Source organism: Podarcis muralis, chromosome 5 (assembly GCF_964188315.1).
Source record: "Podarcis muralis chromosome 5, rPodMur119.hap1.1, whole genome shotgun sequence".
NCBI lineage: Eukaryota > Metazoa > Chordata > Lepidosauria > Squamata > Lacertidae > Podarcis > Podarcis muralis.
In genome coordinates, this window is record NC_135659.1 from 64,914,876 (window position 1) to 65,059,054 (window position 144,179).

The window sequence follows — 144,179 nt, forward strand, 5'->3', positions numbered from 1 at the left end:
CTTAATTCAGTTGGGAGCTGGGTATAGAAAGTAATACTCTTCCCTAAAGTTGTGTGTGTGTGTGTGTGTGTGTGTGTGTGTATACACCCATGATATAGAACTTACTTTTTGTTCTAATTTCTAAGAATGCGCATAATTCTCTCATCTTGATGTGCAGTCCATGTGTGCTTTCTCTCAGCTTTCATGCGGACATGATCTACCTCATAGGATGGATACGACATGAAGCAAAATGCAGTTTTACTTTGCTAAGAGTTTTGCAAAAAAACATAGTTGCAAGATTTGGTTGAGTAGAATGGCTATGGGATCTGAACTTTAAATTGGAAAGTCTCTGGTCTGAATCTTGCTTCTACCTTGATTCACAAGGTGACCTTAAGAAAGCTACGCATTCTGTGACTCAGTCCTGTCATCTGCAGTGCGGGGAATAATACTACTGATTAAACTTTTATAGCAGGGGTCAGAAACCTTAGGCCCAGGGACCAAATGTGGCCATCTGGGATTCTCTGTCTAGCCCTCAGGTCTCTTCCCAGGCCACACCTCTCAGTGTTTCTGCTCCATGCCCTCCTTGAGTGCTTTTGCCTAGTGGGAAGTGTCCTTAAACTGAGAAAATGCCTTTTGTTTGCTGGGATAGAGAGGTGGGTTTTGTTTTGTTTTGTTTTTGCACAGCTGGAATGTAGCCTCTTCTGCAAAGGGAAAAGTCTCACCTGTTGCTCCACCTACTTTTGCCTCTGGCCCCATCCAGCACTTGCATGTGGTCCCTAGAATTGACCATAAGTCAATGCAGCTGAAAAACATGCCCGGCCCTGCTTTACAGCAGTGTTGAAAGGCTTACAGCTAGATAATACACGTGAAGCATACTGAAACCTGAAAACACCACTCAACCGATGAGAAGATTTACAAGCTGATTCCAGCCAGGCTATTCCATTCCCTTCTACACTCCACAATTTACCATCCCCTTCTCTATCCAATCATAAACCAGCATTCCACAGTCACTATGTTCAGTCCTCTTCAAGTTTTTTCTTTTTGGGGGGGGGGGTTCTCCCCTAATTCTCCCCAAAGTTTTTGTACTCCTACAATGTTGGGGTCCCCCCAAATCCTGATGATAACTCCTTCTTCTGCAGGAATGGTGCTGTTTTGGTTATATATGAGTTCACTGAATAAATATGATTCTTATGGGTTACATTATTCACAAACCTTTGGCCAGGAAATTATCCTAGATCCAGACACTCAGGACCTTCTGCCTTTCCAAGTGTGGGGAATAACAATTTGCTTCTTTGAGTTGCTTAGACTGACAGCACAGTAGAGAACACCAGGCAGACTCCGCAGCTTGAGGGACATAAAGATGTTCGGAGCGAAGGAGCCTATCTGACCCCATCACTGTCACTGCTGTGGTGCATTTCAGCTGTCTACAAGTTTCATGAAGAAATACCTGTGCATGTAGGGAAAAAAAGTATACGGTCTTAACTCTGGATGTAGAGTGAGATGAGAGTTTTCCCCCGTTTTTATTATTTGGTGCATTGCATCAAATTGCTGCATAGCTCTGTGACGAGTCTTCAAGAAATGAGTGATTCTTGCACTCACATACCTTGCACAACAAGCTCCTCTAATGCAATCAAAGTGTTACAGCTATTGCTATGCCTTATTAATGCTATTTGAGTCTAGTGAAAGAACAGAGTAAGTATTTGGCAGAATGATCTTTATGTTTATATTTCAGAGGTTCTTGTGGCTACTTTATTACAGCAAGCCTTTTACCAGTGTTTGTTCCCTGGCTTTATTTTTGAAAACTATGATATTTTTCAGGCAGGAGAAAGGAAGAAATCCTGCTCACCTGCAATTTAAAAAGTAGGCCACCTTTTGAACATGATCCAAATAATATCAGTGCCTTCTGTGCTTCATGATACCCATGGCCTATATGTAAGAGTCATGAATGCATTTTCATTTAAATGAGCGCTGATCTGTTGTTCCGAGCTTGGCTTTCCTCTTGTTCAAGGTTGTGATCCCATCATGAAGGCATCTGTGCTCATTATGGGCATGCAACTTGTTTCTGAATTTCATTAAGTTGACAAATGGGTATTAGCAAGGCATTTGCGTCAGCTTGAGCTGTGATAATTTATCCAATTGGGCAGTTGCAGTTTTGAATCTGAAAACGATCTCATGAGGATTATGAGTCATTTTCATCTCCCTATAGTAGGGAACCACAGACGATGTACAGCAGCTCTGTTAGTTTAGGAAATCTAGAGTGTGTTGAATTTTGTTGTTCTTTTAAATGGAACGTAGGGATAGAACTCTTCATGATTCTGAACGCATTCATCCTCTTAACACTGAGGAGGGGGGAGGGATTGTGGCATTGGCCTCATTTCAGACAAGCTGAGAGTTGTTTTAAACTGGGACTCTAGAGCGTGAGCCTAACTAAGACTGCCAGGTCTGTTGGCCCACCTTGTCAACCTTTATGTAGAAACCTAAGTATACTTGCCAATCGGAAGGTCAGCGGTTCGAATCCCCACGATGGTGGTGAGCTCCCATTGCTCTGTCCCAGCTTCTCTCAACCTAGTAGTTCGAAAACACACCAGTGCAAGCAGATAAATAGGGACCACTGCGGCAGGAAGATAAATAGCATTTCTGTGCACTCTGGCACTCGTCACGGTGTCCTGTTGTGCCAGAAGCAGTTTAGTCATGCTGGCCACATGAGCCGGAAACCTGTCTGTGGACAAATGGCAGCTCCCTTGGCTTGTAGTGAGATGAGCGCCACACCCCATAGTCACCTTTGACTGGACTTAACTGTCCAGGGGTCCTTTACCTGTGTGTTGTTGTTTTTTTACTGGCACTTCATCTTTGATTAATATAAATACATGCATTCCTAAGGGAGGGGGCATTCAACACCCTGGACTACAGCTGCGGACAACTGACTATCTGACACACATTCACTACTTTCCTGCTTAAGGATTATGCTAGACGAGGAACTGAATACTGCACCTGAGATGTTCCATTTCACTAGTAAAACTTTCTTCTCCCCTACCCCACTTTTAAATATTCCCTTGCCTTTATTGTTCACCTGTTGTTATTGTTTTTATAAAAACGAGCAAACAATTTGCAATTTCATATCACTAACATGCAAATTAAAGGGAATATTCCCTCTAACAGCAAAAGTATATCTTACATTTGATCTGGTTACAGGTAGTCACAAACTTTGACTCTGCAATAAATTGGACCGACTTTTGCACCTTGCTGCAAAAACCTGTCGCTCAAGCAGAACAGAAGAGAATAGGGGTCACTGTGCTGGGCCCCTATTTAGAAATGGACAATGTGATCTCCATGACTGTTAGGTATCGAAGAGATAAGAGTGCCATGAGTCATTGGTCACAATAAAAGAGCAGAGTGCTGAGTGGGGAAAGATGCAGATGATAGATAGTAGGGAAAAGCTTTATTTTAGTTTTAAATGCAGGCTCGCACTCATGTCTGCCCTGGGAGGGAGCATAAACTCTGTGCTACACCAGTATTAAGCCCTTTAGAGGGATTTGGAAGGCACACTGGCCTTGCACATGACCCTTTCTAAAGTGGGAGAAATTATCTGTGATGCTTCAGTGGTACAGTATCAAGTATACTTTTTAGAAACTGAAGCTATATTTATGCAGAAGTGAGGCTGTTTATTCGATACACACCACCAGTAGGGTTTATTTATATTTATTTTATTGCATTTACACTCTGCCTTTCTATAAACAATGACCAACAATAAAACCTAGAATAAAAATTGAACTGGAAGAACATGCCTAACAAGGGGCCCAGAAGGACAGTGGTGGTGGATCCCCTGCTGCTGGCTTGCTCCGGCCATGGTGGTTTTTGCCACAACTGTTCCAGGCCACTGAAGTTGACAGGTCTGAAGATTGGGCTCTGTAAAGCAGGGTTGAGAAACATTTTTCAGCCTGAGGGCCACATTCTGCTCCAGGAAACCTTTCAGGGGTCAAATGTCAGCCACAGGCAAGGCCAGAGGCAAAAGTGAGTGGAGAGCGATAAATGTGAATTTTATGTTTGTGCAGTAGTAGGCTAGCCTCTTCACATATTCACATGCTCCTCACCTCCATCCATGCAAGCAAAAGGCATTATCAGATGCATTCAGGCCTAGCAAAAGCTCTTGGGAGGAGAGCAGAGCAGGGCTGGTGAGAGGTGTGGCATGGGAGGAGTCCCAAGGGCAACACAGAGTCCTGGATAGCTGCATCTAGCCTTCAGGCCTAAGATGCCCCCATCCCCATTCTGAAGGGGATCCAAAACTGTCAACCATTCTGCCGCCACCCCCACCCCCCATTCTCTCTCTCTCTTTTTGGTGACTACTGTCGGCTGCTGTTGGTGGGACAACCATTGTTGGTAGCTTATTGCCCACTAAGGTGAAAATGGAGCCTCAATGGTGGAGTCCCATGGCAAAGAGGAGCCTAGGCTGAATCCTACCCACCCCCTTTGTCATGAACACTATGTGTGTGTGTGGATTGCACTTTAATTCACAAAACAGAGTTAGAATTTTTTAAAAAATCTAAAAATTAGATAGCTGTTCTTGTGTCTTGGATATTTTTTCAGACCTCCTCCCTCAAGGGAATACTTTACCCAATAATTTGTCTGCCAGAAAACTCCTGTGTGCCTTGGTCTCTGGTGGGGCCCAATCTGGGATGCCCTCTCTGCTTGTATTGGGCACCAGAAAGTCCTGTTGAACTTCTTTATCATGCCCACCTATCCCAAACAGACTGAGATTGTGTGCTGGAACATGCCCAGCAATCTCCTGCCACTGCACTTTGCCAAGTAAGATTGCTAAGGGGAGAAAAGCTGTCTTTCAGATATCCATGGGCACCATAGCCCACTTTCCCTGAGCCTTGAGGAGACACCTCTGCTACCTGGCTCTGATGGCCAGTCCACAGAAACCTTGGGGTATCAAGAGAGATCTCCAGAAGTGGAAATATTGCCCAGAAGGAGCCAATGGCTGCAGAAGGCACTGACCCTTCAACTGGCTAGGTAGCAACACTCAGAGGATGGGGGTAGGCTAATGACTGCTCAGTCCTCCTATAAAACTCATCCAGTTGTTCCAGAACGTTGCTGAGAAAATGTGGGTGTCTGACCTCAGCCGCAAGTTGTTCTTTTATCGTTTGGTAAGTTGCTTTGGTTGTTATTGACAGAAATGTGGAGTATAAATACTGTACAGTAAACAAAGCAGAAGCCTGTGAGACCTACAGAAGTCTGGGTAGGGTTGATCAGGATCAACTACATGTCTGTCTAGCTCAGACATCTGAGTGAGTAGTTCATACATCTGAGTGAGCAGCTTAGACCCCTCTTTTGCAAGCGGCTGGCAGACTCACAGGTCTGTGGAGTTTGTTGGATATGTCTCGTTCCTTTACCTGCAGGGCTGGTCCAGCATAAGCATATCTGATGACAAGAGGAGGAGGAATGTGTGTTACTAGGTCCATAAACCACCCTGCTATTTACACCAGTGGCTCTATGGTGGCAGTGAGCATAAACAAATATAGTGGTGCACTCTGCTTACTCTTAGCCTGCACTGCTGAATGGTGGCCATCTTGAAAGTGTCCTATGCTCAGTGTTTCAGAGGGTATGATGACTCTTCTAAGAACTTGAGCAGGCAGAAGAAGAAAGGCCTACAAGTGTCTCAACAGATGGTGTTGCTGAAAGGCATTACTTGGCATTAGTGCTGTCTTCCAACAGAAGATAATCTTCAGTCAATTCATTGTATAGCTTCTAACCATTTAATACATCATCTGCATATATTTGCATATGAATGAAAAACAGAGTCTTGACAAAAAGTAGTGTTTTCTTGGTTTTTAGATGATGCACACTTTTTGCTACACCTGCCACCATCTTAGAGGGATTGTCCCATGTTGGAAGAGAAGGGAAGAGGCTTCTTCTGAAATAGCACCTGCCACATTCACTTTTTCCAAGTACTTATATATAAAAACCATTTATCTCTTTTTAAAAAGCGCTGCTGCTGTCTAATTAAGCAGGTCTCCTTTTTAATAATCCAGTAGGGTTTTCAACTGTTAAATCCAACCAGTTGAGTGGCTAAATGTTGCAGCCCCGCTGGCCCCTAGCACAATGTGGGCTTCTAAGATGTGGCACTAGCTATGCTGGCTGGGACTGACAGGAGTTGGGAGTCTAACGGCTTCCAGAAGGCTACAGGTCTGTTCCCCATCCCACATATTGAAGCTTCAGAGATCCAGGATGATCAGCAGACCCATGCAAAAACAATTGGGAAAGCAGCTTTGAGAGCCTAGTGTGGAAAGACAGGGCTTACATTTATATAATAAGCAATAAGAATTAATAAATGACCTTAGCCTTGTACAAAACAAGAAAGTCTTTGGGGCTCCTTTACATGGAATAGGAGATTCAAAGTGTCTTTTAAATTTTAATCTGCCCAGCCAATCATAGCCCTTTGGACTATCTCAGAAACAAATGGGAATATCTCAAAATGAGCTAATATACAATCCATAAAACAGGGAGTTGAAAGGCAATGAGTTGTAGCTTCTATTTCAATTGCACTGTGCCAGGGAGAGCACCATTTTTTTTGTTATTGTAATTACAATTACTTAATTGAGCACCATTTGCAAGTGATGTGCTGAGCTAGTTTTTGCTGAGCTCTGAAATCAAAGGAGCTATTTTAATCTACACCAGCCTAGGATCTGGTCCATATCTCTGACAGGCAGGCAGTGATGATATGTGACCTAGTCATTAATGCTACACAAACCAATATGATCTTCTAGAGAGGAAATTAGTCAAGAAATAGCTACACACATTACAGTACTGGACCAGAGAGCTGCTGTAAAAAGTCCCAAGGAGCTCCCTTACCACGGAGTCTACCTTCATTCTGTGTCCATTTATTCCTATCCTGCCCAAAGCAAGACAATCCTCTGCATGAGGTTCCTGATACTTTGGTTAAGAGGAGAGAGAGAGAGAGAGAGAGAGAGAGAGAGAGAGAGAGAGACCTTGACTCTAGCAGCCTGAACTGTGTCCTCCTGCATCTCAGTTGCATGTAAAGCAATTCCCATCAGCCCCGAGCTAGCACGGCCAATGATGAGGGATGATGAAAATGGTAACCCAGCCAGCTACATCTGGAGGGCTAAAGGTTTCCCACTCCCAATGAAAGGTAACCAGTGTCTGCTTCAGGCCACAGTCCTAAGCATGCAAAACAAGTCCTATTGAAATGAATGGCAGTTAATTATAGTAAACATGGTTGGAATGTCACTGTATCCTAATTTCCCCATTGAAATCAGTTATGTTCACTAATATACTACAGTGTCATGAAGGACAGTGACTGGCAAAGTATTGCTCTTTTTCCATGTTCTGGCAAACTCTCATTGATTTCAATTCATCAGCATTTAGGATGTGCAAGGCACAAACCATGTGTGATTCAGTTTTGTCCTCTTGCAAGGTCTGATGCAGGAAAGCATAAATTCACCTCCTGGAGTATCCCAAGAGTCCTTTGTCTAGTCTAGTCTAACCTTGACCATCTCTAGAAATGGAGGCAGCTGAATAGTCCTTGTTATGTCCCCTTGGTAACTGATTATGTAGCTGTGCCTGCAGATAAATGTCCTCTCTCGCTTTTGGCTTTAAAGTAAAACTCATGTGAGGCATAAAACATTTCAGCTATTTACACTAGTTTGAGGCATTTTTAATGTCTCTCCTCCCCCTTAATGTGATTTCCCCCCCCCCTAGAGGGAAATTAAAGGACTTTGGCTGAAAGGTGCTTTTTAAAAAAAAAAGTTGTAAGGAATAATGGGCAGTTATCATGCACCATATTTTAATAAGGCGAAAACCCACCAAGTACTTGTGTGCAATCCCTCCTTACCATAGACTGAGCTGCTGTGATGTCACAGAATGTCCATAGACATCTCTAGTGCGGCCAAAGGCCCAGTACCCAGTGTAAACAGTGCATATTCTTTGACCCCAGAGGCAGAAAAGAGTTTCATGAAGTTTTGGAAGCTGGGTAAGAAGAGAAACCAGGAATTGGGAGACCAATGATGGCAGGATTAGCAGGCAGGGTGACTGAATGAAGTGGAATGAGCTGAGGAGAATTAGGAATGCTCAGGGGTGAGAGGCAAGGACCTCAATGGAAGCAGACAAGAAATTGAGGAAAGGAAACAAGAGAACCAAGGGAAACTCACATACCTTCCACATAGGCATGAGTTGTTCTCGGTGAAGAAGAGTAGACACGGAAATGTTCTGAGGAATCATGGGAAATGTAGGTGAGGAAGACAAAGTTGTAAGGTCCCAGTCTGCATCTGTTTTGGAATTTTTAAAAACTTAACTGTTTTTGTATGCATAATTGTTTTAAAGTGTTTGTATTGTTTTCATATGTGGAGTTGTTTTACAGATGAAACTGTTTTTAAGTGCTTTTAAATTTTCCTTTTTATGGCTGTAACTGTTTTGGATTTTATATCCCGCCTTTCACTCCCTTTAAGGAGTCTCAAAGCGGCTCACATTCTCCTTTCCCTTCCTCCCCCACAACAAACACTCTGTGAGGTGAGTGGGGCTGAGAGACTTCAAAGAAGTGTGACTGGCCCAAGGTCACCCAGCAGCTGCATGTGGAGGAGCGGAGACGCGAACCTGGTCCCCCAGATTACGAGTCTACCGCTCTTAACAACTACACCACACTGGCTCTCACCAGTGTGGTTTTCTTTATTTTATAACTGGATTTTTTATATTTTTATTTTTGGTAATCAGCAATCTTATGTCAAAGGGTGGGTAAATAATCTAAATAAATAAAAAGGATAACTTAATGCATCAAAGTGGTCATCATTCCATTAACATTTAAATGCATTTGATGTTTCAGCCCCATAAACACGTTTGTGTGTGTGTGTAAATCTTGTTCTCAGAGAAAGATTCTTTCTGATTGCCATATGAAGCTTTCAGATGTAAAAAGGCAGAAGAGAAATTCTTTGGTTAATAGCTCCCAACGACTGATATGCAACAACCATGGGGTTGTTGTGGTAATAAAGCTGGTGTGTGTGTGTTTGTGAACACATATATGCTAACTTGAACTACTTGGGAAAATGGTAATGGAATAAATAAGTCATAAATTATGGACAGACTTGGGTCAGTGTTACAGTTCTAATAATCCCATCGTTCTTAATGGATTCTTGGAAAATGCTGATTCGTCACAGGACCTAAGTAAGGGCATAATCTTTGGAGTCTCTCACTGTGCCATTTGAGAATTAAAAGCATTTATTCACTATGCACACAGAAATGGTTTTATCTGGCAATAAAAACTTTTTATGGGTTTCTTAGTAAATTTGTACTGATTTCCAGCAGCAATATCTTCTATGGCGTTTGAGGAAAACCAATCACTGCACAAACCATCACATATAGGCAAATTTGGTGCCTGGCCAAATCTGGTGGTCTTCATCGCAATGTCATATGTCAATAACTCAAAAATTGGTGAAATAGAGTGGCATGCTTATATGAATACAACTTGCTCTTTGAACTTGCTTTGCTCCCTTGTCAACGCATGATGAGCAATGGGTGATCAGTATGATTACTAAAATTCCTGCTGCAGACCATAGCTGGAAAGTATTCATGCCTCAATTGGTGCTGCTGATTTGACTAGAAGGGACATTCCATTAGGTGACATTCAGTGATCTTCTTGAGTATTCAACAAGCTATCTACTGCATTGCTCCATAAAATCTACAATTAGGGATGAAATTTTCTGATAATTTTGACATTGAACTCATTTGCATGTTTGTTTTTCCTTATTCTTGATCTCAATGAGAAGTGGTTTTTTTAAGGTCTCCATTTAAAATATATTACAAATTCTAGCATATTATATGCACTATTACACATATAGTATTATATGCGTATACACTCCAGCACAAAAACAGATAAACAAAATTGCATATAGCTGTGTAAAATACTTATTTTAAAAGCTGTAGAATTATAGTACCACATGGGGCTTGTTTCTTTTGATGTGAGATGTTGGACTTAAAAACAAAACAACCAATAATGTATGAGCAACTTGCTGGAATAATGCAGGTAAAGCTTGATTGGGTCAGAACTGGCAGATTCCATGTATAAATTAATTTTAAATGGATTCTGCTTTCATCACCACTGAAAATGGGAAAATCTATGTCTCCTGGAGACACACAATGAAGTGAAGAGTCATTTTGCTGAACTACTTCAACTCTGTTTCTACTTATATTATTTATTACTCTTTCCAGGAAGCAAAATGTGGCATGTGTGAAAGAAGGGGAGGGGTGGGTGCCAGTACGCTTGAGCAGCTGCTGGGTTATGTGCCCCTGGGACACCTGCCATTTAAATTACCCATAATGCTCCTGATACAATGCCATTCCAGGCCAATGTTGAACATTAAAATGGTAGCCCCACTGGAGCTATGTGAGAAGCATTGTGGGTCATTTGATTATTTTTTTTAAATTGACCTTTCAATTGTTGTAACCTGTCCTGGGAGCTGAAGGTGAAGGGCAGGTAATATATTGAATAAATAACAAGAGCAATAGTAATTAAAATGGTGGGTTGCTCACAGCTGCCTTGCACTGATTACAGGGCTACTTGTTGCTTGCTGCCATCACCAGCTGATAAACTGCCTGAGGGGGCACTAATGTTGGAGAGAGCCTACCAGGAGGAACTTTGCAAGATAGACCTTCAAATCCAAAGCCAACTCTGAAGGAGGGAAAACGGAAGGGAAAACCATCAAGGGTCAGAGCATATTTAATTCTCTTGATATTCACACAGATTACTATTATTTTATATTCTGTGAAACATTGAGCAAGATGCATAGCTTCTCATCTGTTCCCTCAGCTATTTATTTTTTTAAAATTCAAGGGTTTCCAACAACTGCAGTGTCTTTTTCCATGATCAAGGAAGTTTTACAGTCCTGCAGCAACATTTGAATAACTTTATGGCCATTTGTCATCTACCACAGGACATGTCTTTAACTAGTTTTATGAGTTTTGCAATAAAAGCTTTTCATGACAACACAATGAATACTTACGGCAACGAGAGACGTTAAAGAGCATGTTCTAAAGTGAAGACGCAGTCCACCAAAAGGGATTTCATGGTCAACTGTAGATGTTCAAGGGCCAAAAAGACCGTGAAGAAACTAAAGCTGCATTTTATATGGTAGGAGACAGGCTAACTGTTTAATCCGGAAATAATTCAAAATAAGCTAGCCTTGCACTAGAAACAAAGCAAGCGGCATCCATATAATTTGGTTTCCTTGTACATTGCACCAGTCGTGCTCTTCATTGTGCTGTTAACAGTTAACCACACATTTTTCTATTCTGATAAGGAGAAAAAAGTTATCTACTTAATTGCTTGCTCTCTGCTTTGGCATGGTTTGTTCCTCTGTTATCCAAGCCATCGCAAATGATCCTTACTCCAAAAAACTTTAATCCACAGTGCTGTTTACATTTGTATAATGTGGTCCTAAACAAAATTCTTGGTGTGAGGTCTGGAAGTGGCAAGGGCTAAGAGAAGCATATGTTGCTCTTTCTAAAGATCCATATTCACAAAGACAGTTGGAGGAATTCTAAGGAAGTGTTTGAATACTTGGTTAGGATGAATATCCTCTTTGGAATCCTACCTACTGCCGACATAAATTCCACCAAGGGCTTAACAACAGGACTTACAACGGTATCCTAGGTTGCTGGCATATAGGTGACCCATGTCTTATTGCTGATTTCATGTAAAGCATTACATTTTGCTATGCCTGATGTGAATTCTTTAGAGAAGATGATGAAGAAGAAGAGTTTGGATTTGATATCCCGCTTTATCACTACCCGAAGGAGTCTCAAAGTGGCTAACATTCTCCTTTCCTTTCCTCCCCCACAACAAACACTCTGTGAGGTGAGTGGGGCTGAGAGACTTCAGAGAAGTGTGACTGGCCCAAGGTCACCCAGCAGCTGCATGTGGAGGAGCGGAGATGCGAACCCAGTTCCCCAGATTACGAATCTACCGCTCTTAACCACTACACCACACTGGCTCTCTCTATTGTGCACACATCTACTGTGCATCATCCTAATACCTTTCATGTCCTTCTCTTTGTTTCAATGTATAGATGGGCACTATATTGGTGTCATCACTGAAGCAGGATTCATTTGCCAGTCCAGTCAGCTTCTATACAGTGGTACCTTAGGTTAAGTACTTAATTTGTTCCAGAGGTCCGTACTTAACCTGAAACTGTTCTTAACCTGAAGCACCACTTTACATAATGGGGCCTCCTGCTGCTGCCGCGCCACCGGAGCATGATTTCTGTTCTCATCCTGAAGTAAAGTTCTTAACCTGAAGCACTATTTCTGGGTTGGCGGAGTCTGTAACCTGAAACGTATGTAACCTGAAGTGTATGTAACCTGAGATACCACTGTATGTGGAATGCAGTGGGATGAGAAGTATGTAAACCACAGCCAGCAAAACGTCAACCCTGATTTCCCCTCAAAGACACAGGACTCACTTTTTAATTTTATTTTAGAGTGATTTTTAACCAGAAGAGTTTTGGAAGTTGTGCGCAAATGTGTGAAAAACAAATACAACAGCCTTCCTTTTGTTTATTGAGGGCTAAAACATTGTTAGCACTAAGGCTACCATTCTAAGCACACATGGAGTAACTTTCATTGAACGTCATAAAGGACAGAACAATAAGTGACCTGTGTCACATGCTTACCGGTAAATGAGTGTGCTTAACCTGGCTTTCGTTTTGGAGAGGAAGTGGCTATGGGCCCCAAGTCTAGAACATGCTTCTCTTCTGGTTCAGCACTCTACAGAACCAGTTTTCTGTTGAAATTCACCCCTATCTGGCTGCAATTAAACATGTATGAAAACTGCTCTGCACAAGTAGCAGAGTTTTCGTTTTAAACATCTAATTTGATGATGATTAATCAGTTGTTTTATTTCTATGCTGCCTTTCCAAAGTTAAAACCATGCTATCAGCTTACAACATGAAAAAATTGCATAACCACGAACATAAAGAATGTAGTTACCGTATTTTTCGCTCTATAGGACGCTCTATAGGACGCACCAGACCACAAGTTTTTGGAGGAGGAGGAAAACAAGAAAAAAAATATTCTGAATCTCAGAAGCCAGAACAGCAAGAGGGATCGCTGCGCAGTGAAAGCAGCAATCCCTCTTGCTGTTCTGGCTTCAGCGCAGCCTGCATTCACTCCATAAGATGCACACACATTTCCCCTTACTTTTTAGGAGGGAAAAAGTGAGTCTTATAGAGCAAAAAATACAGTATAAAAAAATAAACAAAACATCAAAAAGTGCAAAACCAAACTGAACGTTTCCCACATAAATCATAAGATACAAAATATACAAAAAATTACATCAACAATAGCCCCTTGCAGCAAAACCCCCTAAACAAGGATCCCAGCCCAAGATTCTGTTCAGTAGCCTCAGATTTTGTAGCTGGAGTCAGTCAGGGCCCCACCCTCCCAAGCCAGGTAGAAAAAGGTCTGCAAAGCAGGGAGCAGGTCTTCCAGGACTCTCAGCCGAGATGGACTCTGGCTGTGTAATGATTAGGTTATTTTATATGAAACTTTATACTAAATGTATACTTCACATGACTTTTTAACGTGTGCATACTAAAAGTACTTATTGTGGCAATTAAAATTATTTATTAAAAATAAATAAGTGTACATTGACAGATACTGTCGGCATCAAATTATTTGTCTGTATAATGCATGTGTCAGACATTTCCAATGAGAAACACAAGTCTCATGGTTACAGGTTATATTTCTCCATGTACATTGGCCTGATCACATTTATCTGTCCGTTGCAATTATTATGTAAGCCTGCAGTTCAAATTCAGGATGCAGTTTGGAAGGCTGCCTGTTATGTATTGTGGAACTGACTTTGACAGTTTTGGTAGCTGGAATCCTAAGCAATAAGAACACACTTAATAATATTGCAAGTCGTGGAAGAAATTATGTTTAACTGACAAAAAATAATAATCAAACAGCCCTCAGTTTAAAACAAAGCTCAACATTTCACTGAAGCTTGCCTGTTCTAGAGGACCAAAGTAGACATAAATCTTTTTTAAACAAATTGCTGGCACCTTCCAGCATAGAGTCTGTTTGCAATTAGAGAAGAGATCCCATTGGCATCAATAGGATACTTTCTTCTAAGGCTGGGGAAAGGGTTAATGTTCCCACCCTACTCTGTCAGCCCCAATCTGGCGCTCCCCCCCCCCCCCTGCAGGCTATTTGTTAAAGAAAAACAAATCCTGCAAGGACAAACCATGTGACAAACATCGCACCAAGGCTTGTGGACACACTGTACCTTTAAAGCACATTCTTTCCCTCAAAGAATTCTGGGCATTGTAGTTTCCTAAGGGGTGCTGGAAAATGTAACTTTGCAAGGGGTAAACTACAGTGCCCAGAATTCTTTGAGGGAAAGAATGTGCTTCAGATGTGCTTTAAAAGGTATAGCATGTACAGTCTTAGGATGACTCACAAATTTACAGTGGAGAAGGGGCCAGGAATCGCTCACTCTGGCTTGGGGAAAGGTAGGCTCATTGAGTTTCACACAAGCGTTTCAGCTCTGGTTCCCAGTCAGCTGTGATGCTCACAAGGAGTTGATCTATGCTCAGCCCTGCACATGGTGTGTGAGAGGCCTATTTTGGCTTTGCATTGGGGTGAACCCAAGCCTTGGTATTGTGCGTTGTGACTTCTGCTCCCCTGTAACATAGACAGCGAATGTTTAGCTTGTTACAGGTTGGGCAAACCCTAAATGATTGTGTAAATAGTACAGAATACTTTCTCTCACTCTCTTAAAATCTCTTGCCAATTTCTGCTTCTTAATCTTTTCCCTCTATTTTTCCTGCTTTTCTTTCTCTCTCTTTTCCCGTTTTTATTGTATTTTGATCTTTTTTATAGTTTTGGACAAAAAAGACATATGATAGATAAGCTTTATCTCTTTATAAATCCTAATAAAATGTAGTCAGAAATAAATAAATAGTACAGAAGCAACATCTACATGGTGACCACATCACCCCTTTCTTGAATGCTGTCTTCTTTTTTTAACTCTTTAAGCATACAGGAATATTTCCCCACCCCCCCTAACCTAGCCCTCTTCCTGCTATGCTAATTTTCTATCTTCAACTATTTATTACTTACTGGTATGAAGCATTTAAAACTAGCAGCCCCCTCCCCTCTTTCATAACGGCATGTGCATGTATTATATCTATATAAATATCTATATCTCTATCAGGGCCGGATTTAGGTTTAATGAAAAGCCTCAGCGCCTAGGGCTTGCCGATCGAAAGTTCGGCGGTTCGAATCCCCGCGGCGGGGTGCACTCCCGTTGCTCGGTCCCAGCACCTGCCAACCTAGCAGTTCGAAAGCACCTCCGGGTGCAAGTAGATAAATAGGGACCGCTTACTGGCGGGAAGGTAAACGGCGTTTCCGTGTGCTGTGCTGGCTCGCCAGATGCAGCTTGTCACGCTGGCCACGTGACCTGGAAGTGTCTCCGGACAGCGCTGGCCCCCGGCCTCTTGAGTGAGATGGGCGCACAACCCTAGAGTCTGTCAAGACTGGCCCGTACGGGCAGGGGTACCCTTTAAGCTACTGAAGGTAATGGAGCCCTTTATACGTCCAGCTGTCCTTTGTCAACAACAAACTGTCGCTGTTTTTTGTGTTGAATATATGCTATATGATAATTTATGGACCTAATAGGTATCTAAAGCGGTTTGCACGGAACAAAATATGTATTTTAGCAAAGTAATTGTTGAGCTGAAATACAATTAAAAGGAAGTATATTAATAGTGAAATAATTATCAAGCTCCAACTTAAAATGATTGGGGGCCTACACAACACAAAACACTGTTGCTGTATGTAGGTTTTATTTGCTTTTTATCTTATATTTTGGAAATGTATATCCAGGTTTTTCCCCCCTTTAAATTTGTTGGGGGCCCACCCTAAGCTATAGCGTGTTTAGCTTATAGTAAATCCGGCACTGAATCTCCTCTAGTCTTGGAGACTTTATCACTCGCGCCCCTCGCCTCCCCTCCAAAACGAAAGTGGCGCAACGTTCGCGCGGGCGCTTTGACCCCTCCTGCCCGGGCCGAGCGCGCTGCTCCGCCCCTCCGCCGCTTTCGCTCCTCCTCCGCCGGCGCGGCGGCTCCTCCCGAGCCCGAGGAGGGAAGCGAAGGGAGGGAAGGGGGGCGGAGCGGATGAGCTGCCGCCGCTGCCGCGCACTGGAGCTGCCGCGCCTCAAGCCCAGCAAGGCAGGCAGGCAAGCAGCGAGTGGAGAGCCGGAGGAAGGAAGGAAGGAAAGAAGGACGGAAGCGAGCGAGCGGGCGGCCGGCTTGGCTCGCCCCGGCAGGCAGCGGCGACGGGGTGAGTAAGCTGCGCAGGAAGGAGCAGCCGGGGCGCCGCTGCTGCTGCGGCCGCAGAGGCGGCGGCTCGCTCGGTCTCCCGGTCCCTCCCTCCCTCCCGGCCCAGTGCGGGGCCGGCTCGCCTCCCTCCCTCCCGCCGCCAGGCCGAGGGGCCCTGCTGCTTCCCCTTGGCTCAGGGCCCGGCAGGGAGGGGTCAGGGTGTGCTCCCTCCGGGGTAAGGAAAGCAGCCGAAGCGTCTCCCCGCTTCACCCCCCCCCGGAAGGTTGGAGGGGACGGGGAAGCGGGTGGCGAGGTCTTGCACCCGGCCAGGAAAAGGAGAGGAGCCTTGACAGCCAGGCTGGAGCCCGGCCAGAGAAGTGCTTGGCCGGAGTGCAGGCAGGGGACGTGTGTGTGCTTGGCGGGGCGAGCCGAGCCGGGGGGGGGGGGAGATTGCAGGGGGGGGGGTTCCTGACCCACCCAGGGTACCAAAGGGTGACTGGAGTCAGGACCCCAGATTGTATGTTGAGGTTGGATGGGGGTGGTTTTGTGCGATTTTGACAGTACAGAGACACGTTTCTTCTTTGACACCCCCTCCCCTGCGCAGTTTTTTAAGACTTGCCTCTGGAGGAATCCCCCCCCCCCCTTTGTATGATTGGGTTGCTCTGCCAGTCGGTTAATGAAGGATAGCTGCTATTTAGGCGGGGGAGGGTGTCCCAACTGCATCCTGGAAGCAGGAGAACCCAGGCTGCTCCATCGAGAAAGGGGTGTGTTGTGCTAGGAGCTCCTATTATGGTTGATGTGGATGCAAATATGTGATTGGGGGGGGGGGCTTCCTTCCTCTACCAGGGCTAGTTGAATGGTGGGGTTTTTCTTTGTAGGGCGTACATAAACTGGAATCCTTCCTTCCTTCTAAGGCGTCTCTGTTGGGAGTGGCTGCCAGGCAGGCAAATGTTCCTTACGCCTTCTGATTACTATTTTGATGTCTTTGGCTGGACATGGTGGTCACTCCTTCTGTTCACAGAACCTCTTGTGGTGTATAACAACATTTTCTGGGGGAGGGGAGAGGCGATATAAGGGAGTTTAACCAATAGGATCTGAACTCTGGGACCTGCTCTTCACTTCCACCCCCAGTATAATAAGCAGAACATGCTTATTAACCTGTGTCTCCAAAACTAACATCTTGGTGACCCTCCCACAAGGTTGCTTTGGTGCACTCTGCATTGGGGAAAGGCAAATCATTGGTAGGCAACGCCTTGAATGGCACATTGTTAACTTGTGGCCGGTGTTGCTCCCCCTCCCCACCACACTCCACTTGGACTTAAGTTTCTTGCTTGTGCCAGTAATAGGGAAGTAAAATACAGGATTTCCCCACAGTTTCCCATGCAACAGGATATCAGGAAAAGAAACGGTGCCAGAGACACTGTACTTCTCTGTTTTGGGTTGTTGTGGTTGGTGGGAAGATCCCCGGCAGCTTGGCTTCTCTGTACTGCTTGCAGGGTTCATCCTGTTGCTGCCACTCTGCTGTCGAGCTCCTGAGGAGGTAGGTCTTGTCTTCTGCTGTGTAATTGTGTTTTTGCTGAGGGTCCCAGTTTGGGTCAAAAGACATCCCTTGACTTTATGACAATGCTTTGGCTGCTTCCAGATTAATGTTCTTTTTAAAAAAAGTGTCACCCCTCTTTTTTGCTAGCAGTAGGCGTTCTCTCTCTGCTTCTCTCTCTCTCACACACACCCCTCCTCTGTCCCAGCGATTTTTGATTTTTAAAATGGAACTTGGTTTCAAGTTTGTGCTGGGAACACTGCAAGTTGCAAAGCATAGCCTCGGAAATTAAAAAGTGGCCAAGCACTGGCAGGAGAGTCTTTTTGATGGACGGGTAATTCAAAATGGCGCAGGGAGGGACTTGCAATGCCTTGTGTTGTTGCCACTGGCACCATCCAAAAGGTATCATCAGAGCGTGCCTGGCCTCCTTCCGCATAGTGAGAGTAGTAAGTGGGGTCATTAGAAATCATTTGGAGTAGGAATTTCTGTTTTCCAGGAACTTGGGCTGCTGGTTAATAGTGTTTCTTTCCACAATGCTTCCTAAGGTGACTTTGTCTGCCCAGTTTAGTCATGGCACCACAGTCTTAGTATTGTAGATGCAGTGCCCGGAAATCCATCTCACCTTAGCATCCTGGTGTGGAGTAGAACCATTGTGAGGACAGCGTGTATTTTGTTGTTTTCAAAAGCTGACTAAATTAAGTGTGTGTTTCTCTATTTTTCTCACTCCATAGCACAGACATTTGAAGGGTGAAAGATTAGTGGGGAACTTGAGGCAACTTTGCAGGCTGATCTGACCCACGTATTAAAGTTTTGAGTTGCCGGTGGCTTCTGTAGTTGGCAGTACTACTGAATTATCAAACTTGGCAGTGTTGCAACAGACTGGTCTTGTGCTGTTTTCTCCCCCTAGGGTGACATCAGTGAGCAAGGTTTCTTTTGGGGGGCGGATGAGCCTCTCCTGTCATTAATGCAGTTGTCTGTCTGTAGTACTTCCTATTTTGAAATAGTATATTGTGTTTCCTTTTGGGATATATTGTTACTATTTGCAAAATGTCACGGGTGGGGTGTGAGGAAGTGAGAGTGGTCATGTTGTCTCCTTTTGGTGCCAGTCTTCTATTTCAATGTAGTGTGGAGTGAGCAATTTTGTTCTATATGCATCACTTCCTTCCTGGCTCATGCCATCCAAGCCTGCGTGCATTTAAAGAGTCCTTGGTGGTGGATGATATCTGACTTGTGTGAATTTTAAAAGGACTTAAAGTTATTATAGATAATTTTGGCATGTAGATTACTTGGCGTATTGTGTTTCAATTTCTGAATATCTAATCATCCTACATACATTTTGCAATGTCTGCGTTATATTATGTGTGACTGCAAAACCTTCAAAACAGTTGACTTACTACATTAGTAATCCCTGAGGTATTATTCATGTACCATTAGATGTTAGCTTGCTTGCTAGAAAGAGTGTGGAAAATTTCCAGATGCAGTTGAGATGTCTATAATCAGAGCTGTGGTATCAATGAGAAACTGGCATGAAGTAAGTGGAGTCTTCTGTATGTGTTTTCAAAAAACCTATATAAGCAGTAGCTCATCTTGATAGAATTACTGTGGCATTGTTTAAAACTGAAATGAAAACACTCCTGTACCTCAAATCTGAGATATTTTTAACACTGATGTTGCCAACTTGATGGGGAAATTGAAGCTGACATGAAATTTACTATCATATTCCATTTGCCATTTGGTATAACTATAGCAGCAATTAGCTATATCTGTATGTCGGGATTTGTAACTGAATACACAGTGTCTCTGGTTTAATTATTTTTAAAAGGGTTTAATACAACTGATATGACATTGATTTTGGCCCCATCATTCCTCCTGTGGCCCCCCTCTAAAGGACACTTCACAGAATGGGGGGGAACTGGCCTGACTAATACTTCTTATAGATATAGATTGTAACTCCTCTATGCAAGCATAGAAGGATTTTAACTATAATTCTCAGAAATGTGTTTGATCTCAACTGTTACAATCTATTTTTTAAGGACATGAAACATCTAAGTTATATGCCTCTGGGAGCCTCTCCAGTGCAGATGCCATTGAAATGAATGATGGTAGTATGAAAACACAGATTTCTTGTGTAGTTATACTTATTTTAATGGGATTTGTGCAAGAAAGGTGCTGAGTGGATTGTTTTTAATCTTTGTTAAATAAGTTTTTAATCTTTGCAGGAGTGGATTTTGGAGACTATCATATTATGATTTTTCTGACATTGTTATGATCCTGTTATAGTGATTTTGACAAGGCCATTCTTTGCATCCTATTACAGTGGAAAAGTTGAGTGTTCCCCCTTGCTATATATATATTCACAACAGCAAATGAATAAAATGCAACTGTTTTTATTTGGCAATTGCAAAGAAGTGCATTTAACTGCAGTATAAATCGGCAGGAGAAAAAAAGTATAGCTTTTAAGGTGGAGCTGAGTTAAAAACAGGAAGTCCTGTGTTCTTCTGTTTCTATAAATATATTTTCATGCACAGTATTTTCATCAAAACAACACTTCAGAGAAACTGCTATTGTTTCAAAAGGCCACAAGACTTAAATATTCAGGATAGATTATGAGTTCTTCTCTTTTAATATCTATATTGTATTTTATGAATGTTTGGCTCTCCTCACCTCTCCCACGGTCTCTTTAACCTTGATCGATACCATCAAGGAAACAATATTAGGTCCTTGAAGGGCAATTAAATGCAGGGCTCAAATTAGGGGCAAAATAATTGTACGTTTTGGCTAGAGTTTCAGTAGGTTTGATTGGACCTTTAACTTGTCAAATCTATGCATGCCTAACATGGAACTAAGCCCTCTGTTGACATTAGGACTAAGGGCAGCTCTGCGCATTATGTGTGTATCCATGTTAATACAACTTCCTGGGTCTGCTGCTAGAAACATCATGCAGTGCTAGTGATTCTTGGAACTCCCCCTTATTCCCAAGTAAATATGCGCAAGATTACAGTAACATCATTCTCCTATGCATACTGACTCAGAAGTAAGTTCCACATGGTTCAGTTGAACTTATTCCATTGTAAGCGTCCTTTACAACCTCAGTTTGAGCAGTAACTGTTGGAGCTGAGTTTTAGTGCAGAGCATTTACAGTTTTGTGTGCTAATACTTTTCTTTGAAGCAGTTGCATAAAGACTATCAGAACAGTTCGCAGTTGAAGCCACACACAGAGCGAGTGTGTGCTCTGATGTGCCAAATGCTATAGATTTCATGCCCCCTCCCACACTCAGGAGGGCATTGTTGGCATAAAGTAGAATTGAGCTTGGCAGCTATAGTGCACGAACAACAACAACAACCAAATCTTTGTTTAACTGAGCCTTTATAAATGTGTGCTGGTACAGAATTGCTTATTTCTAAACGACTTGATTGGTTTTGCACTGTAGAAGCTGTGGTTGAGTTGCAATTGGGCCTCAACTTGTGGCTTTCTTTACCAGCCTTATAAATGTTTACTTGCAGCAGAATACCCACAGTGAAGTGTGAGCTTCATGTGTGTGAGAGTGATGATGTAAGGAAACACTGTGAAGACTTGCAGCAAAATGGTGGAGCACCTACCTTGTATAACATAACATTTCGTTTCATGTAAAACTTAAAAAGATCATGGCACACTAGTCCCTTTCATTTCAGTGGGAGAGATGCTTAAGCATGAAACAGGTTTCCAGATCAGAATGTAAAAAATGAGGAATATTTTAGAATTCTGGTGTAAATTATTTAGACTGTCGTAGAGCTGTGATGCTCTGAAATAGGGGGCTTGCTTATGAAACTGCGTATATATAGTCTGTGTCTTTATACATGTATGCACGTGTTCCTGGGGAAGCTGATATCTGATTGGCCTTAGGGCTCCCGAACATGTGTCTGCTGCCATTTACATACACAGGGCTTGTACACTGCTTCAGGAAACAGCAGTGTAGCCTAACGCCAGTGAATCTGCAGCAATCATATCTGCCCTTCCTAAGGATTAGAACTGGTTATCTTTTTAGAGTGTGATTGTGATAGCCAACTTGATTCAGTCACGGAAGAAGAGAGAGAAGTTGCTCTTTAATCTTCTTTCAATACCAGGTTATCTCTTGTGACTATTGACTTTGCTCTGAATTCAGAGGTCTTAGGATTCCACTGAAAGGCCAAATACCTAAATCCTCATAGAATAAGTAACCATTGGGAATTTGGGGAAATGTATAATGGTTTTCAATCTGTTCATTCACATACCCACGTAACAGTTGAGGGTTCGTAGGGTACCGGTTAAGGTTTTGATGCCCAGCATTTGTTGGGAGTGAATAAAGTAAAATGTTTCCTTTCCATTAAATAAGTGATAGGAAGGAAATAAAGCACAGTTCTGGTGAGCCTTGTAGTTTCCAGTAGTTGACTACTTCTAAAATTACCAGATGTACATATGCAGCCAAAGCTCCTGGATTTTAGAAATCCCCATGGATTGCAAAATAAACCAGGACTGAATCTGCCCAGCTTCCTTGTTTGGAAATGGAACATAATACGAAATTGCATACAGGAATACTCCTTTTTTTCTGGCTATACCTTAGCAACTGAGCACTATTTGTGTTTACTGCTGAAGTATCAGAACTGTGGCAATGCAGTCTTAATCCTAGCATTAATAACTGAGGTGAGTTCCTTTCCTGTATGTTCCTTTCCTTCTTTCAGCAGGGGGGAAAAAAGTCTTCTTGCATAACATTCTCATGAGAAAAACACAGTTTAATCAGCTTTTTACAGTAATTGGGTAGGATTGCAAATACAATCTATCTTATGTTCCATTTAGTGAAAAAGTGTGCAATGGAGCATAAAGTTCTAAAGTGCACATTGGTTACACAATCAGTTACGTTATGAATAAATTAGGGCCAAAATGTCCATGACTTCTGACTAGAATGGCTGATAGACAAACATGATATATATCATTTTAAGAATGCTTGATTTCCTCAAAGTAGCCCTTCTTTCTCCCCTCTCCCTCTGTGAGGACAGAAAACTTAGCAGCAAGTGATTATTCTTGGTTCCGTCTTAGGGTGTGTTCCCTTTACTGTCTTATTGTGCAGTGAAGTGGGGTTGTGTGTGTGTGTGTGTGTGTGTGTGTTTACAGGTCTCTTCCCCCCTCACACAGTGTTCACATTAGCATGGCTTCAGTTTGTTTCTGTGATTCCTTTACCACCATGCAGAGGTGTTCACACACACCTTGAGTGGAAACTAGTTAGGAGCAACTTAAGGATGCCAGTTTGTGTGAAGCTGGCTTGAGAAACAGCACACCAAACTAGTGTCTTATAACAAAGTGCAGGATACATATGCAGTAGAGATCACTTGGTGTGGACACAGATTAAAAATCCAGCACTGGAATCACAGTGCGCATGCAGTGAGTGGGAGTGTTTGCACTCTGGATTTTGAGAATGGAACTACTGGGGCTTGCATCACATGCCTCCTCGTAAGCCCTGGCTTAGCATAGCTTTGGAGGCCAACCATGGGGTGGGATGAGGAGAGCAAAATCCATCAGGATCGAGACATAGCCAAGAAGCCAAATGAAGAATAGGCAAAGATTAAGGGAAATAAAGGGCTTTAGGCAAAGAGGAAGAAGCAAGATAGCACATTCAGTGATTGCACCAGAGAAACAAATGTATGTGACTCTCTCCATTTCAGTCAATACATCCTTCCATGTTTGACACAACTTTGATCTCTTTCTCAAACCCTTAACTTAAAACCTGCCTGATGTTTTGTTTTTTGTTTTAGGTAGAACCTAAAGTGTGGGCGAGGTTGCAATCCGTTTTGTGGCCTAGTCAGGATGTCATCAAAGGACGTTGTGCCTCTGCTGGCATGTGTCTCTGTTTTCTTCATGTGCCTGGCACAGTGGCAGCACATTAAATAAACTCCGAAATCCAGCTGAGAGGGAAAGATTATTGCGTTCGTCAGACACAGGAAACTACCAAGTATCTTTATTTAGGGCTGAAGGAAACCTTATTATTCAGCTGTTAGATCTGCTGGCATAGTATATGCATTTGAGTTGAAGACTGTCAAGTTTGCACATTCGTACTGTGTTCACTTTCCATCCCAAAACATTTAGTGCAAATGCAAGTTGCTCTAAAGATGGCCTGTTTGGCTTCAACTTTAATGTTACATATTTTGGTAATTTAAAGGGGGGGGGGACTCATGAAATGCTCTGTAAGCATGTACATTCCTATAGGTGACCACCTTTGCATTACATCAGGACCAGTTGTCATGCCCTATGATAGCCTCCTTTGTCAGTTGGAACCTTGGAGCAGTTTCCCCCAACTTGGTGACCTCAAGATGTTGTCGAATTACAGCTCCCATCATCCTTGCTTGTTGATCAGGCTGGCTGGGGCATATGGGAGCCCCGACATCATCTGGAGGGCACCAAGGTAGGGAAGACTTCCGTGGACAGTCTTCACATCATTAATGCTGGATAAAGGGCTCATCTGGAAACTTGTATTTTTTAGTTTTCTGTTCTTGTCTAGAGAACCCATATACACAAATCTTCTGCATAAGCAACAAGACAAGAGTTTGTTCCCATTTATATTAAGTTCAATTAGCTGGAGAGAATGGAATTAATCTAAGCCTGATTTCTGTGTTACATATTGGAACCCTACGAATACAAATATTTTTAAATAGTTACTGGGAGCTATTCCCCTGCTTACCAGCCGCATCTGTCACCCATAACTCACCCAAACTCCCAGACATTGCCAAACACTTCACATCCCCCCTAACTCAGACCAGGGGTGGGGGACTTCTGTGGCCATGACAGATGAGTGGGGCAAAGCATGCCCTGCCCTGATCCTTTCAGTCTTTTGTAGTCCTATGTCCCCTACTCTGTTTTGCCCCCGATGTCCCTCTTCCTCTATAAGTGACCTTGCAAACTGCAGCATGATTAATGTTTCAAAAATAAAGTATTATACAGTGGTGCCCCGCAAGACGAATGCCTCGCAAGACGAAAAACCCGCTAGACGAAAGGGTTTTCCGTTTTTGAGTTGCTTCGCAAGACGAATTTCCCTATGGGCTTGCTTCGCAAGACGAAAACGTCTTGCAAGTCTTGCGATTTTTTTCGCTTTCCCCCCCTTTTTCTAAGCCGCTAAGCCGCTAATAGCCTTTTAGCCGCTAAGCTGCTAAACCGCTAATAGCGCTAAGCCGCTAATAGGGTTGCTTCGCAAGACGAAAAAACCGCTAGACGAAGAGACTCGCGGAACGGATTATTTTCGTCTTGCGAGGCATCACTGTATAGGAAAACACTATTCTGTCCTCTCTCTCTCTGCCTCCCCCCCCCCCCCCGCCCGGATGTCCTTTAAATTTTTTTAGTTATGGGCTTGGTTCTGGATGCTTATGCATTCTATGAAACATTGTGCACTCTTGTGAACATTGCAACCAGCTGCAAAATGTGCTGTTCTATGACTGCCATGTTGAAGCTGTCGTTTTTACTAGTTCTGAAAGTATTATTTGTTCTTACAATATAAGGCTCCAAGGATAAAACCTGGTTATGGTATAAATCATGTTGTCTCGATTCCACTTCATAGAGAATTCTCTGCTATGAGATTAAAGGGTTTTAATCTAAGCTCTCAGACCCCAGTTGAATATGTTCTGAATTGATTTGATCTTGCTTTTCCTAATAAATGTCTAAGCAGCCCACAACAGAGAATCCTCAAAGGTCAAATGAAATGTGTTGTTTTCAAGGAGCATAGCTAGTAACTTATTTTCTCCAAGCATTGACTTGAGCATAGATAGGAAACAACATTTCAAATCTAAGCATGGCTTGTTATAATCCCTTCTACCTGTGAAGCTTCATTTTGAACATTTCTCTTTTCATTTGTGTGATCCACTGTGCAGGGGCAGGATACAGATGCAATAATAATAATACAGTAAAAAAACATTTAAAGGAGGGGAAAACCATAGAATCACAGAATTGGTAGGGACCCAATGGACTATCTAGTCCATGGGTCGGCAAGGTTTACCTGGGCCGGTTCACTCCAGCGGAGAGCCCTCTGTGATTTCCGGCGCTGCGGAAGTGAGTCGCCGCGCTGAGCCGGTTTAGCACAGCGTGCGGGGATTCGCCAAGCAGGCAGCTCGGTTTGGGGGTGGCTCATGGGCTGGTTAAACAAACCCTGTGGGCCGCTTGTGACCCATGGGTCTTAGGTTGCTGACCCCTGATCTAGTCCAGCCCCCCGGGCTGCAGGAATACTGATTAAAAATACAATCTGAATGGTTGAAGCCAATTTTGCAAATGTTTGGAATCTCTAGGTGTGCAAAATATCTCCCCCAAATAATTGCCTCTATTTCGAAGTTCAGAGATGAGAGTGGAACACTCCCCCCATGGCATTAGGTTGGCGGATTGGGTGGCCACATATCTCTAAATTGACTATGTTTGATAGGGAATGAAAAACCATGCCGGTGCGGGAATGGGATTGTACACTGAACAGGAGCACTTTGTGATGCCACAGAGCATTGTGAACCTTCCCTGGCTAAATGAAATGTTTGCATATCATGTAGAATTGTACCCACTGTACTTTTGCTTCTTGAGAACTTTATTTAAGAAATGAAAGTAACTTGTTATCCTTTTTATCCTTTTGATGACAGAGCGAAATGTAATAAGGGAACAGGCAGTGTCTGTTGAATACTCAGTTATCAGTGGGAACCTTATTAGATGAGGCTTGTGGTGCTAGTTATATACAACAGGAATCTCATGCTTCCCTTTTCTGCCTGGGTTGTATGCTTCTCTGACTACTTGCAGTGGCAGAGCAGGATATAAATTAATCAATAAATGCTAAGCAGTTAAAATAAAGCTGACAAGCATGTATGTATTCTATGCTGCTTTCACCTCATTCAGTGAACGTGGTGTGTTGTTTTTTTCTAAGTCGGGCTTTAAGCATCCACTCCCCAAGATATCTGCAGCTGGTAAGAATAACTGGTAGGACTTACTTCCCTATAAATGACAAGAGAGTTGGCTCCTTAGGCCACTGATGTGCTACCACAAATGACTAACAAGCCAACTCGTAAAATGTTTTGTGAGCCAGTAACTTTTGTAAGCATATATTTGCAAGACTTTTCAGTCTTAACAATTTGAAATGGATTGGGCCTGGTTTTCTTGCAGCTTCACTTGGCTCCTGATAGGTGCACCTCCATTGGTCGATGGTTTCAGAATCCATGATTTGTGTGCAATACGAGCTTGTTGGCCTAGCAGATTGTGCATGAGTTATGAGTTAGCAGATCACTTCAGCTGTATATTCATAACTGGCAGAATTGCAGTCTGTTTATAGAAAATTCTGGTTTGGTTATAAGAATGCCCATTAAAAAAGATACCAGTGGTTTGAGATTTTTGCAGGTGAGAAGTCAGAATACTATGGGTTGTATCCAGTGTGCGTGAGACTCCTAGTAGACCTACTGAATAATTTCAGTGGGGCTGCTCTGAATAAAATGTTGGTGAATGCAACCCTTTCATATTTAATAATAATCATTATTATTTCGGCCCCTCCACCGTTGCCTTTTAACAAGTGGTTCTTTAGTAGTAATTCTGCTTTCAAGTTTTGTGGCTTCAATGAAGTTACTCCCACTTACATGTTAGTTTCAATTCTAACCTGAAATCCGGTGATTTGGCTCCCGTTTCTTGTGTGCAATTTCTTGGTGTGAAAATTTGCATTATGTATTAACCTGATAACTAAAGAAAGTGGCCTTACCTTGGGCACAGTGCAGTTCAGGGTGCTTTAGCAGCATTTGTTTTGTTTGCTGCTTTATTAGCTAGGTACATTTAGTTTGTCACCTCCTATGTGTTAAATTAAACCTTCACTAAAATTATTTTAGTTAGCTAAATGTGGAAACTATTCAGCATAATAAAGCAGCCCTTCAGTGGCACCTTATTAACTGCCATGTCATTTTAATGCACTTTTCTCACAAGTGCAGTTCAAAGCAGCGTTTTGTAAATTGCTTTGAGGATCTTCGTTTTAAAGTGGCACCCAGGAGCCCAGGTGTACCACTGCAATGCCTTGGCGCTAGCTTATTTCTTCTCTGCGCTTAACGCTGCTTGCTGCTGCTTGAAGCAATAATAATTTATTTTGTTGGTGCGGCTTCGATAATGTGTCACCGTTAAAGAACAGAGGTGTTGGAGACTGGCTTTTGCCTCGCTCAATTCTCGATTGACTTGAAGACTTGAGATAAGTTGAGGTCTAAATTCAATTACCCTGATAGTTTTGTGAAGATACTTAAACTGTGTTCATAGATATGGTTCCTGAATGTGCACCGTTCCTTTGGCATTGGTCTTTGCTAACAAGCAGGATTTAAATTCACCTTCTTCAGACGTATTTGCTCTGTTCCAAGCATTTCATGTTATCGTAATCTAGTTATGTTGGATACCAGTAATTTTTTGGTTTTCAAGTACCTTTCTTGAGACATGTGACAGGGTGAAATATTTACCTAAGTGTCTTGTTCAGGCTATGAGAACTATGATCTCACTCTGTCAATATTGCAGGCATCTTCCCGTTTAACTAAAGTGGTCTTGTTACCAGAGTGCCATACTAACAAAATGTCATGTTGGGTTTTTTGTGGGGGAAGGGTAGAATTTTGTGTAGAATGACTGAAGCAGGTATGTTTAGCTTATTTTTCTATGTGGGAATTGGAGGACTGATTCCTCAATGCAAACATTACAGGGGAATATAACTAATAGATCTGTGTTGAAGCTCTGTCCCTTCTCATGGTATATTTTAACCATCGACGGAAAATGGGTTCTCTGAAGTGTTCACATGTTAAATTATGAGGTCTTCACCTGGCACGGATGAAGCCTCTGAGATTCCCCCTTACTCCCACCATGGTCTTGAGGACTGGTGACCCCTTTCTCCTTTGGAAAGTACATAGTGCAGAAAGATAAAGTTAAGAAAGACACACTCTTTCCCACTTCCTTTGTCAGCTTTCTGTGCTTTCCAAGGCACAGTCTACCGTGCCTGACTTTTACTTGGAACTCTTGGAAAAGTGAAATATGGATGTACTTCCTCTATTTCTTGCATATGAGGGCAGTGCTCTAGGGGGTAGGAAGAGAGGGTGGTGCCCATAGCCCCTTGAATAACATATATGGTAATTTACTAATTTGTTGTTCAAGCCTTTTGTGTTTTTTCAATGGATTATGCTGTTATATCTACTCAGACTTTGAAACAAATCCAACTAATCCATACTAATTTATTAGTATGATATTTGTGTAGATGCTAGATTCAGGTAGGTAGCTGTGTTGGTCTGATGCAGTCGAGAAAGAAAATAATTGTCTAGTAGCAGCCTAGAGACCAACTAAGTTTGTTCTGGGTATAAGCTTTCGTGTGCATGCACACTTCTTTCATTTGCGTATATAGTCAACTACAAAGACAGTAAGATATAAAATGGTACGATAAGGGCAAGAATTGTTTTGACTTTGATATGATACTTTCTAAATGTTTTGTTAACTTTCTGTCAGAAAGCATGTCTTTGTTCCTATGCAACTCTGGCAAAGTGGAAAGATTTTCCACCATCTTTTTCACGGCTCATAATAGCAGCTGTTTGGTGGTACTTCCTTGTTTTGCATTGTTTTTGCTAACCCTGTAGCTCAGAAAAATGTACTTTAAAAAAAATGAAATTGAAGGGAGAAATATAGCTCAAAAGAGGAAGACAGCTGACTTGACACATGACAAAATTTCAGGAGAAGAATTAACAGAAGTATATGATGAAGAGCTTTTTTTAAACTCTGGTTCTTAAGACATCAGCAGTTTTAAAATGCACAAGAGACTGGAATGTGTGATATTGAGTCATTAGAGATCTCTACCATAGCATCCGTCATAAGCCACTGTTGTTCTGATCTTTGTCAGATGGACAGAATTATCTGGCTTGGGTAGTGTCACCACTTATAATTTATGTAAAACGTAATATGGAACAAAATTGGAATGTGATGAGGAAGAGGTAGCTAGCCTATAATTATTAAACTGGCTTGCAGAAGGAGTGGAACTGGGTGGCTCTTAATTTTCCTTCCTCCAACATTTTGATCTCTTGGATGTACAAATAAGAAATTTCATAAATTGTCAGGTTTGAAAAATGGGGATTCCCAAATGATGGGCTGTTAACTTGTAAGGGGGGGAAATTGGCTTCCTGTTGCCAGGGTATGCTTTATAGCAGTCACCATGGCATGAATAGTTATCTGTTTCCACTCAAGAATCAGTAACAGGAGGCCTTGTGTTGCGATAGATAGTAATATTTTTTCCTATTTCCTTTTCAAGTTTATCCAGTAATTTTAGCATGATGCATGTTCCAGTGGGAGTTGAAATATTCTGTTCACCTCTATTCCAGTGTATCTAAGATCTGATTCACACATGCATATACTTCACTACAAGGCAATACTCTTAAGTCTTGTTGTTCTGACTCTCAAGAGAATGTGTGAAGCACCTTTATTGGGCAGTATTGTATTGCAGCTACCAGGTGGTGGGTGATGATAATAATATAAATACTTTTTATTATGTTTGATCTGTTTCAGATAATGGAAGTCATAAATGGATGCTGCCACCATCAAGTGGCGAATGTAGTGTTGAATTGCTAAACTTCCCATTCAGCAAGCAGTCTTTAAGGCTCATATTTTGGATTGCCATGGAGCTGAGTAAAGCATTCCTGTGTCTGCATCCTTTAGAAGAACTCTTTGTGTTTTACTATTCTGTGCTGTAAGAGGCCCTATTATAATGCACACTCTTTTTCGTTTGAAGATGAGGTGCCAGATTAATTTCCCTAACAGGTTTCAGGGTGGGCTGCCAAAGTCACTCTGTCCATTTATCCCAGGCAGCTTCAACCCAGCTCTTTCAGCAAGTTTGGCAAAAGTTACATAAACTCATGGCGATGGGCCCCTGAGGTATGTTTTGGAAGCTTCTGTGCAGTGGACTGCCATTCTCAGAAGTCGAAGAAAATATTCCAGCTACTAGGCTAGTGGGACATAGGAGCAAAGAGCCTGTTCTTACCTTGCTGTACTTCCAACCCTCAGTTACAGATACTGCAGATGCAGATGAGCTTCACCACTTCAGACCACAGATGTGGGGAAACTGGCTGCAAATAAAACATCAGCACTGCAGACAGAGGGCTGGGAGAGAACCTTTTCTCTGCATGTGCTAGTTTCACAGACTTGTGCTTGTTTGAGTTTCATTTGCCCTTTAACCCCCCTCCCCAATACAGTGGTACCTCAGGTTAAGAACTTACCAGTAATTCATTCTGGAGGTCCGTTCTTAATCTGAAACTGTTCGTAACCTGAGGTACCACTTTAGCTAATGGGGCCTGCCGCCATGCCGCCGCCACGTGATTTCTGTTCTCATCCTGAAGCAAAGTTCTTAACCCGAGGTACTATTTCTGGGTTAGCAGAGTCTGTAACCTGAAGTGTCTATAACCTGAAGCGTCTGTAACCTGAGGTACCACTGTATCTAGCTGGGAGGGGGTGTTTGGAAGAGCAGGGAACATTCAAAGCTGGTATCTTTCATCTGAAGTACATACTGTCCATGCCATTTTATCACCTAATTGTGCTGGAGGTGTAGGCCCAGCCTCAGTCTGTGCAAACTTTAAATGACATCTGATTCCTCCTTTCAATCCTCCAAAAGCCATGTGTGGGTGAGGATTGCAGGAGTTTGCTGAGCAAAGACAGGGGACCAACCTGTCAAGCTGCAAAGAGAGCCACTTGTAATTTAAGCAAGTAATTTAAGATTTGCAATTTTAAGAGAGTGTGGGAAAGTGCTATGTTGCAATGTTCAGAAAACATTGCAGACTTTTGTTTTCAAATACTCCTTGGGTAGCATGTAAACCATTTTTTTGTTTGGTACAAGACATGAACTTCTGCCTCCTGGTTCCTAGTTTGCTACTGTGAAGGTCTTGCTGATAATAAAGAGCTACGGACTGATGCAAAAAGAATACAGAGTACCTTTGCTTCTGTCTCCCAGGGAGTGAGGGAGGAAAGGAGCTTCTTCTTGCATGGCTTATAGTGTCATCTACCAATGCAAAGCTTCATTAGAGTAAATATCTAAACAGTTTAAAGAATATAAAAAACAGACTGAGCAGAACCATTAAGATACAAATATCCACAGTTAAAATGTACAATAAAACCCACCCATTAAAACAATCCAGCGATTTCAAGAGGCAGATCCAGAGCAAGAATTCATGGGTATTCCTGTGTAAATAGGTGCATCTTCAAAAGTCACTGGAATGCCAGTACAGATGGGGCCTCTTGCATTTCAACTGGAAGGGCATTCCACAACATTGGTGCAACGATTGAAAAAGCTCACCTCTGAATTACTATGAGCTGATAATCATCAGGCCATGGCAAGGCTAATTGCCAGCCTTCTTAATGCCATTACAAGGCTGCAGAGATGAAGTTGGTATTTCAGGTAACCTTGCCCAGAGTTGATTAGGGCTTTATATTCAGGTAACAAAGCTTCAAAACTGGCTCAGTCACTAATAGGCAGCCAGTTCAGATCTTGCAGCACTGCCATGATATTTGACTGGGAAGGAGCACCACTTGGTACCTGAACTGTAGCATTCTGCACCAGCTGCAGCCTCTGAGCCAGCCTTAAGGGAAGCTCCACAAAGAGCATATTATAGTTGTCTAAACGTGAAGTTACCAGCACATGAATCACTGTGGACACAAACTCTGGACACCTCCCCAGAGACTGTGTTAACCGTGGCATCAAGATCCACATGAAGGCGAGTGATTTTTCCCTCTCAAAGTGCCTGGTAGACTTGTCACAGCACGCCATTTGTTCATACATTTTTTGCAGCGCATATATGAAAGCTGCAGTAAACTATCTGCCTTTCCACCATCATTAAGCATGCAGCCCATCTGGTCTGTTTATGCAGAACACTGTATTTTAACTTAAGGACTAAAATATGCCTTTTGCTTTGAAGCAGCAACTACTTTGCTGAAGGGTGTTGCCTGTAACTCTTGGGCATGTTGGGGTGTGTGTATGTCTATGTGGTGGGGGGACAGGGGGAGAGGGTTGGTTGGTATAAACAATTTAGTACATCTATTCCCATTACATTTCATGTGTCCCTGATTCCAGTCTAGCTGAGGAGTGTAAAGTAAAAATTGCCTATCTGGAAAGGTTGTTGGCTTGTACTGTTTTGTGTAAAGAGCGAGACTCTGATTGGAACTTCCCAGGTTCTTGTTGCTGTTTGAAGATGGATGCAAAGTTTAGATTGCAAGCAAAAATGAATTTGAGCCTTCTGGTTTCAAGTGTACTTGCACAATTATTGCCAGACCTTTGACAACCTGTTATAAAACAGAAACATTACTAGAGTTTTTCCATGAGAGACTAAATTAGAATATCACAATATATATTTTCTGTTCGCAGACTAGGCCAGTAAAAAGTTTGAACATATACAATGAGTATTTTTATTTAGGTATGTGTTTATAAAATATCACACCACCCAGTAACCAAGATTTTTCAGATAATTTACAGTAACCATCTAAAAAACCCCCAACAGTTTAGAACTAAAATAATAACTAAAAGATTACAGTAGGGTATTCAAAAAGCACAAAAAGATACTAAGATTAGAAATGGTGGGAAAGGTATTCTCTGGGGAGGGAATTCATGAACTAGGGTGCCACTACTAGAAAGGTCCTCTTTTGTAGCCAACTGCTTCACCTAACTTGATGAGGCCGCATGGCAAGGGCCTCTGAAGAGGATGTTAAGGTCTCGGAAGGTATACAGTGGTACCTCGGGTTAAGTACTTAATTCGTTCCGGAGGTCCGTACTTAACCTGAAGCTGTACTTAACCTGAAGCACCTCTTTAGCTAATGGGGCCTCCTGCTGCTGCCGCGCCGCCGGAGCACGATTTCTGTTCTCATCCTGAAGCAAAGTTCTTAACCTGAAGCACTATTTCTGGATTAGTGGAGTCTGTAACCTGAAGCATATGTAACCCGAGGTACCACTGTATATGCAAGGAGGCTATCCTTCAGGTAAGATAGTGCCAAGTCATTTAGGACTTCAAAGGTTAGCACTAACATTTTGAATCAGGCCTAGAAAGGAACTGGAAGCCATTGCAGATGACATTCACTGGCATAATATGGACATTGACCACTTTCAAAGGCAGCCACACATATAATACACTGCGGTAACCCAAACAGCAGGCTAGCGAAGCACAGATACAGTAACTTGAGCAATTCTGTTTTCTTCAGATAGGTTTCTTGTTGGTATAGTGTTTAAGTTGATAAAAGACAAAAACTTCAAATAGGAAAAAAGTCCTGGCCATATTTTAGTCTTTTACTTTATTACTCACTCTGAAATATTTTCTTTAAATATAGACTTAAAGAGCTTGGCACAAATGACCCAACCAATAAAAATAGAAATATGACTTTTTCTCAAGGTTTTCTAATGGGAAAATGAAAGCTGCTTATTTTCAGTCCTGCTTATTTTCAATTGAAGTTATTCCCCACCCAACCCCAGTCTATTAGCAATGGCTTGATAATTCCCCTGACAGATCTATTTAGGTTGGATTCCTGTATTACCAAAGAGGTGTAGTTGCTGATTGCTGTGACTGGCTACCATCCTGCTACTGTAGTGTTTGGATGGCAGAAGTGCATGGTGTTGCCAGGATTACAGGTACTATGTGTGGCAGTGGCAGTAGCTCAGAAGGGAAGGGGCAATAGCCTATACAATCTTGGCTGCCCCATGTGATCAGAATATTACTGGAGCAACAAGAGCACTTAGGCACAGTACTGCATGAATATGACTTTAGCCTCTTCAGTGTGTGTAGATCAGGGATGGGGAACTTGTGGCTCTCCAGATGATGGTGGAATCCAAGTACCATCAGCTCTAGCCAGCATGGTTCATGGCCAGGAACGATGGGAGTTGTAGTCCTATGATATCTGGAGGGCCGTAGGTTGCCCATTCCTGATGTTGGCAGTCTTAAGTCATGGGTGGGGAACCTCAGACCTGGTGGCCGTCTCAGACCCAGCTTTCTCTGGCCCTCCAGCCTTGTTACACACCCTCCTTGAATGTTTTGCTTCACTTGAATGCATCTTTGAACTCAGATTTGTCGGGATGGAGGATAGAGGTATGGATGTAAACTTGTTCGATCCTTGTTTGCCTCTGGCCTCACCCACCACTGACGTGTTCACTGAGAGTGACTTTGGGAGTTGATGTTCAGCCAAGAAGCTACTAAATTGGTAAGGAACTCAGTTGAGACGGAGTACAAGGGTGAGCTGTAATGACACTTGATTTGTGGTATCTGAGCCCCAAATGCATAGGGAAATTTCTGCTCCTAGGCTGGACCATAAATCATAGAACAGCCCTCTGTTGCAGTTTCACATCTCTGTCACTGCCATAGCAGGTGTTTCACTGAACTATGTAAGTTACAATATCACCAGGTTTATGAATTTATCATATCATACTATCTTACTTATAAGCTTCTGGTGTTGCATGATAACCTCACACTCATAGCTTTTCTAACAAAATTCTGGGGTGTCTGTCTACTATTGTGGTTCAGAGTCATCTACTTGAAGATGATAAAACTGAGCTTTCCTTCTCGTCTCTGCCATTCTTAAAACTTTAAATATTGATGTTTAAGAGAGATTTGGTTGAAGCCTTTTTGATGTTACATTTTAGGATTACTGAATAAAATCTCTCTGGAAGCATGTTTAATGACCTTTCTGAATGCAAAGGCCAGTTACTGAAATTTCGTACCTTCTGCTTTCTGTTTATCTCTCCCTAGACTGTTTCATCTTTCTTTTATTGGATAGTGTTGAACTTTAGAGAGATATTTAAATGAAAGAGCACGGAACAAGGAGGAATGGTTCAGCAGATCAGAAGAATCTTTATTTGCATCAGCCCCTAGCCATAGCAAATGGCTCAGCCTGTACAGGTTTTGAAAGCAGGTGTCAACACCACCTTAGTGGCTACCTAGACAAAGTATGACTTATTAAAAATCATGTAAAACAAAAAGTAAGTCAATGTGATATGTGTAAGTTGATGGGTGGATAACGCTGCCAAGAAAGGTGAAATGAAAGCCAGGAGTTCAGTCCCTTGTTTCTTAGCATTTATTTTCTTTGTTTAAAGGATGTTCAAAATAGAATGCTTTACAGACTGTGCCAGCAAATAGTTCTTTTTGTGTGTGTGCTTTTGTAGGTTCTTTTTTTACTTCAGATAGCTGGGAGTTTAGTCATGTTCCTCCTTTTGAAGAAAGTTCCTTGGAAATCATCAGGCAGTGCAGCTCTGAATGTCAGTGCTGTAAAAAGCACAGGAATCCAAGGTTATATGTGAGGTACATATATATTAGAAGGGGTGGTGGTGAACTCCAGGCGATTGCCAGGTTTCTGTATCGGTAGGTGAATCTACAACCTGGTTGGGTGTGCCCAAGAGTGCTGTTAGACAAAACCGAGTGAAAATGGTGGTCCCAGAATCTAGCATCACCTACAACTTTTCCTGTGGCATTTCTAGGGTAGCAGAGCAAGTCGCACCACGTTGGCTGCCTGCTTAACAGATTTAAAAGGGGAATTATCCTCATCCTACATGAGTACGTCTGTCGGTGGCTAATAATCATGATGGCTATCTTACCTCCAGTGCCAGAGGCAGTATGGCTCTGAATGCCAGTTATGGGCATCAAAAGCAGAAGTATGCTCATGTCTTCCTTGCGGGTTTCCCCTAAGCATCTGGTTGCAGGACTACCCCTACCGTTTTGAGGCAGCTGCCTTAGACAGCAGATGTTGGGGAGCAGGAAGTGGGAGCAATATTCTGGAGGACAGAGCTGTATATTCCATGTGGCCTGTCCAGCACTCCTTTAAGCATGCTTGCTGCCCCAAGTTGTGGAGAACACTCTCCCATCGCCAGTGTTGAAATATGATTCAACTATTAGTCAGGCCACCTTCTGTATGTGGAATGGGGAAGGGCATCTTGTTCTTGGACTCGGGCAGCCCAATGCCTTGAGCCAGTTTTGGCTGGCTAGCTACAGTGAGAACATAATACTTGACTAGATACACTTCTGGTTTGATTCAATAGGGCTCTTAATGTGTACTTAGGACAGGCTAATGATAACTGCCTTTTTCAAAGCTTTGTTGGGGCCCCCCTATTGATCCAAGTATAAAATTGACTCTGTAATGTGGAGGAATTTTTGGACCACATGGTCTTGGGCATTCAGTTGCTTTTCCATGACTTGTGTTTTCATAAAACAGGAACAGAGGATGCTGGATCATGCTGGGTTTTCTCCCAGCCCTACCTGGAGATGTCAAGAATTGAACCTCGGATCTTCTGCATGCAAAGCAGATGCTCTAGCACTGAGCTACAGCCCTTCCCCAATCTCAAGGATGTATAGAATAAGGTTGTGAAAGAGGTTCTTTATTCAAGAGGGTTGCTCTGCTTTGTTATGTGTCATGAATATTGGGGTCTGTGGAGCAGGATATGGTTATAGGACTTCCCCCTCTGGGGAAACAGACCTTCTTTTGCTGAGAGTAGTGGGTAGCTTTTTTTTGTGGGGAGGAGTGGGAACCAGATTTGCCTTAACAAAATGATATAGCTCAGGGATGGGGTGTGGTGCTCTAGATGTTGCTGGACTCAAACTCCGGTCAGCCCCAGCCTGCATAGCCAATGATCAGGAATGATGGAATTTAGAGTCCAATAGCCTCTGGAGGGCCATAGCTTCCAGGCTTAGTGCTAAATGCAAGAACTGGAATGAGCCTGAATAATATATTTACTTCAGCACAGTAAGTAAAATTGTTTGAAACCACACTGGAATAGTGCAAAACCATTCTGCCACACCCTTGTGTGTCCCAGAGTCTGCTATATGCCTTGAAACTGAGTAGCTGCAGCAATTCAGGTGGTAATTCATCAGCCTGGGTGTTCTTACCCTCCAAGTAGTGGGGTCAGCCATCTGGAACATGCTTGAGAGCACAGTCCAGGATTATAATCTGGAGCTTTTGAAACTGCTGTAGGCTCATGATTTCAGGATTTCTTCTTGTAGCAAAGACACAGCTCCACTTCAGTTGCCTGCCTTCTCCTCAGGCTGTTTGCTCAGCTTCTTCTGACAATCTGATTGTCAACTTGCTATGTCTTCCCTGAAGACCCACATTGCCCTTTTAAAAATGCAAAAGTTCCGTCAATTGATTTTGTCCCTTTCTTTAAGCCCAAAATGAAGGGCTGGAGGCAAGCACTGTGGGATGACCAGAGCAACAGCATGCTTCTTAAATTGAAACCAGTGCTTTATTTTGTGGTTTAACAGGTCACTTAAGAACACAGAAGGCAATAAATTGTCCTCACTTTCTTAACGGTTTAACAGAGTCCCTACGTATCAATATATATATATTGATTGGGGTGGAGAAAATGGGACCCCAGGTTTTCCCTGTTTAGGGAAGCTTTTAATGTTTAACAGACTATTGTATTTTAATATTTTGTTGGAAGCCACCCAGAGTGGCTGGGGAATAAATAAATAAATAAATATTATTATAGTTGCATGTTAGACATGTCTTGCTGAAGACTCCATGATTGGCAAGTGCATGGCAGACCTTTCCTCTTGTCCTGCTTGCTGCTCTGAAATTAGCCTCAGTTTCCCCTGACAAGATTCACCTTTTAGCATAGTGGTTCTTCTATCAGTAGCTCCAGGAGTTTAAATCATCAACCAGGAAGGAGCTCTCCATTTCCTCTTAGTCATCCAGCAATGCTCTCCCCCTCCCATGCCAAGGACTGTGTGTCATTAAATATAGTTACTTAGGTACTTAAGGTCTGCTCTAGAAGCTGGGCCACATTTGAGACATCCCAGCCCCAAAGTTTTCCAAAGCAAAGATTACAAAAAGCAAAGAAAGCTGTGTTGGCCCATAAGAAGAAAAATCCAGATCTGTATATAGGACAGTACCTTTCCTATGCCACCCGAAATGGCACAAAATTGTGTGCAAGCTTTCGAGTTCTGGAGAACTCTTAATTGGAGACGAGGACAAAAGTTACCTGCTGATGTGAAGTAGAAATATGTAAAACACACACAGGCAAATGCTTTAGGCAGATAGTTAATGATATACAGTAGTTAAGAGCCTTGCTTTTGCCTCTATATGGGCATAGGCTTGGCTTCAGTGCTTGGGGATTTTGAGCTACTTGAGTAGCCTGTTTTCTGTATTTGGATAACTCTTACTTGATCAAGACAGATCTGTATTAGTTTTAAACATGCAATGCTAGTTTGTTGAAAGTAATAGGTCAGACAAAAGCAGATCACATGAAAGCCTAAACTGTGAACCAGCCTTCAAGATGGTTTGGATTACAACTGCTATCAGCTAGAGCCAGCACAGCCAATAATTGGGATAATGGGAGTTGTAGCCAAAACATCTGGAGGGCACCAGGTTGAGGAAGGCTGCTGTAAGCTCATTGGGTTCATGTGAGGCTCAAAGCAAGCAAACTTGACTCATCAGCTCTTGACAATTGTTTCTTAGGAGTGGAGTATTGCACACACTCAACGGAATCGCTTTTTGCAGCTGTCTGATGCTCAGCTTAACAAATCTATATACCTAATATTAGGCTCTCACTCTCGCTCTTTCCCAACCCACTCGCTTCAGTTAGAGGCAGCAGCCTGTCAAGGACTCTTCAGATCCCCCCAGCCCTCCCCATTGTCAAATGCACCCTTGTCATCCTCTGAATAGCATTTCCACTTGATTTTAAAGTAGCTTTCTGTCAGCTGTGGTGGACTAAGAATTTTAGTGACAACTCCATCAATTGGGCCACCAAGATCAGAAACATCCCTATCTCGGCAGTTGATATGTGTTCATATCTGAAAGTGGAGGCTGCTAGGTAATATCTCCCGTTGTAAGTGACTGTGGCGGGTGTGGGTGAGTGGTGCCGAAAATTTGAACCGAAGACGGAGGGGGCTGTAGCATGGCCTTTCTTTGCTGTCTTGATCTTACACACAAGCTGAAGAAGGAGAAAGCCACCTTGAAATTTGGTGCCTGCTCATCTTTCAAAATGTATTGGGTACTGAATGGATCAGCGTAATGATGCTTCACTAATGTCTAGCATTATACTGTTCCAATCAGAGTTCCCAGTTGCTGAAATGTGAGTTTTTAAATACCAGAACATGTCCACATTTTATGTGTTTATAGTGTGTTAGCATCATATCTCTACAGCAGTTGACTCCACTGCATTAAGGGTACAGGGAATTATTGTGAGGGGGTCTCATAACAACTCTTGGTATAAGAATGCTTTAAACGTGAGGTGTAGATGTGACCTCAGCTCCATCCATGAATGGGAGGAAGGAGCACTTATGTTTGCAGAAGCCCAGTTAAGATTCAAGCCATAATAAATAAAAGCGATTCCAATAACATAAATCACAAATTGTAATCAGCAAAATGACAAACAGCCTGTGAGCAGTAACTAAGTAGTGGAAAATCTTAAGTCAGCCTGTGTCAACCTGATGTTTGTGCTCCAGATGTTTTGGACTATAACTCTCTTCATCCTCTGCCAACACAGTTTAGAGATAAAAATGCATTAATTTTTGTTTGTTCCCTTCTTGACTAAAGATAATCATTTTTGAAAGGTGACAAATTTAGTACTTCTCCATATGGTCTGTGGCAGGATATATGCAGACCTGGCATTACAGTGGATGGAAAAGGAGATTCATAGTGGAATATATTTAATATATTTATTGAGGAATGTGTACTTTGCTTTTCAAAGCAGCAAAAAGCCTCCACAAAGCAGCTTGCAATACTAAACTAGCCATCAACACAGTTTAACAACAATTAAAATTCATTACTGACTGCAAACAAAGGCTTGCATTCAGTGAAGCACTAAGTATCTATCTTGCTGTCAGAACAAGGATTTCTGCTTGTGCAATGGGACTCTCCACCCTCTTCCCTCTATGTCTCCCTAAATCTGTTTTGCCCTCCCCCCCCCCAAATCCTCCAGAACAGATTTGGAGAGGGAGTCCCATTGGGAAGATGGGACAGTGCTACATTGGAGACAGATTGATACTATAATAAAACAAACAGATTTTTTTTTGTCCTTATTATCTCTATTGTAGCATCCATGAAGAATGGTAGCATGATATTTCACCAGAAGGCTCCATGCCTGCTGCCTGCCACTCTGTAATTAGGACTATGGACTTCATATAGGATCTAGTGTTTATGCTCTTGCAGCTTGTGTTTGCACCGTAGGAAGGAAAAATGGAAGGTCTGGCCCTTCTTCGCCCCAAAGGAGTGGAAGAGGAAAAGGCTACTGGGAATTTTTCCACCTTGTAATGCATCCTGTGTTGAAAACTTTGCAGTTCTGTACTATGAGAAGCTGTGTGTTAAACTATATATTTTGGCAGCTGAGGGTGACATTTAGTCATGTGTGGCTGTTCTCTCTGAACGGTGTGATTTCTTGTGACCTCCTGTTTCCACAGTGTTCGTAAGCAGTCCTTCCTTTATGTCAAGGTAGCTCTATTGTGTGTGTTTTTTCCTTAATCAGCACAGCAAAAGAATGTTGTCTCTCCTCCACCACTACCCCTCTCTACCAACAGTTTCCTTTCCAAGAAAAAGAAAGGAAGCATGACTTAGGTAGGCAGCTGTCCTTCCTGTCCCACAGCCATGTTGAAGTCAGCGCCAATAACCTCAGTCCATTTAGAGGAGACACTGCCACCAATGAACTTGTGCTTTGTTCTACTGAGCAACGGGTATAACGTGCTGTTTCCTAGCCCTGCCTCTGGCTTCTCTTCTGTCTGTTTTGGCACATGTGCCTTAAATTTCCTGTAAATGTAGACTAGCAGGATAAAAATGAAATCCTATGTGGCCGAACACTAGAAATCCTCTGCCTGGTAACTGCATGCAGGCAAAAGACCCGGGGCTACTTCCTGAAATGTTTTGCAAGAGGAGCCCAATGCTATGTAGTCCTTGAAGTAATAAATAGGATTCAAAATATGGGCCTTCCCAGGCAAGTGACTTTGTAGTGGTGGTAGCAGCAGCAGCAGGGGTGGGGAGTAAATGCTCAGGTACTAACTACAGTATGTAGTTGCCAGCCTTCCAACAGCAGTGTTTTTTCACTGACCACATTGTGTGTTTCTTGCAATTTAGAGCGTTAGATGGGCTATAATAATGTGAGGATCATGCATGCCCACTGAGGTGTGCTTATGGTGAATGTCAGCCATTCCTTCTCTCCCACTGAATGCCTGAAGTGGGAGGGATGGTCATGTAAAGCCCAACAACTTGGAGGTTTGGGTGCCAAAACAATCTTGGCCTGTTCTCATAGGTAAGAGGTCAGGCTTACCGTAATCACATGGAAGACAAACTCACCCTTCTGGTAAGCTGAATTGGCACTGCAGTTGGGTTAAGTGACCCCCATCCCTATGTCTGCGCTCATGAGACCCTGGAAAAAGTGTTGCTTGATGTAAATCACAAAACGATGGCAGTTGAAATCTGGGAAGGAGTGTGGAGCCATTTGCATGCCCATGCCCTAAAATGGATGGCATTGGCATTTTCAGCCCATTGCCTTAATACGTGTGCGTGTGCAAGCTCCTGACCAAAACTCCGACTGCAACATCCAAAGCTCTGCCACTGGTGCCAGGCAATCCAGAAGGTGAGGAAGCTTCCCTGTGCCTTTTTCCTTCACCAGCTCCACTGGACTCAAATAATAATAATAATAATAATAATAATAATAATAATAATAATAATTTATACCCCACCAATTTGGGGGCTCTCCCCGCCTATGGCCAGAAACAGCTTCCTGCCCACCAGGGTGAAGCTTGAACCCCCACAGTGGTGAAAGATACACACTTGCCACAGCACTGCTGCTCTTTACTGCTTGGGGAGGCACCTGTGTGCCCCCGCCCCTCGGCCAACAACATGGGGAAGGTTATGAGTGCCCTGAAAATTCATCTGCTTTTCTTTTTTCTTGCCTCCGCCTTTCTTTCAATCTAGGAGTCTTTCCTGGATGTGCACAAATACTATTTTTAAGATGTATAATAATTTAATTAGGATGTGTCATTAAAAATAAAACAAAGCTGTCTGTTATTGTAATTTACGTTTTTCAATGTAAGGAAGTAGCTTTTTAGAGGTGGCTGTCATGCAGCAGGAGCTACCATATTTTCGTCTTTTTGCAAGGTGAGAGAGGGGAGAGGATATTTACTCTGCTGCTGCTGCTGCTGAATGGGGTTGGCGCTAGTAATGTGATGTAGACTTCTTTGGCACCCCATCCCTTTCTCCAATGCAGCATCCTCCAGATCTTGTTGGAGAGCACCACGTTGGCTACCTCAATCCTTCTCTTTCTTTCCCCCACAGATGAATAGTTGGAGGGAAAAAAGGGGTGGGGTGCCCCCTTACGCAGGGGTGTGTGTGTGTGTGTGTGTGTGTGTGTGTGTGTATAGGAGGCAGGGTGTGCACAAATTCTTGATTCTATCATAGGATGTGGCACAAGAGTCTTGTTTGTGAATCTTCCAACTATATGTAGCATCACCCTGTGGCAGAGTGCTGCTTGGTTAGGGTCAAAAGCATGTTGGCAAAAACAACTCCATTGGCAGTGGTTCAGAGAGTAGGATTCTCCTGTTGAAGTGATTGTTTTGTGGGAATATTTGTGTTGGCATAGAAGCTCTATGACGTTTTGTCACCAGGCTTGAAACAGCATTGCTGCTTCTGAGAGCTGGTGGTTGATTACTGTAGTATTAAGGAGGCACTGGGCTGGATCCAAAGAGGAGCCATAACTCTGGCAGGGCACCTGTTTTGCATGCAGAATGTGCCAGGCTCAGTCCCTGGCACCTCCAAGAACGCTGGGAATTGGCATGTCTGAATCCCTAGAGAGCTCTTGCCCGTCAGCACAGAGAAGCATTACTGATCTAGATAGACCAACAATATGATACTCTATAAGTCAGTTTTGTAGTGTTTTTGTCTGTTCTTGCTCAAAGGAGTGCTTTCGAAGGGCAAACCTTATTTGAAAGGGAATTTTGGGAATGAGCACAATTTCAAAAGGTAATATGACACGCAGAGTCTGCTGCTTAAAAGAAAAGGCAAACATTTTATGTTGGGAGTGGCTAAAGTCAGAATTTGGGCCCTAGCCACAACTGAGTATTCTGGAAACTTGCTGTCTGGTGTTATGCCTATTTTAGGATTTGTTTGTTATCACAGAAGGATTATGGTTGAGAATGAAATAATCCCATGTTGAGGAAACAATTTGGCTATATTTCAATGTGGGATAACTTCAGGGGTGAATTAAATGTTCAGAGGTCATGTATCTTGTATGCGGCAAGGCTCATACTTTGAACATTCATGTATGCCACTGAACATAGGAAGCATGAGATGTGTGTGAGTTTCTTCTCCCTTCCCTGCCTATTGGCAGATGGAAGTAGCATAGAAACTGGCTGGCTAGCATGTTGTGCATGAGTCGCTTGATGCTTCCAGGTCCTTGGAATTTGACCTGCAGCTTAGCATGTGGCAGGGCATAATCACAAGTCTTAAGCCTTCAAATTGGTCCTTAGATATTAGTAGTAGTTATAATTTAGTAGTTGCATTTTAAATTCCTTCCAGTAGCACCTTAAAGACCAACTAAGTTAGTTCTTGGTATGAGCTTTCGTGTGCATGCACACTTCTTCAGATACACACGTGCATGCACACGAAAGCTCATACCAAGAACTAACTTAGTTGGTCTTTAAGGTGCTACTGGAAGGAATTTTTTTTTGTTTTGACTATGGCAGACCAACACGGCTACCTATCTGTAACTAGTTGCATTTTATCACTCATCCTAGGATTGATGTTCTGTATCCTTCTGCCAGGTGATGATAAGGATTTCATCAGAGATTTGGGTGTAGATGTCTGGCAGGTGGAATGGTAATTTATATTCACCCATTGTGGTAATTAATATGAAAATCATTTTGACTGTCTGTTTGGCTGTTATGTTGGTTGTATGAATTGGGTAATAAACGGAACATGTACTGATTCAGTAGCTTAGAATGTTCATAATACACTCATACATTTATTTATACATGTATGTAATAAATTTGCAATGAAAGGTTTCTTAGAAAGAAGGAAAAGCTCTCTTAAGAGTAAATGAATGGACTGTCTTGCTTTACAGCTTCATTATTGAATTATTTTAAGCTCTGCAGCAATATCAGGTTTTATTCCATTACCATTGATTAGAACATTTCTATGTGACTTTGTAGAACAATCAAATGGTGCTCAATTCACAAATTCCTGGTTTGGTGTTTAAATGCCCAACTGGGAGCAGTTCCCATAAAGGTGTGCCCTTCTGTTTTCAAGGATATATTGCTCCCTTGCAGTGATCTTTCACAATAAAAACTTAGGAATGTCAAGGACCTGTTTTGAATTCGTGGTTTTGAAAGCTTTTGTAAACTCTGACCTGAAGAATTTGAAGTATAGCACTTTAAAGTCTCTCTGCAACTAAATGGTTTAGTGGTTATAATATATAGGCACAGTGTATCTACTATGTATTTTGGAAAGTAGTTTGTCTATCTGCCTGTTCTCTATGGGTTTGGTCACCTCTCAAGATACTGTTGCCAAACTTTGCATGAGGGTTCTCGGTGCAGAGGTGGTAGTCTTTGTGAATACCGAAATGTCACTTTGATGTGACTTTGCCTATTTTTTGACGTAACAGGTCCAAGCTATGCCAATTTGGACACTTCTGAAGATACCACCGCTTTTGGTGACTCTTTGCCAAATTTGGTGTGACAGTTCCAGCCTGCACCAATTTGGATGCCTCTTGATGTACTGTAACAAACTTGGCACAAGGTTCCCTACGTGGAGGCTTGGGTTGTTGCATGTGTCCTACAACTCAACAAATTTTAAAAACTCTATTTTCTTGTCCTTCGAATTCCCGGACAGGGCTGAACACTTCCCGCTAGCAGGTTTATAGAAGAAAGTCAACCCTGAAAGTAAAACGTTATGTGGTTGTAATGTGGCTATATGAATAGCACGTGGCTTTACGAGGCTGTTATGAAAAGAGCTGTTAACTCATAGCAGTTTTATAATTAGTCTTGCTGCTTACTGTGACGGTGTACAAATCAACTCCCTGATTTCCCTATGCCTGTTTGATCGTGTCTCAGTGTGTTGCAGTCTTGTGCTGTACCCACAAAAAAAGTTCTTTCTCTTACACTGCGGCTACTGTTAGGGAAAGAAGTAACATCTAGGAGCCACCCAGCAGCTCTGTTTGCAACATCATAAAGCAGTTGGAGAGGCCAAACTCAACAGGATCATTGCAGAAGCACACCAGCAAAAGCAAATATTGCTGCTGGCAATATATATATATTTAAGAGGGGTTCAGATTGCTTACTTCTGCCTCACTCACCTCTGCAGCTTGTCCTGCAGCAGCTAACATGAGGCATAGGATGAGGTAGGCATCCATCTGTCTTCAGAGATAATAGTGTGTGCCTTTGGGGGTGAGGTCAAAGCAGTGGAGAATCACAGCACCTGCTGTGGCTGCAGACACTGGTAACTCGTACCTGCTGCCTCCTGTGTTGCTTTTGCTGCATTAACACCACTGAAGTGACCTCTTTGGGGTGCAAGCCTGGGCAACACCTTTGGGGTGTATGGAGGTCCTGGGCTTCCTAGACAACAAGACCCCCTTCTTGGCCTCACTGATGTGGTCCAAAGAAAGCAGAGCAATACATTTGGCACCAGCTTGGCTGCATAGGATGAGGTTGTTTATAACTACCTGTATTTAAAGGGTAGCCCTTAATAGGATTGCCAGTTTGTGGTGCGGACGGAGCTTCTAGACTTTTAGCAGCTGCTTTGACAGATGCAGCTGCTCATTTCCCCAGTATTCTGGGCTTAGAATCTATCCCTGCCATGCAACTTTCAAAGACACATGAGCACTTTGATCCCAATCAGTGCTGTTGCATTCTCCTTATTGGTGATTAAATGGACACTTGCAGTTCAAAAGGGTGGTGATGGGATATCATTAGACTGATTTGCTGCCTGCCATTTTATTGTGTCAAGGAGTTCTTCCACAAGACCCTGATTTATCAGTAAATAAATACTATGGAGTTGTGGGAGAAGCTTTTTGTAACAATGGCTCAAAGTGAATGTTTGCCTTGAAAATGACAGTCTGTTCGTAGTAAGTGGATTAGTATTGGTGTGTAATAGAATTCGTATTTCAGGAAATGGGTCATGGTAACTTCTGGATCTGGAATGCAGGGCATTTACTTGCTGAGGATTAAAGATTTGTTTAACTTAGTTTGGTTATTCTTGTGATGAACTCCAAAGTTAAAAATATACAGAATGAGGTGTGTTGTAATGCTTCAAGAATCTGCCTTTGTCTCTGAGGGAAAGTGAGAAAATGTCTATTTGTTGTGGGGTGTTTTTCGTAGCCCTGGCAATTTAATGGAAGCGTTGCTTAATGTGCAAACAGTCACTTTAAAATGTACATCTCTTGTCAAGTCCTAAAAGCCTAGCAATGTAATTCCTTAATACTTTGATATAATGTAATGTGTGTATGTTGCAAACAGCATGTGTGTGTGTGGGGGGGTATATATTATCCATTTTTTATGTTAGATCTGGTAAGCATATGCCCAGGGCTAGTTTCAAATTTCTGGGGGCTGTTGGGCACAGGGTATCGGTAGTCCTCTTGCCTTCCCCTTCCTTCTTAAAACAAGGCTGACTAGAGAAGAGACATCCTGGTTTGCTAATTTTGTTTCCTATAATGTCCAAACTGGGTAACTGTGGTTCAAGCATGCCCCACAAGCCACAGTTTGATCTGCATTGCAGAAATCCTAGTTTGCTCATGAACAATGTTTTTCTGGTTTGGATTTCATGGGACAACTCCGTAGTGTTGATTTCTTCTGATTGATCATACGTTACAAATAAAATTGTTGGTGCCGCAGCATTGATAATTGAACCTGTCACTCGTCTGTCACATACATTCTTTGAAACAAAGTACTGAAATTAAGAGCTTTGAAATTCAGAATGCTGGGAGATGCATTCAGTATAATTCTTAGAGATGGATGGAATACTGCATGCAGATTCTTCCCTTCCCTAGGCAGTATGGAAGTTAGGTAAATGGTCAGAAACTTTTCCTAGGTACTACGATGATCATTCAAGTGTAATACACTTTTAATGTTACATTTATGCAAGAGCATGTCTTTGAAAGTAATGTCAGAAGCAAGCCTGGTGCTCTGAACAATGCAGGAATTCACTGCTTTGATACAAGAAGAACAGCAAAGTGGTGGTTTGAAGTTTCCACAATAGTTACCTGGATTTCTGGGAAACTTGTTATGAAAACATGTAGGCCTAAGAAGGTGCAAAAAGAGGGGTTTTTTGTTTTGTTTTTAAAGTAGTAGTATATTTTATCCACCCACCCATTCCTGCTATTATGTATACATAATTTTATTTGTATGCCACCTTTCTACAGTTCAAACCATGCTCAAGGTGGCTTACAACATGGAACAAATGCATAACTACATAATAACAAAAGTAGCCATAAACAATAAATAAGACATTAAAAAAATACACAACCACATTGAAAATTTCCACATTTATCACAAGATCTAAAATAAAGATGGTAAAAAACAAAAATACAGCAACAGCCCCCTCCCCCCAAATCACACCCACCCAGCCCAAGACTGTTCACCAGCCTCAGCCATTGCAGTCAGTCAGTGCCCCTCCCAGGCCTGGCACAAATAGGCCTGCAAGGCAGGGAGCAGGTCTTCCGGGACTCAACAGCCAAGGTGACTGAATTCTTCTTTCCTTTGCAGTTTCTATCACCTATTTGTGTGCAATTAAGAGTGACAAACATACACTATGCAGCAATCAGCCAAGGGGTTTCAGTCCTTCAATTATAAATGCATAGATGGAGAGTCTGGTTTGCAAAGGAATCTTTTACTAAACTATAACTGCACTCTAGATAGTGGCATAATTTCAGCTCAAAGGCCTTTACAGCCATAAAGAGAATTTCTAAGGCACTTGTTTCTGTAAATATCGAAGAGAAAAGCAGTAGTGTATCATGAAGAGGGAAAAGGCTGACTGTGCAGATAGAATCAAGAATTAGAAATAGCTCATGCTGCCACACACTTGACTTCAAGTGAGGGTTTGGATATTTGGTATGCTTCCAAAGGCTTTGTATATTTTAACCCAGAATGTACAGAGAGCTTTACAAAAGCAGAGTGCAGTTTCCTTAGGGCAGGGTACTTGTCTCTCTGATAAATAAAGATGCAGTAAATAGATGTGGATTACGCAGCCCTTAAGAACCAGCATAAGATGAGCCATGACAGCAGGCTATTAAGGAACATTTAGAAGAAGAGAAGGCTGGCTTTGGTTTTGAGGCACAGGAAGTAGATAACAGGAAGGAGTTTTGAGCGTAAATGCATTTTGAAGTCCTGTGTGGGATATCTCCACCCCCTCTGACAGAAGGAAGGGAAGTTAAAGGAACAGGGCGGGCAGGAGCTAGGTCAGAGCTTGAGCTCTTTCCCCGAAATAATGTAACTGATTAAAGTTAACTATTTTATTTAATAGTATTGAATTGATTTATATACTACCCTTGGAGGGGGAGGATTTTACAAGGCAACAGATAATGATATATTTATCACAAGCAAATTTAATAATAATAATAATTTATTATTTATACCCCGTCCATCTGGCTGGGTTTCCCCAACCACTCTGGGTGGCTTCCAACAGAATATTAAAATACAATAGTCTATTAAACATTAAAAGCTTCCCTAAACAATACTGTATATTTTTTAAAAATCTTAATTTAAAAGAAAACAAAAAAACCCAGGTGATAACAATCAAAGTAATAAATAGCTGTAGTGTAGCCAGATCGAGCACTAAAGCAGCACTCAATCCAGTAAAACCAGAAATTCCAAACACAAGTATTACAGAAGCCCAATCTGAAGTCCCAAATAATGTATGCATTCTGGTACTCTCTTAGCTTGAAATTCATTGCAAAAGTCAGAAGTGTTCTGAGCCATATATTGGTTTAAGAGGTGTGGAATTACATCCGTTTGCTTAAAAAGAAATTCTGCTCCATCCCTGCATGTTACCCTCATCATTTTGGAATAGTTTTTCTATATATTTTCTATTCATAGCAGGAAGCTCACCTTATTAGAAGCTCAGTGGATTGAGTCCAGTATATATGAGACTATCACCTTTTATACATTTTATCATGGTGGTGTTCCAAATGTTCTGCATTCAGGGACCCCATTGAGTCCCTTGCTGAAGATCAGCAGGTTGCAGAAGGTTCTGAGACAGGTGCTAAGTTCATGTAGGGCAGTGTTCCCCAACCTTGGGCCTCCAGCTGTTTTTGGACTACAATTCCCATCATCCTTGACCCACTGGTCTTGCTAGCGAGGGATGATGGGAGTTGTAGTCCAAAAACAGCTGGAGGCCCAAGGTTGGGGAACACTGATGTAGGGCACTTGCCTCATCACTACCCCCCCCCCCATGAACTGAGAGTTCAACCTGCAACAGTGCCCTCCTGTAGTGGCACATTGCAAGGGAAGAGAAGTCTTGGAGGATGAGCTGTGGTGCAGGGAAGCTTTTATGCTACTGCTGATCTTCTTAAGCTGCTGTCCTGTGAGAGCATGGAGACGTGTACAAAGCAGTCTTTAAATTCAGATGCTGGTGTTTGTTGGTGCCCTGTTCAGTAAAGTTAGATCAGGAACTTTTCAGTTATCAATAACTGAGGTTTTGTTTGAAATCTATTAACAGCACCTTGGCAGCTGACTAATGTTAATAATTTTGCATGCTGATATACATGGACAAGATAATATCATAGCCTAGGCAGATTATTGTTTTGTCGTATTGGAAACAGCAGTGTGGATAAAATCTGTTGCAGAAACGGAACCACAGTATGCCAAGTATTAATCACGCATCTTAGTTTCTGTCTAGGAATTCTTGACAGTACAATTGGCAGCAAGGAGCCAACATGTGCTGGCAAATTCTTATCTCCTGTGAAGATTTAAACGGCACATTTTCAGAATCTCTGATGGATTTTTTTGTTATATTCAACTTCCATTTTCAGGAAAGATAAACCACAAAGTAGGGAATCAGGGTAAAAATGGTGACCTGTGGAGTATATGTGTGTTCTGAATTTTAGTGAGGTTCCTGAAACTGATGCCTGTTCACATGTTTTAAACCTGAGGAAGGACAATTCATTTGCTTTGTTTCTTTGACATAGAGGATCAGTGGCGTAGCGTGAGGGGTGCAGGGGGGGCCGGCCGCACCAGGCGCAACATCTGGGGTTAGGGCAAATCCACAGGTTAGGGGGCGCAAATCCACGGGTTAGGGGGCGCAAATTACTTGCCTTGCCCCGGGTGCTGACAAGCCACGCTACGCTACTGTAGAGGATAATTTAACTTCAGATGCTCTGGAGGTCACATGAACTAGAAGATAATGACTTTCACAATTCTCTGTGAGACGTGAGGTCGTTCAGGTGGGTGTGGAACAGGCAGGACTGGGATTTGTGCCAGGCCTTATTTGGCCAGTGGGCAAGAGATTCACCACTGCTGCAATAAGGGAAAAACAGAGCGAGCTTTTGCATTTCATGAAGTTTCATTTTGCCAGGAGTTCCACCAGAACATTAACAATAAAAACCCCCACCATAGGACATTCCAAGAACAGTAACAGCAGTGTTCTATTTCCACTGGATTATTTGCAAGATCCCAGACTGTCTGTGCTTATACTGGTTTCTGTCTTACGATACATATGTATCAGCATGTTGCTACAGCATGTTTTGGTGGTTAACATGTAAAGGTACAACAATTTTCAAGTGTGTTGACTATTATCCTTAAAAAAACAATGGACAAAGCTTCACCATTCTCCACTGTTGCATTTTTGTGTACCGTGGAATTGCTCAGCAATATTTTTCTGCATGCAATTAAATAGTTGAAAGTAATGCACAGCATGTTCTGCATTGTCCACTCTAAATAATTGTCCCCAAGTTACCAATATTAAAGCTGTTTCATTAATAAGCCACCTAATTATAGCTTTTCTTAGAAACCTACAAGCTGCAGCAACTGAAAACAAAAGTTAATGATATCTCGAGGCCAGTGTCTGACGTCCCTTGTGATCATAGTTTTTGAGGCCAGCAGGGATGGTGACTGTGGCCTTATTTGACCTCTTTGCACAGCAACATGAGCTGTGGAAATGGCCTCTGCAGTTACTGTCAAATTATTATTATTGATTGAATTTATATCCCACCCTTCCAAAGGAGCCCAGGGTGGCAAACAAATCCACAATTTAGAAACAAACACAAAGCATAAACAAACACAAAGCAAACATAGCAAATCCATTTAAAAGAGTTGAAAGACTATTAGAACATTCTAAAAGCAGTTGAGGTTAAAACCACTCTTCCATCCAGTGATCCTAGGGTTGCCAGGAACAGTATTCTTCAGTCACCGGATGCCTGGATAAACAAGAATGTTCTCAGATTCCTCCTGAAAGTTAATAATGATAGAGGCGGGCGCATCTCACTAGGGAGGGCATTCCCAAACTGGAAAATCTTCTGCAGCAGTTAGTTGCAGTTTGTTAGCAGTTTAACAAAAATGAAGTCTGTCATGTTGCAACACCATCCCTTCTCTTGGAGTAACTTGAGGATGAGCCTGAAGACTTTCTGCTATCTTCAAGAGTCTTTATATGAATTAAAAGCCGCCAGCATTGTGGAGTCCAGATCTGTTTTACCAGTGACTTCTGTATTATGCCACTGATGATTTCTGGGCAAACATTTGTTGTGTATTGAGGTGCATATGGTTTCCTCCTTTTTGCCAGGGTATCTACAGGAAGCTATCCAGTCAGTTCTTCCTTGGTGGGTATGCTTCTCAATATTAATATTCTGCTTCATTTTCCTGTCTGGGCCATCACAAGCTCCACTTCCCTTCCTGCCTACTGTCTTGGTCTCTTTGTGCACGACTCTGACTCCCGACTTCAGTCTCTTAACTCTGCTTTGGCTAGGTTATTAGTTTTTAAAACGTTAACAGGTTAAACTATACTGTATATTTCATTTCATGGATGTCATGATTACTTCAACATGGTTTCTAAATACAACACATTTTCAAATGTTTTTGAGAGTAATACTTGATCATATTCCTGTTTAAAAAGAGTCTAGAAAAAAGTAAATTGCTTTCCCTTCAATTTTCGAGTAACCCAAAACTTATATTTATGGTTTCTTTAGATAACACTTGCAGCTTAATTCACAATACATTTTAAAAATCCAAAGGCTGAACCTTAAGGGAGGATCAAGAGCTTTGTGGTGTTTGTCATTTAAGCCTTGGAAAAGGGGAGCGAAAATTATATGTATGTCTGGTTCTGTTTGCACAAGGACCAATTTGTAACAAATATTTTCTGGAAGCCTGCGTATTTGCTTGAAAAATTCTTATCGACAGAAGCAGCTCAGTTTTCTAACTTGATTTATATGAGATTGCTGTCTGTTCGAGGAAGCAGTATTCAGTGCCCTGGCCAGCATTTCTGCTTGGGCTATCTTATCAAGTTAATACTAAAGCAAATTGAAAAGATTCATTCAGTAAGTAGGAGTTTTGGTATGAGGAGTTTATTCCATCCCCTCTCTCCCCCCCCCCCCCACCTTTGGACTCTTTGCATATGACTCAGTATCGCTGACTAAAAACTTGCCGAAAAATGCATTAGCTAAGTGAAAAGCTGCAGAGCTTCCCACTAGTGGACTTTTTCAAAACGTTCTCTCTGAGGTTACTTTTAACTTATCTCTAGACCACTGTGGGTTTCAAACAGGCTTACAAATAAGACGAAGGGGAGGGGAAATATTAGTGGCTCATGGAAAGTATGTATTGAGTGCCTATTATGGATATTTCCTCTCTCCTGTTCCATACTTTCAGCTGGAATAGACACTCATCCTCTGCATTTGAAAACTCTGGTCACATCCACCCCATAAATTTAAAGCCGCCTTATACCACTTTAGCAGTTATTGCTTTTCCCAAAGAATCTTGGGAAACTCTAGTTTAAGGGTGCTGAGAGTTACTAGGAGAGCCCTCATGGTGCTACAATTCCCAGCACACTTAACAAGCCACAGTTCCCAGGACTCTTTTGGGGGGGGGGGGTTTGCTAAAGTGGTATAAGAGTGCTTTAAATGTACTGTGTGGATGTGACATCTGATAGAACCCTAATTGGAAGTTGTTGCAGAACAGTTCCTCCCTCCCTCTTTCTTATTTTATTCTCAGAATAATTGTCTGGAAAATCCTTTGTAGGACATTGCCAGGTTGTGCAATATAGGAACAACTTGCTTCTGTTGGTGGCTTGCATATTACTGGGCTGCTGAAATTTCTCATACAATAACTCTTCTGAATCCCCACCTCCTGATATTTCTCTAATTATGCAAAGTTAGTACATCAGAGCAAAGACTCTGGTTCCATCCACACCATACTCTTAAAGCACATGGCTTTCCCCAAAGAATCATGGGAACTGTAGTTTCGCCCCAACAGAGCTATATTTCCCAGCACCCTTAATAGACTACAGTTCCCAGGATACTTTGGGGGAAGCCAGATGATTTAAATGTATGGTGTGCATGTAACTTCAGAAAGAATGTGCTAGTTTGCATAGGCAGAGAGGTGTGAGGCAGGGGGAGAACATTCAGACATGCAATCCTACCCACATTCATATCTCAGGTGGTGCAACAACTTATCCTGCTAAATATTTGAATTAGAAACATTTTTTCAATCACAGCTTCCATCGCTGTGCTATATCTAAGGTAGGTTTATATCACTGGACTTCTCAAGCATTGTCCCCAAATGTTTCATAAGAGGGAAGCTATTTTGAGTTCCTGGATGACAACAGCTCTTCACAATTATATAGCTGCTTATCTTCAGCATAATATCTTCCAGCTCCCTGTTTACTTTTGGCTGAGCTTACAACACCTCCTATGGCAAGTCTAGAGAAGGTGTTGGTCTGAGATGAGATAGAGACTATGCAAATACGAGGAGTTCTGACATGAGAGAAATAAGAGATTGTTTGTTTTTGTGGTCAATGACATCTTCTCTCTGCCTTTTCGCCCCCAAATGCATATACACGTATCAGTTGAAAGAATTCTGGGCCATCATCCCTTGAGATATTATTCTTGACCACATTAATCAAAGGATTTTGAGTGGGTTGCCCAGCTGCTGCTGTTTGCTGTATGAGAAAGGAAGTTCAAGAGTCAAATAGATAAGGCTTTTGCTTTTGCTTTTCTTTTGCTTTGGGATTGATTTGACAAAACTGCTTTTAAAAAACAACAAGAAGTAAGACATTAACCATTTAGAGAATTGAGATGACATCACCTTTCTAGTTAGATTGACAGGTAACCTTGGTTTTTAAATTACGATACCAAGTTCAGTATTCACATGGACTTTGTACAAGCATGAGTCATTATCTATATCTTTGCAATAAAGTGAAGGTCTTCTATGACTTGGGCATTTTATTGTCAGTATGTTCCAATACATCACAAAAGGGACCATCTTTCCATAAATGTACTTGACTGCCCATTGTCTTCTGTAGTATGTCAGTTTAATCATTGCTATGATGGTCCATATCTTATTAAACTAATCAGCTATGGTTTGAGTCCTGTTTTGTAGGTCCTTGCAGCTGTCAAGAAGTTGACCGTTTCCGAATCCATGCCTAAAGCTAGCAGTTTCACATAACCTGGTATTAATATTTTAGGATCAAGGGAACCTTGATTTTCGTAATGTGTAGAATAGGTTACTTAAGCCACATAGGCGTGCTATGCACTTATGGTGTGCAACTATGGGCAATTCCGACATAATGTACCTGGCTCACGTTGCTCTCTGCATATAGCACAATGGCTTAATTGATATGGGATAATCTGATAAGGGTGTCTGAGAATGGAGAGTGCTGAATTGTTGAAACCAAGCTTGGTGACCTTCAAACACCTTTTAGCCCTCGGTTTTTATAGCTATGTGATCAGAAGCTTGCTTCGAGCAAGGCAGTATGTGAGCACACGCAGAGAGCGCTTTATTTCTGAAGACTGAGGCAAACAGTGCTCCTGATATATTCACTGTTGCTGTTTACTGTTGGGGCACATCCAGGCTTCCTTTTGCTCCACGCTTTACAGATCCAGGTCCACTGAACTGGAGCAAACAGTAATTTGCCAAAAACTCAGTTGCCGCTTATGCCAATTCAGTAGTAAACGTGGATTTTCCCACTGGGACAAAAAACACACAAAAATGCTCAAACACAGAAGTTTAAAGCCTAGACCTGTGCCTTGAAATGTGGCACAAAAAGGCTGTCTGGATTGAGCCCATAGTTAAAGCACTGCCATTCATAATATTGTTAGATGAGAATTATATAGATGATGTGGCTGATCTCGTTGCCAAGATCAGGATGAGTTACCATCTTAACATAGAAGGTGTCCAGTACCTAATTATAATCTGAACTAGAAGGTTTGTTGCTGATACCAGAGGTTTAGAACCCCCTTTGCAGATTCTGTATAATTGTGCTAGTTACTTCATAAGTTTAACTATATTGGAGAGTCCTTGTGTACCTTGACATATTGCATCACTAGCACCTACAAGCTTAGATAATGGCTCATTTTCTATTATCACAGTGGGCAACCTGTAAAGTCTTTCAAGAAAGATGCCAGGGCGGCTCTCTACCTGTTCTTTGGCCCTGATTTTTTTTTTTTTTTTGGCAGTTCATCAAAACTCTCTTTAGGTTTACATTTAATAGCCAGGGTTTAAGCCATAAATGATTTTAATTTACTTGTTTACTGGCTATTTTGTATCATTTCTAGCTTTAAAACTGTTCCTTTTCTAGCTTTTTGGATGGGGAAGCATACAATTTCAAAGTAAATAGCTGTTTTTACTGAAGGCAGATGTTTTATACAAGGAGTCTTTAAATGCATTTGACTCGTTTGCAGTGAGGTGATAAAATATTACCATGGTTCTCTTTGGTGACTCATCCTAATAATTACTGTGTACTGGGTGTTGACTTTTGTGATAGTACTTGTTTTGCCTTATCATAGGTACATTTTAAAGCTAAATGTGGAAGTGACTTTCCATTCAACCTTGAGCTATTCCGGTTAATTTGTTAACCTATTATGCATAACCTTGAAGGGAGAATCAAACAATGTCTGTAGATTGATCAGTCCATAACAGCTTAAGCTACACACTTACTTGGCAATACAGTATCCATTTATTGCTAATCTTCATCGTTCAGAGATCAGGTTGGCACTTCAGCCCTATGTGTAGTGGGTGCCCCCTCCCCAACTCTTGCTGCATGTCAAGCTTTCAGTGTAAACAGTCTATGAGAAATTAATCCACGCTGAAGTCTTTGTGTTAGGGCTGGGCGATATCTGGTTTTTAACATTCTGATATATCATCAGCTAAAATATCATGTCTGAAATAAGAACAGAGCTATGTAGAGGCATTGGCTAGCTTCATGATTTCATTGTGATTTTTGCATAGGAAAGTGAGATTCTTTAGCTTGCAAAATGTCCCATGTTTCCCCTTTGAATCCCAGGAGCAGAGCATATACTTTTCAGGCCAAAAGTCCCAGGTTCCATCCTTGATATCTCTCTACAGGGCTGAAAAAGGCTCCAGAGAACCTCAAGGATGATGCAAGTAAATGCTCTTGCTCTGTGTTGTGTTTGATGGATTGTTTTATGATGTGATATGAGTTTTGTTGAATTATTTTGTTGACCACTTAAGTTGCCTTGGCTGAAATAGTGGTGGGGGGGGGATCAATAAATGGAATAATAGCAGAATTGGGGAAGCAAGGGTGTTAGCTTGGAAAACCTGATGACATTTTTGAATGGTATTTGGCTTTCCAGTGAAAAGATCAGAATAGCTTGATAAAATAGACTGATCTCAGCTCAGCTTTGTTTTCTCTTGATTGAGTTAGGAAGGGGTGTTCTCATTCTTTGCCTTGAAGTGAGTTCAGCATGACCTCATGCACACACTAGTTAACTGACTCTGCTGCCACTACTTTCTTGATCTTGTGCAGTTAATCTGTATCTCTGAAATACAAAGTTTTCTGAGGACCCTCCAGGCAATTAATCTCTTCACTTTCCTTGGTCACCACCGAGTGACCAAGATGTTTGTGAACTTTCCACACTTCTGTGGAATAGATCTGTGGGGTTTGTGCTGCCTCGTTTCTGATGATCTATGCCAGGGGTAGGCAACCTAAGGCCCATGGGCCGGATGCGGCCCAATCGCCTTCTAAACCCGGCCCATGGACAGTCCGGGAATCAGCGTGTTTTTACATGAGTAGAATGTGCCCTTTTATTTAAAATTTATCTCTGGGTTATTTGTGGGGCATAGGAATTCGTTCACCCCCCCCCAAAAAAAAAAAAAATAGTTCGTCCCACCACATGGTCTGAGGGATAATGGACCGTCCCACGGCTGAAAAAGGTTGCTGACCCCTGATCTATGCCCTAGATACCACAAAAGGTTTTTCCTGGTTTGCATTTCTTTCTGTTGTTCATCACCTTGCACGTCAGCAACCTTCATTAGTTGTCCTTGTTCAGTTATCTTGCAGAGAACTTCATAGAGAAACTGTGTACTAACATCCAGAATTTCATGAAGCAAAGTAACAGGATAAAATGAGCATGGCAGCAGCTCACCTGTTGGTGAAATCTACTACTTTGTAGCTAATATTGATACACAATGCAGGCAAACCAATAGTTACACTTGGACAGGGTAAACTTTGTTCTTCCTTGGCTCAGAAGGCAGCTCAATGAATCATCATGATAATTAAATTTATTACCACCCTTCACTAGCAGATCCCAAGGTGAGTTAAAACAGTTTGAAATTCAGAAATAAAAACAGATGAAACAGATTACAGTCTCAGGAATAGGGTGGACCCTGTCAAAGGCCAGCATTCTCAAAAAGTTGTGTAGTAAAGAAGCTGGAAACACCTCTGTGGGGAGGGAATTCAACAACTTAGGGGCTGCCACAGAGAATGCCCCTAAGAGAATGTATTTATGTATTGTGACTGCTGCCACTAGAATATTACGGTATATGCCCAAAGATCAAAAGAAGAAAATGTCCCAACAAAAGAAGACTGGTTCAAGAAATTAATGGACTATTCAGAAAAGGACAAAACTCACTGGAAGAATAAGAAATCAAGATGATCAAGTTTTTAAGAACGAATGGAACTCATTTATAGTATATTTACAAAGTTATTGTAAACAAATTAAGACATTAGCAGGGTTAAAGCAAAAAACGTGCAGTAAGAAAAACAACAACAACATACAGTGGTGCCCTGCAAGACGAATGCCTCGCAAGACGAAAAACTCGCTAGACGAAAGGGTTTTCTGTTTTTTTAGTCGTTCCGCAAGACGAATTTCCCTATGGGCTTGCTTCGCAAGACGAAACGTCTTGCGAGTTCTTGCGAGTTTGTTTCCTTTTTCTTAAAGCCGCTAAGCCGTTAATAGCCGCTAAGCCGCTAATAGCCGCTAAGCCGCTAATAGCCGTGTTTCGCAAGACGAAAAAACCGGAAGACGAAGAGACTCGCGGAACGGATTAATTTCGTCTTGTGAGGCACCACTGTATAAGTAACATAGAGGGTAAATAACAAATTGGTATAATTTGGATATGCAGTAAATTAAAATATAAACAAGGAGCCGCAGAAAGAGAGTGAGGGAAGTCAAAATAAGAGAATGATTGTCTGTGATTTAAATTTATTTTTATTTTATATATTGTAAAATCTTATAAATAAAATTAAAAAATAAAAATAAGAATGCCTTGTCCCATACCACCACCACCCAAACTTCTGAGGAAGGTGGAACTACCAAGAAAGCCCTCTACACATCTTAACTTCTGAGAGGGTCTAGGGCAACCTTTCAGATATTTGGGGCTAAGCCATTTAGGGCTTCACACACTTGCTTGGAAACGAGCTGGCAGCCAATGCAGCTGTTTTGTATATGGTTTATATGAGTTCCATAGGAAACTTCAGCCAGTAATGTGGCTGAGTTTCTGAGTTGTCTTCAAGGGCAGCCCCATGTAGAGCACCTTGCAATAATCTAATCCGGAAGTTACCGGAGCATGGAGTAAGTCATCTCTTTCCAAAAGGGGCTGTAGCTGGCAAACCAGCCCTGGTTGGAAATAGACACTTCTAACCACCCAGGCCACCTGGAATGTTGGAAGTCCAGATAATGCTGTGGTCTCTTAGCTTTGCCACGTTTGCATTGTTTTTGCTAAAAATCACAAGTCGCTTTGAAATGGGGGTGATTCATTGGTAATTTCATTATAGTTTCAACAGCCATGCAATTTGCTGTTTGTTGGGGAATGAGTAGCAGATGCCTTTGGAACGAAGAGTTTCAGTAGTTGCCTTTTCTCTTCTGTTAGCTTTCCCTATGAATGGAACATGGTGTAGTCTCATGGCCATTAAGAGTGTTGATTCCTCACATTTTCTGCCGTGTGTGTGTGTGTGTGTATGTATGTTTTATAAATAGCAAGTCCTGAGTTATATTCTTGCTGAAATCTAAGTGACACTGGACAAGTTTCACTCTAGGGATAGTTGCTACTGAGGTCCCATGTGATATGTGTGTGTGTGTTTGTGTGTGTGTGATTTTCATATAGATGGTTTTTTACTTAATTTTTAGCATATAGTTTCCTTTGGTTCTAAAGCACATTTTTAGGGAAAGGATGAGGCCTACAACAGAAGAGAGTGGAGCTACTACTGCAGGATCAAAAGCCAAAAATTAGCTTTTTCCATAAGTTTTTCTTTAATAAATTACTTCATTTTTGGTATAGTTAATAGTTAAGAAAAAGATCACTTCAGTACAAACAACAATATTCAGTTCAGACATGATGCTAAGCCAGGGATCATGGTTTGTTGCTCATGTTCAAGCTGGGGAGGAGTGCATTGGGAGCCATCTGCACATTTATAGTAAACCATTAACTGTGGCTTACCATAAAGTGTGAATGCAGCTATTCTGTCACTAACCCCCCCGCCCCGCACTTTTTTTGCTATTTGAGTAGAAAGAAGCAGATTCATTATGCTTCATTCTGTCCCCCAGGAAGCTGGAAACAACAGACACCCAATGAAGCACTTGAATCTGCCATGCATGGCTTTTTGATCCCTGAACCTACTTGATCTAAACACTTGAAACACAAAATGAAATAAATGGTGCAAAAATTGATTTCATTGCCAACAAAGAGTTTATGAAAATCTACCAACCTGTTCTTTTTAATTGTGCATGTTTCCCCAAACAGTAACTCTGCCAGCCACAGCTCAGCATGAGCTGCAAGAATTAATTAACAAATGAAAATCCTGGCATTTACCATTATCACTGGCAGAGCTGTTTGTCAGACGTTGCATTCCTTGCAGACCCATCTGATCAGAAACAGCCTTTCTGTACAGGTTCTAGCTGCCTTATTTATTTATCTATTTATTTGTTTTTTAAAAATACACTTAATTCATTTTTGCCTGGGAATCACTTGCATTGAATTCAGTAGGACTAGCTTTGAGTAGAATTAATGAGAACTGCGTTGTTTCTCATCTGAGTAAGATACTGATTGTACATCTGCAAGACAAACTAGAAAGATGGAACTTTTATGCAGCCAAATGCATACAGGTTTTAAACAAAGTTGGAGAATTGGAAAATCCTCCTCCATAGTCTCTGTACAGTGACGCCACTGGGATCTGGGCTTTTGCACACTCAGAACTGTGTGCTGGTGACTACTTGAAGATCACTAGTTGCAGGTAAGAAATCTGTCATTGGTAAATACCTTTCTCTAGCAGCTATCACTGGGTGAAGTCAGAATAGCCTTTTAGCTAGGTCCTGTTCCTGGCAAATTCTGAGTGAAATAATAGTAGTAATAACAGTAAACTTTACCAAGAAGTGGCTTTTGGCCTTTACTTGTATGGCAATATTATTGTGGCATATTGCTAATCCCTCTGTTAAGTGTTAATTTTGTGAACTGACAGTATCTTGCACAGCAAATGCATTTACTCAGCATGCACATCTAGGGTGAAATTAGAGATACACAAAATACACTTGCCCTCCATATGTGGCCCCTGTAATGTCTTTTAAGCAAAATGATGAAGTGACACCTCTGCGCTTTCCCCCCTGCCTCTATAAATGGCACCCCTTGAAATGGACCAAGGAAAGGGACGTTCAGAGTGCAGTCATATATGGAGAGAGAGAGAGAGAGGCTGTGGGAATTTGTGGACAGAGTGCTAAACAAATTGCTTCGAACCCCTCTCAGCCACAAATGTTCAAATGCATAAATGTCTAAGTATTCCCAATGAAAATAATAATTCAAATACCTAACCAAAAGTTGCTTTTGGGGGGGAAGGAGAGAAATTGTTTGTGTAATTGGACCATTTCATCTGTTTGTCCATTTGGGCTATTTCCAACGCCCTAAATAACCTTTTTCAATGGTAGGAATTGTAGATCTACACCCCTCCCCACCCCAAAATATAAATCAAGTACTATCATGACTGCTTTTGCATTCTTTCTTAGGCATATACATACTTAGCAACATTAGGACACCAGATCTCAAATCTATTGCTGTTTGTGAAATGTGAGCCCAGCAAGTTTGAACTTCAGAGCAACTCCAAAGCACACAACATAAAACTGTATCTTATCAATTTGCAACGTCAATAGAGGCTGGGGCTAGATGATTTTGCTCTGTTTCATAACAGTCACGTGTCTTTTGTAATGTCTAATCCCACCCCTTGTCAAGAGATAAAATACAAAACAAATTCTATTGTATTCTATCTTCTTAAAGAAGCACTTTGCTCCTCAGAAGTAATAAGGTGAGAATTACCTTTTATCCTCATCTGTGCATCATTGCATACATTGCAGGCAGTGTTAATTGGGCTGTCATGTCTATCTCTGCATTCTCTCCTCTCCCTAAGGTGGGAGCAACTTTCTGCCAGAATGGGCAGTGACCTGTCTCTGTTCATTCTTATTATTTCCCATTGTTGCATGACACCTGTGGTTCATGGTGGATATTCCTGTAGTGGTGTGGTAGGGTGGACTTCAGCACTTTGCTCTCCATTATGGTGGGCTTTAAATGTGTTTTTTGCTCCGCTGCTTGGGATTTTCTACCTTCACTAGGAAAAGAAGCAAATAGAGTTAAAATGTACCGTATTTTTCGCTCTATAAGACGCACCAGACCACAAGACGCACCTAGTTTTTGGAGGAGGAAAACAAGAAAAAAATATTCTGAATCTCAGAAGCCAGAACAGCAAGAGGGATCGCTGCACAGTGAAAGCAGCAATCCCTCTTGCTGTTCTGGCTTCTGGGATAGCTGCGCAGCCTGCATTCACTCCATAAGATGCACACACATTTCCCCTTACTTTTTAGGAGGGAAAAGGTGAGTCTTATAGAGCAAAAAATGTGGTAAATGTAAAGCATAGTTACACTTGCCCAGTAAAGTGTATATGTATAGTCCTTTATGTAAACGGTTTGCAAACTAACCTTGTGATATCTCTCTGTCTATCTCCATCATTGCGAACTTGGTCTTTGAATCATGCTAAAGCAGAACCAAGGCATATTAAAGGAGCAAGCACAACTAGGGGAGGCTTAAAGAAGTGCAACATCTGATAGAAGGGAAAACATGATGATTCTACTCTAGAAGGGCAGATGATTGTAAAGAAAGAGAGCTGTCTGACTGCTGGGGTAAACGTACATATTAAAAGAGGCAGAGAACGGATGCATCCTCCTCTTTGGGCCCAGAATAACTGAATAGCAGAGGAGGAGCCGGCAATCCATTTAGGCTTTAATCTTGCAATGATGCGTGGGAAGAGAGAATAGTTGCTGTTTCCCTCTTTAAAATACATGTGGGGGCCTGATTCTTCTTCCCTTTGTCACTCGCATGTGTCTTAAAGGAGAAAGCTGATGCACTATACTTTTATTTTGGAATGGAATTCGCAGGGAGATGTTGCCCTGTAAGACAGTACTAACACTTACCCCATAATCTAAATTTATTTCTGTTACTCTGAGCTTGGTAAAATGGCCAGAAAATGATAGTGAAAGGAAAATAACACCTGCAGATCTTTTAAGCAAATGGATTGAATAACTTCACACTGGCAGCGAAACGTTTAGAATCCCGCTTGAAGGATGATCTGTGAATTGGTGCCTTGGTAGAGTGAAATCTGGATATTTCTACCTTGATAGGAATGCCTGAAAATGAAATTAAATGAAAAATACTGCTTAATGCCAAGATGGCATCTGAGTGATGAATAAAACATAAAAAACCAATTATTACAATGCACAACAAAACAATCCCATTGAAACATTAAAATATAGACGTCCATGATTAAAATATGCAGTAAAATGATCTCTTTAAACAGCCCAACAATAAAATAGTCACTTGAGTCTTGTTAATGGCTGGGGGAACCCAGCCAGATGGGTGGGGTAGAAATAACAAATTATTATTATTATTATTATTATTAGATGGGTGGGGTAGAAATAACAAATTATTATTATTATTATTATTATTATTATTATTATTATTATTATTATTATTACTACTACTACTACTACTATGGCAAATGCCAAGCTACTTTGTTGACACAAGGCAAAACTGGACATAATGGCAGCAGGCCAGTGTTTTCAAATGTGAACCGCATAGACAAATACGGAACTTCTGGTTTTATTCCCCAGTCCTTCCTGCACACCTCCTTACCTCCCCGCAATTCATCTCATCCCTTCCCAAATGTTTTCACCTAGCTAAGGTAGCTTCAGTACATGAGTTCAGCTAAGGAAACATTGCTTTTCGGTGTTTGGGGTGCTGGGGTGACGTTGGTGAGGTTGGTTGCTAGCAAGGAGGATTCTACACTCATCAGCTAGTCTCACACCTTTTGCTGTTAATATTGGACCGCCAGGCCCACTTTTTCTATATTGCTGGGATGGTTCCATGTTTTAGACACATTGAACTGGTGCCGTAGCTTCTAGTTTGGCCTTCAAAGCACTAGGCCTGCCATCTGTTAAACCAGGTATGGAGAACTTGTGAATTTCCACGTGTTGTTGGACCACAGCTCTCATCATCCTTGACCATCCTGGCAGGAGGTAGCAGGAGGCCAGTAATAACTGGAGCCCCAAAGGCCCCCCCCATCCCTGCATTAGACAGTTTGGATTGTCACATGAGACTTCGGTGCACAGTAAGGCTGTGCTGTGTAAAAGAGTTTCAATTGTTAATTCGACAGGACTATGCTATGTTCTCTGAACTGCTGAGGAAAACACTGGTAGAAACTGAATTTTTTTCCTTTTTGTTATCTTTTTTGCAAGCTTATTTGCCCTATTGTTTTGCTGCCTAAAATCACTTTGCTAAACCCCCAAACACTTAATTTTAATATAAATGTACTTTTTATTGCATCCAGTACAGTGGTACCCCGCAAGACGAACGCCTCGCAAGACGGAAAACCCGCTAGACGAAATGTTTTTCCGTTTTGGAGACGCTTCGCAAAACGAATTTCCCTATGGGCTTCCTTCGCAAGACGAAAGCCCATAGGGAAATCTCCGGGACAGGGCGTCTTGCCCACTGTCATCGGACCTCCTCCCGCCGCCAGGCTTCGCAAGGCTGCTCTGAAGCTTGGCGGGGGCGGAGAGGTTTTTTAAAAACCCCGGGACAGCGGAGGACTTCTCCTTTGTCCCGAGGTTTTTTAAAATGCTGGCGGGCGGCAGCGAAGGCTTCGCTGCCGCCCGCCAGCATTTTAAATTCGCCCCGGACAGCGGAGAAGTCCCCCGCTGTCCCGAGGTTTTTTAAAACGCTGGCGTCTTCCCCTTTCTCCCCGGACCTCTTTTGAAGCAAGGGGCGGCAACGCGGAGAAGCGATCTTCTCCCCGTTGCCGCCCCTTGCTTCAAAAGAGGGGACAGAGGGAAAGGCGCGCGCCTTCCTCTCTCTCCCCCCGGACCCCTTTTGAAGCAAGGGGCGGCAAAGGGGAGAAGCGATCTTCTCCCCGTTGCCGCCCCTTGCTTCAAAAGAGGGGACAGAGGGAAAGGCGCGCGCCTTCCTCTCTCTCCCCCCGGACCCCTTTTGAAGCAAGGGGCGGCAAAGGGGAGAAGCGATCTTCTCCCCTCCGCCCCTTGCTTCAAAAGAGGGGAAGGCTGGCGGGGGGCGAAAATCTTTGTCCCCCCTGGCTGCCTTCCCGGGAGGGCTTTTAAATCGCCCCGGACAGCGGAGAAGTCCTCCGCTGTCCGGGGCGATTTTAAAATGCTGCCGTGGGGGGGGGGAGCAAAGACTTTCGCCCCCCCCCAGCCTTCTGAAGGCTGGCGGGGGGCGAAAATCTTTGTCCCCCCTGCCTGCCTGCCTTTAAAAGCCATCCCGGGGCTTTTAAAGAGAAACGCGCTGCGTTTCTCCGCTCTCCCGGGAGGGCTTTTAAAGGCAGGCAGGCAGGGGGGACAAAGATTTTCGCCCCCCGCCAGCCTTCAGAAGAGGTCCTGGACCTCTTCTGAAGGCTGGCGGGGGGCGAAAATCTTTGTCCCCCCTGGCTGCCTTCCCGGGAGGGCTTTTAAATCGCCCCGGACAGCGATGCCTTGGGGGATGCCTTGACAAAATGCTGCCTTGGGGGGGGGGGAGCAAAGACTTTCGCCCCCCCAGCCTTCAGAAGAGGTCGGGGGACAGATTGTCCCCGGACCTGGTCTGAAGTCGGTTTCCATAGGAACGCATTAATTGATTTTCAATGCATTCCTATGGGAAACCGTGCATCGCAAGACGAAAAACTCGCAAGAAGAAAAAACTTGCGGAACGAATTAATTTCGTCTTGCGAGGCACCACTGTACTGTAAGAGAGAGGGGACACTAGGCCTTGCAGCCTTCAAAAGTTTTGTAGAGCTGTTTATCCATCAGCTCCCACACTTTGTAAAGAGGTTCAAAATATTTCCTACCAAATTTTGAGAGCTACATAGAGCAGGTAAAATGCAGGCAAAATGTTTTCATATATCGTCTCTTCTACCTGACTTACTATGGCTTCGAGCACCTGAATCACCCTTTTCAAATTTTGCAGGAATCTGAGCTGCCTTTCTCTCACACTTTATAAACAACCAAAATAGCAAACCCAAGGAAAGCCTTGAAATAAATATGTCAAGATTCCTGAAGGAAAAAGAGACTTTTCAATACCATTACAGTGGTACCTTGGTGTAAGAACAGCTTAGTTTATGAACAACTTGGATTAAGAACGCTGCAAACCGGGAAGTAGGTGTTTTGGTTTGTGAACTTTGCCTTGGAATAAGAACATGTTCCGCTTCCTGTTGAGTGTGTTCCATTTGTAAATTGAGTCCCCTGCTGCTATGGGAAAGCACGCCTTGGTTTAAGGACGCTTTGGTTTAAGAATGGACTTTTGGAACAGATTAAGTTTGTAAACCAAGATACCACTGTAGTCTGTTTTTCTACTACATTTTGTATATCACCCGTCCTCCAAAGAATTCATGGCATACAAATTTCCCCACTTTCTCCAGTATATTCTCCTAACTACAGCCCTCTGAAATAGGTTGGGCTGAGGGATGGAGCCTGGCCCAAAGTCACCCATTGAGCTTTGTGGATGAATGAGGATTTGAATCTTGGTCTTCCAGGTCTTAGTCTGACACTTGAACCACACTGGCTGTCTAGTTGACATTATTAGACCTTCAAATGAGGGTTTCTCCACTAATGACCTCGGTGTACATTATAGTTGTAATAGTACATAATAGTTTTAGCTTATGTTTAATGTAGTGGCAAACCTTGGTCTACCCAGGATTTTTACAGTCAAGGCACCGCTGTTCCCAAGCTGTTTCTTTCAGTGGGACGTGCATATTTTAGGCCATTGGCTTACAGCCTGAGTACATGGAATGATGCTTATGTGTAGCTCTTGGCCATGCCTTGTATACTTGGAATTTAATTCTATTTCAAAAATAGAAAACATACCAAAGAAGGATCCTTTTTAAGTACATTGATTTGTTGGATGTGGTGAGATAGTGTGTCTTATTGCTAAGTACCGATTCCCCTTTCTTCTGCGTACATAGTAGTCTCTGCACAAGAGTAACTTGGTTTCTGATGGTAGGGTGTGTGTGTGTGTGTGTGTGTGTGTGTGTGTGAAGGATGGACTCCCTTAGAGTCAAACAAGCTTGATGGAATTTGTTGCAAAATGCAATACAAAGCATAGCTGCTGCTGCTTCTTCTTCCCCCTTCCCCAAAGGAGCTCTTCTAGACTGTATCCTTAGGTAACCGAGGAGCCCATTGGCACTGTGAAATGCAATTATTCTGTGCCTTACATTTTTGCTAGTGACAAACATTTGCTGCTTATCTGAGCAGAATGAATGGCACCAGGCTGACCTGCACACTGGAATTGCTAGCAAGGTGAAGTCAGCAAATTTTGAGGCAAGGCTGTTATGCTTTACCAAAGGTGACAAAGCCCTTCCTTCTTCTCACAAGTAATAGCAGAGAGGGAGACATGGAAAACAGGACAGGGAGTGATAATCAAACCTGCCCCCCGTGCTTACTGTAATACTCCATATGACTGATTATCCAAACACCGTCTGTTTCATCTCTTGTCACCTTCTCTTGTTCTGTGGCCATGCCATATTTGTATGGCACCCCACACACTGTTAAGTGTTTCACAGCTAACACTGAGCAGATAGAACAGGGACATGGTCTTTGTGCTTATATATTCAGGTAACCTTTAGGGCCTGGCCTGCTTTTGGAAGTGCCACATTCAACTCCAGAAATTGCCCAGAGAAGGAATTGTTGTATTTTCAATAGAACACGTTCTGGTGAGTGGTCTGTAGTCCTTCCTGTTTTGCCCAGGACAAAGCCAGCTGGCCTGTGGCTGCCTGAGACAAAAGCCCACTTGGGATGATCTCTCTCTTCCCCAACCTTGTCCCTGAAAGACTCCCTTGGGCCTGAAGCCAGGCCCTTCACAGTCCCTCTAATGGGCTGTCATCTCTCAATGGAGACATTCTGTGCTGGCTTTCAGGCTGTGTGTAAAACCTACTAATTTTAGCTCATAAGCGCTTCAGTGATCTCGTGGACTAAGAAAGAATGCTAAAACACTAGTTACCTCTTTGTCTCTGCGCAGGAGAATACGATCCGTTGCTTTTAAAATGGGAGGTGGTTTTTGAAGCAAGCAAATAATTAGCCAATTGTCTGGAGAGAAATCTTTCTCGCAAGACTTCACTTATAATGCACAGACTACAATAAAGATATATTTTGCAACTGAGATAACTGTTGAAGAAAGCTGGAAGCAAAGGCTATAGACCAAGAAAAAAGAACGTGGCAATAAATGACACAGCTGTGTCCCCTTTGACTCCAAAAAGACTTTTAAACATTAGTGAAGCTATTTAAGTATTAGTGAAACTGTGGGACGGTACTGCATGAACCACACTGATGTAATTCTAAGCATCACAAGGGAATTTGTATAAAAGTGACTGCTTGGTACCTTATGTCCCCTCAACAGAAATAACTACGTAGTATATCCTTTGTGTAAGCAGGGTATTCCATGTAAAGGCATGTGACTGCAAGCTTGTACAGTACTGTAGCTTTGCTTTAATGAGAAGTTGCATTGAGCTGTTGTAGAGCCTCAGGAAATTTTTCTTTTGTATGAGTCCTCTATTGGCTTTTTCTTTAGGTTGTGTGTGTTAATAGCTAGTTTTTCTAGGGGAGGGGGGAGCAAACTAGTGATTGAGTGTCATAATATTTTCTATAGCCCTTGTGGGTCCCCACAAAGCAACAGTAGATAACGTAAAAGTACAAATGCTTCAAAAATGCTTAGGGAATTAATAGAAAATTCATCAAACTGCTCATGCAAAAGTTCTCTTTTCTAGTACTAGCCATTCAGTTTAGCACGGCAGTTTTTAGACAATGCTGGGTTGTTCAGCAGTTAGCATAATATAATGTAAGAATGTACAGTGGGAGGCTCCTATGGTTAGCATTAAATTGTTTAAGCTAACTATGCCATTATTTTGCTTCATGAACTTAGGAAGTGTGATGTGTTTGTGAGGAGAAAACTAGACTTGGGCGTTGGGTACCACAATTTTATAGGCTGGAGAATGTTGAGCCTGCAAATATTCTGATGATCGTAGTTCATGTTCAGGGCACACAGAGGCATTTTGTCACGAAATTATATAGTGGTATTGCCCTTTTGAATCTTGTCGATTCAGTTTGTATTACTTCAGACTTTTGTAAACTTTTGTTTGCTGGGTTTTATAAGGTCACACAAATGCGAGATTCCAAAATTTACATTCACTTGAAATGTTCCAGATAGCCTGACTTGTTAATAGATGAATTCATCTCTCTGAAATCATGTGCACTGGGAAGCATTACTTCATTGAATGGGGAGAAGAGAGAAGTGTCTTTAAAGTCTGTTGAGTAAGGCTTGGCAGACAAACCCTGTAAAATAAGAATTGGTCTTGCTTATTCTGTTTTTAAATTGGTTAAAAGTAATTAACTGCAGTTTTCTTTTCTTTTTTAGTCCCTTGGAGGGAGATTGGGAAGACCTCTAGCAGGTGCTGTCAATACTGATGAGAGATCTTATATGCCAAGGTATGAAATGTTTTGTTTAATAATAATAATAATAATAATAATAATAATAATAATAATAATAATAACATCTACATTAGTACATCTGTTCTGACTGGAGGTGTCTTGAATTGAACCTGTGACTTCTGCATGCAGGGCATGGTCTCTGTCTTTGAACTGTGAAACCTCTCAAATTATGACATTGCATGCGTTGAGGAAGCAAGAGAGAGCCCCATGCATTTCAAAATTCCTATTCTCTCCACCCCCTGCAATGTGTTTTTAAACAATGTGCTTTCTGCCATTGTCAAAAGTTAACACAAACTATCCTTCCACAAAAGCATTACTACAACATCCCGTTCTTTGCTTAGGTTGTTGCTATGCCTCAAGGTTTTCAATATTTTGACATCCTCCTGTTCAAATGTGGGTGGGCGGAATGGATATTTCCTGATGTTTGAACACATCAACTTGCATCCTCTGCATATTTGGATGCACTTTTGCATCTAACACAGCTTATTCCTAAGTTAACAGTGAGTGAAAGGTCAAGAATATGGGCACAGGCAAATCAAATTGCCTTTACGCACTTCATACTACATTATGCATGTACCCAAGTATGAGGATGACAGGGGAAAGAATTTCAGGGTGTCCCTTGGGGTGTCCAGTGGCACGGAGGTGGGATTTTCTTTTGACAGTCTGCCAGGCCACTCCACTGGGTCCAGACTGGCATTCCCCAACCCTCTGGGCCAATCCCACGGATTCCTCAAGTTCCCTGCCCTTGTCCAGTCCCTCTGACCAGTCCCACCAAGATGTATCCACAGGAGTCATGACACTTACAACAAGGGTGAGTAGTCTTCAGGCTTGTTGAATCGTGTGTGTGTGTGTGTTTTATTAGAACCCCAAGATTTACTAGCCAGGTACAAAAGACACACGTTAAAAAATAATGAGCAGGGAAATTCTGAGTGCTTTCTGAGCCTAGGAATTTCATTTTTTGTACCAGAACTGAACTGAGTTCACTATCCTTTCAAAAAAATAGCCCACTTCTAAAAATTAAATAAAATTAAATTTCAACCTCCTAATTTAAGTGGAAAAAGTTTACTTTGTGATAGTTATCGTTAAGCAGCTGGAAGTTCAAAACCCTGGCAGGATCTACTGCAGACCACCTAAAGCTCTACCAATGCATCCCTGTCTTACTCCTTTAGCCTTTCTTGGATGCACCATTTATTATATCACTTTAAAGACTTCTCTGCAAACACTGCAGAAAATCACTGCCCCATTTTGTGCCTGTTGAACTGAGAGTTGAAAGTGGACTGTAGAAGGCACTTCTACATGGGTCAGGCAGAATTTGAACCCAGGTCTCCCAGATCAGTTAAACAATATTTTTTCTGGACCATCGTGGCTCTTGCTAACTAGTCCATTACTGAAGTTTGAGTGCTAGCTCTTTCAGCACATCCACCCATCTTTTTCTGCATATATTTATTTAATATAAAACAAGTATCACTGACCTACAGTGGTACCTCGCAAGACGAATGCCTTGCAAGACAAAAAACCCGCAAGACGAAAGGGTTTTTTGTTTTTTGAGCTGCTTCGCAAGACGATTTTCCCTATGGGCTTGCTTCACAAGACGGAAACGTCTTGCAAGTTTGTTTCCTTTTTCTTAACACCGTTAATACAGTTGCGACTTGACTTCGAGGCTACAGTTGTGGTAGCCTTTTTTGAGGTTTTTAAAGACTTTGGTGATTTTTGAAGCTTTTCCAAAACTTTCCCGACACCGTGCTTCACAAGACGAAAAAAATCGCAAGACGTCAAAACTCGCGGAACGAATTAATTTCGTCTTGCGAGGCACCACTGTATATCCCAAGGCTGGCAATTGACTGAGTGCTCTGAGGATGTTTGGAGTTATTCAACTACTACATAATTATCGTATTTTTCGCCCTATAGGACGCACTGGCCCATAGGACGCACCTAGATTTGGGGGGGGGAGGAATTAAAGGGGAAAAAATTTATTTCCCCCTTCCAGGCGCGGGGCTGGGGCGGGGGAAGCGCGGGCTTCCCCCGACGCCAGCCCCCAGAACAGGACCCAGAGCGATGCCGAAGCTGCGTGCAGCTTTGGCATCGCTCTGGGAGCTTGTGGGGCTGGAGAAGGGGGAAGCCTGAGCTTCCCCCTCCCCCAGCCCCCAGAACGGGACCCAGAGCCATGCCAAAGCTGCGTGCAGCTTTGGCATCGCTCTGGGAGCTTGCGGGGCTGGAGGAGGGGAAAGCCCCCCGCCAGCCTTCTAACCAAGTCGGGGGACAGCGGGAAAGGCGCGCTGCACCACCCACTGTCCCCTGAGTTTGCGGGGCTGGCGACGGGGAGGAGCAGGCTTCTCCCCCCCCCCCCGCCAGCCTTCTAACCAAGTCGGGGGACAGCGGGAAAGGCGCGCTGCGCCTCCCGCTGTCCTCTGAGTTTGTGGGGCTGGCGGTGCGGCTCTCCTGAAGCCTGGAGAGCGAGCGGAGTTGGTGCGCACTGACCCCTCTCGCTCTCCAGGCTTCAGCGAAAGCCTGCATTCGCCCCATAGGACGCACACACATTTCCTCTTCATTTTTGGAGGGGAAAAAGTGCGTCCTATAGGGCGAAAAATACGGTATAATGTACAGGGTCCATAATACAATGCATTTTGGTTTGGCCAGGTTTTTCCGGCTTAAATATTCGTGGCGGGTCTTTGCATTTACAGAAAGTGTTCTGAATTCACCTATCAGGATTAAATTCATCTGTTCATCTGTCAGTAAGCAACATGTAGTTCCTCAATAGTGTGTGTCACATTTAATCTAAGCAATAAATAAACTTGCATCCTCACCTCTAACTCATGATAGTTTTATGAGCTGTGCAATCCATCTAAAATGAGGTTGTTTAAAACTGGCATAGAGTATGGCCCAGGTATCTGCTGACTAACTAATAAGAGGCATGATGTAACCAGCAAGAGATAAAAGTCTTATATCAAATGAGAGACCTAGCTCCTGTATTTTCTACAATATGAATGAGCAAATTTTACTGCCTGACCTGTGACTACTCCTAGGTTGATATGGTTATCCCTGGCTCCTGGTTTGTTACGCAAATCATATAACATTTCAAATGATAGTCCGGGAAGAACACCATGGCTAGGTTTGGATGAACATATATTGGCTTCTTAAGCTGGTGTCTGTGTGCATGCACCCTTCCCTTCCCATTGTGCTGCAGTTAATTCCAGACATTTTCAGTTAACCATAGTTTCCCACCACAATCACAAAACTAGGGTTACAAGGTTTGGAACAAGCTAGGATCTTAATCAACTTCAAACTGTTTAATGTCCTATCTATTTCTGAACCTGTTAACCATAGTTCCCTGGTGCAGACATAATGGGAAGCTGTGGTTAATTAATTGCTATGCTTAACTGAAGACTTCCCAGCTTATTGCAGCCCCCAAATAAGCGAAGGGGTGACATAGGGTGAGAGGCTTACACACATCTTAGCTTATTAAGCTGAGACATGAGAATCTGGATACAGTCTGCAAGGATCCATTTAGATAACATACCAAGCCATGGTTTGTGCCAAGCATGGCTTGAGCTTCCAAAATATGCAAGTGCAAACAGTGCTTCTCTGCTTTCTTTTTCCATCAGCTCAGCACTTCAGTCTCTAGGTGCAGTAATTCATTAAGGAGGAGGAACAATCATAACTGCAGTTTGTCAATTTAGATATGATGTTATACCATGGTTAGCACAAAATATGGTTCCTAATTCTAGCTCGCTGGTTCATTTTATACTATAGTTTGTCAGTTTTAAGCGTCACACCACCAAACTATTGCTAAGTATTCTTAACCATGAAGCCTATGGCAGTAGTCTTGAGCCTATGGCCGTAGTCTTTAGGGCAGGGGGCGGCAAGCTATGGTCCATGGGCCAGATCCAGCCCTCAGGATCTGGTCCGTGGATGGTCCATGGATTGTGTGGATTCTGTTCGTTGATTTTTTTCCTGCACCATTTTTGGGGGATGCCATTTCCCCCCCTCTCCCTCTCACACACTGCAGTGCCTCCTCCCTCCCTCCTCCCTGGCTTCTCCCCGCCCTTTGTAGAGGAGGAAGGGGGCTGGGCTGAGCTGGCTGAGTACCACTTTGGGCAGCGCCTCTCCAGAGCCAGCCAGCCCTTTGGGGCAGCTCGTCTCGCCATTGCTGCCGCCGCCAGCCTCTGCCACTCGCAAGAGCAGGCACAGGAGCCGCAGTTGGCAGAGTGCAGTGCAACGCCTTGCCAAAAGGGCTGGTTGGGTCCGGAGAGACACTGCACTGTGCTCTGCCAGCCGCGGCTCCTGTGCCTGCCCTTGCAAGCGGCAGAGGCTGGCGGCGGCAGAGGGATGAGCGGCCTGAAAGCAAGGGCAAGCACAGGAGCCGTGGTTGGCAGAGCGCAGCGCCTCTCTGGAGCCAGCCCGCACTTGCGCGGGCAGCACCATAGGTAGGCAGGGGGAGGAGAGGGGGGGGAGAGAGAAGTCCCCTCCGCCACGTGCATGCATGCAGTCCGGCCCACCACAAGGTCTGGGGGACAGTGAACTGGCCCCCTCCCAAAAAAGTATGCTGACCCCTGCTATAGGGTGTGGGTATGGTTGTGTGTGTCTGTCCACATCCTATATTTCAGAGTCCATATTCTGAATAAATGGGTACTGCTTTATGTATCTCATATACAGTTAATCCTAAATCAGAGTAATATATTGTTCTGGGTGAAAGAAGGCCCCAGACAGATGTGCAAAAATTAAGGCAGCCATGATTACCTGAAAGGGATAGGGTCACAGCTTAATATAGATTTCATTATTTGACTGCATTGGTTTTTTTAAAAGTTGACTGTAGAAAAGTGTGTGAATAAATTGAACCTTATTTTCTATTTTTCTTTAAATTTTTAGCTTCTCTTAAAGCTTGAACATAAAGCTTCCTTTCTGGTGTTACCGATTTCGGTACTTTCCAAAATTGCAACTTCCCCTCTTCTCAGTACAAAACAGCAGTCTTGTAAAATGAAGAAAGTGGATTTTGCTACTTAGGGAAGTTTTCAAGTAGAAGACAAGATGCAAATAATGATGACTGAAGTGCTTTGCCACCTTTAGTGTGCAAATACGGTTGCTTATTTGTGTACATCCAGGGCAGCTGTAGAGGAAAAGGCACTGAATACTAACTGTGAGAGTTTTGATTGTTGTAAAGTTATAGGCATCTCTTGCTTCTAAACTAATGGTCACCAGGGATGTCGCAGCAAGAGACACCAGTGATTCTCCACTCTTCACCAGTCTGACTCATCTCTGCCTCTTGACTCCCTCCTTCCATGCTTCAGCTTTTACCTCTGATTCTGGATTTCTGTCTGCCACAGACACTCCCAGCTTACAAGGCCCTGTTACCCCTTCAGCTTCTCCTTCTCAGTCTTTCCCCTCTTCTCCCTGTGACTACTGATTGTTGTCCCACCGCCACACCCTGAACTCTGAGCCTTCTTCCGTTGGTGGTTCCTCAGCGGATTCCAGCCACCATTCCTCTGCATCCAACCAGTCTATGACAATAGGATTGCAGTCTCAGATTTAATGCCTGTCATGTGATACCAGCATGAAACCTAGAATTTTTTACTCTATAAAGTGGGAGACATTTTTGAGATGCTCAGCATGTTGTCTAGAATTGTATTCTGCCCCATAAGTGAGAGAGCCTAGTTGTTCTGCCTTAAGCTTTTATTGATCACTGCAGATTGGTCTATCATTTCCCATAACTTTTATCTTCCGCACTTAATGTGTTACGCTGGACTCTGGCGTGTGTAGCGAATTGTAACACACTTCCCGCAGCCCCCCAGTCAAATCCTTACTTGAGAAACTAGATAGGCACAAACTGTGTGCAGCTACACACAACTCCTGTGCTACCGCATCACATCTCCATCTGTGGAAGTGGGTCAAGCAAACCAGAAAGTTGCAGTCAACCATAGCTTCCTGGAAACTTTGATTAGCAGCTTCCAAACTGGCCAGGGTTTGAAAGAAAGCTTTCAATCCTGGGTTAAATTTGGTTTGCCAAATGTTCCATGCCAATGCTTGGAAGCCATTAGCAATAGTTTCCAGTTTGCACATGACAGGAAGCTATGGCTAACTCTGGCTTTCTGGTTTGTTTCCCTGCTTGTGCATGCGGAAGAATGCAAGCAGCAGCAATGGGGCTGTATACAGGTGCATGCAGTCCATGCATATCCAAGTTTATTAAGTCAGGATCTGACTGTGCAAACATGGCCAGGGTATTGAATGCATTGTCATACTAAAGTACAAATGATAAACCTGTGACCCTCTTGATATTGTTGGACTTCTACTCTTGCCAGCATGGACAATGATCAGTGATGATGGCGGCTGGAGTTCAACAACAAATGTAGGGTTACAGGTTCCCCACCCTTGCTGTAGAGTCTTGGTTCATTTACAACGGAAGAGGAATCTCTTAATATGTTGCAAACAAATTGATCAGTATTTTTGTTAGTCTTTAAGATACCACAAGACTTCTCCTACAGACTACCTTGACTACCCCTCAGGACATTTTCATGCCATAGTTTTCTACTCTGTAAACACTTGTAACTTTCAAGTTCTTTAGGGCTTCGCAACTGAAAAAGCACTTTGCTGTTTTGGTGTCCCTCCTTAGCAATTTTTTTCCTCCCTCCGAATTGCCAAGCCCTTTGACCCTTTGTCCACATAACTCTAATATTTCCTGTTTAGATAGTGTTATGTAGTTATACTGATTTATGGGAACTACTCTGAGCCCTCTGAGATATAATGAGGTGCAGATCCTGTATTGCAGCTTTTCCCAAAAGTGTACATTCAAGTATTCTGCTGCTATTGGGAAAGGAGGGACATTGGATAAAGAGAAAGCTATGCTTTGCTACCCTCCCTGAAAAGTCCCACAGGCAAGGGCCTGAAAGGTTTCTCTGACATACATGATGGAAATTGTTTGATGAATAGGCCTTAAATATTGGAGCTTTGTCCCATATACAAACCCTATGCTAATGTGGTCCAGCTAGACCTGGGAAGCATTTGCAGTTGGGTGGCTGGAGACTCTCCTGAGAGTAAACAAGAGAAGCGGCAGCCAGCGTTGTGGGACTCAGAAAAACCTTCTAAAACCAGTGGGATGATGCTGTGGAGTGCCTTGGCCTGGCCTCTGGCAGTTCTGCCTGAATACTGTGGATATGCTTGAGCATTCTGCACCTGCTCTTGTAATGATGTTTGTCATTCCTGCCAAAAGCTTTATGGCAATTACCTAATTAAACTCCCCAACATCCCTGCGAGGAAATGAGGCCAGGTGCTGGCATTTTACACATGGGGAGAATTAAGCTGAGAGCTGTGAGTGCGCAAGAAGTGCTCAGCTCCCAAGCTGGTTGGTTTAGTATGGTGTCCGTGTCGTCTGCAGGAAGCTGCTTACGTAATACTGTGTGAAGGTCATATCTTCATAGCATGTTTCTTTCCTATTTCTCCTGAAATGAAAAGCTTGTACAACCAATAGTGCCTGTTCAGTTTTTTTCAAAAAACTTTACTAGAGCTCCTATGCTGCATCATAATTGGCTTTTGAAATGCTCCCTGCTTTCAAGATCAGTTTTTTTGGGGTGGTGCAACATGGTAGAGTGCTGGAGGCGGGGGACTTCTAACTGAGAAACACTCAAGGCAAAAACCTCTGGGTACACAGAACTAGTTTCAGACTTGTTTGGGCCCTGTCCTCCGTCTTGCCCTCTAGTTAGCCTTTGGCAATCTAATGTTTGGGAGCTCTTCTCATTCCTATTTAGTAAATTGCTGTTGGCTCCTCTGATTTCTGCAGATGTGTTTTGTCACATAGATTTTTCCAGCAAAGCTTGCATCAACAAGCAAATGTGAGCAAATGTGAGCAAATGTGGCAGTTTGTTGAAAAGAAAAGAAAAATGGCTAGGCTAGTATAGCAGTAAAAGTCACCCATAAATAGTAGCATAATTCTTTTCAATAAATATCTGCTTGGGTATTTGTCTCATTTAAAAAAGTGTATCTGAAGAAGTGTGCATGCACACGAAAGCTCATACCAAGAACTAACTTAGTTGGTCTTTAAGGTGCTACTGGAAGGAATTTTTTTTTGTTTTAAAAAAGCAAAAAACCAAGGATCAGACTGAATTAATAGATGCGTGACACAATTTCACCTTAGTATATTGCTGGTCCGGAGTGGGCCCTCCCCAATTTCCCGTCCCCCAATACTATATCTTGTACACCAGAGTGTCAAACTAGACAGACAGCTATTCAGAAGATTCCTTTGCAACCCATTCTTTCAAGAAAAACCAATGTGGTCATTGTTCAGAACTTCAGCACTCTTTCCATAGCTGCCAGCCAGCAGAGTAATTGGCAGAACAGTTGACTCAAATGCCTGCACAAGAAGAGAATTGTTATCCTCCTCCTGACCTACTAACTAAATGACACACATACTAGAACACCAGTGAAACACTTGAGTGATTTCATTTGTGGCCATTATTAGTCTGCACACATCTATAGGAACAACCACAGCAAACTGTTACCAGGAATAGATTGGATTTGACCTCCTAGAATTTGGTAGCTGGGTTGCCTAGTCCAGGCATCAAGCTTTTTGTTTGAAGAAACCCCACTATTGCAACAGCAGCACATGGGTGTAGATTAAGAAAACCAGGAGGAGAAAGCCACCCATTGTCACAAATGTTTCTAGAGACCTTAGAGCATCTGCTCTCACTTGAGGCCAGATTCACCTTCATCATGCATGCTTATTATGGGCTGCTTTGAAGACTACCTGGTGCATGTTAGATACTATGCCTCCATAGTACTTGGTCCTACCTATACCTATGCTGCTAGTTGGATTTTGGTTTTACATTCCTGTTAGATCTTAGTAAAAATGGTTTGATTTGTTGCTTAACTGCAATGTATATGTATTAATACAAGATGTTTTGATTGGCCTCATAATTGTATAACTATTTTGCTCAAAATTTGAAGACGTACCTTTTGATTAGTAAATTACCTTAAAACGTTGCTGTTTTTCTCATGCTTTGGGCATGATTTTCCATGGAAAAGCAGCGTTAAAAAAACCTAATGATTTGTCTTAACTTTCTCTAAAGTGGGATATCAAATCCAAATTCTTCTTCTTCTTCTTCTTCTTCTTCTTCTTCTTCTTCTTCTTCTTCTTCTTCTTCTTCTTCAAGACTCATTTTCCTGCACCCAAGAAAGGCACTAATTATAGTGAAGGGTGTGAAACATACATCTAACATGATAGTAAATGTTGTTTTGAAAGGTTGTGTGTTTTTGACAAAAGAATACCTGTCTATTCTACCACAATTAATGGTGCAGTCATAGAGGGTGAATTTGCACATTTGATAGCTAGAGCTGAGTGCTTCTGAGCATGTGAGGAGCATATTCCCTTTGCAAAGGGGATGTGACTTTGTTTCTCTGGTGACTGGAAGTTGGTGTCCTCTGTCTGCTCTTCATCCTGTTTCCTTGCCTATGGAGATTATGGTCCCACAAGATACCTTGGGAGAAAATCTAGGGTAAGATGGCAGGTAAATTGGTAGAGTGGATGTGGAGCCGTACTAAGGAATTTCTGGTTTGTCTATATGACACCTGGATTAAAGGAAGACTTGCCAAATTTACTTAGCAAAAATGAATTCTGAACCCTCCCGTTCTGAAATTCTTACCAGCTGAGCACTTTGTGTTTCCCATTAGGTGTTTCTGGTGAGTCTCTGCTTCACATTGGGAGGCAGTAAGCAAAGTTAAGCCTGCTGCCCAAGGCTTGTGCTGAGAGTAGGATCACTGTCCAAAACTGGGCAAATGTATTGCAGGGCTTCGCTGCAGACAGTGGCAGGCTCTGGGTGGTAAGCTGGAAACATAAAAGTATGCTGTGCAATGCCCAGTGAAGCATGCCTCACACCATTGTACCAACATATCCATTAAGTGTACCTGTTGTATGGAGTATTTCAGACTTAGCTTAATGGTGGAAATCACTAAAGATTAATGAAGAGATACTCCTTTCCTTGACTGCATAAAATTTCTAGACCTGGAGCACACTGGAGCCAATACACTAGTGGTATTTAGGCAGTCACTCATATGAGCAGGCAAAATTTTGTTGCACAAAATGGTGTCCAGCCCTAGTACCCTCTACTAATGGTGGTGGTGGTGTTGGGAGCCCTGAAGCAGGTAGCATCTTCGAGGTGTGAGGATTTAGAACCTCGGGAAGGAGCCTACATATGTAGAACAGTCTCCCCACTTAAGACCTTCCTCATTGAAGATAGGCATGTGACTGAGGGGCACTGAGTACATTCCAGCTCTTCCCTTCATTCAATTTCAACCAAATACATCTTGCGATAATAGCTGGTTCAGATGTGCAGCCTTATATAGGGAAGCTTTAGTAGTGATTATTTTCTTGTTGGCTATAGAAACACACAGTGTCGTATTTGTCCCCTCCCCAAACAGAAATACCCATGCTTAGGTACCAGTGCTGGAAGGAAGGATGTCCTGTTGCTCCTGTAAAAAGCCTAAACAACTTGGCTTTTTGCTGCCTGTGGTAATAACTGCTTGGTCTTGTACTATTGCTATTGGCTACTGTTTCATATTCCTGCCAACCTAGCAGTTCGAAAGCATGTCAAAGTGCAAGTAGATAAATAGGTACCGCTCTGGCGGGAAGGTAAATGGTGTTTCTGTGTGCTGCGCTGCTCTGCTTTGCCAGAAGCGGCTTAGTCATGCTGGCCACATGACCCAGAAGCTGTACGCCGGCTCCCTTGGCCAATAAAGCGAGATGAGCACCGCAACCCCAGAGTCGTCCACAACTGGACCTAACAGTCAGGGGTCCCTTTACCTTTACTGTTTCACATGAGCACACAGCTACCTCCGATGGAACTTAATCAGAGCAGATTAGCATCACAGCAGTCAAAAATGGTCTTGTGCACATAACTATACACTTTTCTTACTTATATAGTCAGCTAGATCATTTCCCTCCCATGTTGTACTTCTGAGGATAACAGCAAGAGTAAGAGTTATGGTTGGGGAAACTCATAAATCTAACGGCAAAGTTGGATTGTGATTTCTCCAAAAGAATTAGGCTGCTCTGATCCCATAGCTTTTGCTTTTCTGAATCCTTACTTGGGAGCAGGGCTATCTTGGGGAGGACTGGAAAAAAAGAATGAGAAAGTGATGTCATGGCTTGGCTGGGCTCAGTTGTTGGGGCAGCGAAGGCTGGTTTATAATGTAAACACTGTTAAAATGTTTATCGTTGCTTTTGTCATTTTCCTTATTTGTCGAGTAATCTTGAAGAGAATGAAAGGTTTTCTGGTGCAGCTTAGTGACTGGAGAGATTTCCATAAAAAGGCACAGACATTGCTTTGAGGAGCAGGAAGGTTTCTCAGTTGGCAATGGCAAGTGAGGCCTGACCTTTTACAGGGAGAAAATATTGACCTAAATCATTCCCTATCGGGGATGGGAAAGCAATCTCAGTCTCCTGCAACTTGCCACTATAATTTTCTTGCTTAATTGTACATACTTCTGTGCAGCTGAGTGTGAAAAGATAAATTGCATAAGCAGGTATTAATGCATTTAGTGGAATTTTAAGGAGGGTCTTGTTTGCCAGAGTTCATATATGCATCTAGCTGCCTTATTTGTCACTGTTACAAAGTTTAACCCACCCACCAGAATTGAGTTTGATAATATCTGACATCATCTAAGAGGGGAAAGATATTTTTTGCATTAGTTCTCTGTGTGGCTTAATGAAGCTCAGGAGTATCAGAGGACAGAGCAGGTTTCTTAGTTTAGTTCCTTTCACAGCCTCTGTGCTTTGTACTGCCCATTTCTCTCCCAAGCTCAGATTTATTTACTTATAGAATCATAGAATGGTAGAGTTGGAAGGTACACCAAGGGTTATCTAGTCGAACCCCCTGCAATGCAGGAATCTGAACGAAAGCATCTCAACAGATGCCCACCACCTCTCATGGGAGTCTGTTCCACTGTCGAACAGCTCTTACCGACAGAAAGTTATTTCCAGTTTTGTGTTGGATTCTCCTTTCTTGAACTTGAATCCATTGGATCAAGTCCTATCCTCCAGAGCAGGAGAAAACAAGCTCCGTCTTCCGTGTGACAGCCCTTTAGATATTTGAAGATGGCTATCATATCTCCTTTCAGTCTCATTATATTTATATCGCACATCTTGTGTGAACCACACTGAGATCTTGTGATGAAGTGTGGTATATAAATCTAATAAATAAATAATAAATAAATGATAACAATCTTCTTCCAAAGGAACCAGGGAAAACATATAAACACTAAAACAATACAATTAAAACTTCTGGGGGAGGGGAACAGTTAAAAGCTTCTAATCAATAGAAAAAAATCTTTAAATTTGGTCTCATTATATTGGTTTTGGCCAAATCCTGATATAAATATCAGCAGTTTTTAATTTGTTCATCCACCTGTACTTGCCTGGCCTTTCCTTTCCTTTTCCCTTCCCTTCCCTGACAGAGACAGCAGGCAGGTCTACCTCCAGCACTGACCCCCACATACCAGGAACCGGGGTGGGGACCCCCTTGCACATTCTGTTGCTTGGCAGAAAACTTTGCCAAAGCAGCCAGATAAAATGAGGGTGGAATTGTTCCATCACACTCACCGTGGCATTGCGTACTTGGTAGGACCACACATGAATGCATAATTGATCTCAGAAATAGATGAGATTTTTCATATGAATGAAATATGAAAATTGCTTAATTTTGTCAAGTCCAGTTCTAAATTGAGCTGGAGAATGTGTGCTTCACCTATCACTAGTTGTTCAGTCTGTTTTCCTTTATTCAATGAAGTTTTGAAATAATTTTGCCACTAAGGCATAGTTTATAAAATAGTAATAATAATAATATTAAAAAACTGGAAAACTTACTTTCTACTATATATATCAAACTGCTCCTTTCCGTTTGCCCCAGATTACAGTCATACCTTGGGTTACAGATGCTTCAGATTGTGCTTTTTCGGGTTGCACACCGCGCCAAACCTGGAAATACCGGAATGGATTACTTCCGGGTTTTGGCGCTCGCGCATGTGCAGAAGTGCTAAATTGTGCTTTGCGCATGCACAGAAGGGCCAAATCATGACCCACGCGTGCGCAGATGCTGCGCTGTGGGTTGCGAACATGCCTCCCGCACGGATCACATTCGCAACCCAAGCACCCACTGTACATACATTCTCCCTCCCTCCCTCCCTCCCTCCCTCCCTCCCTCCCCTCTTCTTCCCCCACCCTTTCATTAAATGTGGCACAGTGGACCACAAGTGGGAGGCATTATATTTTTCTTAGATTTTTACTCCATTTTTTCCTCCTTCGTTTCTTTGTCTCATTTGATTGTTATAAACCAGCTGTATGTTCATAAACCAGCTGTACGGGTGGAAACCTGGGTTATTTTATGTGTGTTGTATAAGCCTGTTACATGTTTTTACTTACACAAAAAGTAATAAAATACTTGGAACAAGGAATTAAGTATTCTACTAAGCAAGTTGATGCAACTTCCAAAGGCTTGTGAACTTAGTTTTTCAAAGTGATTAGTCAAAGAATTGTAGAATATACAGGCGATCCTTTATCAGATTCTCTGCTTCTGAAGTCTCTTTTTACTATGTTTATTTAATATTTACTATCGTTGTAATATTTGCTCATAAAATAACATCTTTCAAAGAGAACATATCGACTAAAACAACAGTATTACATGAGAATGGTGGTGGTTTTTTTTTTTTTTTTGGTTTTTTGTTTTGCATTGCCATACAATATTTACTGTGCCTGGAAACTGCAACACATTTTTCAGTCATCCTGCTGTGGTTTGATGATTTGTTTGCTTTTAAAATGAGTTTTGTTTTGTTAATGCCTCCGTCTGTTCTTGAGGGGCAAGATAAAGATCTATGATGTTCTTAGAGAAGCCGGGGTTTGACCCATTTGGCTCCCAACACCAACAGCTTGGAGTTTAAAACCTGTGAGTGTTCATACTTCTCTCTACACATCTACAGATTCACAGCTGTAGTCATAAGTTGCTTCTGGTGAATGTTTGTGAGATAGAAGCCACTCCTCCTATTAGTTCTCATTGAATCAAGAAAGCTCAGAGGAGAGAAGGCTACCTCACTCTTTGTACCTGGGTGGAGAGCCTTTCTCTAGGCCTCTCACATTTACAGAGCCTTGCAGAAGGTAAAAAACTATCCTTGCCAACTCCCCAACCCCAGCGATTCAGACACGGATAGCCCTCCACCCATACTGAATCTTCTATGTCAGTTAGGAAACAGGTGAGAGATGGCAGTGGGGCAACCATAAATAATAAAGGCTGGTTACCAGGTCCAGTCTAGACTTGTGGACCTCATTGAGTCTCTTAGGAGTTATCAAGTTTGGCAGAAGGAATAGCCACATCACACTTGTCTATCATTGGCCACTATATACCTCTGTTAATAGGCCTGAATGTGAAGATTCAGAAGCAGTTTGGTTCATTACTGTCCCTTGTGCATTATTTCACATGATGACCTTAACTCCATTATTTCTTTTCTTTTCTTTCCAGACTGTCAGTATTTGAATAGACCACATCATGCGTGAGTACAAGCTAGTGGTCCTTGGCTCAGGTGGCGTTGGGAAGTCTGCTTTGGTGAGTTGGGTCTTGATTTTTTTTAATCGTCATGACCATAATCATACAAATAATATTATCAAAAACACAGTCTTGAAATGCTCGACCCTGGGTGTTAATGCCACAATTAATAATTTGCATTTGGCGTACAAACCAAAGAAATCAATGACTTTTAATAGGTGTAAGTGTAGGAGGAAAAAGCTGGCCTGAGCTTGATGTTGGGGAATTCTAGAGAAGGGTGGCAGTGACTGGGAGGGTTTCTTTGAATTCTGCAGCCAGAAAAGCCTGCAATCTGTGATTAGACTATTTAGGTGAGGGATTTCCAACTTCCGTTTACTAGGGGGCTACTTTATTCTCTAAAGTGCTCTGGGGAACTAAAACGTGTGTTGTTCTGTACAAGCTGATACCCTCATGAGACTGCCTCCATAAATATTTTGAGTTGTCTAGCAGCAATGACATCTAAATTACGATGTACATATGTTCAGATATAGCATTACAAACGCATATAGATGTCGATAACGCATATAGCATCCAAGGGATATCTACAGTGCCTTGAAGGTTGAGATTTTACTACTTTTCCTCGCAAGTGAAATTTTATACAAACCTCTAAGCAGGCCTTGATTAAAATCAGGGAGGGGCATCAGGACCAAATAAAATTGGGCTGTGGCTTGCAACTGGCCCAGAAGAAACCAGTTGGCTATCCCTAGTTTAGGTCAGTTTGTCTATGTATGCATTTTTTTGGTAAAATGTGCACATTTTGCTATATGTTATTACACAAAATGTACAGTCTTGGGCTTTGTAAAACAGTCATCACCTTGGGAATAGGGATGGGCCTTGGTTGTGTGGCACAAGAAAGGATTAGGACTTCTGCTGAGAGCTTGTTGAACAACTGGCCATGCTGCTCAGGCTCCTTTTTATTAAACAACGTAGTGGAAAAACAGATTCTGATTAAGTGCTGATCTCTAGGATTCTGGAGAGGTTATGAGTTTTGCTTGGAATACACTTTTTTTTTTTTAAGCTTTGTAGTGTAGTCACAGCCCTGTAACTTTCTAGACTTTGCAACTTGTGCTCTGGCTAACTGTGTCTGAATTGCTGGAGCTGAACTATTGTAGAAAGTTTAAAAATACCACATTTTTAGATGCTGGTAGACATTGCTGGCTATTTTAAATTAGACACCTTCAATTACTGTTCCTCCGTGTTTGCTCTTCTCCTGTTTTTAAGCAGCCTTAAATAAAGTGAGACGTGTGGGGAGCTGGGCTTCAGAGAGGCAATGAATTCCATGTGGTGTAGGTTCTTGTAGCATTCTGTGGCTGATGGTTTGCCATTCTCTGTGACATTGAAGTAGACATGCAGACTAAAAACTGCCATGCCAGGATGGGGATACCATTTTTAGTGGATGCCCACAATATGCTTTAAAATAATAAAACCAGAATGAGAGAACAACTTACACCTAATGAGCACATACATCTTTCCTCAAAAGGGCTTATGCCATGGTGACAAAGCAAGTGAGCAAAGCCAATTTGGCCACTTACTAGCTGTGGACTTGCTTGGTGGCTCTGGAGCAAGGTGTTCTCCTTTGCTATTTTTGTGGGGGCAGGTAATCGTGAGATGATGGACAGAAATACTTAAAATTGTACAACACTTTCCTCTGTACTCTTAACAGCAAAATTCAAACTGTAAAGCAATAGGAATAAAGGTCTTTGATAATCTTTGGAATGTTCCAGCACTCCTGGCTAACTGAGTTGGTGGAAGTATGATTCGTTTGTGTTTTCACATTACTCTTGGTCAAGCATTTCATGCAGAATCCATAGGCAACAAATAGAAATTCAAGGTGCTCCTGGAAAGTCCTGACAGGAATGTGGAACTGTGGTTGCTGACTTAGAAAAGGAGTTTGATTTATTGCACTTCCTATATGGGATAGCAAATGTAGTGAACCAAAAGTCCATTCCCGAGTTGGCAACCGCAGTTTGAAACCCACATTCCCGTCTGTGCACTTTCCCAAACATAAAATGAGTACGATTCAATTTGAAAGTGTCTTTTGAATAAATAACAAGCTCCTCTGAATTAAAACCCTCTTCATCTGATGTCTGAAGTGCTTCTCCTCAGTTGTCACATATGTGCCTGTCAAATATAATCTTACACAAAACACCTACTATGAAAAGGTCATCACAATAGAAGCATCAAGTTACAGAACCTGTGTGTGTCTATATAGGCAAACACACTAAACGTATAGGGGGAGTCTAAACAAAACAGTGCAAAGAGTAGCATTAAGTCTATCACATTTCTGTGCACCAGCCTGCCTCTAAGATATTTTCTGAAAGATAGTCTCTTTGTGGTCAGCTTCAGTGTATCCTGACTTTCACTAACTGGTTTATGAGCATTAAAAATGACAATGCCTGATTGTAATAATTTATTTACTAATTTGGAGAGATAGAAGGTTGTTCTAAACAGAAGAAGGGTATACAGTGGTATCTCGGGTTAAGTACTTAATTCGTTCCGGAGGTCCGTCCTTAACCTGAAACTGTTCTTAACCTGAAGCACCACTTTAGCTAATGGGGCCCTCTGCTGCTGCCGCACCGCCAGAGCACAATTTCTGTTCTCACCCTGAAGCAAAGTTCTTAACCTGAAGCACTATTTCTGAGTTAGCGGAGTCTGTAACCTAAAGCGTATGTAACCTGAAGCGTATGTAACCCGAGGTACCACTGTAGTTGGTAGTTGATGCTTTAAAGTGGATACATGAGAATGATGGGTAATGGAGCTCTTTGTGATGACAGAGCTGAAACCCAGGGTTTGCCCCTGGGTGGTGAGTTGATGCTGGTGAGTGGCTAGTTTAGATTGAGTAGGGGTTGTTGGTAAGGAAATACAGATGTACCGTCTAAGTCCTATAATATGATTCGATTTGCCCAAATGGGCTGCCATCCATTGATAGGTTGGAATGCCTTTATCTGGCAACTGGATAGCTCAGTTGGTGAGACTCTTAATCTCAGGGTTATGGGTTCAAGCCCTATGTTGGGTGAAATATTCCTGCACTGCAGGGGGTTGGACTATATGATCTTCCTGGTCCCTTCCAACTCTACAATTCTGTAAACTGTAGGTGACAAGTGATGTTCTGTCTCTTTCTTTGCTCTGCCTGTCCTGCAATAGTTGGATTTTGCTGAAATCTGTTTTGGCAATGTTGGAATAAGACCTAATAATGCTAGCCATAACATCAGGGGCTCATTCGCACTTGCATATTCCAATATGATAGAAGCCTTCGCCTGCCAACAATATCTTCTTCCTGTTGGGATGAGTAATTATTGGATATAGAAAATAAGAAATCATTATGACTGTCTCCAACTGAACTGAGGGCAGTGGAGGTTAAGGCAGTCAGGACTAAGAACCAGTTAAATGAGGTGAAGGTTGCTATGACAACAGCTTACCTGGTAGGAAGGTATTGGGAAACCAATAATTGACAACAGCTTATGTTTGTGTAGTTGTCAATTCATAGATGATTTTGGTTTCTCTCAGTCTCTCATATCTCCAGATGTTCAGTTCCCCACATTTCCACATCAGTTTGCAATTAAAATGAAAGTCTTTATGAATATGCCCATTTTCTATGCAATTTTGCCTAATATATACATTTTTGCAAAGCGATTTCCCTTATATAATGCATTTTTGTAAATTTTCACTAATGTATGCATTTTAAAGCACACTTTGCCCCCATTGCATGCATTTTTGTACACATTACTTTGCTGAACAATTACACTACAAAATTTGGAAAAGTGCATTTTAATTATTATTTTTTAAGGCTGTGTTTTGGTCTGCGGACCGAACTGAATTTCTTCCCTATCTGTACGTATCTGTACAATGCAGATGTGTTGGCCAGGACAAGGCAGATGCTTATGGTGTTCAGTGTTCACTGTTTCCACTGCTGTGGCAAAGCGCTGTGTACTCAAGTTGAGTATTTTGCATAAAATGTTACTTAATCACAGACGCTCTGCCTTAAAGCTACACTTGATTATTTACCTACAAGTTTTTGTTGCTTCTGGTTGTGTCATTCACCATGGCTGACAAGTGTCCTTGGTTTTTCTGCAGCCAAGGTTGGAATCCTGCGCTGTGATATCAAGCTTCTTAATGAGAAGCTGACTTGATAGTTGCTTTGATTAGTATGCTGAATAAGAACATCCTTTATTAGTGGTAGGTTTTGCTTAATCTTCAGGGGAATAGAATGTTTTGCTGGGCAAGCTTTACATATCTTGTCATTTATTTTAATTCAGGAAGACATTCTGTGCACATCCCAGTAGCCATGTTGGTCTGTTGCCGCCAACCCACAAAGAATCCTTTAGAAGCCTAACGTTTATTACAGCATAAGCTTCCATAGACCAGGGACTACTTCGCCAGTTGCTTAAAGTGCTATTCTCAGTTGGCAGGTACATATGCACATAGACATAGAGAGAAAATGTAAATGGTCAGGTGAGCGGGAAATGCAGAGCAATGCAAAACACAGTGCCATTAAATATTAAATAGTCTACTAACCATTCACAACACCAGTAGCTGATAATGACATCCCCAATGTCAGGATGCTTGTTTTGTTAACACCTGTCCATGCCAGAGATGACGAAAATGAACTTCTCGACATTTTGCAATTCAGCATTTTCATTCTGAAGTAGGCAGGTATACCCTCGTTCAATAATGTCTCTAAGTTCAGGTGAACAATAGTGAGACCTGAGAGGTTAAATTATTCTCTGCCCATTTCCTGAGTATTGGCATTTCTGAGGTCGTGTTTATGCCCATATATTCTTGATGATAATAGGCTTCTATCATCTGCCAGCAATGCCTTCCTGTTTTCTACATTAGGACAAACAAGTAAGTCTTGATATAAAAGAATAAACTTATAACAAAGAAGGCACTGGTTGAAAACTTAAGAGCAAGCAGCCCCATAATTTGGGCACTGCCACCTTGAAGACCCTGTCTGGACAATTAGCTTCCTGTTATCCCTGGTTCCTATACATGCATTTGAAGTAGCTGCATGCAACTGAACTATGGGTTGCATTCATTCTAGCACTAATGAGATTGTTCTCTCCGGGCAAGGTTTTCTGCATGCCTGGAAGAACAATATTTCCTCTTCTCCCCCTGCACACAGTTCTGGGGGTTCTTCTGAACCTCTGGAGCAGATTTGGGGAGGGTGTGGTGGGAGGAGACAGGATTAAGTCCCATTGCATTAACAGGATTCCTTGCGCTGGTTTTTATTGCCACAAATTAGTTGACTACAACCCTATGTATGTAAAACTGAAGTAATCATATATTGTGTCCTTGTTCACACCTTCCGTTCCCTTTTTTGTTTCCCTCTGCCAATTTTTTAAAATTGCAAGCTCCTTGAGGTGGGAGACCAGTGTTTCTTCCACTCTGTAAATCACCATTCATGCTGATGGTGCTGTATAAAGAACAAATTCCTGCTTCCAGATGTTTGTGCTACAATAAGCTAATGTTTAAAGTACTTTGGGGCTCTTTGTATTTTCTCATATGCATTTTTATTTTGCCTTAGTATCTGAAAGACCTGATGTGATTGATAAATTACTTGTTTGCTCCTAAAGGGCATGTGAAATACAGAATGTTCTGAGTAGTTAAATAATGTACTCTTATTTAGCAGACTGAGGGAGGGCCGTCTTTGTACATATAGCCTAGCAGCTTCCTGTGTTTAAAACGTAAGTGAGATCTCTGTGGCTTTTTAACCATTTGCAAATGAGATTAAAATCTGTAGGTCTTGTTAAAAAATGAGAAATGAATATAAGAAACAAGAATAATGAAATCGTGTTGCGTTGTCAATAAATGACTTTTGGGTTCTTTGCGGATTGACTTTTGCTCTGATTGAGCTTTAAAGAGCGGGCTTTCGCAGAGAAAGCTGCAGAGCAAAAAAGGGGGCGCTCATACATGGAGCTTTAACTAGTATACTTTGTCTAGAAAGAGCGGAATAAAGGTAAATTTGGATAAGCCCTTAGATTATAGGCTTTAGGCAAAGCTATCAGGTCTCCATACCACATTTTGGTCTAATCATCACCCTCCTAACCTCCTTTGCAGTTCGAAAGGTTTGGGATCAATAATATCATCCTGGGGTACCTTTATATATGGACTTTCCATTGCTTTGTGCATTAGTAGATGCCTTGATCTTTTTTCTAGGAGGCAGTGTGTAGGTTGTGCTAGGCTGAAAGAATGACTTTTGAATGGTGCCTCCCTTCCTCCATTGAACATGAAAGCTAGAAAATTGTTTTCTCCCTTGTTAAGAAATCATTGGAGCATTCAGCACTCCCCCACCCCACAAATACAATGATGCCTTTTGCAGATAACTGGCCTTTCAAAATCTGAAACCACTTATTAGGAGCTATAGTGCTTGTGTTTCTTGTCATCATGAGAAAAATCCCAGCTTTGACCCTGAACAAAACAGGCTGTTGTTTAAAGGCTGTTTGCAATTTCTTAGAGCCAGTAGCTGGGAAAGACATTTGCACGAGTCACTGCAGAAAAGGTGGCTGTTATATTTTTTAAAGGGAACTACTTGATACCTGCAGGTGCACGTGTACACACTGCAAAAATTGATCACATTCCACAGAAGGGCAGAATATTCTTGAGAATTAAGAAAGCCCATTCAGTAGTCAAAAATGGTCTTGGGAAACCTTTGTTTGAGACCCTGTGTGTGCATGCTGGTCTTGGGCAAATCTGCAAAGCATATGGCTCACCTCCTAGTGGACTTCCGGGTGTGTGTGTGTGTGTGTGGAATAGGGATTGTTACAATAAAACACTTTTAGCAAAAGGCCGATGCAATTTACATCATTGGTCTTGCTAAATGCCTCGCAGGTGTTAGTTGGTTTAGAACCTCATCTCTCTCTCCCCCCCCCCCCCCCCGACGGTGCTACAAATGTTTAAATATAATTAAACACGTTGTGAATCTGAAGCACAGAAATTGTTACCCATGTTCAGTCATGTAGCTGGGTTTTAGTTTAGAACCAACTTCATATAGCCTGGTTCACATGTAACAATCAGGTCCTGGTTTGTAAGCCTTTTGGAATGAGTTGCTGGTGGGCCACTGAACTGCAGGCAGCAACTTCTCAGCGAAGAACCTTCTGGCCAGGACAGGCAGGAATATAAGAGAACTAGCTATTCCAGTTGAGCAACAAGGTCTTCCTAAATTCTGTCGTGCCCCTGCAGTATCTCATTGCCCTTCGGCCTTAACTTCTGGTTTGCTTTTCTCTTCTGGTTTGTCCGTCCGGATGTTACTGCCCTTTGGAGACTTCCCAAGACTTTCCTAGTGTCACTGGAGTGTCTGCGTAACATTGGGGATCCTTACCTAAGTTAGGGACAGTTGTAAGCAATTAGGTTAGGCTACCTACCAAGGCCAGCCAAGGGGAGCCTTTTTCTTCAGTTGGTGGCTTCCTGGTGAAATTGCCCTGTTACATGTACTTGCCTCTTTCAGTGCTCTTCCAGTATGTTTGGGGAGCAAAATCTACACTTTATGCTCCCTTTTGCTGCAATAGCCCTGTTTCGTTTAAATATCTGCACATACTCACTTTAATGCAAAGCTTTTAAAAAATAGCATCCCATGTGAGTTTCTGTGGTGTTTTATATTACTGCATATGCTCAGTGCGAGAGGAATAGCGGTGGACTGTAGCAGTTTTCCATGAGTGGGACAAATGACAACCCCCAGGCAGCAGGTCAGGGTTGTGTGGTACTTCACAGTTTAGCACTACCATGTAAACTGTGGTAAATAATGCAGATTGCCCCAACCTATAGAGAGTTAGCTTAATGAAGCTTTTTCTTTAAACCATTCTCATAAGTAGCTGGAGAAGAGACATTTTCACCCTGAAATCTGCATAAATTCGTTGAAATGGGGTTTGAGTATCAGTTATGGATTAAGCACTTGAAGGAGACTTATACTGTACCTTTTAAACCTGTACTTTTACCTGCATTGATTTTCCTGTTTCACTAACTAGGCATCAGTTTGAGAATAAGATTGGGAGAACCAAGCGAAATGTCTGTGCTTTGCAAACGCTTTGCGCGATTAGCCCGTTGAATAACTTCAGTTGTAGGCAGCTGGCTGACCCTCTCTGTGTGTTCTTTTCCCTTTCTTGTTTTTCTTTCCAGACTGTACAGTTTGTTCAGGGAATTTTTGTTGAAAAATATGACCCCACAATAGAAGACTCCTACAGAAAGGTAAAGTATGAAGCTGTGATTTTCTCCACCCACTCTCAGATCAGTAACTTTAAGACTCCCCTCGCCCAGTTTTTCCCCTCTTGGTGTAGAATTCATGGCCTCCTCCCACAACACGATCAGTCTATTATTAGGATCATATTCCTAATAGTGTGTTGCTAATTCTTCCCAAGAGAATAATTACATGATTGTCTATCCCAGGGCCCTCCAGATGTTGTTGGACTCCAATTTACATCAGGCCACGCCAGCATGGCCAACAACAGTTGTAGTCCAACAGCATATGGAGGACCACAGACTCTCTACCCCTGGTTTATCTTGGGCTTGTTTTGTCTTTGATATAGAGAGGGCCAAATCTGGATGTGGACTGTGGCATGGTAAATTGGGGACAGCCCTTTCCCTATGTCTTTTTCCTACCAAGAATTACTCCAGAAATTGCTGGTTTCCCCCAAAATTGGTACCTTCAGGGTCAAATGGTTTCTATGGTGGTCGTGGGTTGGGAAAGCAGCATGGGAAAGATGAATCTTCCCCTGCTCCCTGAATGCTACATTCCCAATTCAGAGAGGGCCTCCCTGTGGTTGCATTTCCTTTTTATTTATTTATTTTAAAAAAGCACAATCACTAAGCCCAGGACAGAGAAACTTGGTCAGCACCAGTTGAGTCTGGGCCTGATACACCATCCAGAGCATTCTAGGTAATCGGGTCTAATGCCATGCAGCCTTATTTCACAATGCCAAACTAAATGTAAGTCAATTTTAAGCTACTTGCTGTTAAAAAAAGCAACATACTAAGTTTAATAAATAATAACTAAGTATTTTAAGTCAGCGTTTGCAATTCCTTGGCATTTGTGGATTTTATAAGTTTTGGAGAAAAGCCCCAAGTTTTTTGCTTAAATTCCATTAAAAGAACAAGAACAACAGCGTTCAACTCAACTCTTCACTCCGATTTCATAACAGGATATAAATCAGAAGCCAAACGTTTTGGATAACCCTATGAAGAAGTGTTTTTATTGTTGTTGCCCTGCAGTTTCATTGTGGATACTTTTAACTTAACCATAATATTTGCATGCAAAAGATTCCAGGTTCAATCACCTCTTGTACAGAAATAAAAGACTCTTGTCTAAAGCTTTTTTGGAAGGCCCTGCCAGTCACAATAGATAAAGTGAGCTAGGTGAAGCAAAGATCTGGTTCATTATAAGGCAGCTTCCTGTGTTCCTAGATTACAAGCACACCTACACAAATATTTCCTTGATCATATTACATGTCAGTGTTGTTCTATTAAAAATTAAATACTTGCTTGACATCCATTTAGGTATTATAGTTCAGCGGCAGAGCACATATAGAAGGTCACATTTTCACTCTCGGGCATCTCCAGATAGATAGGGTTAGGAAATATTTCTGCCTGAAATCTTGAAGAGCCTCTGACAGTCATATGCAATACCGAGTTCAGTGGACCAGTGCTGTAACTCAGTAGCTTCCTGCGTTCCTAATGGCATACAATGGATACTGGCAGGCAGCACTTGGAGACTGTTAGTGAAAGGACTGCTTGCTCTTTGGGTCTTTTATCTCCTGCCTGCCACGTTCCATCCTTTTGAATGCAACTCCATGTGTACAGTGGAAAAGCTCACAGTAAGGCTTGTTCACATGTACACTGTACACAAGTACAAGCTGTCTGCACACATGTACAAGTGTTTGTGTGTACACTCTTGTTTGTTTTTCTAATTCCTGCTGATTTGTACAGCTCAACAGTTGTGTACACAACACTTGCATAAATTCATGGACTGTAACTTGTGCATAACTCTGCAGCTTAACTGTTTGTGTACACAGGTGGTGCACTATTTGTTTGTAATGCTTAAATGCCCCTATTGCCAGGAGGTTATGAGCAAGCATTAATTGAGTCTCTTCCTCCTGTCCCTTAAGGCTATAATGGTATCTGTCCTTTATTTGTCTTTCAGCAAGTGGAAGTAGACTGTCAACAATGTATGCTTGAAATCCTCGATACAGCAGGGACAGTAAGTGAGATCTATCCTGAAATCTGAAATGCTTAATATTTGAAGGGAACACTAAGAGTGATGCAAGACATGGCTTTTAAGGGGGGGGGGGGGTCCATCTCTTTCTTGCTTATGTTATGTGGCTATAAATAAACCAGCATTTCTTGCCTTTTCTATTATTCCAAGTAGCTCCTTGCACAGTTTATTGAGAACAAACTGAAACATTGTCTTGAAAGTTTTTCATTAGAACTTCATAAAATTTAAAAACATTTTCAGATTTCCAGCACTTTGAAGTTCTAACGAAAAACCCTCTTGTTGAACTTCTCTATTGTTGAAAACAACAACAAATTAAAACATTATGGCAGTTAAAGCTGACAGATAAAGTGTGCACGCTGCTAAACAACTTGTAAAACACATGTACCGATACAATTGCTGCCTTTAAGAGAGACTGCCTATCTGCCTGGCTTTCTTGGGCGTCCGTCCTTTAAAGCTTATAGTGGTTCCTGATGTTCTGAAAAGATTTCCTGAAATCCTTCTGAATCTAAAGACTGCTTCACATCTTACGATAGAAGTGTGTTTTATTTATCACTGTGCATTTAGTATTATCCTCCGCAGCCTACAATATGCGATCTGGGCTGGCTATATAGTTTTTTCATCCTGAGTACACTGTGTTGGGCCCAGGCTGCTGATGCATGTTTCAAGTGAGCTCTGGGTGTATGAGAGAGATGGTGGGGAAGGTGAGAGGGGAGGGGTATGTGTTAAAATACATAGCTGCCTTTCGCAATAGAAGCAGATATTTGGTTGTAAGGTGTGAAGCCACCCTAAACACTTCGAAGCCCTTGTTTTAAATGTCTAACATTGAAAGAAGGATATTTGAGAAAGCCGGTTCCTTTTAAAATTAAATTTATTTTTTCCACTGGATTTCTGCAAGAGCAAAGACTGGAAATTTCCAGTTGCCTATGACCTTTTTATCCCTGTTTAAACCTGAACTTCTTAATGTGTGTATGTTAAACAGCTAATTAAACTAAACAGCTAATTCTTTTTTTTAAAAAAAAAAATTGATTACAGGAGCAATTTACAGCAATGAGGGATCTCTATATGAAGAACGGTCAGGGGTTTGCACTAGTATATTCTATTACAGCACAGTCCACGTTCAATGACTTGCAGGACCTGAGGGAGCAGATCTTACGGGTCAAGGACACGGAAGACGTAAGTAAATGGGTTATTGCTTTTTGAACCATTGGAATCTCTCCCCCCTACCCCCCCAAACTAAACAAGCCAGCATCTGTTTTTTGCACAGTTAATAAGATGACTGAAGAACACTGTTCTAGAATGTTTTGTATGATATCATAAATTTCTCTATTTAGATATTTTGGAGACTATTCATATGGACATTACTGGACGGTTAGTCAGAAATGCTCTGTATCCCAAACTGGGATTGAACTCTGGAAAAGTTCAAGTCCCATAAGAAGCGGCTTTTTAGTAGAATACGCCAGTGTACAAGCCCAATTCCTCCCGCTCAACCTTTTGTCACTGAAATGGCTACATATGGTGCCAGGTTTTTAGAAGGCTCAGTAACTCCCATTATGACTTGCTGTTTAAAATGGGTTTTGTGGCTCTTTGGTAGAGATTTTGTTTCTGGCTGCCATCAGGTGGAAAAACACAGTTTTCTAGTTGTGTGATAATCTGGATAATCAAAATAGCTGTGCTCAAAAGTCCACACTGGTTTTTTCCTAAAGAAAATATTACAAACTTAATTAGTAGACTAAAAATCTTAGTACTACAAAACTTCCTTTGCCGCATGATAGTTTAAATGTGCTTAGATGTCTAGAAAGTGGAGGTAATGTAAATGTTTTAGTATTTTAACTTGTGCATATTTTAAAATGACTAACCTGTGAACCTCCTCCTGTTGTTGGTCTGCATCTCTCATCAGCACCAGCCAGGATGGTCAATAGTCAGGGGTGATGCAAGTTTGTTTGGGAACACAAGGGAACAGGGCACAGGTTAGCCACCTTGGCCTAGGTTCATCTTTTACTGTAATATGTGAAAGACTTTCAGTTGGCTGGACTGAGCGCCAACTCAGGCAGCTGACTTCCTATATGGTTTATCACCTTTTAAGCAGGGATTCCACCAGTAATCATGCAGGAGATCTATACCTGGATGACTTTGCCGTCAATTACTATTGCACAGCTGTTAAGTGGCTATGCAATTCAAGCTGATGGGCTTTGCATTGTGCTGTCAGTTCCATGGCATCATGCTGTAGGTTGTGATGTTGCGCATGGATGTTTTCATTGTTTACAGATACCACCATCACCACCACATATGTTAAGAGCAGCCCTGTTTAATCAGGATCCTACCAAATGTCCACCTAGTCCAGCTTTCTGTTTCTTAAGGCTGCAATTCCTAATAGACTTTCTAGGAAGTAAGTCTCAGCCCATATAATGCAATGAGTGAATGTGCAGGGTGGAACTACACAATGGGTTGGATTCAGCTAAGTAGTTCTGCTAGCAGAAGCCAGCGCAAGCCCCCCACTAGTGCAATGGGTCTTTTGCCCACACACCCCAGTTGGCTCTTGGAGGGTTAGGAGAACCCCCAGAACAGCGGATGAGGGGAGTAGAGGGTAGACTCTTTCATCAGGTAAGCAGAAACCTTGGACCGAGGGAACACTTGTATTAGTGCAATATTGTACTCCTCCCATTATGTGTCCTGCGATATTTGAGTTTTTAAATGACTTGAGTTTTTAAATGCCATCTATTTATTTTAAAAAAATTCTATCTTTCTCTAATGGGATAGTTGTACATTAAAAAACAGAAAACAATAGACAGTAAGAAAACTCATGATTTAACCTCTGAGGCTGCCCTTGGAAATGGAAGACCATTATTTTGGGGGGTGGGGGTGGGTAGGGAGACTATTTTGTCTGAATCAGTAGCAGCAAATACTGTCACAGAAGTTAATAACATCCATTTGCACTGTAAAACCTGTGACCTAGCAAATTATTGTGCTAACCAGGAAGTGTTACTTTAGCATCAGCTCTAGCTTACTCTTTTGATTTGGGCTCTTTGTTAGTCCAGAAAATCAGTGGACAGAATTGGTATGTCTGTCCAACCCATTGTATTCAGATAGTTATTCATGAAATATCTCTCCATAGATGAATAGGTAGCTACTATCCAATACATGTGGATAGGAAGATCTTAACTGTGTTTAAAAGTAGTTTAGCCACATATTTTTATTCTTCAGTTTTCATATCTTTGCTGATCATTATCTCTGGCTTTATTTTTCTCTTTTCCCGTAATGTTTTTGAAACCCTCTTTGATACACAAATCTTGGTTACGTTTTTTTAAAAAAATTAAAATGAACGATCTTTTAGATGAGGGATTATGTTCATCTTAGAAGCTGATTCCTTTCTTAGCATTTAAGTCAAAACACTGTGATATGCAGCAACTTACACTGTTTGAGGTTACACATGTACCCTGTTTGAGGTCAAATAAATCATACCCCTCATTCTAACTACACTGTAGTTACTATTTTTTAAAAAAACTTTTTGTGTTAAGTGATAGCTTCCAGATTTTAATATGCTAAATGTTTTTCTTTCCTTGTTTTAAACGAAGTATGGATTTCATTTCTTTTATCAGGATAGTAGCTTGTATAGTAGCGGATTTAACTACACCTGTTTGGGGGGGAAATCACAAGAAATGTGTTTCTTTTTACCTGGAACTGAGCATCCATGAATAAGAGAGTGTGCTCAGAAATTTAGCAAATATTAGAACTGTTGCTAATTATTTATAAACGAGAAGTATATGAGGTACTTTCCTTCTGGAAAGTGCAAACTTTGCTGTGCGGGTGTGTGTTTTAAATACTCAAGGAAACAGAATGGTGTGCACACCCATTATCAGCAGTTTTGTGTGTGTAGCGCTTTTAGATAGCTCAGGCGAAACAGGATGTGTCTCTGTGCGTGTGTGTTCAGGGTTTGCAATTAAAGTTTTAATGTCCAGCACGCTGCCAAACAGTTCAAAATAAGAACATAAGGATTGCATAGCTGTCTTTGCATTTCATGACTCTGAGGCCCCATTTCTGGAGTTGAGAAGGCATTTATTGCCTAAGCAGGACAAATCACTGGGGCCAATACATACAACGTATTTCTTGGGAAGTGATGTACATCCTGTTGTATAAATTATGTTAAATTGAAAAGTAGCTACTGCCTATCTGAGGGTTTGAAATGTCAACTCTGTGTTGTTGTAGAAACTGACATTAAGATAAGTGCTTGTGGAAATAGATTGTGTGTCAATGAACCTTCCAGACTGTGGTATCTCCATTTCTTTGATAGTTGCCATGAGACGGTTTAATTATCAGTGTGATGTAGCCATGGTAAAGACGGGTACAAAATGGTTTGTTTGCTTACTTTCTTGCAGGTACCTAATGCATAATTCAGTCATTTATCCTCAAAATGTACTTTGGATTTCTAATTTGCAAGGAATATAGGGGTTTTGTGTCCAAATAATACAGATTTATGGCACAGTGAGAGCTGGACCATAAAGAAGGCTGATCGCCGAAGAATTGATGCTTTTGAATTATGGTGCTGGAGAAGACTCTTGAGAGTCCCATGGACTGCAAGAAGATCAAACGCATCCATTCTTAAGGAAATCAGACCTGAGTGCTCACTGGAAGGACAGATCGTGAAGCTGAGGCTCCAGTACTTTGGCCACCTCATGAGAAGAGAAGACTCCCTGGAGAAGACACTGATGCTGGGAAAGATGGAGGGCACAAGGAGAAGGGGGCGACAGAGGACGAGATGGTTGGATAGTGTTTTCGAGGTTACCAGCATGGGTTTGACCAAACTGCGGGAGGTAGTGGAGGACAGGGGTGCCTGGCGTGTTCTGGTCCATGGGGTCACGAAGAGTCGGACACGACTAAACGACTAAACAACAACAATGGCACTGTTCTAATATATATATATCGTATTCAGTGATTGGGCACTAGCCTGATCCCCAATTTCCCCACCCTTCACAGGCCAACTTTGACAAGTGGGTAGGTTCAGCCGCCTGTCAATCTCTTATTATCATAATGATGTCAGGTGATTGACTTCTGTTGAAGTTCAAAGGGGATCACTGTAACCACTGATCTATACCCTCCTTTAAAGGTACACTGATTGCAACTGGCAATGCGCCTTCAGAGGGGCTAGTTCTGCTTCCTCAAATCAAACCTTTTCCACCCTTTGCAGAGGAAGAAAGCTTCATTTTAGGAAGTCGTTTGAAAGCAGATTGCTTAAAACTGAGACAATGACCCACCTCAGTGTGTCAATTTGAGTGGAGCTTCCTCTTGGCGCCGATCAGCTGTTCATGGCTGACAGGGAGCTCAACTTGCAAAAGAACAATTGAGACCTCACTTTAAGTTCCCAATTGTTTCTTTGTCACAGCAATAGTACCTGATGCCACATGGGATGTCAGGTGTGAGGCAGATGGAAATGGCTTTTGGAGAAGAACCATGGAAGGTTCCCTATTGCTGGTGTTAGGACAGTTTTTGAAAAGTTCAGATTCTGCCTTACTTTTCAATATGATGGAACTCCTTTTTTAATGTATTCAAAAACTTCTCACATTTTTGCTTCTTGAAACATGTTATCAGTAGCAAGCAATAATGTGTAATCAATCTGTTAAGCAAAAGCATGAAAAACTAAGAGTAGAAAATTGCTCCAGATGTAACGGGGGGACGGGACTCCTTCATTCTAGAGACTGCTAACGTTGGTCAGCGAGTATTTTTGCAGGTCTGCTCAGACTAAGCACACAGCTTTGAATGCCATCTATTAATAACTCTCTTATTCTTTCTGTGCAGGTTCCCATGATTCTGGTTGGCAATAAATGTGACCTGGAAGATGAACGTGTAGTTGGCAAAGAACAGGGACAGAACTTAGCAAGACAGTGGTGTAACTGTGCCTTTCTAGAGTCATCTGCAAAGTCGAAAATCAATGTTAACGAGGTAACTATTTATCCTCAAAATGTACTTTGGATTTCTAATTTGCAAGGTATATAGGAATTATCTGAAGAAGTGTGCATGCACACGAAAGCTCATACCAAGAACTAACTTAGTTGGTCTTTAAGGTGCTACTGGAAGGAATTTTGTTTTGTTTTGACCAACACGGCTACCTATCTATAAGAGGTAACTATTGGTTAATCTTTCACAAGGCAGCACACAATCCCTTTTTATAGGCTTGGGTTTGTGTATATATGTATGTACACCATCCCCTCGTGTAAATATTCCTATAGTCCTCTTAGACTGAACATTTGCGCAAATCAAAAGCCTACGTTTCGGTGGATCCTTTCTGAAGGCTCACATAAAAGATACTGTTTTTGCATCCCCGCCGTTGTGCTGTTTTGGTGACTGAAGTGCATTTGTGCAGAGCGAGATACCCAGTGCAAAACCTGCAGGGTTTCGGTGTTCGCTTTTCTGATCTGTCAATATGTGATTCACTCTGTTATTGTGTTACCTTAGAGAAAACTAATCCCTTAGCCGAGAGCTCTTCCTCAATCATTCCGAACGCTGCTTTACTGTGGAACTAGATGTGGTGCGTGAGTGGTCATGTTTGCATGCTGAGCACCTGTGCAAATAGGTGTGCCACGCACTGCATTTTAATCTCGCAAGACCCAGAGTTCAAACTAGAGCCGTGTCATTTAGAAAAGTGCTTTATGCAAGCTCAATGCACCTAAACGAAAGGCAGACCGTGGGGTTTCTGTTAGGTAAGCACCGTAGGGCAGATGAATCTCTGCAAAAAGCAAGGCATAAAAGACGAGAAACTCAAGTAATAGAGCAAAAAAGCCAGAGCGGCACTGATTGGAATGGGGAACGTTTGTAGAGCTTAAAATTTGGACTTAGCGCTAATATGTTTGGTAGCAGTGAAAAGTGTTCCCCATTTCAAGCCTCTTTTAGAGCTGGTGATCTGAAAGTCTTGTCTCTTCGGAACAAGGGCAATTAGTGAATCAATTGGCAAGGATTGTGCCCATGACCAATGAAGAAAGCATCGTGTTCTGGATCGGTTCTGTTTGCCCACAGTCATGTCTCGATTAGCTGAGTCGTGTCATGTCCCCATCGCATTCACTACATGGTCTCTGATTATATGGGCTCATGTTGGGTCGAGAGACACTCTTCTCCGCCTGCCTCCCCCCTCCATGTTGCCCAAACAGGGTGACAGTGAGGAAACAGCAGAGAACAGGTTTAAAAACCTGGCCATTGTGTGTTTGGTGTGGAGTGGGGATATTTTCTTTGCCCTGCTTTCCTGCTCTTGATATTTTTAGCCCCAAAGTCCAAGTGGGAGATCATTTAATGCAGCCCTATAAGCATCCGCTGGAGTGATTCTCTCCATCCCCAGTGATGAAGCTGTGAATCACATGAGCTCTTGTGATACGTTCAAGTACCTATCATACATAAAACAATTTCCAGAGGAACTGTTGAACAAGTCTTCAAGGTGCCACAAGAGACACTTTGTTTTATATAGTTTATATGAGAAGTCAACAGCACTGAAGTTGATGGCTGACTGGGTGCTTCATTTGACAGTATGTAGCATCTGCTTCCAAATGACTGAGAACTGCCCTGGGCAGCAGAGCTGCTTCACGAAGGCCCTTTAGGAAGGGAACACAATTTAGTTAGCTGTTACCTGATGAAATAGTAGTTGTGGGATGGGGTGGGGGACCTAGACCCTCTTCTGCCCCAGCTAGGGTGAATGACATTAAAGAAGTGTCTGAAATAATAATAAAACATCATCACTATATGCCAGGCTTCCTTAACCTGGTCCCTACGACTGCAGTAATCCCTGATGGATTATTGTTGGAGAGGACGGGAGTTGTAGTCCAAAACATCTGCAGACCCCCAGGTTGGGGAAGGCTGCTATAGGCCAGTGCTCTTCCACTTTGGATTCCTGGAAGTTGCAGAACTACAGTTCCCATCATTCCCTGCCTGCTTATCCCAAAACACACAGAGCCTGGTTTTCTCTAACCACCATTACCTCTTTCAGATAACTGAGCTAACTAGGCTGTGTTCATTTTGTGAAGGAAGTCCTGACCACTTAAGAAATTTAAAGTTAGGTTTTCCAAAACATCTGATCTGTGTCGGTAAACTCTGCCAGGAGAGGAAGATGGGGTACCTTCATTTGTTTATGGGCAGCTGTATCTGATACAGCCACCCACAAATTACATCATCATCATGCTCAGCTGGTGACTTGTGTTTTCAAGGCTGGACACATCTTTATTTCAAAAGTTTTGAAGAGGGTCTGTATGTCAGTTTTGTTAGTTTATTCTTTTGATTTTAGTTTTGGTTTGGGGAACTGAGTTTCTGGCGTATTCTCTTATATTCTTGTGACTTTGCCAAGTTCGTAATTCCTCAGTTATGGAGAGTTGCCTCGTTACTTTGTGTTTTGGAAGCAACAGATGACTTCCACTTGTAATTTCCATTTTTAAAAATCCAAAAACCGTTCTCATCCAAAAGAATTTGCTGTCACGCTTGTTTTGATTTTGTTGAACAAGAGCCAATACAGAAAGCAATAGTTTGCCAATCTTTGGAAACTGAGGGGAATCAAAGGAAAGGAGGAATACACTACTTATGCAGGCCTTTGTGCCTTACAGTAGCCTTTAATGATACAGAAATCTGAAAGCTTAGCATGCCTTATTCTGTCTGAGACGGTGGCAGTCCTATAACTGGGAGTAAACACCATTGAACTAGGCCTGTGCTATACTGATTTAACATTTTAGCCTCTCTATCTTGTTGCATTTAACGTGGCAGCTATTCCATTTGAATGAAACATATACACCCGTTCCTTGTCACACTTTCAGTATGGAGATTTAGTTAAATGAAGATTTGAGCCCACCTCTAATTGTTGACTTGAGATGGTTAGAAGAAAAGTTATTCACAATTGCTCTTTCTTAGCATGGCTTTAATAAGGAGGCATTGATATTGGGGGGGGGGGTTCTTTTGTAGTGAAAGAGGACCGGGGGGGGGGGTCCAAAATGTTCTCTGAGGGAATGGTGCTGCCTCTTCCCCACAAATCCCCTTGGCCAAACACTTTCCAAGAGAAAATACCTCCATTTTAAAATGACAGCCGCTGCCACTTGGGCACTTTCAATGTGGACTGTAATCCTCCCTGTTTCCCTTACCAAGGGGAGAATCACATTGTGTAGAAAAATATGGATGGTGCCCTTCAAAGAAACAGTTACTGCTTTAGAGGTGGTATAAGGTATGTGTTTTCATGACACGCATGCATGTGGGGACTGCACTGCCTCTGCTGGTCATAGGAACATAGGAAGGTGCCTTGTACCAAGTCAGATCATTGGTCCATGCAACTCAGCCTACACCAGGGTTCCCCAAACTTGGGTCTCCAGCTGTTTTTGGACTACAACTCCCATCATCCCTAAGTAGCAGGACCAGCGGTCAGGGAAGGTTAGAATTGTAGTCCAAAAACAGCTGGAGACCCAAGTTTGGGAAACCCAGATCCACACTGACTCGTAGTGCCTCTGCAAGGTTTGGGGCTCTCTCCCAGTCCTTCCTGGCTGTGCCAGAGATTGGGCATCTGCCTGCAAAGTAGCTACTCTTAACACTATGCTACAATCCTTCCCCAGATACCCTTTCAGTGTTCTGGATCCCTGGGAAAGGAGGGTGGAGGAGGAAAGCCAAATCACCCTGTTAATATACTTGATAGACTAACACAGTTCGTCTGTTTTCCTTAAGTAAGGGCAATGTAGACCAGGCCTCTCATAAGGTAAAGGTAAAGGTACCCCTGCCCGTATGGGCCAGTCTTGCCAGACTCTAGGGTTGTGCGCTCATCTCACTCAAGAGGCCGGGGGCCAGCGCTGTCCGGAGACACTTCCGGGTCACGTGGCCAGTGTGACATCGCTGCTCTGGCTCGCCAGAGCCGCACACGGAAACGCCGTTTACCTTCCTGCTGGTAAGCGGTCCCTATTTATCTACTTGCACCCGGAGGTGCTTTCGAACTGCTAGGTTGGCAGGCGTTGGGACCGAACTATCGGCAAACCCTAGGCGCTGAGGCTTTTACCCACAGCGCCACCCGCGTCCCAGGCCTCTCATAGTCCCCTGCTTTATGCTGCTATGCTGGATTGACACAAAGGCACTTAGGAGATCTATAAGTGATTAGAAATGACTGGCAATAAGGTGCGAGGGTTTGAATAATCTTTCATCAGGAGATATGGTAGATTCCTCCTTCCTGTGCTCTTCTCCTCCGGGACCCTCCCTAAACCTTTTCTCACTTCTTTCCAATGCAATCTTCGACTTCCAAGCTCTGTTGAGCATCGAGGAAGAAGCCAGGTTGACCTTACTAGAGTACAAACTGATGTGTTTTGCCTTAGGCTGACAGCATCAAACCATGTAACTGTAAACCCGGTGGGGAGGGAGTGTGAGAAACCTAAATGCTGTTATAGAGTGTTATTGTACAGAGTGAAAGAGATGGTGGCTTTATCATGCTTTCAGAAAGTGCTTGGCTGTGCTTGTGTGTGTGCGTGTGTTTAAAAAATAGATAATATCAAGGCAGTATCCAATTTCTAGGTTTTGCAGTTCACAAGCAAAGTACTGTAGACTTTAAGCTTGTTAGAAATCACACAGGGTTGTGGGGAGGAAGTGAGTTAAGTGAGCTTTTCCAGGAGGCTGAATACTGTAGCTGCATTGCTACACAGTTGACTTTACCAAAGACAAAGACGTATGCAGCTTTCATCTGCAGGTTTGATGCTACAGTACATAAGAGACAAGAGTGGATGAGTCCATGGCATTTATACACACACACACACACACACACACACACACACACACACACACACACAGACCAAGCCATATCTACACCACTGACTATAAGACAGCTTCTTTGTTTGTATGGCAGCCTTACATATAAATAAGATGGAGATTAGGAATTTGCATTTTGCAAAAGAAACTCTTACACCTTAATGGCTTGCATGCTTGATAGCCAGGCCTCTTTCAACTTTTCTTAGCAAGTATTCTATATATGTATTATACGAGTTCAGAAATGGTAACTCTACCACAAGACAAATGGGAAGATAAAGAAATACAAACAGCAAACTCCTTTATTTAATATGCTGGCACCTTGTTGCTACAGTATATGCACATTCGTATATGGAGAGTTGCTAATAATTGCTAAACTGGTAGCTGCTTCTTCAAATGCTTGATTTTTTTCTGTTGGGTTATCATCGTCTTTGTACCTGTACTTCTGGTCTGTGTGAGGTTGTCCTGGTTGTGATGTGATTTTCAATTGGAACAGTGTAGAGGTTCCCCCCCCCCCCTTCTCTTCTTGCTTTGTGATGTGGCCGGAGGAAAGTGGAAGCGGCTAGACCACAATTAGGGGAGCCCCAAGAGGAAGCAAAAACCTTCGGGAGCTTAGATAAATTGCCCTGCTTCGCTCATGCTAAAATCAAGAAGTTCAGCTCTCTTTGCACTGCCTCCCACCCCATTTATTTCTCACCTTCTCACTTGATTTAGCCGAAAGCTTTTAAGGCCAGGATTGTAACATGAGGTTGCCATTCTGCGGCACCTGTATCTCTTGATTTCTCACCTTATTTTGCTCTCCTCCTCTCTCTCTCTCACAGATCTTTTATGATCTCGTCAGACAGATAAATAGAAAAACACCAGTGGAAAAGAAGAAGCCTAAAAAGAAATCATGTCTGCTGCTCTAGACCCACAGCATGCAGCAGCTCTGAGCCAGGTGAGCAAATGGTGAAATCTTAATGACCTTCCTGGGACATGTTCGTGGCACTGAGTCTCTTTGCTGCAGCAGCTACTGCATGATGCTGGAATGGTTGCAGGCTGGGCTGAAGGCCACCTGCATTCCTTTGGCAAAGGAATGATAATCTGCCAAATGCTAACATTTGGGGTATGTGCTATATAGCAGAGGTAGAGAACCTGTGGCCCTCCAGGTGTTGTTACTTTCCAGCTCCCATCCACCCTGGCCAGTGCAGCCAGTGTTTGGGGGACCATGGGAGTTTCAGTTCAGCAAAGCCTGCAGGGTCACAGGCTCCCCATTCCTTTTATAAAGGATGCTTAAAATACTTTTAAGATCAGCTAGGCAGACAGGCACTACCCTGTGCTTCCTTTTCAAAAATTACACCGCTGGCTCTATCGGTTCAGATTTTATGGGGAATTTTAAAATATATGTTTTCTTTGGCTTTTAATGGGAGGTTCAATTATATGTGATTCTGGAGTTTTTATAGCATTTAAAAACGTATCCTGCGAAGAGGCACATTGTTTACCTGGGGAGGGGGGGATCAGCATTTGAGTGGTTTGGAGAGCCATGCCCCCCCCCCTTTCCTATAATACAGAAGTGGACTTGGAGCAGAACAGCGGCTATGTCATCAGTATGCATACTAGGGCCTGCACACGCCATTTCTTTTTGGGTTGAAGTGCCACCTGCTGACTCATTTGCTTTTGACATCTAGTTTTAACTCTCTTGTTTCCGATCCTTACTGCATGTGTCTGTGTGAGAGAAAGAGAAAGAGAGAACACAACCATAAACACTGGTTTGCTATGCAAGAGGTGCTGCAACATTCTCTTCCTTTTTCACATACATACACATGTCAGCATAGCGAACTCCCATACTGTCCCAGCAATCCAGTTTTCAGTCATCTCTTAGAGAGAGAGAGAGAGAAAGGAATTTAAAAATGAGTCAGAGGGTTGTAGGCAACTAAATTCTAAATCCCTGAGACCCTGGGGAACTGCTGCCAATCAGTGTAGACCAGGGGTCAGCAACCTAAGCCCCATGGGCCGGAAGTGGCCCCCCGGAGGTAATTTGAGCAGCCCCCAAGCCACCCCCCAACCAAGCTGCCCGCTCACGCGCTGCACTAAACCGGCGCAGCGCGGGGACTCACTTTTGCAGTGCTGGAAATAGCATCTGCACATGCGCAGATGCCGAAAATAGCATCTGCACAGATGTAGACGCCAAAAATCGCACGCACGCTCATTCACCTGAGAGATCCAGCCCACGGAGGGATCTCTGCGGAACCGATCCAGCCCAGGCAAGATAAACCTTGCTGATCCCTGGTGTAGACCAAGGATGGAGAACTTGTGGGCCTCCAGATATTGCTGGACTAACAACAACAACAACAACAACAATTATTTTATTATTTATATGCTGCCCATCTTATTGTGTTGCCCCAGCCACTCAGGGTGGCTTCCAGAAAAATATAAAAACACCACAAAACACCAAACATTAAAAGCTTCCTGAAACAGGACTGCCTTCAGTTGTCTTCTAAAAGTCATATGGTGGTTTATCTCTTTGACATCTGAGTGGAGGGCTTTCCACAGGCAAGGTGCCACTACCAAGGAGAACATCTGCCTGTTTCTCTGTAACTTCACGTCATGCAGTGAGGGAACCTCCAGAAAGCCCTCAGACTGGACCTCAGTGTCCAGGCTACAGGTACCATCATCCCTGACCATTGGGATGAGGCTGGTGGGAGTCTACCAACATCTGGAGGGCCACAGGTTCCCCATCCCTGGTGTAAACAATACTGAGCCAGATAGACGAGTGCTCTGACCTTTGCTCCTTGGGTCTTAAACAAGTCCTCCTTTCTGAACATGTGCTGCGTATTTGTTTTTAAGAATTTTTAAAGAAGGTACCTTCAATCCTGTGTGTATTTTTTTTAAAGTACTCTCTGGTTTGCAGAGGCTGTTTCTAAGTTGGATGCTGACTCTTCATTGTCTGTCTCTTCTTCTTCTCAGGATTACAGGAATGAAGAACTGTTGCCTAATTTGGAAAGTGCCACCATTCCAGACTTCAAATAACTACACCACAAATTAACAACATATCCGAAGAGGCTTCTGTTTTTATATATTATGTGAAGAATTTAGATCTTATAATGGTTTGCACAAAGGTCCCTTGGGGGGGAGGAAATAAAATAAAATTGCTTTGTGTATATCTCTTGGGAATTAAAGACAATAGTACTTCTCCTTTGCAATAGCAGTTAACAGATGTGATAATAAATATAATTGACTCTAGTTGTATGATTATACAAAAGAGCATGGATGCATTTCAGATGTTAGATATTGCTACTATAATTTCATATTGACCTCTTACCATAATTCTTCTCCCATCCAGCACTAAAAATGGTCAGCCAGTAATACTTTATATCTATCATGATAGATACGATTATACAAATTTTACCCTTTGAACTCATGGCAGCAAATAACTTTCCAAGTCATTGACTTCATTTTATATTTAAAAAGTTATGGAATATCATTATTTTCATTCTGCCATTATATTCTAATTAAAATTGTGCATAATGCTTTGGAAAAAAAATGGGTCTTTTATAGGGAAAAAAACTGGGATAACTGATTTCTATGGCTTTGAAAGCTAAAATATATAATATACTAAACCAACTCTAATATTGCTTCTTGTGTTTTACTGTCACAGATTAAATTACAGCTTTTATGAATGATTAAATTTTAGTACATTTTCATTTTGTTTGAGTGTTTCTGTTCTGGATTTCAGGTCTGAGGTTTTCGCTGAAAGGGTGATGAAACCTGTAGCAGTGAATGCTGTTGAAATGCTTTTCACAACTCCCACTTACTTGTTGATCATTACATTTCTTTCCCACCTTTTCTTCAAGGAGGCATACGTGGTTCTCCTCATGATTTTATCCTTGCAAACAACCCTGTGAGGCAGGTTAGGCTGAGAGGCAGTTGACTGACCCAAAGTCACCCAGTGAGCTTCACGGTCAATTGGAGATTTGAACCCTGGACTACAAGGTCCTAGTCTGACACACTAACCACTACACCATACTGGCTGGCGGACATGCTTGAGTAGGGAAAAGCATGCATTGTGGCCAGAATGGTCAGGTTATAACTTCATTGCATTGGTTTTGATTGGCTGGGCTTTGTACACTTTGAGGCTTCATAGAGCTCATTCAGCAGAAATGATAACAAACCAAGATCTGAGTTGATGCACAGGCAAGCCGGCTTAGCTAACTGAAGAGTGTCTGCTGCCTCATTAGGTGGCATTTCTGGAGGAAGAGAACAAAGACCTTTTCCCCCACCGATTTTCCTTTGTACCTCCCCCAAGCCTTCTCTGGACGGTTGCAGGGGAACCTCTGGAAGTGTGGGATGTAGCAGCTAATCAGTGAAAATGGCCTCCCCTTCTTTCTTCCACCAAGATCGAAGATCGTCCACTAGATCTCAGTTCCTTCTACAAAAGGAAGTAGCCCTTCTGTGAACGGAAAAGCCAGACTGGATCCGGCTCAATTATGAAGTAGCAAATAATGTATCTCTAATAGATATGACACAACAGTGGATTGTAATTACAAACTGATTCCCTCCCCCCAATTTGTTTTACAATACTTTAGTCCAACCGAGCCTTAAAAAAGAATCTCTGGCAGGGTGAAGTCTTGGCAGGTGGCTATAAATGCAGTGGGTTGCGGTGGTGGTGGTGGAGAGAGCTATTTTCATGAACATTTTAGGTCTGGGTGTGATCATAGGGTTGTTGGAGCCATGCTTAAGATGGTTCCAGTAGCCAGTTTTCACATGCCATCTAGTGGATGGAAAATACAACAGCCTTCTCAGCAAGAAATGCTCTTGTGCTCTGTCAACACATTAAAAACACATTGGGGCTTTAAAAAACCATTTTGCTATCATTGCCTGTGTTGTGAGGTTGCCACTTTCCCTGACCTCAACAGAGATTGCAGTTGTTATTTTTATGTGCTTTGGTTCCAATATGGCATTTTTTAGTTGCAGCTCTTGCAACTTGGACAGTTGCCTGCTTGTTAAAAACTAGTATTATTCCACCGACAGAAAGCGGTGCAGTCATGTAATTGGGAGGCACTACTCCCAAACACTGGCTGTAAGTTGTTTTAACGTTTGTGTGCCATCATACCATACATTATTCTCAGAGTGGTGGGTTAGGCTGATATGCCAGCTGTCTCAGGATCACCCCAGGGGGGCTTCATGGCTGAGTGGGGATTTGAACTCTGATCTCCTGGGCCAAAGGCTGTCACTCTAACCACTACACCACACTGGTTCTCCTAACCTGAGCATGAGGAGTTGGCAACCTTAGTTTGATGCAGTTGTGTATTGCAAAGCAGAAAATGTATTAGTTAAACAGCAAAGCAGTTGCACAGAATTAAATATGTGTAGAACACCACCTGTTTAAACTGGAAGTTTGACAGTTGATCACAGACTAAATAAGTTTGGGACTGTGGGTGGTAGCCAACCAACTTCTTGTGCAATAGAATTTCTCCTCTCCCTGCACAAACCCCAGAGTCTTCTCAAATCTGCTCCGAGCGTTGAACGAATCTGCAGTACAGATTTAGGGGATGCACAGGTGGGACAAATTAGTTGCATTTAGATATATTAGGGCTGTGGAATAGCATTGCATTGGGCAAATGACAGAACAGGCCGATTTCGTGTGCATAAAGTCCTAATATTATTTGCCTTGCAAAGTGTTTCGCAGCAGGGGGAAAATTGTGATGCGCTTTATGGCATAATTCTTTGTGTCCACCAGGTGGCATGTGAAGACTGCTTGACTGGAGCAAACTACAATATTGTTCAGTATTCTTAAAATGCAGGGTGGTTTTTTTTAGAAATATTGACTAAACATGAATGCACAGCAGATTTTTCTGAACAAGCCAACAGATTTGTTTTTCTATATTTTCAGTTCTAATCAGCATGCGGGGCTACTATAGGAGTTACAAAATTAAATGTTACACGTTCCTGCCAGAAGGAAAAACAGTGTGATGGCAGCAGCAGAACATAAATAGGCCCAGAAAAGAGATGAAGAGGCAATGTTCTGTACTGATTCCAGGATATGTAGGGAGCTTCATAGGGAACTATTATTTGGTATACACCTGCAAGGGCAATGAAAGACAACTGTTTTATATGCTTCAGAACGTGATGCTTTAATACAGTGGCTCCCAAACCTTCTCAGGCCACTGCCTCCTTGTTCAATAAGTTCATGCCCCTAACTTACCCCATGTAAAGCATTATTCAGAATAGCAGTTTCCACAACCCACTAAGGAAGATAAAATAAAATTCAAAACAGGAACAATTAATAGCACATATTCAAAATCCAATGGAAACTATTTAGTTTAATTAATTCAACAAAACTGATGAACTTGATCCAGTGATCGTCATTTACCCCTCCAGCTCCTCCTCTTGCCCATCTGCCTCTTAGTGCAACCCCCTACCCCACTCCTATTAACCCCACTGCTCAATTTGGGAACCAGTGCTTCAGAATATCTATCTATACCCTGGGATATAGGTCTGGAGGATTACTTTAGGAGACAGGCATGTTCTTGCAAAAATGTTACAGAGGCAAATTGGCAATCATTTTAAAAACCAATCCTGTTGACTCGGTTGGTAACAGACACATGAAAGTGAGACAGAAATGTTGCTTTTTGTTTGCCACTAAGGATGGGGAAGGAATCTGGTGAGCTGATATTATGAAGCGGAGTGTGGATCTGGAGTCCAGCCATTGCCAGATTCAAACTCCTACAGATTTGCATACAGTGTGGACCAAGGGGTGCCTGCCGCCTTTGAAAAGTAATTTCAGCTGCATAAGGGTGGTCTAGCTCTTAGAGAAATTGATGTAGCAAGTCCTCTGGGAGCGATGAGTCTTGACGTTATGCCATTGCTCTCAGTGGAAATTTTGTGTACGCTTTATTTTACATGCATTTTGCAGTTGGGGATTGCATGCAAAATGCATAAAAATTTCCCCTGAGAGCAATGTCACGTCAAGACTCGTCACTCCCAGCAAGACTTGCCGCAATGATTTCAAAGCGCACAACAGAATGAGTGCTCAGCAGCTGAAATTTAATATCTAATATGCCAGTAGATGGCACTTTGATAATACTTCTGACAATGGAGAAGAGCTATCAGATAGGTCTTTCTTTTCTCTCCTCCCCCACCCCCAAGGAAGATAGTTAGCAATGAGATCCACTGCCGCTATCTTGTGATGGCTGACCTTAAATGGGCTAAATGAATCATTATCATGGATATGCAGTGTGAGAGGCATATATACACAGAGTTGTATCAGGGGAAGTTTGCTGGAAGAGGACACCAAAGAGCTGGTGTCAACTGATAGGTGTCAATTTTAAAAAGCACAACTCAGATTTGAACCTGAGTTATTGTAATTGTATTTGGATTGGGGAATTGGGCAACATTTTTTACAGTTTATAACTCGTTTTCAGAGATGGACTGTGTGCTAGTTGAAGCTTCCAAGGAGGCTGCAATAACCTAAGGTACTGAATGCAAGGACCGCAAAGTCCTGCAAAATACAACCCGTTGCTGTTGTGAACAGCATCTGCATGACACGTCTAAGCAACAAAACCTTAAATGGTCTTATCACTCTGCTTTCCAGCAGCTGTGACTCTTAGCTCATAATTGTTAATTCATGAAAGGTACCTTATAAAGGCTTCATTTTTAAATCATCGTGGCTGAGCTTTCTCCCACACCCCAAAGGAGAGCTGTGTTAGTCTCTTGCAGCCAAAGCAGCAGCAGAGTCCTGTGGCACCTTAAATACTAATGGATTTATTACGGCGGAAACATTCGTGGACTGGAGCCCACACTGTCAGATGCATGGCTGAACTTGAATCCCCATATGCATACCCCCTGCTAATGTCTGCTAGATCCATAATTTAAGCTCCCTAATACAGGGACAGGAAAGGGCGGGTATTTTCCACTGCTTCCCACCAATGCCCACCCGCTCAAGTTGAAGCATTATTATGCTAATTTCCAGTCACAGCTAAATGGTTTTAAGTGAGGACTTGGGCTGTGATTGAGTATTCTCTGGGGCTGAAATCCTGAAAAGCTAATTTGAATAAAGAGATGAGTACAGGAGCAGGAATCCAGCAAGCCTATCGTTCTTAGGTAGTGTGGGTCTGACTTTCAAATGGGTCTCTGTGTCTGCTAGTACCGTAATTTGGCAAATACAGTGGTACCTCGGGTTACGAACTTAATTTGTTCCAGAGGTCCGTTCTTAACCTGAAACCGTTCTTAACCTGAGGCACTCTTTCACTAATGGGGCCTCCCGCTGCTGCCGCCACACAATTTCCATTCTCATCCTAGGGCAAAGTTCTCAACCCGAGGTACTACTACTGGGTTAGCGGAGTTTGTAACCCGAAGCATTTGTAACCTGAGGTACTACTGTAAAGACTTAGTAGGAAGCAGTCATTGTACAGGTAGGATTTATCACATTAAATATCTCCATTGAAAAAGTGAACTAAATTCCAACCTGGCTGGTGTTGTTGAGCCAGTTTAGGGCTGGTTTCAGCATTCATCAGAGCCAAGCAGTAAAGCTGTTTGTGGAATATGCTTGGTAGTGGGTGGAGGAGTTGGAATTTTGCATTATGAAAAAAATCCATGTACATAGAATAGTAAGAAAAGCCTAAGCCAGGCTTCCTCAACCTTGGCCCTCCAGATGTTTTCGGCCTACGACTCCCATGGTCCCTAGCTAGCAGGACCAGTGGTCAGGGATGCTGGGAATTGTAGTATCAAAACATCTGGAGCGCCAAGGTTGAGGAAGCCTGGCCTAAGCTGAAACATTTGTTTGTTTATAAATAAATCTTCAAAAGTATTTCTATACTGCCATATCACAAAATATCAGGGTGGTGTACAACACTAAAACATAAAAGACCATTTAAAACAATACAAATAATCATTAAAGTGACTGGCTAAATCAATTGAAACAGATGCATGGGACTCTCAGCATAAAAAGGTCTTCAAGAAACACCTGGAAATCAAGGAAGCGAGGAATATTTGCTGGAAGAGCACGAGATTGGTGACACTAAATGCCCAACTTCAAGCTGAGGCCAATTGGACCTCCGTAACACAGGGGACAACTATCAGGGCATATTCAAATATGCAGTCCCACTACCTTCAACCAGAAGGTAGCTGCCTTTCCCCCAGTTTTCTGGAACAGACCAGGAAAAGATATGGCTAAGATAATAGAGACCATCAGTACTAGATTGGATCAATATAACAACACAGCAGAAGAACCGGAAACAAGAAGAATAGACGCAGGGGAGACTCCCGGGCAGAGACAGGAGGGAAAGTTTGTAAGGGGGGAATGGCTAACTGTCATGAAGAAAATCCAAAAGGAAAGAGCAGGGGGATCTGAAAGGCAGCATACACAGAAAATATTTGAGGAAGCATTGGTAAAATCACCAATGTTAAGACAAGAGGAGCTGAAACTGGAAATGGCCTTAATTGGTAGCAGCTTCTTGAGGAGCTTCAGATATGAGTACAGACAGAAAATAAAGAAATTTGGGTGAAACACAACAGTGGAGACAGAGAGAAATTTGGAAGGAAAGGGGGCTGAAATGGGGAATTATCCTAATGGGAAGCCTCTTTTGGAGGAGCTTTAAATATGCCAAAGTAAGAAAAAAGAATGGGTAACAGTCTGGAAAACGGTTTTTATTTAGGGGCCAGCGGTTGTAAATAAATTGGGACATCAGCAGATATGGATTAAATGCTTGCAAAAAGCAACAGTAATGATAATTTTAGAAGGAGAAATAGTATGAAAGCATAGACGTGTAATGTATAAAGTGGTCTGAATGTTTAAAATATCTGTGCTGTATACCACAAGTTTAATGGTTTAGTAGCTGGAAAATTGGGTAAAGGGATCTGGAATGTCAGATGATTTGGTTTATTTAAAGAACCAGAAGAGGGGGTGGAGGGAAGTCCGGGGATTTGGGTGTGCCTTAAGATACAGGCGATAGGTGTCAGCAGGAAATTAATTTTTCAGGAACTGCAACTGGGCATAACTCTGCTCACCTGACTGACATCTTGCACCTGTTCCTGCATGTGCATTTCCAAGGAAGGCAGGGACTGTTTGCATGGACATAAAGCTGATATCGTAAGCCAGATCTCTGTCTCTACATGTAAGGCAATGTGGGGCTTCAGCTTGGAAGGATTCCAAGCCGTTCAAAAGAGCAGCAGCGCAGCAACTTCCGTCCGTTCGCTGGATCCCTCTGGCCTCCAGGATTTCAGACAGAGTCTGAAATAAGCCCCTGGCAACGGTAAAAGTGTCTGAGCCAGAACAATTCATTGCACCCAAAAGAAGGTAGCAAAATTGAAGCAGCTGCAGGAAGTTATCTTTTTAAGGTTCTGCTTGTATGCAAGGCATGCATGGAGAAAAATAAAAGGCTGCAAAGTGTGCTGTGTCATCAATGGCTTTTGGTGTGTTGTAGAAGTTTGACCTTGCAGCTGTGGTAGCTTTAAAAAAAGTATAGACATCCGCTTTGCAAACTTGAGAACCAAGCCCCAAAGAGCCCCAGCCTCAGGTTCATGCCAACATGATCTGAGAGTTGGTCTTCCCAAGGGTGGCTGAAAATGGGTCAGTTTACCGACAGAAGCAGCAATAATGGCTGGCCTCACCTCTTTTCATGGCTTTCATGGTGCAGCAGACTGAATTGGTAGTACTGAATAAGATAACTGTGTGCAGCCACACTTATCTCAGACAAGTAAGTTACACAGGCTGTTAGTATTCTGTTTCAGCGAGCAGCTGATGACAGAGAGGAAGCGGATCTACAAGAGACAAGTCTGATGTGACTTCCTCCAATTTGTTCCAGCACTTATGGGATACATCATCTGTACTTACTTCCAAACCTTGCCCCCCCCCCAAAAAAAAACACGCCGCTGTGGACAGTCATGTATTATGAAGAGATTTGTGTCCTGCCTTTGCTTCCAGACAAAACCAAGGTGGCTATTTTTTTTAAAAAAAAGAAATCACAAATAATACAATAAAACTGCTTTTTAGCAAATGAAATAATTTTTCTGGATAAAGAGAGTTTGCATAATGGTTTTCTCTCTCACTCTCTGAAAGGAATTGTTCTTATTTTATTTTTGTTTTTAACATGATAAAATGAGATATAGCCCATCTGGCTTCTCAAGCACTAATGAGCACGTCGTGCAACTTCCACCGATAAGAAACACCAAGACAGGAAGTGAGGAGGACTGGAAACATTTACTGCAGAGGGCTGCGGAAAAGCCCTCTCTGCGTGGATAAGATGCCCCCATATTCCAGGGACCTTAAAAGCCTTGCCCAGCTTCAGACTCCAGAACCTTGTGGCACATCTCTTCCTATACACACCTACGCAGATGCTTGGGTCATCTTTTTGGAGGCCCTCACCTGGATAACCCCATCCAGAAGAGGTCTGAAGGGTGGCAATAGGACAGGAAGCCTTTTCAGCTGGGGCTCCAGGGTGTGGGATGCTCTTCCCAGGAAGACCTGCCTTGTGCCGTCCTTGCCATCTTTTCAGCACCACCTCAAGCCTTTCTTCCTGCTCCAGGCATTTGATAGCTATTTTTAATTCTTGTAGCTTTGGGACATGTTAAGTTGTGGGTGAACATATCAGACAACATAGCAATTCTTCAAACAGCTCTTGTTTATTCACAGGCCAGAACAGAACTGAACTGAGGAGCTCAGTCAGCCTGCTTATATAGAGCTCCACTAGAACACAACAGTAACCATTTTCTGTAACTATCCAATCACTGAACGTCACTTTCAATCCCTTATTTGCATATGTGGACCTGAGTGAAAACTGTCCACAGTATCCCCCCGCTGGCCCAGGGTGAGAACTTCAGTACATAACAGGACACACACACACACACACACACACACACACACACACACACACTTGTTCTTGAGGCAATCATGCTGAGGTTGTTGGAGCTTTAATTGTTTTTGAATTCAGTGCATCTTTACAGTAATTGTTCTTTGCCATTTGACTTTGCCAATGCTGCTTGAATTTGCTTTATATTTTTGCTGCAGGTCCCCTTGAGGCCTTTTTTGGCACGTAGTAATTCTGAGCCAGGCCATTGGACCATCTAGCTCAGTATTATCTACAATGATTGGCAGTGACTCTCCAGAGGTTTCAGTCAGGGGACTCTCCCAGCCTAACCTGGAAATGCCAGAGATGGTACTTGGACCTTTTGCATGCAAATTATGTGCTTTACCCCTAAGCCATGGACCCTTTCTTGGCATATGGTGGTGAACAAAAATGCAATAATGATAATTGTTAATTAAGGCCACAAGACTCCCATCCAGCATCAGCAAACCTCATTCGAGAATGGATAGACTTTGGTGGAGGGATGGATAAGAGAGAGACTTGATCCAAGGCAAGACAATGGAAAGGTGGGGGGGGGGGCTGAGGAAAGGGTGGAATACATTGGAAATAGAGTTGAGGAGGATAGACCTGAGGTTAATCTGATCATTATAGTGAGCAGCAGGAAGACAGATCTGGCTATGTGGAATCCAAATCCTTTCCTATTGCATTGGACAGGCAAGCTGCGTGAAGGTTCAGGGTGGCTCCAGCATTTATAGCTGCATCTGCCATGATGTTCTAAGTCGGTCAGCAACCTTTTTTAGCCGTGGGCTGGTCCACCGTCCCTCAGACCATGTGGTGGGCCGGACTATATTTTGGGGGGAAAATGAACGAATTCCGATGCCCCACAAATAACCCAGAGATGCATTTTAAATAAAAGCACACATTCTACTCATGTAAAAACACTAGGCAGGCCCCACAAATAACTCAGAGATGCATTTTAAATAAAAGAACACTTTCTACTCATGTAAAAACACGGTGATTCCCGGACCGTCCACAGGCTGGATTGAGAAGCCGATTGGGCCACATCCGGCCCACAGACCTTAGGTTGCCTACCCCAGTTCTAAGTTCACTTACAGTTCCTTCTTGTATGTTTGGTGACTCTTTTCTGATGACCAGCTACTACCCAAAAGGAAGGTTGGAATGAGAAAGTCTCTGATTTTCATGTCCTAGACCAGACACAGGCAAACTTGGCCCTCCAGATGTTTTGGGACTACAACTCCCATCATCCTGACCACTGGTTCTGTTAGCTAGGGATGATGGGAGTTGTAGTCCCAAAACATCTGGAGTGCCGAGTTTGTCTTTGCCTGTCCTAGACCCCCAAAACACATTGGTGTCAGACCTGTTCTTTATACCTGTTAAAGTACCATCAACAAGGAATACTGGTCTTATTTATATGTGTTAGTTATTGTAAGCATGCTCATGAGTCTTGGGAAAACAGCAGCTCTGTCTTTCAGGCTGGCAGCCTAATGCATTCTTTGCATTAAACCCAATGCATCTTTGGCTAAGCCTATGGTCTGGTCTCTGAGGCTTTTACATTGAGGCTGAGAGCTATTTCAGCTAGGCCCTTCATACTTCTAACCTATGGGAAGAGTTGATGGATGGACAACGTGTTCCATCCCACATCTTTGACTGAGGCCCATTGACAGCATCTCTGCCCACTGTTTATTTTCAAGGCCGCTGGCTTCCTGAGTTGTGTGTGGACTGGAGAGTTTAATGAGATGAAAGAGTTTGGAGAATCTGGTGTGAGCAAGGGGGAAAATGAATATACTCTCCACAGCACTGTCCCCAAGTATTCTGCTTATGTAGTGGAAAACCCTTAAGGAGTCTGTGTTAAAGGTTATTAAGATCTGAAAATTCATCATTTTAAATTACCTCCCAGAATGCCTTCTCTTATGCTAGAACTAGAGGGGTCAGGGTTTTTTTTCTTGCTGGAATGGGAATTTGCTGTTTTAATGACTCTGCCTTTCTACTGTCTGTTTAGCCCCTGCTGTGCTTCCGAGGAGCAATGCTCAGATTTCATTATTCATAGGCGAAAGCCAGAATAGCTGGACACAACAGGAACCTTTAGCTTTCACATAGATGACATATATCTATGGAGACTAATAGTAACCCTCACTAATGGCTTGGTTTAGCCTAGTAGGGCAGAATCACCCACTGGATTGCTAGAAGAGACAGAACTGAAGGCTTGTTTGGTTTGGGAGCTAAATAATATTCCAGGTTTAAAACTGTCATGTGGAAGAGTGGTCCACAAGTATCTCACTGGAGGGCAGAATATCTGATTATAAACCATGGGGGGGGGGGGAATCAGAGAATCTTTGTAGAATCTTTTTTTGTAAATAATTTTTTATTAATTTTTCACAGTTACATTTTCACAAACAAAAACAGTAATTAACTCACATTTCTACCAAATCTAAATTTATACAAGTACCTTTACACAAACTTTCTCTTTGAGATTATTTAAATCTCTGGACTTCCCTCCATACCATCTCCTGATTCCTTATATTAACCAAGTTCTTCTGCATTTCCATAATTATACTTTTCCAATTATTATTTCCCTTAATTTTATCTCGTTTTCTGCTAGTTGCAAGCATTTATTTAAAATCCTGCCAACATAGTCAACTTGTTGACAGTATTTTTGCACATAAACATAAACAATTCCCACTCTTTTTTAAACTTCTCGTTGTCCTCGTCTCTTTGTCTCATTTCTCTACCAGATTGCATGCCTTCCAGATTTCCCAGCTGTCCCTCCTTCCCCTGGAAAGGGCAGTTTCCTGGTTGCCTGAAAACAACTAATTAAATTAAGCCTTCTTCATTTTGGAACTGCAGCATCAAGCCAAGTCAGAGCTATGGAGATACTGGCAGTGTTGGAAGCTGGAATATTGGCTGTCCCTCTTTGATGTAGAGAAAGGGCGCTCCTGGGAGTTATAATACTGCACCCTAAGGGAGGAAATACTGTGTGTGCATCTGAACCAGAAGTTATCTTGCTCCTGCTTTAGTGCTTTATTTACGCTAGTAGATTAGGAGAAGTTCCCTGAGAGGATTCATATGTGCTGAGCTCAGCACTGCATAGCAGCCAAACAAAATGCAGGCCCTGTGTTGGTTCTGCTGCTGCCTGCTTTTGTATACAGTAGCAGATGGAGGTGGGGTCAGGGTGACTCAGTTGAAAGAGCAGATGCATTCCTAGGCCTAAGATGTTTGGGTACAAGGCTCAGGCACCCCCAAACTCGGCCCTCCAGATGTTTTGGGACTACAACTCCCATCATCCCTAGCTAACAGGACCAGTGGTCAGAGATGATGGGAATTGTAGTTCCAAAACATCTGGAGGGCCGAGTTTGGGGATGCCTGGCTTAGACGTCCCACTAGAGTATGCCAATGAAGATGCAATTTTTCATACTGATTAGTTGAGTGCTGGGTCCTTTTTACATGAAATATTTCATAATATCAGTTCCCATGTGCTTTTTCATGACTTTCAACATAGTAAAACCCACAGTGGACATTCTGTGGAATGGCTCCCCTCCCCCCTCATTAGGCCTCATGTATTTACATTTCTCCCCCTTAGGGAATGCTTAAAATAGTGATTGTTTTTCTGCCCAGCTCTTTATTATGAGCTGTGCTGAGGCAAGGATGCAATGGAGAACATTTCTGATTGAGGGCACAAAGCTCTAAGGATTCCTCCATCTGTCCTTGCTGAGGGGAAGAGCACACTCATTATCCTCACCCAAACAAAACAAAACAAAAAACAAAACTCGGAAATGGCAGATGGGCTTTACGAAACGGAGAAGCCTCCTCATATTCCAGCATTTTCACCATCAGGCAGTTCCCATAGAAGAAACTTATTAGGTTTGAGGGTCTTGCTTGGCAAACCATAGGCCATAGCTCCATGGTAGAGTACACTATTGCACACCACCCCAATCTCTAAGCGGTGCGAGATTTCACAGGTCCAGCTACTTACTCAGAGTTCATGTTTCCTTTGGAAATGAGGCACAGCAGAGACCGTGGTGCCTTTATGAAATATGGTTTATTTACACATATATACAACCTGAACCTACAATGGAGGGGCTCATAGCACTGATACCCCAAAAGGGGTCTTGCTTCTCCTATAGTCACATCAGCCTTGGATTCGAAAAGACTCCAGCCATGGCTCAGCCTCTCTCCAGATTGCTGCAACTATTCCCCTCCCCCGCCCCCAGCCCACATCATCCCCCACTGCAATCCTAAACTTTCCACTTTGCTTTCGGCTCTGCTAACTATCTCAGAGCTCAGGAAGGGACTACATCCATTTCGGGCTGGCACAGGTGTATTGGCATATATAAGAATCATATATATAGCATATATTGCACTTTTCGCCTTCTTTTTTCACTTTATTTTGTACAACTGAAAAAACTTTTTAAAAAAAGTTTAAGCCACCTTGAGTCGTGGTTCTGGGGAAAAGGAATAATAATAATAATAATAATAATAATAATAATAGGGAATAAGCCTCACTAAACTCAGTGGATCTTACATCTGAGTGGACTTGAATAGGGTTCTGCTGTTGGCAGCTAATTTGCTAGCACAAAATCACCCTCCATCCTTCCATGAAATGTGAGTCGCTGCTTCTCTTTGGTGCTTCTCTTTAGAGCTTAAATTCTCAACAGAAGGCTGGTGTTCTAATGGCAACTCTTTGCAGAACAGTTCCACGTGTGGAATCTTGATCGGAAGGTGGAGCCCCCAGTCACTGAACCCCACGCTTCTAACAACGCTGCTATGTTTAAAAGCAACCAGGAAGCAAAGTCGGGTGGCAGCCAGCCCTCAAACCATCCGAGCCTTGGCTGAGCTCCAGCCATTGTGTGCCCTATAAGCAATGCACTCAGTTATGCAGCGCCAAACCGGTCCTTTCCACTGCAGCAGCTGAAGCTGCAACCACAAAGGATAACTTCATGGGCGGACAGTGGGGTGCTTGTAACCTGAGCACACAGCCTGTATTGTGGGTCCAGGAGCCAGATGGCACCTCCTACACTCTAGCATTTGCACCAAAAACCATTTCTTCTCCAAAGGAGGGATATTGTGCTGGGCATTTTCAAGCTTTTCTTGAAAATTTCATAAAACAGAAATGGACTTGGCATCTGAAGAGGCAGGATGTTCCTCCTCTTCAATTGAGATTTTGACAGTAACGGTGTGCAGATGGGCCTGTGTTGGGTGGGTGACCACATGTTTCATATTTCTACTCTTTGGTTGTGTGAACTAGCCCTAAATTACAAAGGAGCCAGTTTTGTTGATCACAAGCATCATGGAGGCTGGATGAATAGAAAGCCACCTGCGTTCTGTTGGCACTTTTTATTTTATATTTAAATTCCTCTACAGTACTTCAAAATCTTAGCAATAAAATGTCTTCTTGTTGTCTTAAGAGTTTTAGGAAATGGGATATTTACCATACTGCTCAGTTGCTATTCTTCTTTTTTTAAAAAAGAAGACTGTCTTGTTTAGCTGCGCTTATTGTTTTGTAATGTTGAAATGATCACCAGTCTGCCATCCTTTCAACTACTTTCCTCCTTAGCAATATAAAATATCCCAGATGTACCATGGTCTGTCTAGCCCAGTCTAAAGACTCAGGTGTCAATCACCTGCCATATTGGTGCACCAGGGTGGGGAAGATAAAGATCTGACCTACTGGGCCAGAGAGATTTACTGGTACTTTGTCTGCCCTAGAAAGTAGTGTGGAGTGTTATTCCATCCCTCTGTTACATAACTGATAAGTTCAACAGCAAATTCCCGCCTGCTGTCTTCATGAAGTCCCAAAGCTAGTTTTACCATGGCACCTGTTTCCTTCTGAGTTCCAACAATGATGTTCTGAACGAGTTAATGCTGTTGAAGCTGGGAGTTTGACTGACTTTACAAACCCTGAAGCAAACCTGTCAAGAATCGATAAAGACAGGACTGAAACAAATTGACCCATCTCTTGTTGAACTAATGGTCTGACAGATTCCTGTGTTTCTAGGTCTCCCCAACCACTTTTCTCTTAGGATCAGATAGAGGAAGTGTGCTCAGCTGGGAGAAAACAGGTGAGGAATGCAGGCAGATAAGCTGCAGCAGGAGAAGAGGGTTCAGTGCTTCTCACCTGTGTGTCCCTTTTGCTCTTACAAGCAGGCCTCATTCAGTGCTTTCTGTGTGATAGGAACTCACCAGCATTTAAAAGAGGGGTCTGGAGTCATAAGGTCTAGTTTTAGTCTGTTGAGGGAGGAAAGCAAAGTACCTGTGGGCTCTGTGAAAATTGGTGCCAATTGGCAAGGTATGCCAAATAAGAGTTCTGTTATTTGTAGAAGAATCATAGAATCATAGAGTTGGAATAGACCACAAGGGCCATCGAGTCCAACCCCCTGCCAAGCAGGAAACACCATCAGAGCACTCCTGACATATGGTTGTCAAGCCTCTGCTTAAGAATCAAGCACTGGTGTGTATCAAGACAATAGGCCTAGGTGAGTTGCATTTCTTATCCCTATGTGGGGGGTTTTAACCCAGCAAGACTGTGCGCCATATATAACCCTTTAAAAACCCCAGTCTTTTAATGTTCACTTGGTTTGAAAATTAAAGACATGGGCAGCAGCAAGAAAAATCTTGCAAACAATCTTTTTTTCCATTTGGAAAATATTTTATAATTCTAAAACAATTCATTCATTTTGCCATTAAACCATTTTTAATGGTTTAAAATATTCAGTCCTTTACTGTCAAAATGCAGAAGCACTGTGAACTCCAGTAATAGTGGTTAATGCTTTAAATCTGCAAATGACATCTACTTGTTCAATGCATGATAACAGATGAATAGAAAGTCAGTCTTTTACACCATAAAATATTCAGCCTGACATTCAAGGCTGAGTGGAAAGGAGCCTTTAGTGTATGATTGATAGGAAAATCAGGGAAATTTCTTTGCAGTCTGCTGACGTAGAAATCCATCTATCAAGGGAAGGGGAGCTCAAAACATCTGGCTGTAAATTCTGTTGCATTGTTTCAGTGCCAAAAATCATCACCTTCGCTAGGCAATGACTTTGCCATGTGTACTTTTTGGCATGATGGGAACAAAATCAACTAGAGTTTGGTAATTAGCTGCTCCAAACCGACAAGATGTCAAAACTAATCTTAGCCCATTGGAAAGAAGCACAGAACAAGAGAAAGGAATTAAGGCAGAAATTATGAGAAGCTGTCAAGTTAGTAAATCCAATTTGAGAATTCATTTGTGTGGACTATGTCATGCAGCCTTGCTGACAATGATCCTCGGGCTACTCTAGATAATATGTTGGATAGTAAAAACATATTAAATCTTTAGGATAACTGTGGCATCATCGTTCAGGTGAGTCAGAGCTCAACCCAAGAATCTATATTTGTTGCTCAAGCTCTCTCAGGCCTGAGACATGTGAATGACTGTTATATAAAATAGTATCTCTGAGCATGTAACTCACCACTGGGGAATGACAAGAAGCTCCCACACAACCAACTTGAGAGGCAGGGCTTCTGCAACTTCCAGAAAGCTTTGGACTGAACTTAAGCACAGTATTCAATATTTATAAAATCAGTCTTTGGACTGGTTTGCATTTTGATATGACAGGACCAAGCCACTAGAATAGCTACTACATTCAAATGTGTACCTCTGTAACATAACAGAGGAGGAAAGAACCCAACTAAACAACCCCATAACAACAGAGGAGATCCAAGGGGTAATAAGAAAAATGAAATTGGGAAAAGCCCCCGGGCCGGACGGGCTGTCGGCAAAATATTATAAAGTATTAGAAACCCAATTAACACCAATACTATGCGACACCATGAATAATATCTTAAGAGGAGGAAAGATACCAGAGACATGGAAAGAGGCCCATATCACAATGATTCCGAAACCAGATACGGATAAATTGGATATTAAAAATTATAGGCCTATTTCACTTTTGAACAAGGATTATAAAATCTTCGCGGAAGCGATGGCGAATAGGCTAAAAAAGTGCTTAGCAAATATAATACATAAAGACCAGGCTGGATTTCTCCCAAATAGGTTTCTGAAAGATAATATAAGACATACGGTTAACCTTATTGAATATTTGGAGGGCAAAAATGAAATACCCGCGGCGCTAATTTTCATAGACGCCGAAAAGGCTTTTGATAATGTCTCGTGGGGGTTCTTACTGAAAAGTATGGAGAAAGTAGGAATAGAAGGTGAGTTCATGGATGGAATAAAAGCAATTTATTCAAGCCAGTCTGCAAAATTGATTATAAATAATAACTTAACAAATTCCTTTAAGATCGGAAAAGGAACAAGACAGGGATGTCCCCTGTCGCCATTGCTATTCATCATGGGCTTGGAGGTGATCTTAAACAAAATAAGAGCAACACCAGAAATTAGGGGGATCAAAATAGGAATAAAAGAATTTAAGTTAAAAGTGTACGCGGATGACTTAATGCTCTCTCTGGAAAATCCGCAAGGAAGCCTGGGTGCTGTGTTGGAAAAGTTAGAGGAATTTGGCAAGCTGTCTGGATTTAAATTAAATAAAGCAAAAACTAAAATGTTGACCAAGAATATTAGAAAGGAAGATAATGAAAAATTGGAGAGGATGTATGGCATTAAAGTTGCAAAAAAAATAAGATATTTGGGAATCTGGTTAACCTCAAAAAATATAAATCTGATCCAGGACAATTACATTACAACATGGAAGGAAATCAAAAAAGATCTAGAAACATGGAATAGAGTGAAGCTTTCGTGGAGAGGAAGGATGGCAGCGATAAAAATGAATCTACTTCCGAGAATGTTATTCTTATTTCAAAACATCCCGGTAATTAGAGGTATTAATTTATTCAAGGAGTGGCAGAGAACCCTATCGAAATTTATATGGCAGAATAAAAGACCCAGAATTAATTTTAAAATCCTTACGGACAAGAAAGAGAGAGGAGGGTTCTCGGTACCTAACCTGAAACTTTATTATGAAGCCGCCAGTCTCTGTTGGATTAGGGACTGGATTACCCTAGAAAACACCGATTTGTTAGACCTGGAGGGATCAGACAACAGGTTTGGCTGGCACTCCTAATTGTGGCAAAACAAAGAAAGGATACATAAGGGATTTTCGAATCATATTATCAGGGGGCCCCTCTTAGAAGTGTGGGAAAGAAATAAAAAACTTTTAGAATGGAAAACACCTTGGTGGCTATCCCCAATGGATATACTGATAATAAAAAAGGTCAACATGGAGGGAGTAAGATTAACATATGAGGATCTGTTGACAAGAACGGATAGCGGATGGAGGATGAAAACGTTTGAAGAATTGAAAGATAGGCTCTCTGGATGGCTGCAATTTCATCAAATAAATGTGATATGGACAGCGGATAAAAAAATGGGTATGAATGAAAAAAAGTCGAAGTTCCAGATAGAGATAATTGAAGGTAAACATAAATTATTATCGAAAATGTATGATATATTATTAGAATGGGACACGAAAGATGAAGAAATAAAAGGGGTAATGACAAGATGGGCAATGGATCTGGGTTACAATATAGAGTATGACAAATGGTCAGAATTATGGTCTAGTGGAATGAAATTTATGGCATGTGTATCACTTAGGGAGAATTTAGAAAAGATGATGTATAGGTGGTACATCACCCCAGCAAAGCTAGGGAAAATGTACAAGACAGGAAACAAGAACTGCTGGAAGTGCAGGACTAAAGAGGGTGATTTCTTCCACATGTGGTGGACATGCGAGGAAATGAAGAAATATTGGGAATCTATCTATAATGAGATGAAAAAAATATTTAAATACACATTCCCTAAACGACCGGAAGCATTCCTACTAGGAATCGTGGGGGATGAGATTAAAAGAGAGGACAAAGTGTTATTCCAATATGCTACGACTGCAGCCAGATTGCTAATAGCCCAAAATTGGAAGAGTCAAAACACCCCATCAATTGAAGAGTGGCAAACAAAACTATTTGAATTTGTTAACCTAGCAAAACTAACACAAAAAATTAGGAACCAAAAGAATGCAAAGTTTGTGAACGACTGGAAGAAATTCTTGACTTATATTGAAGGGAAACATAGAAATTTAAAGACTATAGTGGGTTCGATATAAATCTCATGATGTGTAAACAGACTAACTAAACGACTGCGAAGAGACAAACAGTAGATATAATGAAGCCTAAAAGAAGGAGGGAAGGAAGTCAGTAGGGGGATGAAGTGAGGTAGACTATTAAAGTTTTATAGAAACAAAGAAGAAGAATAGGAATTGAATTGAAGAATAACAACTATGCTTTATCTGTTAACTTTTTAATAGCCATTATCTTTTTTATGTAATGATGGTTTTGATACTCGATGTTTTGGTTTTCTTTTTTCTTTTTTGTTTGTATCTTTTTTGGAAGTGTGTGTGAAATAAATAAAGAGAATTTTAAAAAAAACCACAAAAAACCAAATGTGTACCTCTTAAAGAGCTTGCAATGCAAGTAAAATATACTGTAGATTCAAAGTACTTCAAGCCAGTGGAATGTCATGCTGGAAAATGTGCATGGCTAAAAGTGTGGGCTTATACCTACATGTGGGCAAGTGTTGGTAGTTATTCACTTCCATATGCCCATATTCATTCCCAAGCCTTTCATCCAGCAGTGGGAGAATAGAGCAGCAATGCCTTGGAGAGCAACACTGAGACCGTTTTTCAGAGCAGGACCAGTGCTGTCATCTACTGGATGAGTTAATTGATGGGTCTTCCTTGCTCCTGCAAGTGAGTGAGGTGTTAATGAGGCTTTTGAGTTTGTTTGGATGGATTAGCACAGCGGAAGGCAAAGAATGAGGAAAATAATCCAGTAAGCACTAGATATATCCTTCCTTTTCTTTGATGGGTTCCTACTTCATGCAAACTGTTTAAATGGTAGCAGTTCTTTGCAAGATGATTTGCCTTTTTCATTAAAAGCGAAGGATTGCATTTCAGGGGGAGGAAAATGCGCTAAAGCTCAATGCACAATCTCCTTTTGTGCAACTGTTCTGCGCCACTGACTTCTCCTTGAAGCAAACTCACAGGAGTCCATAAACCTTTGCCTACTCTGCCAAAGGACAAAGTTGGTGTTAGAAATATAAAGTTGGTGTGCCTATGCAAGCAAATATCTGTGTCCCCTTTGCTCACATATGTAGGAAGAGTATCCTCCGGAACCCGAAATGTGTTTCCCCAACAATTCTATTTGCTCCCAGCTGTTTACACAGGCTGCATGATGGAGGTGAAGAAAGGTGTGAAGCCCTAAGGTAGGGCTCTCCAGATGTGATTGGTCTTCAGCAAGCATGGCTAATGGTCAGGGATGATGGAGTCCAGACACAGGCAAACTCGGCCCTCCTGATGTTTTGGGACTTCAATTCCTATCATCCCTGACCACTCGTCCTGTTAGCTAGGGATCATGGGAGTTGTACTCCCAAAACATCTGGAGGGCCAAATTTGCCTATGCCTGATGGAGTCCAACAACTCCTGAACTGGTTTCCCAATCTAAATAATGCCCTCACTCCCCAGTTGTTATTTGACCTGCAGGTGAAAACCGTTCCTTGGCAAATAGAAGCTTGGGGAAAATTTAGATTGGGAAGATGGCGTAGGAGAAAAGGGTTAAACCTCTTTTCTCCCACTGCTAGTATGGGTTGCCATATCTGCTTTGACCTAGAAATCAACCAAGCCTGGGAAATCCAACCACACACACCTAGCATCTGATCTAGCTTGGCCCTTAGTAGGAAGACCAGATCAGAACAACATTACTCACTGCACTTTGAATAGTCTAAGGACAGACATTCTAAATGGCCTGCAGCATTTTCTGTTGTGTGTGAGAGCACTTCTGTTGCTCTGGGACTAGGAGCATTGCTCATGAACTTCACAGAATTGCATTGTCAGAGGTACTGCTTCCTTGTTGCCCTGAATGTGCACCTTCTCCTTTCCTTTTGTACCTCCTGCTGTAAAATGAACAGACTTAGAGATGGAAAAGAGGGGGCACAATTTAAGCTTCTATTTCTTTTTAAAAATTCATTAAGGAGAATTGATTTCTGAAGGAGGAGGCTAGGTTTATTTTTTTACCTGAAAAAAAATAAGGCTATTGCATCCTAAAAATAGGTACCAAAGATCACATTCCTGAGAAAACTGTATAGCTTGTTTTGTTCTCTCTCACACACTGACAACTGGCCTAGGCTTTCTGGTCACTGATGAATGGTTGGGTTTGGGGAGCTGTCATTTTAATTACCCAGTGCCTCCAGTGTAGTGTCACTCCTGGGCGTTGTGGGTAAATAAAATGGCAGCTCTGTGGGAAATTGAGATGGCAGGCATGCCTTGTTGGCATGGGGGAGGAGAAGCCCACCAGAAGTCATCTTGCCAAGAGTCCCCTGAAATCTGGAGCCAGGCCTGCAAGGTATCAGCTGAAGATTATGTGAGAGTCATCCCACATGCATGAGTGTGTGGGCCACCCCAAGATCATAAGCAGACACCGTTCTTTCAAGGTATGGTCTGAAGGTACACCAGGCTGAAACTAAGCAGGTCTTGATCCAAGCAGTGACTGGATGGGTGACCACCTGGAAGCCAGAGGCCACCTCGGGTTCAGTGAAGGAAGAAAAGTGAGGTATAATTGTAAGAAAAATGAATAAACAAATGGTGCTTGTGGTGATATAAGACACTATGAAAGTACTGTCAGAACTGTTGTTCAATTGCAAATCATCCCTCACTCTTACAGCCATCAAAGAATGAAACTGAATATGCATATGTGAACAGACTGGTGAGATCTACCACTTATGGACCAACATGCTTTCTAAAATTGGGCAAGCCTTCTCTCTCTCTCTCTCTCTCTCTCTCTCTCTCTCTCAAACCCTCGTAAGGTCTCTTGGCTTACTTGGAGGCAGGAACCAAATTCATCCAGCGCACATCAGCAGTGTGACCCTGATCTCAGCTGAAACCCTTAAGCCCTGTTGTACAACAAATAATGATTAACAGAGAGGAAAGTGCTCGGGGCTCCTTCGGGAGTAAGAGAAACACAACATTCTGCTTTGATTTGCTTAGCCTTTCAAGCAAGAAACGTCAAGCTGCTATGTCAGTGTGGCTAACTAAGCTCTGAGGCAAACTCGCTGGGTTTTTTATCCTGAATGGCCTATTGAAAATGACAGCACAGGGATCCCCTGCAGGATAATCTCTCCTCTGAATGAATATTTGATATGAGGGCTATCCCTTTATAACTGTCTGTGTCACTACCAACTATTAATCTGCAAAAGAAATTACAAGATCAGGCATATCTAGGGCAGAGGGCGAAGGCCACGCTGTGCCAAAGCAGGGAGTCACCTAATCGCTGAGTATAACTGAAGCGTGAGATGTACTACGAGATTACAAACATACAAGGTGCAGGAACATCTCGCATTATGGCAAGCCATGGGATTTTTTAATGCCTGGGTGACCTAACAATGTTTGGTAGGGTGCTGTTTTCCACATAGTGCAAAACTGTGTGCTTGCAGACAAGCAAAGAGATAGGCAGGAGATATTGTGGGCCACCATAAGAAAAAAGAGCTTGTATGCTTTGTGTTGGTTGTGGCTATGCTTGTTATTGTACAAAATTGGAATGTTTCAATAGAGTTGCCCATAGATTTTTGGTACAGTAAGCCTTGGAAGACAGCAGTAGCAGAGAAGCCGAGTTGGCCATCAGATACATGCGATCAAAGGGCTAGTGAAACCAGAAACATACCTTGCTGCCTGGAATGGCTTTCTTCCTTATGCTATGAAAACTAATACAAGATGATCCCCTAAAAATATGTTTCAGTTTGGAAAAATGAATAGCAGGCAAGGCCATAAGTAGGTATGATGAAGATTAGGAATGTATACTAAGTTAGACCATTGGTCCTCTAGCTCAGTAGTGTCTACATCCGGCTTCCTCAAACTCGGCCCTCCAGATGTTTTTGGCCTACAACTCCCATGATCCCTAGCTAGCAGGACCAGTGGTCAGGGATGATGGGAACCGTAGTCTCAAAACATCTGGAGGGCCAAGTTTGAGGAAGCGTGGCCTACACTGACAGGTAGTAGCTCTCCAGGCTTTCAAGACTAGGATCTCTCCCAGCCCTACCTAGAGATGACAGAGACTGAACCTTGGACCGTCTGCATTCTGATATATCACTGAGCTGTAGTCCTTCCCCAAGATTGGGGTTGATGTATAAATGGATACTTGTAATATCAGCATTATCATTTGCAGTTCTTGGAAAAGGTTCTTCTGCTTTTGTCTTTGTAACAAAGCACAGAAAGATGCAATGTCATTTTGCTGTTGAACTTTGTGGTTCTTTATAGGTTTGTATGATCACACAAGTGATAATTTTAAAAAGTACCATTCCTAACTTGATGTTGAGGAGTCTCATGTTTACCTTATTCAAGGATCTTCAGACCCCAGATGGTAGTGAAACAATTGTAATTGGAAAAACTTCCTGTGTGCTCATTCATGTAGTTCCCAGGCAAAGGAATAGTGAACATCCTTCTTGCTCATGCTGGGGTTGTTTCAAGGAATCTTTACAAATAATTGAGAAGATTTTATGTAAACCTGATGGGAAAGTGTCAATATTAGTACAGTGGTACCTTGGTTGTCAACGGGACGCAGGTGGCGCTGTGGGTTAAAGCCTCAGCACCTAGGACTTGCCGATCGAAAGGTCGGCGGTTCGAATCCCTGCGGCGGGGTGCGCTCCCGTTGTTCGGTCCCAGCGCCTGCCAACCTAGCAGTTCGAAAGCACCTTCGGGTGCAAGTAGATAAATAGGGACCGCTTACCAGCGGGAAGGTAAACGGCGTTCCGTGTGCTGCGCTGGCTCGCCAGATGCAGCTTGTCACGCTGGCCACGTGACCCGGAAGTGTCTTCGGACAGCGCTGGCCCTCGGCCTCTTGAGTGAGATGGGCGCACAACCCTAGAGTCTGTCAAGACTGGCCCGTACGGGCAGGGGTACCTTTACCTTTACCTTACCTTGGTTGTCGAACAGCTTGGCTCCCGAACAAATCAGCTCCCAAATGCCACAAACCTGGAAGCTAGTGTTCCAGTTTGTGAACGTTTTTTGGAAGCCAAACGTTCAACGCGGCTTCTGTGGCTTCTGATTGAGTGCAGGAAGCTCCTGCAGCCAATTGGAAGCTGTGTCTTGGTTTTCAAATGGTTCTGGGAGTCGAACAGACTCCCAGAAAGGATTGAGTTTGACAACCAAGATACCACTGTACTTGGGCCTTGGTCATGGTCGCTTAGCGTTTTGTCATTGCCATTGTTGGGTTCCTCCGAGTTTGGTCGTACTCTTCACATAAAAACATGGAAAGAACATAGTAGGGGCCTGCTGGAACAGATCAATGGCCCATCTAGTCCATCTTCCTGTTCTTATAGTGGCCAACCAAATGCTTATAGGAAGCCCAGAAGCAGAAGCAGAGCACAATGGCACATCCCCCACACACAACCCCACCATATCTGGTTGCTCAACATTATTGGCTGGATGTGGCCTTCTAATACTTTTTGGGCCTCAAGAGACCTCTGCCATTTTTGTTTGCAGTGGTTTCTCCAGCAGCGGCAGGAATCTGAGAAGTAAAATGGGAGCATCAAGTAAGTGAGAGCTCCAGCACAGTTGAGGTATGGCTGTGGGTGCATAAGATTTGTTGAGCTTCCAAAGGGTCCTGCAGTTTTTCTTGGAGTCTCTGTGCCTCCAAGGTCCTAGCCCAACACTTTTAAGTACTCTGACACCATTGAGCTCAGAATTGCAAGTAAGTGCTACTGAACTGCAAAGCCAGCCCTAGTTTCTGAGTGTAGATCTCTCCTTGTCTCCTGCCATATATGAGCAGCATTGTTCCAGGGTGTGGCTAGAACAAAGAAGTCCCTGGCTTCCTCTGTGATTAAGAGCGGGACATACTTATGCACACATCCATCCTGAACATGACAGGTTCTAATGGACCATGGTATAATGAATACTCCGGCTAGCCTCAGCACAAGTTCTCAACCTGCACCCATTGATTCTGCTCTGACACAAAATCCATTAGGGACCCTGATGTACTGCGAGAAGAAATAAGTGTGTCAGAGTGCAGCCATACACAGTGGCAACTTCAGGTCTGATTTATAGAGACTCTTTCTGCTGTTACTTTCCTCAGTAGTTGCAGATTCCTATGGAATAATCCCTGCTAAGCTTCTTGAGTCGCCATGTCTCAGGAGGAACAGCGGGGAGGCTGACATCTATCTTATGGACCTTATGGAGAGAGAAAAATGCATTTTTAAAAATAATAAATAAATAAATAAAAATCTCTGGTTATCTAAAAAAAAGACCCTGCATTTTTACATTGACCAACAAGGACTACTGTGCCTTTGCAGCTCAAGCGTACAGGTGTGATGATACTGGAAGGAAATGCAGCAGTTGCAAACTGATTCATTCAGGGCAATGAAGTGCTCCTCAAACTTACTATACATTCGACATTCAATGCCCTAATGCCTGTTCTGCTAACAGGCAGTGACTCCTTGTCTAGAATGTCAATGTCTTTGTGGATCTAAGGGAAAAAAATATGATCCATATTTTATTATTTCCAATATAATTCTTATGGGAATTTTTACCAGCCGTGGTGACTATACTCTGCCTCTGTGGTGGGAATGCTTCTGAATACTGCATAATGCTTCTCTTTTGTATAAAGACACAGGAATGAGACCTGTATCTGCATAAACATACAGACTCTTACGCAGTTGTAGGCATGATCTGCCAAAGAAAATAGTTGCCGAGTTTTCTGTTCATTCTGATCCTGAAAAATGCTTCTTGAGAGACTAGTTTCATTTTGAAAATGAAAGCTCATTGCAGATTGATTCTGCATGACAAGTTTACAGTGTGTCCATTTGAAAATGGTTTAGGTGGTCCAGGCAATGTGGGTATGGGCATAGCCAGGATTTATTTTGGGGAGGGGGGGCAGGCTTTATGTGTGTGTGTGTGGGGGGGCAGAATCGAGTTATCTGTGACAGAATTGGCCAGTTACCGGTAGTTAAGATGAAATTGTACAGTATAGCAAGATTGAAGTCACCACTTCCTTCATCATTCACTTGCTGGGAGAAATCAAGGGATTTAAATGCACCTAAAGTAACTACACACATCTTTCTGGAAAGTAGGATCTGGAACTAATCTAAATTAAAAACAACATGATAAGGATGAGACTGAATGATTCTGCATTGAGAAAAATGACATTTTTGTGCTACAAACAGCTTAGTATCCATGCAGTCATAGAGTAAAGACAAAAATCCACATTTAACAAGAGGAAGCTGGCCAGATGCATACAAGACTTTGTAGGCTGAAATCTACATGACATGATTACATCCCACCTCTATAAACTGTTTTATCCCGCTTGAAATCATTCATTTGTGTTCAGTTGCATTGTGCTGACTTATAATGGGATTCAGTAAGCAATGGTGATACCTTCAGTTCATTGCTTCCCCATTTTCCAGTTCCTTTGGTTTTTTTTGTTTTAAATATTCAGTGGAAAGGAAAATGTGATGCTTATTTTTAGAACTAATTCCTTATTAATACTTTTTTAAAACAACTGCAATCCAAGCAAGTAAACATTTTGCCCAGGGCTGTAAGCCATTAGGAACTGCCAAACAGCAAATGGCACGAGAAAGCAGTCACTGAACAGAAACAGGCTTCAATTAATAGAGCACCCCTGCTGCCAGGGCAAACTTTCACTACTGCAAGTGGGGGAAATTATTTATTAAGCATTCACGGTGAATCTGGAAATGCTATAGCTGAGAAATGGGAGCTGTAACAAAATGTTGCAGGGTGGAATGCTCCTGTTCAGAATTCCATCCAACCAGCCATGTCCTTTTCTGGATATTCAGTTTCATAACCCCCTTTTACTTTTCCATCTTATTCCCCCAAGAGAAACTGAGAGGCATCATCCTGTGCTCACTGAGCATGCTGAATCCTACTGAGTTGCTTTAGGGTGATTCTTAAATCGTTTTTGTGCTTCTTTGAACCCCAAGCATGCTGAAACCACCTCCTCCTTTGTCAGTTCTCTTTTGGATGCATAAAAATAAGCACTCGAAGAATGAATTTGCTATTAGTATAGATAAGTGCTGTGAGTTCTAGCAGCAAAAAATCACATAGTAAACATCATACGTAACCCAGAACCCCCGTATTCATGATCATCTAACAAGAGATCAATACTATCCCCATTCAGACAGAGCTGCTACAAGCAGAAAAATAGTTCTCATAGATTTATCTGTAAATAGAAGATGTATCTGTCATTTTTATGATCTTTGGGATATGGAAGTATAGAGGCAAAGCAAGGTTGCACTCCACAAACCATTTAAGCTGAACTGCTTGAGTTGAGCCAGTTGTTATGGAATTAAATTCCTTAAACTATGGAGTAACTCAAGAAGACATTAGAGCAGAAGTGGGAATGTTTTGGTCCTCCAGATGATGCTAAATTGCAACTCTCACCAGTTCTAGCATACATGAGCAAAGAGTGGTGGGAGGTGTAGTTCAACAACTTCTGTAGGGCCTCATGTTCCACACACCTGCATGAGTGTCTGGAACAGATTAGGGATCTAGTTGCAATGAGGTTCTTTAACCCTTATCCCTCTCCATTTTGCTGTTTGTTCTACTGTGACCCTGCTTTGCTTTCTGCTCTGGTCACATCTTTGCTAAACTAGCTGGAGTCTTAAGTTAATAATTGCCCACCCCCCACAACATACAAAACATTCTGCTAGTGCAAGGCCACCATAACTATTGTTTGTTTTATGTCTCTGGAAAAGCCCAGCATACAGGAGTCATCCAGCTCATTTGATGTCTTGGTTTGAAAGCTGATTCCTTTGCAATAAGGAGATGCTGCTGACCTTTTAGAGAGCCTGGAATGTCAACAGTTATCTTTATCTAGAAAGCAACTACAGTCCCTTGCTGTGATACCTCCCATGCTGACTGCTGAGTTGCCTTGATCTTGACCTTATGGAGAGCCATGTATATATGTGGCACAACCCAACAAACGGAGATTCCTAGGCACGTGGCTTTATGGAGTCCATTGGCTTTCCACATGGCATCTTGAATAATAAGTGAAGGTGGAGCCACAGGCTGGTTTGGTCTTCTAGCCACCTAACCCTGATACCCCAAGGTCGAAGATGAGCTGGGAAATGTTTGCTGCTCTGATTAGAAGTGTAATGGCTGAAGATAATTTAAAATGAAATGGAGAGCAGGCTGGCTTAGAGTATCCAGTGTGAAGGAGGTCAATGAATTAGCCTAGAAGGACCTGCCACTTCTTGTCTGTCTTTGTTCATTAGTACGCTCAAAAATAACCCATGAAAGTCGAAAATCTGCTTTTCCAAAGAGGCAGCACTTCTATTGTTTGGAAGACAATTACAATAGCACATGCCCCTTCCCATACTCACCTCCCATCTCCCTTACCCAATATTCTCTGCTGTATTAAAATTATTCTGAACAATTATTCGGTAGCAAAGTTAAAGCTGAAGGTTTCTAATAATGTGGACTCAGTATTTTGTGGTTTGTGGACTCTGCATCATCATCATCATAATTTATTATTTATACCCCACACATCTGGTTGTGTTTCCCCAGGCACTCTGGGCAGGAGGTGATGGGCCCAGTGGCCATGATCTTCGTTTTTTTGATGTTGAGCTTCAGACCATATTTTGCGCTCTCCTCTTTCACCCTCATTAAAAGGTTCTTTAATTCCTCCTCACTTTCTGCCATCAAGGTTGTGTCATCTGCATATCTGAGGTTGTTGATATTTCTTCTGGCAATCTTAATTCCGGCTTGGGATTCATCCAGCCCAGGCTTTCGCATGATGAATTCTGCATATAAATTAAATAAGCAGGGAGACAATATACAGCCTTGCCGTACTCCTTCCCCAATTTTGAACCAATCAGTTGTTCCATATCCAGTTCTAACTGTAGCTTCTTGTCCCACATAGAGATTTCTCAGGAGACAGATGAGGTGATCAAGCACTCCCATTTCTTTAAGAACTTGCCATAGTTTGTTGTGGTCGACACAGTCAAAGGCTTTTGCATAGTCAATGAAGCAGAAGTAGATGTCTTTCTGGAACTCTCTAGCTTTCTCCATAATCCAGCGCATGTTTGCAATTTGGTCTCTGGTTCCTCTGCCTCTTCTAAATCCAGCTTGCACTTCTGGGAGTTCTCGGTCCATATACTGCTTGAGCCTTCCTTGTAGAATTTTAAGCATAACCTTGCTAGCCTGTGAAATGAGTGCAATTGTGCGGTAGTTGGAGCATTCTTTGGCACTGCCCTTCTTGGGGATTGGGATGTAGACTGATCTTCTCCAATCCTCTGGCCACTGCTGAGTTTTCCAAACTTGCTGGCATATTGAGTGTAGCACCTTAACAGCATCATCGTTTAAAATTTTAAATAGCTCAGCTGGAATATCATCACTTCCACTGGCCTTGTTATTAGCAATGCTTTCTAAGGCCCATTTAACTTCACTCTCCAGGATGTCTGGCTCAAGGTCAGCAACCACACTACCTGGGGTATACGAGACATCCATTTATTTCTGGTATAGTTCCTCTGTGTATTCTTGCCACCTCTTCTTGATGTCTTCTGCTTCTGTTAGGTCCTTACCACTTTTGTCCTTTATTATGGTAATCTTTGTACGAAATGTCCCTTTCATATCTCCAATTTTCTTGAACAGATCTCTGGTTCTTCCCATTCTGTTGTTTTCCTCTATTTCTTTGCATTGCTCGTTTAAGAAGGCCTTCTTGTCTCTCCTTGCTATTTTTTGGAAATCTGCATTCAATTTCCTGTATCTTTCACTATCTCCCTCGCATTTTGCTTGCTTTCTCTCCTCCGCTATTTGTAAGGCCTCGTTGGACAGCCACTTTGCTTTCTTGCATTTCCTTTTCATTGGGATGGTTTTCGTTGCTGCCTCCTGTATAATGTTACGAGCCTCCATCCATAGTTCTTCAGGCACTCTGTCCACCAAATCTAAATCCTTAAACCTGTTCCTCACTTCCACTGTGTATTCATAAGGGATTTGACTTAGATTGTATCTTACCGGCCCAGTGGTTTTTCCTACTTTCTTCAGCTTAAGCTTGAATTTTGCTATAAGAAGCTGATGATCTGAGCCACAGTCCGCTCCAGGTCTTGTTTTTGCTGACTGTATAGAGCTTCTCCATCTTTGGCTGCAGAGAATATAATCAATCTGATTTCGATGCTACCCATCTGGTGATGTCCATGTGTAGAGTCGTCTCTTGTGTTGTTGGAAAAGAGTGTTTGTGATGACCAGCTTGTTCTCTTGGCAGAACTCTATTAGCCTTTGCCCTGCTTCGTTTTGAACTCCAAGGCCAAACTTGCCAGTTGTTCCTTTTATCTCTTGACTCCCTACTTTAGCATTCCAATCCCCTATAATGAGAAGAACATCCTTCCTTGGTGTCAATTCTATAAGGTGTTGTAAGTCTTCATAGAATTGGTCAATTTCAGTTTCTTCAGCACCAGTGGTTGGTGCATAAACTTGGATTACTGTGATGTTAAAAGGTCTGCCTTGGATTCGTATCGAGATCATTCTATCATTTTTGAGATTGCACCCCAATACAGCTTTTGCCACTCTTTTGTTGACTATGAGGGCCACTCCATTTCTTTTACGGGATTCTTGCCCACAGTAGTAGATATGATGGTCATCCGAACTGAATTCGCCCATTCCCGTCCATTTTAGTTCACTGATGCCCAGGATGTCAATATTTATTCTTGCCATCTCATTTTTGACCACATCCAACTTACCAAGGTTCATGCTTCTTACATTCCAGGTTCCTATGCAATACTTTTCTTTACAACAATCGACTTTCCTTTCGCTTCCAGGCATATCCGCAACTGAGCGTCCTTTCGGCTTTGGCCCAGCCACTTCATCAGCTCTGGATCTACTTGTACTTGTCCTCCGCTCTTCCTCAGTAGCATGTTGGATGCCTTCCGACCTGAGGGGCTCATCTTCCAGCGTCATAACTTTTATATTCCTGTTGTCTTTGTCCATGGAGTTTTCTTGGCAGGGATACTGGAGTGGTTTGCCGGTTCCTGCTCCAGGCGGATCACGTTTGGTCAAAACTCTCCACTATGACCTGTCCATCTTGGGTGGCCCTGCACGGCATAGCTCATAGCTTCTCCGAGTTATTCAAGCCCCTTCGCCACGGCAAGGCAGTGATCCATGAAGGGGAACAGACAAACTACGAGAGGACAAAAAATGACTTCAAAAGATTCTGGGAACCATTTACAGTTTATTTGCAGAAACAACAGAATGGCCTGGATTCACTGGCAGGATTTGAATAAATGTTCACAACTTCATTTGAGTAACAGATATTTTAGAGAAATGATAAGAGATTTTATTTTTGTGTAGGAAAAGCAGGATACGATAAAAAAAAAACTAAATAACTCAGCAGAGGAGAAGTTGAGGGAAGTCCAGAGTAAGGGAGGGAGAATAATTGTAAATAACATGATGAATGAGATTTGTATCATTAATTGTTATAAAATTCAATAAATATTCCAAAAAAGAATATTAAAAATAAAACAAAACATCTAACATTAAAAACTTCCCTAAACAGAGCTGCCTTCAGATGTCTTCTAAAAGTCCAATAGTTGTTTATTTCCTTGGCATCAGATGGGAGGACGTTCCATAGGGCGGGTGCCACCACCGAGAAGGCCCTCTGATGGTTCCCTGTAACTTCACTTCTCACAGTGAGGGAACCACCAGTAGGCCCTCAGAGCTGGACCTCAGTGTCTGGGCAGAACGATGAGGGCAGAGACGCTCCTTCAGGTATACTGGGCCGAGACCGTTTAGGGCTTTAAAGGTCAGCACCAACAGTTTGAATTGTGCTCGGAAACGTACTTGAAGCCAATGTACCAGTAGGTCTTTCAGGACTGCTGTTATATGCACACAAAAGTGTGCAAAGGACAGGTCCCTCCTCATCTGCCTGCCTGCCTGCCTGCCACTTGTAGGTGTAACTGTAAAACCTCTCAACTATCCAGCCTGCTCAGACATGAGTTTCTGGCTGCTCATTCCCCAGTTCCTGTCTGTGCCTTGATTTCAAATGTAGCTCATTTTCACAGTTCAGTCTGACTACCAAATGATCTGTTTGCATCACCAGTTCAAGTTAAACCTTCAGCATTGATTCACAACTAATGGGCCCATCGGTATTACCCACTTAGCCATATGGAAGGCTCATATCTGAGCTCCAGCCTTTGCCATAGGAAGCTTAACATTGACTGTTTGCAGTTTAAGGCCTGTGCTACAGGCTTTTGGGGTCATGCAATATAGACCATGGACCTCTGCACTTCATTTTATGCCACGAGGCTCATCCTGCTAATATGAGCACCTTGAAGATCCAACTGCTCGTGCTTTTGTAGGATGTGTGCATAAATGGCACATAATAAAATCCTCCTTCCTGCTTCCAGAGCTATTGTGAATATAGATGCATTGAATATTTTGATAGGCTAGACAGGGAATGGGAACCAGTTTTCTTAAAAACAAAAAACAACCACATTCATTCTCTTTCTGCTCCTTCTGTTACTTTTAATTGGCAAAGACCTGCAAGTGTTCTTAAAGGATTAGTAATAAATGCAGACAGCAAGAGTTCCCAGATGCAATGGAAATTGTTCAGATTAGCCATACCCTACAAATGGAATTAAACGATTAGGCATTATTCACACAGGAATGGCATGAAGGAACTTGGGGGTCCATTTTTGATGATGAAGCAAAGGAGAATTTGCCACCTCAAAACAACAAAAACAACCCTTCATTCTTCTAAAGTTTGTTTTGCATCACTCTTTTCCCAACTGGACTATAAAAGGTAAAGGACCCTTGACAGTTAAGTCCAGTTGTAGACGACTCTGGGGTTGCGGTGCTCATCTCGCTTTACAGGCCGAGACAGTTTTCCTGGGTCATGTGGCCAGCATGACTAAGCCGCTTCTGACGAAACCAGAGCAGTGCACAGAAATGCTGTTTACCTTCCCGTCGGAGCGGTGCCTATTTATCTACTTGCAGTTTTTTCGGCGTGCTTTCAAACTGCTAAGTTGGCAGGAGCTGGGACTGAGCAACGGGAGCTCACCCCATCGCGGGGGTTCGAACTGCCGACCTTCTGATTGGCAAGCCCAAGAGGCTCAGTGGTTTAGACCACAGCGCCACCCGCGTCCCTTCAGCTAGACTATAGATGTCTTTAAATTGCAAGGGAGCAGATGCGACTCTGAAGAGGGTCTCTTGAGGCTATGGCATTTTAGAGAATTTTCATTTCAAGTGATTTATTTGGGGCATAATGTATTATTTTGTAAATTCATTTTAAAGCTGTTATCTGTTAATAAAGTGTCCTTTTTGTCTATTCTATGACAAATCTCCCTTCTTCTTTTCCAGTGTTCATCAGTTTTATTCCTTGCAAAATGTATAAAAGGGAAGGCAAGACACAACAAGACAAAGAGTGCAGTTGAAATAATTGAAATCAACTGCAAAACTTTAGTAAGTTTCAATAGAGATGTATCGCACCATAAACCTATTCACTACACTCATGAGAGGAAGGAAGGTCGTAGTCCTTTCTCAGGAATAAATCCCATTGAATATACATTTGTAACATTTTAGTTGGTCCTAATTATGGGTATTACAGGCCTATGAATGTCCCTTCCTTCACAGAGAGCTCAAGCACACAAGCTGCATGCTGCAAAAGTCATTCTCTCAGTTTATTACAGAGATTGTGCCTGTCAGCGTCAGGACTGTTTGATTCAAATGGACTTGGTAGCAGAACACACTGGCTTGAAGGCTCTGAAACATTCGTAGAGTGAGCCTGTGGATTTGTTTACCAGGGAGTCTGAGCCATATATGACAAGGAATTCTCAAAGCTTCCTATTTCTGCTTAATTTTGATAGCTGCCGCATGGTGAAGCCACCATTGTCTTTGCAAAATCTCTGAGAGGTATGTGAATTCCTCAGATCATAGCAGGGGCCTCTTCTCCCACAGAAGATGCACTATGAGCCTGTTTGCTCATCCTGGATTAAACTCTTTCCAATGTGCTGTAGAGAACATGTCTGAGATTTCTCTAGCCATGTTCTTCTGTGTAAGTAAATCTCTCCTCTCTAGGAATCCCATCCACACCAAACATTTAAAGCACTCTTATTACACTTTTACAGTCATGGCTCCCTCTGCCCAAAGAATGCATGGAACATTAGTTTGTTAAAGGTGGTAATTATTGCTCTGGGATGGGTCTTCCAAGAACTCCAAGCACCTTTAGCAAAGTATGGTTCCCAGGATTATTTTGAAAAAGCCAGGAGCTTTACAGTAGTATAAGTGCACTTTAAATGTTTGGGGTGTATGGGACCTCTGGCACTTTCATCTTGTGTTTCCATGAAGCATCTTTCTTTTGCCCCTGCAATATTGATGCATGGAGACTGAAATCATGTGTGTATTTAACTGTTTCCGCTACACGATGGACGCATCTCCCAACACTTGGGGGTTTGGGAAAAGGGGGACTGCCAACCACACTAAGGAGTGTTAGAAGTTTGTGTCATGAATTGCTATTCTGCTCCCAGCTTTATGCAGGCCAGAAGCAACTGGGTACAGCTTAATCATCCACATCTGGAAGCAGATCTGGAATATATTTTGTTGCTCTTTATTGACACACTAGCAAGATAACATCAGTGGTAATAGGTGTTTGTTTGTTTTTTTGTTTGTTTTTTTGAAGCATTTCAAAGTTGGCATTTCAACTATAGCCCATAGTAACTCACAGGGCTCACCCCTGGATGGATGGATGGATGGATGATAGATAGATATAGATAGATAGATGATAGATGATAGATGATAGATAGATAGATAGATAGATAGATAGATAGATAGATAGATAGATGATAGATGATAGATAGATGATAGATAGATAGATAGATAGATAGATAGATAGATAGATGATAGATAGATAGATGATAGATAGATAGATGATAGACAGATGATAGATATAGAGATAGATAGATGATAGATAGATAGATAGATAGATAGATGATAGATAGATAGATAGATAGATAGATAGATAGATAGATAGATAGATATCAGGTTCTGAAATCATAAAGATTCCTCACTGTGACATTATGGGCATTTGGAGAAAGAAAAGTAAACTGCAGGGCTGGCCTTGAGGATGTCACAAAGACTTAATTTGTAGTTTAGGCTTCTTGCCGTGGCTGTGCAGCCCATTGCCCAGAACCATGCTAGCATTAAACAGCTGTTGTCTCTCCAAGCTGCTCATCTCTGTGATTTTTCCAAACAGGCACTGACAACCCTGGGAGCTGAGCTGCCAGTTTACTGGCTGTTGTTCTTACTGCTAGAGAACTAAAAGGGTGAGGGGGCTCCTACACACTCTCTTTCTTCATCCTTCTTGGGCAGCATTTCCCACAGGCCCTCTGAAGGTCAGCTGGCATCACAGGTGTACAGTACAGCACTTCTGAAACACTGGGTCTTTCTCGGCTGGCAAGAATTGCTCCTGGCAAAGACTCCATGACAGCAACCCCAAGGATACTGAAAACCTTCAGTTATCTGTGCATTTCTCTCCCTGCTCCTGCCCAAGATGAATGAAGAAGGAAGTGAGGATTGCAATCTTCATATATGCCCGACCACAATGCCATTTGGCACACACCTCTGTGAAACACCCCCCATTGCCGGGACTGACTACATCTGTTTTCAGATGGACACATTGCATGGTATTGCAGGATCAATAGTAAAATAATAGAAGAGAATTGTAGAGTTGGACCCCAAGGGTCATCTAGTCCCAC

At 42.3% G+C, this 144,179-nt stretch overlaps 1 protein-coding gene across 3 annotated transcripts; it reads left to right on the top strand.

Annotated features, from left to right (window-relative positions):
* The first annotated feature begins 16,139 nt into the window (after window positions 1–16,139).
* On the top strand, window positions 16,140–109,327 carry RAP1A (RAP1A, member of RAS oncogene family). 3 transcript variants are annotated; one of them, XM_077929058.1, is made up of 9 exons: window positions 16,140–16,329; window positions 70,090–70,160; window positions 84,653–84,736; window positions 92,828–92,896; window positions 94,845–94,901; window positions 95,949–96,089; window positions 100,707–100,850; window positions 106,466–106,581; window positions 108,591–109,327. In XM_077929058.1, exons 3-8 carry the CDS (start codon window positions 84,680–84,682, stop codon window positions 106,550–106,552), a joined length of 555 nt encoding a protein of 184 aa, XP_077785184.1. In that variant the 5' UTR covers window positions 16,140–16,329; window positions 70,090–70,160; window positions 84,653–84,679; the 3' UTR covers window positions 106,553–106,581; window positions 108,591–109,327. The 3 variants fall into 3 exon arrangements, with proteins under 3 accessions (XP_077785184.1, XP_077785185.1, XP_077785186.1); XM_077929059.1 differs by lacking the exon at window positions 16,140–16,329 and adding an exon at window positions 16,679–16,703; XM_077929060.1 differs by lacking the exon at window positions 16,140–16,329 and adding an exon at window positions 17,721–17,847.
* Window positions 109,328–144,179: the final 34,852 nt, after the last annotated feature.

What these genes read in the sequence shown, in the direction of transcription:
- RAP1A (XM_077929058.1), top strand. Translation starts at nt 84,680, where the DNA reads ATGCGTGAGTACAAGCTAGTGGTCCTTGGCTCAGGTGGCGTTGGGAAG. An exon ending in TCCTCGATACAGCAGGGACA is followed by an intron (nt 94,902 to 95,948) that starts GTAAGTGAGATC and finishes AATTGATTACAG; the next exon opens with GAGCAATTTACAGCAATGAG. An exon ending in CGAAAATCAATGTTAACGAG is followed by an intron (nt 100,851 to 106,465) that starts GTAACTATTTAT and finishes TCTCTCTCACAG; the next exon opens with ATCTTTTATGATCTCGTCAG.